Raw genomic sequence first — 144,179 nt, 5'->3', positions numbered from 1 at the left:
AAAATTCATCTGGAAGAACAAAAGGTCCAGAATATCAAGGGAATTCGTGAAAAGGAATGCTAAAGAAGGTGGCCTAGCCATACCAGATCCTAAATTGTGTTATACAACAGCAATCATCAAAATCACTTGGTTCTGGCAAAGGAATAGAGGGGTAGATCAGTGGAATAGGTTAGGTACACAAGACACAGTACCCAATGACTATAGCAGTCCACTGTTTGAGAAACCCAAGGACTCCAGCTTCTGAGATAAGAACTCACTATTCTACAAAAACTGCAAAAACTGGAAAATAGTGTCGCTGAAACTGGGCATAGACAGATGCCTGACACCATATACCAGAATAAAGTTGAAATGGGTACATGATCTAGGTGTGAAGGCTGATAATATAAATAAACCAGGGGAGCAAGGAATGGCTTATTTGTCAGATTTATGAAGAATGGATGAATTTACATACAAACAAGAGATAGAGAACATTATGAAATGTAAGCTCATTAACTTTGATTACGTCAAATTGAAAAGTTTTTGCACAAAGCCAATGCAAAAAAGATTAGGAGGGAAGCAGAAAACTGGAAAAGAATTTTTACAGCTAGTGTCTGTGATAAAGGTCTCATTTCTAAAAATATGTAGAGAATTGAATCAAATTTACAAGAATACAAGTCATTCCCCAATAGATAAATAGTCAAAAGATATGAACAGGCAATTCTCAGAGGAAGAAATTAAAGTTATCTATAGTCATATGAAAAAATGCTCTAAATCACTATTGACTAGAAAGATACAAATCAAAGCAACTGTGAGGTACCACATCTCACCTATTAGATGGGCTAACATGACAAAAGAGGAAAATGATAAATATTGGAGAAGATGTGGGAAAATTAGAACACTAATTCATTGTTGGTAAAACTGTGAGCTGATCCAGCCACTCTGGAGAGCAATTTGGAACTATGCCCATAGGCTATAAAAATGTACATCCTTCTAGCTGGGACTTAGTTAATCCTTTTTGAGTAGATATAAGTCATGCCTAACTTTTGTATAAAAAACTTTGCCTAGTGTTCCCCTTTTAGATGGGGAATTAGTGAAAGTGTTGGAGAAAAACTCTATCCCCTCTTTTTAGGGATTAAGCTTCCCTCTTGACCTGAATCCCCAAACACATGACTTTCCCTTCATGATGACTAGAGAGACACATCTACTTCTTGGGCCATTGATCTTTATATTGGCATTTATATGGTATGAATCTTAAACCTACTTATGTATAGTCATAACGTCCCTGATAGAATAAGCTCCCTAAGGGATTGTTTCATTTTTGCCTTTGTATCCTGGTACCCAACACATCTGGCACATAGTAGGTACTTAATAAACCCTTCTTGATCAATTGATACTAAAATCCAGATAATAATATATCTTTTTTATGTTACTAATTGCAGGGAATATATACTTCATACTCATGTTTAATATTTTTAAAAAACAGATCATAAAAACAATCTTTTGCCAGCAATATGGTGCTGATAAGAAATATTAAAGAATGAAACAAGCATCAATGTATGAAACTTCAGTTGCTTTTGTGGAAATATATATTTTAAAATTCTAAACCAGGAAACTAGGAACTGAAGACTTTAAGTAGTTCACATAGACAAATGTGAACTCTTTGTGAACTTGGAGACATATTCAAATTCAAACAAAGGAATTCCCAGTTGGCATTTTACCCTTAGTCATTCCAGTGTCTGTTCATTTGGTAGTATGTTTTAATTTTATGGTATTATAGCAAGTTATTTGTTGCTATTTTTTTAAATAAAAAGAACACCAACTTGAAATCTTAATTTTTCCAAGAATTGAGTAGCTTATGGAAATAATTTTCTAACAAGATACAAATGAATGAGTTAACCATAGTTCAAATGTAGCTTTATGTGAGTTTAACCAGAGACACCCTTCCTTGTAGGAGGACTTGACAGCCACTTGATGATATGATTTCAAGGGCATGGGAAGGTTCATATTTCCCCTAGAACACCTTCTACATCTGTTCATTTTTGTATGGAATTTCTTTCACATAGAGTGGGGGGGGCGGTGATGATATAAAACAAAAAGAACGAAAAACTAAAAAATGCCACTTTTCTTTCCTCATTGGTAAGGCAAAGGCATGCTTTGCAAATGTCAATCAGGTAAATGATAGATTAACCCTGTGGTTTCATAGAAAGAGCACTTGATTTGGCCACAGTGAATCTGAATTCTAGTTAAGGCTCTGCTATAAGGTTGCCAAGATCTTTGTTGAGCAAATAACTTGACATTTTTGTGATTGAATTTGCCTGTTTGAAAAAAATAAAGGAAATTAATAAAAATGATCTTTAAGGATTCTTCAAGATCTAAAATTCTTTCCACTTAAATTCACATTAAATGGTAAGTGACCAATATCAATTCTTTTTTTTTTTTTAATTGAAAGGCAGTCCTGGTTCAGCTTCACTCAATGTTTCTACTGAGCAGAAGACACTACGTTTTGCATGAGAGTAATATGAAGACAAATTAGACATAGTCTTTATCCTTTAGGAAATTATAATTTAGCAAGAAGGTTTTGACAAATATATTAATAAATATAAAGAAAAGCCAAGTATGAAGTTGTATACAGAAGGCATAAACCAAGTGCTAGGAGGATTCAAGGAGGGAAACCACTCCTGAATAAGAACCGCAATAAAATCTGTGTAAAGAAGATGGCAATTGAGCTTCATCTTAGAGTATACCCAGGATTTGAATTGATGATGTCACTCCTCTATTGCCTTTCTTCACATCCATAACACTTACCATAATGTGAAGTACTCAATAATCACTTAATAAATGCTTGTTAACTGACTCACCACTAAAGGTTCAGTGGTTTCCCATTGCCTTTAGAATAAACTGTCATTATGTCTCTCTGTCATTTAGAACTTTCCACAATCTGGATAAAGTCTGTTTTTCCAGGTTTATAACACATTGTTCCCACTCATGTACTCTGCATTTTAGCTGAACTGGCCTGTGAGCTGTTCCAAATACAATACATGGCACAGGTGCACCCCCCGTACCTGAAATCTTCTGCCCCCTCAACTCTGTTCCTTTCTTCAAAATTCAGCTTTCTTCAAAATTCAGTTCAAGTTCCTCCTCCTTTAAAGGGCCTTTCCTGAGATCATACAAATGAGAAAAGAACCCATATGTACAAAATTATTTATAGCAGCTCTTTTTGTGGTGACAAAGAGTTGGAAATTAAGGGGATGCCCATCAACTGGGGAATAGTTGAACAAATGGTGGTATATGAATGTAATGGAATACTATTGTGCTATAAGAAATGATGAGCAGGCAGACTTCAGAAAAACCTGGAAAGACAGACATGAACTGATGTTTAGTGAGGGGAGCAGAACCAGGAGAACATTGTACACAGTTATAGCCACAGTGTGCAATGACTAATTTTAATAGACTTGACTCTTCTCAGCAATGCAAGGTTCTAAGACACCTCCAAAAGATTCCAGATGCAGAGAAAGAATTAAGGAGTCTGAATGCAGATCAAAACATACTATTGGTTCTCTCTTTTTTTTGTTGTTTCTTCTTTCTCATGGTTCATTCCATTGGTTATAGTTCTTTGTTGCAACACAACTAATGTGAAAACATGTTTAATGTGAATATATATGTAGAGCCTATATCTAATTGCATGCCATCTTGGGGAGGGGGTGGTGAAGGAGGAGGTGAATATTTGGAACTCAAAAGCTTGTGGAACTGAATGTTAAGATTCAAAAATACCAGCCATTTATCAGATCTCCATCAGCTATTTCTCAATCATGAATTTGAATGAAGGTAAGGAACCTAATGAATGCCTCCTATGCTAGCCCTCCATGTGCTAGCCATGTTCTATGCCATTGTTTGCAGCTGAGTTTCAATCATGATGCCTCAGACTTATGGGCAGCCCAGTTTTCCACTATGCCTTCCCACTGGCTAACTCTGCCACAGTATTCTATTATTTTTGTTTTCCTTAAACCCAGCGTAAATCCACAGACTGTACATAAGCAATAAATCATGAAGTGTTGTATGATATAAAAATAACACTGACAATGAAAACTAGTTGCTATGTATGCTTGTTAGTCATTTTTCAATTTTTAACCTACTCTTTTCTCCCTTGCTAAGTCACCAAGGACTGCCTCTCCTCTAGTGTATTATGAATCCCAAGATTGCATTAAGCATATCACAAAATGGTTTCAGTTCTCTTAACCTATCTCTAAAACACCTCAGTCTAAATGTTGTGAGTATAGACATGTGGGTGAAGGGGGACCAAGTCACAGGAATATGGTTTGAGATCAACTAACCAATACTCACCCTTCAATTCAAGCAGGTAAACATGTAATAGGAGCCAATAAGAGAAAAAATACTATTGCTATTAATTTGGAAGACTTAATTTGGAGCAATTTGTTTCCAGTAATATTAAGTCTCTAGCTGTCAGTTTGTGATGGCAAACAAAGTGGGATCTTATGCTGGTTTTGTTTTAGTATAATCAAATACCTCTGACTAAATCTTGCCTTTATCAACCAAGAGTCTTTGCGAGGACTAAAGTACAGAAACAAGAGTTTCTTTAACTAGAAACAGTATATGTATTTGTATTGTTAATGTGATTAAAGATCTTCCCCACCCACTAATGGGCCTGCTCATTAAAGGGAGTTTGATTAGGGAAGATTTGTAGGATGGCCCACACCTTTTGTTAATGAGGCAATGGTTCTCAAAGGTTGGGATGTCCTCTGGCTCTAAAAAAAAAATGGTATAAATACTCTGAGGGTGAGATTTTACTTTGGGGCTTACTGGAAGTGTTTGTTTGACCAGACAAGGACTCTGGGCTGCTGCTAGGGAGCCCCCAGGCTTGGAAAACCCAGATATTGGTGCTTTCCTCTCTGGTAACTACAGTCAGATAATTAGACCTATCTGTTGATGGTCAGGCAGAGGAAGCCATGTCTGTTGCTCTTTGATTTCTCTGTATTTTCTTTGAAGTTCAGGGTGCTGACTCCCCTGAACTAGGTGAATGATATATGTGCTTGGTTAAAGGATTGATACATGTACTTGTTTAACATGATTGTTAATTCCTCAAAAGTTGTCTTTTCTTTTATGAATACAGATCTTAGAACCTGTGATAGCTGACCTCCTCTGTGTATGTTGGGGTGCTTACTGATACACAGGTATAGTTACTACATTCAATCTGAAAGTCATTTTCCAGGTGGATTCATAAGTGTCATAGACCTAGAAGATGAAGATTTATCTTCTACAGTGATACCTATCTTGAGAGGCAATATGGTACATAAAGAGGCAACTTTAAAGTCAGAAAGACCTAGATACAAGGAAGTTCCTCCTCTGACACATACTGCTACAGACTTGTGACCCTGAAATGTCAGCATCTCAATCCTTCAGGAAACTTTGCGAACGCTCTATATTACTGAGCAAGTGCTGATCTGCATTATTATGGGGGAAAATCCCTATACTATCATTTTCCTTTACCAATGAAATGTGAAATCATAGGTCCTATATCTATATCTGTATTTCAGTATTTTATGTTATCTTTTATAGCTATACTTATTTTTACATCTATATTTATACATCACTCTCTATATCCCTATCCTTCTATCTCTGTATCTAGATAAAGAAGCGATGTGTCAGACATTTGGCCAACAATAGTCTCAAGTGCAACCAAAACCAGATTCAAATGTAATTGGGAATGGAATTAACAAAATAAGGAGAAAAAAATAGAACATAAATATTGTTAATATGTGGTTTTCTAAGTCAATGTGGGGCCAGCAGGGATCTTTATATAAGATTTAGTGGCCTATAGCTTTATTTGAGTTTGACATCACTAGAAGATTAGATCAGTGATTTATAGTAATATATGGATATGGATAGGAATAAATATTCATACAGATATACATATATAGGGGTAAACATATATGCATGTATATGTGTGTGTATGCATGTATACATATACATTCACATGTATATGCAGATATACTTTATCTGGACTCTTTAAGAAATGAAGTCTTTCATGAGTCTATTCTTAATAATTGATATAACTATCTTGATGAATTTTTTTTTTATTCTAGGCATTTTATTTGGAAATCTGAAAAGTATCATTTCCCTGCACTCTGTAAAGGAGTATGCTGAATATATAACTGAAACATTTCTTTATGACTTAGCACAATACCTGATACATAATAAATGTTTATCATGATGATTAATAAGATCTAGATAAATAATGATCCAGTTCTTATAAATAGAATAGAGTGATGTTCCCCAATAGACATAAAGGTATATAGAGTTCTTTGTTGAAACACCAACCACACTCCCTACCCATCCCCATCAAAAAATAATACCATTTTGTTTTTTCATGTTTGGATCTGTTTTTGATTGATTTTGTTCTATCTATGCCCTTGCTTTTAGACTATAAGTTGTCAATATACCTACATCTGAAGGCATCTCTCTCCTCCATCCCTGCCCCCTCCATTTTAATTTGTACCTTCTAATCTCCTATGAGATGAAAAAAATATAAACATATAAATTTTTGCTAACCCTACTGAAGGTCTGAGGACACTTGCCTTTGGGCAAAATGTCTGAGTTGTTTTGCTATATGTACTCTTCATGGTCAGCCCTATTCTGGTTTCCCTGAGGCTTTTCTTTCTTCCTTCTGAATTCTCAGATATTTTCTGAATAGTTGTGGGTTGCTAGGTAAGTGACTTTCAGATCAGTAAAAGATTATACTATTTTAACTAATTAAATCTCAAAATTACAAGAAAGTCAACCCTTTTATATGGGCCAAGTTTTTAGAAAGGCATCTGACAGAACTGTCATAATATCCTGGTAGATGAGATGGAAAAAAATGTTGGAACTGGTGAAATAACAGGGTACAAAAAAATAGCAATTTATGGATTAGTGTCAACCTTTAGGAAGAGCTGGGTCCTTGGCCCTGTGACTAGATAATACTTTGTAGCAATGACTTGGATGAAGTCATAGATGACATGAAACTGGAAGGGATAGAACAAGGGTTTGTTGTATTGTAATGTAATGTATTATTGTGTTGGAAAACAGAGTTGAAAAAAAGATCTAGACAGACTAGAACTGCAATAAACTCTTGTCGAATTGAATGGAGCCAAGCATTGAGCCAAATATAATAAGATAAAATTTGATAGGGATAAATGTAAAGTGCTACCCTTGGGTTAAAAAAAAAAAACTGTTCAAGGACTGAAGAGCCCATAGTTTACCTTAAAAAGGACACTGAGTTTTAATGGATTTTACTCTCAATATGAGTCATTAACAGGGCAATGTTGCCAAGACACTTCATAGAATATTAAATTGTATTAAAAGAAGGATTAGAATTAGGGGAATATAGCCAAGCTATACTCTCTTTCCTACTCAGGTCATATCTAAAATGTTCTGGGTGCCACATTTTAGACTGAAACTTGACAAACTGAGGAATGCTCAAAGGATAAGGGCCAGGATGAAATGTAAATTGAAACTATGCCACATGTCAGCTGGTTGAACAAGTCTGGGATCTTGCCCAGAAGAAGAGAGGACTTATATGGAATATGATAACAGTCCTCTTCAAGAAGTTGAACAGCAGTCATATGAAAAATGAATTAGATATGTTTTGCTTGGCCTCAGAGTGTAGCTTGAGGAACAAGGAACAGAAGATGTAGAGTCAGTAAAGAAACAGCTTCTAAAACTTAGAGCTGTTTAGAATGAGCTGCCTCAGAAGTCAGTGATTTCCCCTCAGCTGGTTATCCCTTTCACTAAATGACCATTTGTCATAAGTGTTGTAGAGGGTATGGGAACTTTTTTTTTTCTTGTGGATTCTTTGGGCAATCTGGTGACACCTATGGACATAACACCTGATTGGGACAATATTTTTAAATATATAAAAAATCAAAATATTACAAGGTAAATTAATGATATTGAAATATAATTTTTTAAAACAGCAAAAATAGAATTGTACAGGTAGTGAGATTGGGATTCAAACTGCAGTATACATATATATGTATATATATGTGTGTGTGTGTGTGTGTGTGTGTGTGTGTGTGCATGTGTGTGTGTATGTGAGTATATGTAAATTTTCAAAAACCAGTACATGGTCCCCACATTAAGCACCTTCTGAAATAACCTCATATTCTTTCCAACTATAAGATACTATGATCCATTGCTCCCATGATAGGATTGTAGTATAATATACGATAATAGGATCATGAATTTAGGATAAGGGGCCTTAGAGGTCATCTAATCTCACCCCCTTGTTTTAGAGATAAGCCCAGAGAGATAACTTATCCAGAGTCACAGAGGTTGAAGGAAAGGTGCCTTGAATTCCAAAGGAGAAAGAAAATCTCTTTTCATTGTCACATTTGTAGAAAAGGCTTAGGTATTTGTCATAACCTTTCTTTAAAGAAACAAATACTAAGTAACCTGAAGTGCCTTTATATTATCATCCAAAAGCTGAATAGTGAGAAGTGAGGGATCTCTAAGGATGGGCTGAGGGACTTTGTCCTTGTAGGCTGCAAAGATGGGGGCACAGAGGGGGTGTGCAGGGGAAGGCTTAATAGCTGTGTTTGGGGGAAAAAGTCTAAAGCACTTTTATTTTTTAAAAAAATCCAAGTCTATCATCCAAATCTATCCCATAAACCCAGCTACTCAGACCAGGTTATCTATAGGTAAGTTTCTTTTGGGGACAGCTAATTATACTATGGCTTTTATTGTGGTTTAATTTTCCCATGGCACAAAAGCCATTTGTCAAGTTGACCTTTTTTGTGTGATAACAGTTGTCTAGAGCTGCCAAACAATGTGTTTTCCCTATTCTCACATTTCCTGTTTTCTAAACTGGAATCTCTAATGGTAAATTGTAGCAAGAAGTCCAAATTTCCAAGCTTTGGAATGAAAGTCTCAGTGATTATACTGAATATCTTGAATAGTTCTAAGAAAACTGGAACTCTGGAAAGGAGACTAGCAGCTCCACCATAATGAAAGCCAATGAAATCTACAGGCCAAATGAATGGGTGATTTTTCTACCTATTTGCCCTAATGTTGGGAGAAGCATCTGGTTTATCTGGGCTGGCTTGCAGCAAACAGAAACCCTCATTCCCATGGAAAACCAGCTGAGGTGGAATTTGGTAACAGGCTAGCCTAATGACTCAATAAAATGATCTTTACCAGAACTGAGACTGGTAAATTCAACTAGGCTCTTAAATATATTAATCTAATGAGGGACAGAAGGAAGCTTGGGTTTAAGCAAAGGTGTTTTATATGCCACAGCAACAAGGACCCTTCATTTCCACATGCTGTAGAATGAGTCTCAAGCAAGTCACTCACACCTACAGGCGTTTCTAATTTCACACTTGTGAAAGAAATATAACAGCTCTTTAATTACACTCTGTAAATAACTGGGACCACTGAGGCAGGTAAGAGGCAGGGCTTTTTTTTTAAATGAAAGTGCTTTAGACTTTTTCCCCCAAACACAGCTATTAAGCCTTCCCCTGCACACCCCCTCTGTGCCTCCATCTTTGCAGCCTACAAGGACAAAGTCCCTCAGCCCATCCTTAGAGATCCCTCACGTCTCAATATTCAGCTTTGGAAAAATATACCAAGAAGAAAGATTCAGACCCTGGCTATTTTTTCCAGAGCTCCAGTGCTGTTGCAAATGCTAATCCACATGCAGCCCTTAGTAGCTCTTTCTAATAAATTGCTAATGCAAATTAAGAACTTGCCACCAGAACAAAAAAAAAAAAAAAAAACCTTCACCACCAATCTCCTTAAAAGGAACTATTGTCACAAAGAGAGAAAAAAAAATGATTCTATAAATGAATTCTGAATCTTTGAAATGCATAAATAGGTTCTGAAGGTCTTGTTGCTATGTATTTTAAAAGAGAAAGGTTTTCTATTCAGGCAACAGGGTTTAATTTGACTCAAAATGCCTTTGTGCTTGATTTCCCAAGTTCTTTCAAAGAATTCACCTTGTGAGCTTTAATTGAATGTGTCGATAGAGGCCTGTGCTAATAGAGACAGCACAATTCAGTGCTTGAAGAGAAAAGTGAGTTCCTAACTAAAGAGCCTGGACATCAGAAATGTAGAAAAATCAGAAATCAGACCAGACTTTGCTGGTCTCATATAATTCCCAAGAGCTTGACCCTCTTCCACTTCCCACTCCTGACATTTCCTTTGCTTCCAATTCACTTTTATTTTTTTCCATTTTTAAGGTCATAAGAATACTGTCCAAGTACTGTTTATGTCTCAAAGAAAAAGATAATGTCACTTCTTTGGGCAAATAATTCACTGAACTGTTAGTGGTAAAGGCACACCTATACCTGCAGTAAGAAATGTAATCAGCAAGCTCATCAATTAGTCCTCTACTAAAACTTTTCTCTGGTGCTTCATGGTGTTAGAAAGGTGCCCTCCCATCCTCAAGACTGTGTCCACGTAGCATAAGCCCTAGCAGGTCTTGCCAATGCTGGGAAAAGCTGTGAGTCCAAGTCTGTTGAAAGACTATACATCCGTCTTCTAAGGACCAGTCTAGCTAAGTTGAGAGGGGACATTCAGCAAGTCAGACACACATTCTTTGTGAAAGTCACAAGGAAGTAGAAACTTAAGAGAATGCTCATCATTTGGGGAAAAAAAAACTGGGAAGCATAAATTATGGAATATGAATGTAATGAACAACTATTGCTATAGAAAATAATGAAAAGGAATTTGAGATTTGTATAAACTGATCTCGGAAAGTTGCCAGGACCAGGATGACAACTGATCCAATAATAGAAACATTATAAGGACGAATAACCTTGAAAGATTTAAGAAATCTGATCAACCCAAAGACTAACCATGATTCCAGAGGATCAATGATGAAGCACACTACCCACTTCCTGACAGAGAGATGATGGACTCAGGATGCACATTCAAATATGTTTATGGATATGGTCAATGCAGGAGTTTGTTTTACTTTGTTCTGCAGCTTTGTTTTATTTTTTTTTCAGTGGTAGAGGGGGAGAAAAAATTGATTTCTGTTGATTGGAGGGGAAAATTAAATATATCGGGTACAGGTTAATGAATTTTCCTGTCTCAGTAACTCACAAAGACCCTCAGCTGAAGTGTGTGGGAGTTGAGAATGGTTGCAATCTACGTGGATGAAGGGAAGACATGGATGAACTAAATCATACTTCCCTGAAATACAGAAATATGGATTATTGTTTTGATATATTATTCTTTAAATATAATTATCAATTTATTTCCATCATTAAACCTTGATTAGCTAAAGAAAATGCCATGATCAAATTTTAAATATTAAATTCAGGACTGGTAAAAATTCAAACATACATGCGAAATTAAGATCAAGTTACACTGATTTACTCATAGAATTATAGGTCTAGACTTGGTAGGAAACTTAGCTATCATGTAGTCCAACTCTTTCGCTTTACAAGTAAGGAAACTGAGGACTAGAGAAATTCAGTAACTTGACTAAGTTCACATAGTAATAAGTGCTCAATCTGATAACCTCTCTAACCCTTACTTAAGTTCTACCTACTTCAGTATTAATTAAACACTACTGTATTCATAGCTCCTTGCCAGATACTGGTCATATAAAGTCAAAACAAGGAACAGCCTTTGCCCTCATGGAGCTTCCATTCTAATAGAGGAATGTGGCCAACATATAAAAAAGTAACTATAAGTAACTATTTTTCCAGAAAGCTGGAAAAGATCACTAACAACTGGGGAGATCAGCAAAGGTTTTCTTGAAGAGAGGGTACCAGATCATAGCCTTGGAAGAAGATAAGCATTCTTAAGGGGTCAGATGAAGCATTTCTGACATGGGACAGGGTGGACAGGTGATGACAAATTTGGGGAAGAGTTCTGGTGTGGTTAAAATTTAGACTATGTGAAGGGGTTTCATGTAAGATAAGTATGAAAAAATATGCTGGAGTCATATTATGCACAGCTTAAAATGTCATAATTAGAAAATTTTATTTTATCTTAGAGCCAACAGAAAGTCACTGGAGGATTTTAAAAGGATAAGACAATGATATAATCAGAATTGTACCTAATGAAGATTATATTTAAATGATTGGTGAGTCCTTGTCTGGAACTGCCGTATCATCAGTACCACTGCACCTCACTTTCTTTCTGGCTCACTTTCCATTACCACCCTCCCCATGTAACAAATGTTTACCATGTGCATGTATGTATGAATGTATGTATATATGTATACAGTATGCATATGTGTACATGTGTATGTAAATATATACATACACATATATGCATATATTCATATACATATACACATATATACATACACAAAAATATATATGTAGATATAGATATATGGATATATATCTTTGCTTCCTACCTCTTTTTAAGTGTTGTTTTCCCCATTAGAATATAAGTGCATTGGGAGCAGGAGTCATCTGGGTTTCTTGTTTTTGCATTCTCAAATACTTAACATGATGCCTAGCACGCAGCAAATACAAAATCAGTGCTTTCTCTATCTATTTTGTCAGCTATGAGACAATTGAATTGAAGATGAGAGAGAGCAGAAGCAGGGAGATTAAGAGGGCATCATAATAGTTCAGGTTAAAGGCCTACTCTAGGGGGTAGCTTTATAAGTGGAAAATAAGAATCAATTTAACAGATTTTGGGAAGATAAAAATAGATAACTTGACATCTGATGGAATTTTGAGGAGAGGGCAATGGATGAAGGAAAGGAAAGAATTAAAAAATGAATCTTAGATTATAAATATAGTTGCCTGGAACAATGATAGTGCTCTTAAAAGAAATAAGGTTATGCACACCTACATAAGAAAACAACCTTATTTCTTTTATACAACAACCTTATTTCTACATACACACACACACACACATATATACATATATGTGCATATATACATATATGTGTGTGTTTGTGTGTGTAAATATATATATACATATATATATACACACATGCATATTAGACATATTATCTAGATGGAGATGTCTGGTAGGGAGCTGGGCAAAGAGATGTAGGACTGTGACATATAAAAAGTTTAAGAGATGCTAACTTCTGGGTAATTAATCATGCTAGTAAATTATCAATAAAAGGAGTCAGTGACACTCTCAAATGACCTCCCATGGAACTCACTCAGCCCTTATATATCCTTGAAAGAGTGAGTGTTCCTTAGGGTAGCAATTGAGAGAGAATGAATATTATAAGGAGAGGTGGACCTATTCTAATGAGGGGCTGACTTTGATCATGTCATTTTCTTTCACATTATCCCCAGCCTTGGGCAATCTAGACAAAGCATCTAAGCCCCTGCCCAAAGCTGCCTGAATTGAACACAATGAGCTGGAATTCACTTGAAATTAAATTATTTTTAAAAGTTTTCTACTTGGGGCAAGGCAACAACTCCACCTAGATAAGATGATCTAAGTGGGGCATTTTTTGTGGGAAAGGTCAGAGATCTCCCCAACAATTTGTTATTTAATAATCGTTTCTCTCAGGACTAAATGTCAAGACAAAAAAATTAAGAATGGATGAGTAGACCTTAGAGTCATATGTATAGAGGTGATGACTGAACCAGTGGGAATTGAGCTAAATGAATGAAAACTGTGATGAATAAGAATAAAATATGGACCTATGACTAAGCTTTGAAAGACATCAGGACTCAGAGCGTATGTGATGGATGAAGAGTCAGAAAAGGAGACTGAGAAGGGAGTAGTAAGATTATGTAGACAAAAATGAGTGGTCAACCATGCCAGAAAGTTGAGTCAGGGAGAAAGTGGTCAGGGAGCCTGAGATGGAGAAAAGGCCATAGGATTTAGCAGTTAAGACATCAGTGGTGATGCTGGAGACAGCAATTTCAGTAGACTAACAAATAAAAAATCTGAGGAGTAAAAGGTTGAGAAGTGCAGCAGGTACTGTAAGGAGAGGGTGAAGATCCTAGAAGATCCTATAGCTCAGGATGTTCTGAGATTAAAGCCTAAGAACAACAAGAAGGTGCTCTTGGTTATTGTTTTATTTTCTGTTAGAAGATTTAAAGATATTATAGTATTACTGCTTAGTATATTTAGAATGATGATAACCAATGATGGAGGAAAAGCAAATCTACATAATTTTTACTTTACTGTTTTGCCTGGTTATTTTCCCTGACAAGAAGAATGGTCTTTGGATTGGAAAGGGTAGAATAAAGATATCTACTAGAGTTATGGTTTTCCATAAACCTCAAAGTTGTTACCAGTATGGAACTAAATGGGACTTTGCTCCCATAGCACCAATATGAGGTGACCATGCTTCCTCTCTAACATGAATATATCTCTTTGTCCCTGTGACCTCTGATGATGAAAGGCACAACCACTCCCATGGGGCTCCTGATGACCAGGCTATTCATATTTTTCCAGGTGGTCTATACCCTTGCTGTCACTGTTCTTTATGAACCATACCACTCAGCAAAACCATTTCCTACTCCCTATCTTCTGGCCTGCCTATTTTATACTGACTGAATTTCTCCCACTGAAGTTTTGGCAGCTAAATATGGACCTGAGAAGGTGTGAGGGGATTCCCTTTCGGGGGTTCCTAGACGCCTAGAAAGACATGCATAGTATAAACAGGAAATTATAAATAGACATAAAGCACTGGAATTAAGAGGAGTTGGAGATCGCTTCCTGTAGAAGGTGGGACTTTAATTGGGACTTAAAGGAAGCCAGGGAGGTCAGTAGTGGACAAGGAGGAAAGAGAACATTCCAGGCATGGGAGAAAGCCTGAGAAAATGCCAAGATATGTTGGGAAATGATGTGTAAGAAACCTGAAAAGGTAAGGTTGGCTAGGTTATAAAGGACTTTGAACACCAGAGAATTTTGTATTTGTTTCTGGAGACAGTTAGAAACCAATGGAGTTTATTGAGTAGGAGGTGATATGATCAGATCTTTGATTTAAGAAAATCACTATTATAAATGTTAAAAAAGTGATCACTAACTATTCTTTTATGCATTTGTTGAATCACTGAAATGGACATTTCCTCCAATATGATAGAAGATAACCCATCTATACTTGCCTTTCTTTCATAATTATTGTTCAAGTCTTCTAGAAAATTAACTAAGTGGTTTCAAGCAACATTTTGATATCCTTCCTTTAATTCTTTTGGCATTAGGGGGTAATCATTGGATCATCAGTTTGTTGATTGATCATCCCTCATTCTTGATAAATAATTGAGCTATCCTTTTTCATTTCATTTTTTTATTTATATATTTCTATAATGGTATCTTTACATTGCTTCTGCCATATGGCATCTTAAAAATTATAATTCTTTGTGTGTTATCCTTGTTTGGAAGAGATGGGCTCCTGTCCCACTGAAGGAGGATCAGGTTGCTACTTTAATGGAGGAAATGAGACCTCAGCCATTCCTCATAATGATTAGGAAGAGACGCTAGAGAGCTAAAGGTTGATGCACTATGGTCTCTTTACAAGACAATTGCTGACCCCCCTTTCTTGTCCTGCATTATCTTCAAATCCTCATGACCACTCAGGTTGCATCCTTCCCTTGTTTCATCAGCCTTTTCTCAACTATGCCTCCACTTCTGTATCTACCTTTAATGAACAGTGTTCTGGTAAATGTTTAACAATAAAAATCAAAATAACTATAAAAAATAACATCAAAAATGATTATTAAAATCAAAATGACTTATTCACTCAAAGTCATTCTTAAAACATTATATACAATGTTCCCTTCATTCTGTTCATTTTATTCTTCATTATTCCATGCAAGTCTTTCCATCTTTTTTCTAAGATCATTGAGCTCAGCTTTTCTTATAGCATAGTAGTTATTACATCACAATCATAGAACTTATTCAGCCATTCCCCAATTGACTGACATCCCTGCAATTTCCAGTTCTTTACCACCACAAAGAGCACTGCTATAAACATTTTAGGACATATAGGTTCCACAGGCCTCCCACTGTGTGAGTTAAAATGAGCCCAACAGAGGTCTCTTCCTCTTACCACAGCCAGCCATTCAGACTTTAGAGAAGGTCTCAGAAGTGGCCAGAATTGCTTCAAAGGACAATGGATGAGGACAGGATCTGATACCCCCCAAAATTAGATGAGATAAGCATCCTTACTTGTCTTAAATGACTTTATGTCTTCAGGTTCATATGAACTACATCTTTAATTACTGAAATAATTGATCAATGCCCTTCCTGAGCTTCTGCCAAGAGCAACATGTTGTAGTGCTAGATCTGGAGGCAGATGGCCTGGGTTTTCCATATTCTACCTGTATGAGTTAGAACAAGTCATTTAACTTCTTTTTGCCCCACTTCTCACTATTCTGGTTCATAAAATGAAGACTAGATGGCTTCTATGATCCTTTATAACTCAATAGCTATGGTCCTATAATCTTTGAAACACCTTGAGGAACAGTAGATGTACTTTAAGATTATAGAAGAGCAAATGTACTGATTTTTTAAAAAGGAAAGAAAAGGAAAAGGAAAGAAAGGAAAGTGTCTGAAAATCATGTCAGTGAGTTCAACTGTTTTCCCAACAAAGTTTCAGAATGGATCATTAAAGAAATGTATAGTGAAAATCTTAAAAAGAAGCAATGATCACAGGGAAATAGTGTGATTTTATCAAGAACAGATATTCTTATTTCCCTCTTTTGAGAGGGTGTGGAAGGGTGACAGTGTTGCCAGATTAGTTAATTCTTATCTATGGCAAATCTAATACATATACACATATATACATACATACACATATATGTGAGTATGTGCATATGTGTGTGTGTGTGTATATATATATATATATATATATATATATATATATATACAGTGAACATGTTGGAGGTCTTCCTCTGACTCTAGTAATATTTTGGGGACTCCAAGGCAACATTTGGTTGTTCATTTATTATTTCTTACTCTCACTACATGATTGGCTTCCCTTCTTTTCACACCATGTATATTCTTAATGTATGTCTTTTATAATATTTGTTCCAGACAAGGCATTATTAGCAATAGGCTACAGCTTCTTTCCTTCTAACATAAGTTTTTCTGTTATCCTTTGGGTTACCTGAAATTTTTATTCTTCCAGCACTTAGTACAATGCCTAGAACATGGCAGATTTTATTAACAGATAGTCAATAAGCAAGACTAAATTTTTAAGAACGCTGATCTAATTTCACCTCGTTCCTTCATTTTGCCCATAGGACAAAGAGTGGGGAGACGTAGGTTAAGTGACTTGCCCAGGGTCATACAGCTAGTAAGGGATAGAGCCATGAATTTCTACTAACCCCAGGTTTTCCAGTGCCTAATCCAATGCTTCTTCCCATTACATGTCACTGCAAATTGTGATTCCCTGCTGACTCTTGATCTTTACATCTACTATTTATAAAGTATTTTTTTGTGTGCTTCAGTTCTCCGTTTTTATAATTTGCACCATACATTTCCCCACAAATTAAAATTTGGGGGGGATTTTAAAAAATTTCTTCTGTCCTGTGGTGCCAACTTCCCACAATTGCACAATATTTCTTGATCGTAGCATTGATTTCTCTGAAATCTTTGAACTACAGTCCTGTTGCTTGCTGAGAAACTGACTGGAAAGAGCAAAGATTCCTATAGTAGAGAGTACTCAATGTTTAGCCCGTTCTTTTTTTTTTTTTCATTTTTTTTGTACTATATTTTTTAATTTTTTTAAATTATTTTTTAATGTTTAACAATCACTGCCATACAATTGAGATTTTATCCCCCCTACACCTACCCCCCACTACCCCCCTCCCTCCCCACGACTGCATACAATTCTGTATAGGTTCTACATATACTTTCCTATTGAGTATATTTTCACTATAGTCATGCTATGTAGTCAGACTGAAATAAATGAAAGAAATCATATAACAAATCAAAACATAATACACAAAAACATACACATACACAAGCATGATCTGCTACATTTTGTGAATGACTTCCATATTTCTTTCTCTGAGTGTGGAAGGCATTTTGCCTTGAGAACCACCTTTGGGATTTTTTTTTTAAGAAGTTCTGCGTTATTACGAAATTCCAAGTCTACCAGAAAAAACTTTCGCACACTGTGGTCGTTGCTGTGCACAAAGTTCTCCTGGTTCTGCTCCTTTCACTCAGCATCAGGTCATATAAGTCCTTCCAGGCCTCTCTGAAGTCTTCTTGTTCATCATTTCTTATGGCACAATAGTACTCCATTACATTCATATACCATAATTTATTCAGCCATTCCCCAATTGATGGACATCCCCTTGACTTCCAGTTTTTGGCAACTACAAAAAGTGCTGCTATAAATATTTTTGTACATGTGGGACCCTTTCCCATTTTTATGATAGCTTGGGGATACAGTCCTAGTAGCGATATTGCTGAGTCAAAGGGTATGCACATTTTTGTAGCCCTTTGGGCATAGTTCCAAATTGCTCTCCAGAATGGTTGGATGTGCTCGCAGCTCCACCAACAATGAATTAGTGTTCCAACTCTCCCACATCCTCTCCAGTATATATCATTTTCTTGTTCTGTCATGTTTGCCAATCTTATAGGTGTGATGTGGTACCTCAGAGTTGTTTTGATTTGCATCTCTCTAATCAATAGTGATTTAGAGCATTTTTTCATATGATTATAGATATCTTTAATTTCTTCTTCCGAAAATTGCCTGTTCATATCCTTTAACTATTTATCAATTGGGGAATGACTTGTATGATTATACATTTGAGTCAGTTCTCTATATATTCTAGAAATGAGGCCTTTATCCCCGAGCTTAGCTGTAAAAATTCTTTCCCAATTTACTACATCCCTCTGGATTTTGGTTGCATTGGGTTTGGTTGTGCAAAAACTTCTCAGTTTATTGTAATCAAAGTTATCCATTTTGCATTTCATAATGCTTTCTATCTCTCCTTTAGTAAAAAATTCTTCCCTTTTCCATAGATCTGATAAATACACTATTCCTTGCTTCTCCAGTTTATTCATGGTATCAATCTTTATACCTAAATCATGTACCCATTTGGACTTTATTCTTGTGTACGGTGTCAGGTATGGGTCTATGCCTAATTTCCACCACACTGTTATCCAGTTTTCCCAGCAATTTTTGTCAAACAGTGAGTTCTTATCCCAGAAGCTGGGGTCCTTGGGTTTATCAAACAGAAGGTTGCTATATTCTTTGCTTACTGCGTCTTGAGTGCCAAGTCTATTCCACTTGTCTACCTCTCTGTTTCTTAGCCAATACCAAGTGGTTTTGATAATTGCTGCTTTATAGTACAGTTTGAGGTCTGGTAGCACTAGGCCACCTTCCCAAGCATTTCTTTTCATTAGTCCCTTTGATATTCTGGACCTTTTGTTTTTCCAAATGAATTTTGATATTATTTTATCCAGCTCTAGAAAATAATTATCTGATAGTTTAATTGGTATGGCACTAAATAAGTAAATTAATTTAGGTAGAATTGTCATTTTTATTATATTAGCACGGCCTACCCATGAGCAACTAATGTTTTTCCACTTACTTAAATCTGACTTTATTTGTGCAAAAAGTGTCTTGTAATTGTGTTCATATAATCCCTGGGTTTGTTTTGGCAGGTAAACTCCTAAGTATTTTATACTGTCTACCCTAGCTTTCAATGGGATTTCTCTTTCTATCTCTTGCTGTTGGACTTTGTTGCTAATATATAGGAATGCAGAAGATTTGTGTGGGTTTATTTTGTAACCTGCAACTTTGCCAAAGTTGTTTATTATTTCAAGTAATTTTTCACTTGAATCTCTGGGATTCTCTAAGTAGATCATCATATCATCTGCAAAGAGTGATAACTTAGTTTCTTCTTTGGTTATTCTTATTCCTTCAATATCTTTATCTTGTCTAATTGCTACAGCTAACATTTCTAGTACCATATTGAATAATAGTGGTGATAATGGACATCCTTGTTTCACCCCTGATCTTATTGGGAATGCATCTAGCTTATCCCCATTGCATATAATGCTTGCTGAAGGTTTTAGATAGGTACTGCTTATTATTTTATGGAAAGTTCCCTTTATTCCTATGTTCTCCAGTGTTTTTAGTAGGAATGGGTGTTGTATTTTGTCAAAAGCTTTTTCTGCATCTATTGAGATAATCATGTGGTTTTTGTTAGCTTTGTTGTTGATGTGATCGATAATGCTAATAGTTTTCCTAATATTGAACCGGTCCTGTAATCCTGGTATGAATCCTACCTGATCATAATGCATTAATCTCGTGATAAGATGCTGTATTCGTTTTGCTAAAATCTTTTTTAAAATTTTTGCATCTATATTCATTAGGGAAATTGGTCTATAATTTTCTTTCTCTGTTTTGTCTCTTCCTGGTTTGGGTATCAAAACCATATTTGTATCATAGAAAGAATTTGGGAGGACTCCTTCTTCCCCAATTTTCAACAATAGTCTATGTAGTGTTGGAATTAACTGTTCTTTAAATGTTTGATAGAATTCACTTGTGAATCCATCTGGCCCTGGAGATTTTTTCCTAGGGAGTTCATTGATGGTTTGTTCAATTTCTTTTTCTGAGATGGGGTTGTTTAAGTATTCAACTTCCTCTTCTGTTAATCTGGGCAATTTGTATTTTTTAAAATATTCATCCATCTCGTTTAGATTATCGAATTTGTGGGCATAAAGTTGGGCAAAGTAGTTTCTAATTATTGTTTTAATTTCCTCCTCATTGGAGGTGAGTTCACCCCTTTCATTTTTAATATTAGTAATTTGATTTTCTTTTTTCTTTTTTTTAATCAGATTAACCAAAGGTTTATCAATTTTATTAGTTTTTTCATAAAACCAACTATTGGTTTTATTTATTAATTCAATAGTTTTCTTTATTTCAATTTTATTAATCTCTCCTTTGTTTTTCAGTATTTCTAATTTGGTATTTATTTGGGGATTTTCAATTTGTTCTTTTTCTAGCTTTTTCAACTGCAAGCCCAAGTCATTGATCTCCTCTCTCTCTATTTTATTTATGTAAGCATTCAAAGATATAAAACTTCCCCTAATAACTGCTTTTGCAGAATCCCATAAGATTTGGTATGTTGTCTCACTATTGTCATTCTCTTGAATGAAATTGTTGATTGTTTCTATGATTTCTTCTTTAACCCAACCCTTCTTTAGAATTAGATTATTTAGTTTCCAATTGATTTTTGGTTTCTCTTTCCATGGCCTTTTATTACATGTAATTTTTAATGCATTATGATCTGAAAAGGATGCATTGATTATCTCTACCTTTCTGCTCTGGATTGTGAGATTTTTATGTCCTAGTACATGGTCAATTTTTGTAAATGTTCCATGTACTGCTGAGAAAAAGGTATATTCCTTTCTATTCCCATTTAATTTTCTTCAAATATCTATCATATCTACCTTATCCAGAGTTTTATTTACCTCCTTAACCTCTTTCTTGTTTATTTTGAGGTTAGATTTATCGAGTTCAGAGAGGGGGAGGTTGAGGTCCCCCACTAGTATAGTTTTGCTATCAATTTCTTCCTTCAACTCCCCCAACCTCTCCTCTAAGAATCTGGATGCTATACCGCTTGGAGCATACATGTTTAGTAATGATATTGCTTCATTGTCTATGGTGCCTTTTAGCAGGATATAGTTTCCATCCTTATCCCTTTTGATTAGATCTATTTCTGCTTTTGCTTTGTCTGAGATTAGGATTGCTACTCCTGCCTTTCTTACATGAGCTGAAGCACAATATATTCTGATCCATCCTTTGACTTTTATCCTATGTGTATCCCCCCGTTTCAAATGTGTTTCTTGTAAGCAGCAAATTGTTGGATTATGGCTTTTAATCCATTCTGCTATCCCTCTCCGTTTTATGGGAGAGTTCATTCCATTCACTTTCACAGTTATGATTACGATCTGTGTATTTCCCTCCATCCTCTTTCCCACCATTTGTGCTTTTAGCTCTCCCATCTCCCTTCCCCTCCTCAATAGTATTCACTTTTCTCCCCCTCCTCCTGCAGCCTTCCCCTCCTTCTTTTAGCCCCCCCTCCCTTTTACTCCCCTTTACTCTTATTGCTTCTTCCCTCCCTTTTAGCCTCCCTCCCCATTTTTCCCCCTTCCCCTCCTACTACCTTATAGAGCTAGTTAGGATTATCTACTTAAGATTATTGTTCCCTCCTTTAAACAAATCAGATGAGAGTACCTCTCAAACAATGCTCATCTCCCTCCCCTCCTTCCCTCTACTATAGTTTTGTACTTCTTCCTGTGATGTAATTTGCCATTTTCTCCTTCCTCCTTTTCACACCTCCTATTACAATCCCTTCTCATACTTAAATCATATTTTTGACATGATATCATTTACTTTATACCAGTTCCCTCTACGTATATCCCTTTTATCATAATAGCTGCACAGTTCTCAAGATTAACAGGTATCATCTTCCCTTATAGGGAGGTAAACAGTTTGCCCTAATTGAGTAACAAGTTTTTGTTTTTGTTTTTCCCCCCTGTTTACCTTTTTATGGTTTTCTTGAGACCTGCATTTGAAGATCAAATTGTCTATTGAGTTCTGGTGTTTTGGTCAGGAAGCTCTGGAAATCCCTTATTTCATTGAATGACTTTCTCCTTGCCTGAAATGTTATGCTGAACTTTGCTGGGTAGTTGATCCTTGGTTGAAGTCCCAACTCCTTTGCCTTACAGAATATTGGGTTCCAATTCTTTCGATCTTTTAATGTAGAAGCTGCAGGGTCCTGTGTGATCCTGACTGTATGTCCGTGATATTTGAATTGTTTCTTTCTGGCTGCTTGTAATATTTTCTCCTTCACTTGATAGCTCTGGAATTTGGCCACGATATTTCTTGGGGTTTTGAGTTTGGGATCCCTTTCGGGAGGGGAACGGTGGATTCTTTCGATGACTATTTTGCCCTCTGAGTCTAGTACTTCTGGGCAGTTTTCCTTGATGATTTCCTGGAAGATATTGTCCAGACTCTTTTCTTCATCATGGGTTTCTGGCAGGCCAATAATTCTTAAATTTTCTCTCCTGGATCTATTTTCCAGGTCAGTTGTTTTTCCAATTAAATATTTTACATTTTCTTCTATCTTTTCATTCTTTAGATTTTGTTTGACTGATTCTTGTTGCCTCATTGAGTCATTAGTTTCTACTTGCCCAATTCTAATCTTCATTGTATTGTTTTCTTCAGTTAACTTTTGCATCTCCTTTTCCATCTGACCAATTTTTCCCTTTAAGGAGCTATTTTCTCCATTTAATTTTTGTACTTCTTTTTCCATTCGACCAATTTTCCCAGTTAGGTTTTGGGTTTCCTCTTCCATTTGATCAATTTTCTCAATTAGGTTTTGGGTTTCCTTTTCCGTTTGATTAACTCTTCCTTTTAGGGAATTATTTTCTCCAGTTAATTTTTGAACTTCCTTTTCCATTCTTCAATTTTCCTTTTCAAAGTGATGTTCTCATCAGTGAATTCTTTTTTTATAATTTTAAAGTCATTGGCTAGTTTTTCTTCTATTTCCTTCTTCAGCTGTTCCAGGTAAGCTAGTTGTGCTTGCGAGAAATTCATAGTCCCTTCTGAAGTTTCAGATGGAAGTACAGTCTCAGCTCTGACCTCTTTGGTGTTTGTGTTTTGGTCCTTATCCCCATAGAAAGATTCTATGGTTTTTTCACTTTTCATCTGCTTTTTCTGATTCATGATGTTGGCTGAGTGTTGTAGCTTCTGGTTCTTTCAGTCAGAAGGTACAGAACTTTGTGTTGAGCTGATGTGTGAAGAAGCTAAAAGCAGGTTTTTGTTTTTTGTTTCCCAGATCAACCCTGGGGTTAGCTTGTTAAGTGTGTGAGAGGGGTGGTCTGGTCACAGGAGATCTCCTCAGCTGCCCTGAGGCAAAGGCAAGGTCAGGGGATGGTGATCCCAGCTTCCCTATTGTCTTCCCTTTTCCCCTGGAGGGCTGAGGCACGCCTAGATGCTAATGCGTGTTCCCACCCCTCCTGGGGCTCGTCTCCCAGTGCTGAGGCTTGCCTGGGTCTCAGTGCGAATTTTCTCTGCCCTGGGTCCTCTGTCCTTCCAGATTGCCTCTGCCACAGTAGGAAGAATCCCCCTTTGCTATTTTTCTAGCCTCTGGTGTTATGAGACTATTTGCCCCCTTCTGCTGTTCCCGCTGATCCAGGATTTATCTGGGGAAATATTTTATGGTTCTTTCACGGTCATCAGGGGGGAGGAGAGAGCATTTACTGATCACTCGGCCATCCTGGCTCCTGGAAGTTCAAGTAGGTGACTTACCGAAGTTTAGTCTTCAGGCTGAAGGTTTCAAAGGCTGCTGCGCTGATATCTGGCGCTCAGTGGCTCTCACTGGCTCAGTTTGGCTTGTCTCCTGCTCCGCTGGTTTCGCCCGCCACTCTCAGGCTTCTCAGGTCCCTTCCGCCCTGCTGCGCTGACAACGCTGCGCTGTGCGCTGGGGGCTCACTCCCGCGGAACAGATCCTTCCCGTGGACCTTCCAGTCTAACCTGGGCTCCGAATCCATCAAAGTCTGTCACCCACTGGATTCCGCACCTCCAAAGTTTGGTCAGATTCTCCTTTCAGAGGTATCCAGAAGAATTTGTCCAGGAGCTTAGGTGAGTCGTTGCTTTCACTCCGCCATCTTGGCTCCGCCCCTTAGCCCGTTCTTTAGAGATTGTAGATCTCCTACAGCAATCCCTTATAATATCCTTATAGAGGATATTTTTAAGTGTGTAACATCATTACAGCTGCCCAAGATAGCACTGAGGAGAAATTTGTAACAATCCATCCTTTGGAAAGATATTCATTGCTTCCTGGAGATAGTGGGATGTTTTCAATGGCCATTTTATTTAAAATTAAATTATTCTTTCTCTCTCCCTCCCTTTCTCTTTCTCATCTAATTTTCCTCATTCAACATCGCCTTCATTTCTAATCCCCACCATTTCTAAGAACAATGTAAAGAAAATTCTATGTATGCATGTATAATGCTAAAAACCCTTACCTTCCCCAATTTACTAATCATATGTTTTCTAAGGATACACCTGTTTAGCTGAAATGAGAGTACTCAAATGTAAATTTTTTTTTTACTTCATAATTGCAAATTGTTCTAAGACAAAAGATCTCTTCTAGAATGGGCAGGTTAACAAATTGAACGATGGAAGCTGATGGAAAAAGGGGTCTTGGTCCAAAGTGATAGCCTACTCCAAGGGGGCAAAATGTTGAAGGAGAGGAGACAAAGCAAGTCTGGAGGGTGAAAGGAGAATTAATTGAAGTGTCTTGAGAAGGAACTAAATAACCTTTGGGAACTGGACTGGAGAAAAATGTGTAAGGCAAGTCAATCCACCATCACCACCACCACCTTGACAACAATTTCTCCTTAGACCCTGACATAGACATCCTACGACCCTGAAACCAATGCTCCTCAAATCACCAAAACTTTTTCAAGTCCAGACCTCTCAACTGTCAATGAGGGGAGAAATTATTCTGGACAGAGGGCCCACCTTCTTCATCACTGCTAGTAACAAGGTTTGACCAATTGCCACCAATAAACATAGACACAGGACCCTGAGAGTGACGTCAGTTCCCAGATCACTAATCCTACTTCCAGAGCAGCCCTCATATCCAATCATCTAAGGAAATAACTCCTGTGAAGAAGGGGACAGTCATCCCCACCAGTTACCTCACACAGGGCAAACAAACCAGCCTACCTGAAGCAACAAAGACCTTAGGAGAGACAGGAGGCAGCAGGTATTGGGTAAATCAAACCACCATCATCAGCTCAACCACCATCCACCCTGATGGAGACAATCCAGGACCCTGAATCAAAAAGTCCTGAGAAGATCAGTGCTTCCAACCCAGTGCCTTCAGCAGCCATACTGAGAAACAACCCCTATGGATATGGAACCTGATAAATGCTTCTGGCACTGCTACTGAAAACCCCAAAAGAAAGTTCTTCCCACTGAAGTCCTTAGCATTATGAAATGGTTCAGTATCAATAACTGACTTTATATTATTAGTGGAGTTGATAGTAAAGAAGAGACATTACCATCTGCTTTGCTTCTTTACCACAGAGGTAATGGAACTTTTCCATCTGACTTGTAGCTAAAATGTTCTATCTATTTGTGTAATGTGTGTATATGTATGTGTATATATACATATATGTATGTGTACATATGTAAATATGTACACATGTATACACACATATATATTCTCTTCATTAAAATATGAGCTTCTTGAGAGCAATGACTGTCTTACTCTTCTATTTATATCCCCAGCATTTAGTGCAGGCCTTTAAGACACACAACAAGAGCTTAATAAATAGTCTGTTCATTTGTTCATTCATTCATTGGGGAAAGATAGGCCAGAAGTTACTGATAGTAAAGCTCTAGGAGAAAGAAGTACCCAACTCACTAGTTCTTCATTCATTTATTCATTGAACAAATATTTATCAGTAAGTATTTATTATGCTTCAAATACCAAAAACAGAAACTAGCCTCAAGGTACTTACACTCTGTTAGAGGAATCAACCCATAAACTTATAAATAAGTACAACATATCTGCAAAGAAATCCCACACAGGACCCTAGCTGCTGAGTAGATTTCTTGGAAGATGATATTTAGTATTTAAACTCAGTTTTGATTTTCCTGTGGCTTCTTGCCTATACAGTCTTAAACTCAGCTTAGGGGTTACATCTGTTACCTAGTCAGAAAGATCCTTGGCTAAGAGAACTAGTAGCCCTGGGTATGAAACGGGATGCAACTGAGAAATTAGATTTGTATTCTTTTGAATCCTGCTCAGTACCTAGTACAGTGATACAATTAGAGTTGGTACTTAATAAATACCCACTGAGAAACTAAGTAATAAGGCAGGCTAAGTTAGACCCTGGACAAAAAAAAAGGTTCTCTTTTGCATATTTTATGCTACAAACTTTCAATACACACAATAGAAAATAGACTTATACTCTAAATGGATTTCTGAGACTACTTATCTTTGTATCTCCAGTGCCTAGCACAGTTTCTTGAACATATTAGGTGCTTAGTGAACTCTTATTTAATTGAATTAAATTTGGATGTAGATGACTCACTAGGGAGGAAGACTCAAGAATAGAAATATAGAGCTAAGTTGTGGTACATTGACAGATAAAAGAAGAGACTGATTTTTAACTGGGAGGGAATAGCGGGGTGAGGGATGGTGGCATTTGGCCTTAAGTAAAGTCAAGTCTTCTGTTTGAAGGTCAGTCCATCTCATTCATCACCACCCCAAAAGCATCAGGGTAAATTGTGGCTGCACAGAAAGGCAGTCAATTGTATTTATCTCCCAAAGAAGTCCCACAGTACTTTCTTTCAGTGTATTATGGAAGGATTGTTCATCCGGATGTAGCAAAGAGGTTGGAAGTTCCAAAATGGTGGTCGGCATAGGAGAAGATCTGATAATCTGGTAAATGTTTTTGATGCTTCCCATTCAGCTTGGGGAGAACTGTAGGGAAAAGAAACTACATGTAATGATCAGAGCAGTAAGATAACCCTATGGCAATGGCGACCGTAACAAACAGAATCAGAAGCCCAACAGATGATACATTTGCTAGAGGGAGAATAGGTTTTATTATTTTTTATTTGTTTCCAAATTAATTCCAAGCTTCCTTGAATCACTACAAAGCTGCCTTCTGATTACTAACAACAGCAAATTCACTTCCTCAGATACAGTCAGAAATCTAATTAACAATGTTCAGAACCCTGTTTTAAACACAAAAAAGGTTGCAACATTGGAGGGTTGACTTTTTTTAAATAGCTAATTGAAGTCTAGGGTTCATAAGATCACAGAAGAAATTCAAGGACAAGATAAGGTCAAATCCATATCTCATAGAGAAAGAATAAACTATTTCCTTTATCCATTTGCTACACAGCTCACAATCTCCAAGATGATAAAGCATGACTGGTGGGCTCCTTTGCACAAAGTTCACAGTCATGACCTCAGTTGCCCTGCTATGAATAATGGGAACTATTAGAGTGAGCTAATGGCAGGAGCAACAATATACTACTTTGTACTTCCCACTACTGAGCAAGGAGTAGGAATAGATGGAGAATGTAGCCCTGAAGATATTGGCTATGTTAATTCTTCTTGTGATACAGTTATAGCAATGATCTATTTATTCTGGCTTCCATTAACGTCCCTCCAAGCATAGCAATGGAAGTTGTCTCATTAACCCACTGCAATGCCATTGTGTGTGCATCTGTGTGTGTTTGTCTTTTTCAAATGTGACAAATAAGTGGTAATCCATCCTAGTCCCAGACTATCATGGAAAAAGATATATTATGCCTAGTTCCTCTGAAGGGCAGTGCTCTTTTGACATTAGGGGATACCTAAATTGACAAGTACAACTGAAGTGGCAAAGGCTGCAAACTCGAAGGATCCTTCACCATTATTGTGCACCTTTTCCAGCCTGCTCATTATAATTCACCTTGAGCTGGATGCTCACAGGGGGCTCTCTTGAAAGACAAGTGAGGGCTCCTGCAATCCTGGGACCTCTAATATATGGAGGTTTTCCACTAAAGTTCCTTAGTAGCTTCCAACCAACAATAGAGCTTTTGACTTTCAGAAAAGCAAAAGGAGAAAGGTGCTGTTTTACAGGCTGTTTTGTTTCTTTATTGTACATAGGGCCACATTTCCTGCTGAGAGCTCCTGTCTGGAACAGTTTCCTGAGGACAAAAGAAAAGGAAAGAAAAAAACAAGATTAGAATATATCTAAGTGTTTTAGTTGAGAGTAGATGGATATAAAATGCCATATTTGAAGGTGTTCTGCTTTTAAAAGGCAGTACTAGAAATGTTGGATACAGTATATCTGCATAGAATTATAAGGTTTACTTTGCATTCAAACATTTATATCAAAATGACTAAAATGTAGTTATTCAGTTTATTTCTTTTGACAGTCACAAGAAATCAGTGGAGGGGGACTTTCAACTACCTCATTAACCAGGAGAACCCAAATAGCACACATTTCTATATATTTCTTTACCAACAGAATTTAGTATGAATTTTTTTCAATACCTTTGACATTTAACACTAATGAAAATGCCTGCCAGCAGACTATCTACTGCTAGAACTGCCAATCAACTGGAAAGATTGCTTTGTGATTAAAAAAAAAAACAACCTTGGTTTCATCTACAGAAAAAAAAAAGATTCTTAGCTTGCCCAAAATTCCTATCTTTTCAAGTTGAAACAATTCTGTGTTATTATCTGTGCAAAAAGGAGGCTCTACGTCTCATATTGTTCATCTAAAGCAGCAATTTTCAAATTGTCTCCTATAAAACCTTAAGGTTTCACAAAGCACCTTTTTCAAAGTCTAAAAAACAGAGGAATGTTGTGGTAGTTAAATTCTCCTACTCTGTCTCCACAGCTCTTCTCCCAAAGTACATCAACAATTTGTGTTCAAATGAATAACTAATAATTATCATTCCAGTTCACATTTTTATATAGTGCCTTAAATTTTCAGACTGCACTGCTTTCCTTACAGCAATGCTGTGAGTTAGGTCATACAAATATTATTATCCTCTTTTTCAGATGAGAAAACTGAGCCTCTAAGAGACTTAGTTATTTCCCAGTTAATATAGCTAATAAAGGTCAGAATCAGTATTCAAATATAGGTCTTTAGAATTCAAAATTGTTATCCCTAATGAAAAAATAACATCAAAAGGTTCCAAAACCCTAAGGAGTCTAACAACCTTGATTTATATATTAATACCTCTATGTGTGAGTGGAAAAGGCTAGATTTTGGCAAAAATGTAAAGCAAAATTTCTTCTTTAGAGTTTTTTATGTCCTTTCTTATTTATGTGTGTTCTACTCCCTTCTGTATCAGTGGAACCAATCAGTTGCTGAATATTGCAATTATGATTGGTGTTACAAAAAGAAAGGTTATTATGAAGGCAAAGTCCCAATGAAATAATATAAAAAGTGGGTAGAGTCAGACTTGCGTTGTACTTGTTGCTCTATGTATGACTGGTTAATTCTGTTTAGACCTCAGCTTTCTCATCTATAAAGTGACGGGATTGGCTAGATGATCTTTATATTCCCTTACAATGCAATACCCTTGGTTTTAATATGCTGCTAGGGAAGAGAAATGTGTATAATTAAAAGAAAGAAAGAACCACTGATACATTTCTATTTTTCATTAAGTGGGACAGTTTTGTTTTTTTTTTGCACAGGGGGACATTCTCTGTACCCCTCAAATCACTTACTTAGAGAGATAACAATTTGGCTTATAGGTACTACAATGAAAACTGGAGCCAAATCACAAAAGTATGAAGCAAAGTAATATGTTAGAAATATAGGGAGTAGACTTCCAGGTCACGTGAGAAAGAGGTGGAGAACTAAACTTTTTCTCTGAATTCTATGACATCTCAAACTTACCCAAAACAGGAAATATACAAAAACTCATCAATTCTCTGAATTGCCAGTGCCTGACTAGAAAATTGAACAGGACAAGAAGATACCCAGACTTGGGGGAGGGCCATGTAGACCTCCACTAAGCATATGGAAAAGAGCACAACATCCAAATGAGGTGGGTTCTAATTACTGAAAAGTCTCTTGGGAGAAAGACCTAGGCAGATGAACCATGAGTTGTCCATCATGGGAAGAAACTGAGATGCTATGAAATCTAGTCACTAAGAAAACCACCATCAGAAGAGATAAAGTCAAAACATGAATAGAAGAATATGGGGGGGAGGGGAGGATTGAAATTGCCAAATATCTTATAAAGAAGAAAACACAAAAACTTTGAAGATAATTCAACAAACCAATGGGGAAAACATCAAAAACAGAAGGAAATATGTCCTCTAGATAAAGTAAATGAGTTCAGACATTCATGAATGGATACTGCAAAACAAAGGAAAACTATCCAACACTTGAGGAGATATAGGACCCTGTGTAATTTGAGGAGGAACCACAACACCTTGTTCCTGGATGGTTCAAAAGAGAAGTAAGAATTATCAGAGCAGAATTTATGTCATGTATAGCAAAAAGTAATGGGTAGAATTCAAAAACTGGAATCTGTGATGATAAATCTCACCAAGAAAATAAGAGAGAACAATAGATTTTCAATGGTTACAGTATTGAAGGATAATCTAGAAGAAGAGAAAACCTAAGGATCTTAGGTCTCCCAGAAGAATACAACAGGACAAAAGAAAATTTCATATCACAATGCAAGAAATAATAGAAGATAATTGCTCATAACTTTTGAACATAAAAATGAAATATCAATTGAGAAAACTAACAGATCATCTTCAGAAAAATACACTAGGCTGCAAACTTCAAGATATATAGTGGTTAAATTTAACATTTGATTCGGAAACAAAATCTCCAAATGATCAGAAAAAACATCTTCAAATACAAAGGAAAGGAAATCAAATAACAAGACTTCTGTGCCTAGCAGTAAGAATACAATGAAATACTGTGTCATGAAGAGCAATGAACCTGTGGATGTTAAGATCTAACCTGTAAATCTGAGCTTAACCATTAATGAGAAATGATGCACATTCAATAATAAAGAAGCATTTGAAATTTTTTTTAGAAAGGAAATCTAAGGGTGTAAAAGATGATCTATGAACTGAGATGAGGATCTTGCATTGGGTATAGTCTAAAGGATTTGGAACTTGAAAAGAATACTCATCTTATCTGAAATAGAGGAGAATTAGAACTCCTACGGTCAATTTAGAACCTGGCAAATGAGTAAGCATGGACCCAGGGAGGAGATTTTAAGGTAAATGGTGGGGAGCTAATACAGGAAGGGTATAGATTAGTGGTATACTGAATATTCAAGGAAGAGGTGGGAGAGGGACTCTACCCTGGGCAAGTGTCCTCTCTGACACCTGAAATAAATGACTTTGTTCTGAGAGTGAAACACAACGGAAAAGAGGAATCCAAACTCTGTAAGCATAAACTCTAGAAAGTGGTGGCAGAAACCATGTAGAAGGGCAGACTGCCAAAGGGGATCATGCAGACAAACCTAGTATGTCTACATTGGACATTTTGGTTACAAAAGGAATACAAAGAAGAGAAAGAGACCAGGCAATTATAGGAGTCATGAATCAGAGAATGGGAGTCTAGAATAGACAGAAAGAGGAGTGAGAGAAATCCCCTTTGGTAAGAAATACAAAAAATGAAATTTTGAAAACTAATGAATATGACTAGAGGAAGGGAAAGAAAAGGGAGAATCTATTTGACTAACAGAGGAAAAATGTAGGGGAGGAGGAGAATTATATAACTATATTATCTTTTAACTCTAGTTTTTCCAGGAACTTATTCAGTTCTGAATTTTCCCTTCTGTTTATTTTTTCTGTTAGATTTATCCCAAACCAAAGAAAGGGATATTGAAGTCTATTGTCATTCTTGTATTACTTTCAATGTCTTCTTGGAACTCAGATAATGTTTCCTTTATGGATTCCAATTCTTGTCCAACCAAGTTCCAAGCACTCCATAGCACCTGTTTCAACCACCTTCATGGCAGTTAAGAAGAATTGTTCTCATCTGCCCATTTCTCCAGGGAAAGTCTTTACATGTTTGGAATGGACATCCCCCTAACTCACAGGCTTTGAGGCCTGTCTATTATTTTCAATATGATTTAGCCCATCTGCCAAGACAGTTTTAGTAGGGTGTGATTGCCATTCATGCTGCAGCTTCTTGGAGCCACAGCTGAGAGCTGAATGACAATTGGCCCCCCACAATAGATGAGTACCCCTGAAAAGGGTTTGGCAAGCCCTCAGTCCAGAAGTACTTGTCCACCCCTCTTATAAGATAAATCCAGTTCTAATACCTAAACTTGGGCAAGATAAAACACAAAAAGAAAACTACAGGCCAAAATAATAATAAACACTGACTCAAAAATTTCAAACAAAATACTGTCAAACAGAGTACAGAGATTTATCCAAGAAATCATGCATTATGATCAAGTAGGATTTATACCAGGGATACAAGGTTAGTTCAACATTAGGAAAATTATCAAGATAAACAGTTATATTAAAATTCAAAACATTGAAAACCAGTGATTATCTCATTACAGAAAAAAGCTTTTTTCTCAAAGTAGAATAGTCTTTTTGGCTAAAAAATGTACAAAGTATAGGCATAGAGAAGCCCTTTTAACATCATCAAAAGTATCATATAAAATGAGTTTATACAGGAACTTTTTCCAGTAAATATTGCAGTGGAGCAAAGATACTCACTCTCCCCACTAATATTTGATAAAGTTCTGGAAATTCTAACAACAGTAGTAAGACAAAGGAAAGTAATTAAAAGGATAAAATTGGTTAAGAGCGGATAAAACCTTCCCTCTTTGCTGTTGATATAATGGATTAGTTGTAAAACTCTAGGGAAACAGCAAACATTGTAACTGAGACAATAGCTTTGGCAAAGTTGTAGGCAACAAAATAATTCTCAAAAATCTGCAGCATTTCTATATCAATTTCTGCACAAGCAAAATCAATGCATCCATTATGAGAAAGGAAATGGTCATTTGGGAAAAAGAATCTTTGATTCGAATTTCTTTGATGAGGGTTTGGCATCCATGATATATAAGAAATTAATGAATATGTGTACATATATGCATATGTAAATATGGATAAACACACACATATCACATAGCTATTCCCAGTAGATGAGTGATCAAAGGACATAAAACAAACAATTCCACAAAGAAGTGTAAAGTGTTCACAACCACATGAAGGAATGCTTGAAAACACTAATAATGAGAGAGACACATATCAAAACAACATCAAGATTTTACCTTATCCCTGCAAACTGGAAAAAAATTACCACCCCAAAATGGAATTAGATAATGTTGGAGAGAGTTTAAAATGATAGGCACTATTACGTTGTTGATTGTGCTGTGAAATGGTACAACTATTTTGGAAAGCAATTTGGAATTATGCAAATAAAGTGACTGAAATATCCATGTATACATCAAGGAAGCCATCAATAAGAAAAAAGTCCACATATAAACAGAATTATTTATAGCAGCATTTTTAGTGATAGCTAAAAATTAGAAACAAAGTAGATGCCTATTGATTGGGCAATGGCTAAGCAAATTGTGGTACATGATTATAATGGCATATTATAGTGGGATAATATATGTACGAATACAGAAAATCATGGGGAAAAATATATAGATATAGATACATATCAGTTGAGGCAGAATGAGTAGGGCCAAGCAAACAATAGTCGCAATAACTACTATAATGTAAAAGGAAAGAACAATTATATTTCAAAAAATAGAGAGTAAATGTAATAAAATTTTAAAGATCCAACAGGCTTCAAATGTCAAAAAGAAAACGTGGTAGTATCTAAGATAAATTGCTGAAAAGTCCATATTTTCTGATAGCTCATCATCATTCTAGTTTATTAATAAACAGCAAAAATCACAATTAATTGATAAAAAAACTTAAAAACAAAAAAGGTAATCTAAGATACAGATTCCTGAGGTAAATCCTAAAACTTACAGGAAACAAACCTCAAAATGAGAAAGTCATAAGATCATACATAATGATTCATATCTGTGTCAGTAAGCACCCCAACATTCACTGAGGGGGGTGCTATCACAGGTTCTTAGATATACATTCATAAAAGGAAAGCAACCTTCAAGGGGTTAACAATCACTTTAATCAAGCACATGTATCATTCATTTAACCAACTACCTATATCATTCAATCAGTTCAGGGGAGTCAGCACCTTGAATTTCAAAGAAAATACAGAGAAATCAAAAGATCAACAGGCATGGCTTCCTCTGCCTAAGTTCAACAGACAGCTGGACTCCAACTGTCTGACCATAGTTACCAGAGAGGAAAGCATGACATCTGGGCTCTGAAAGCCAGGGGGAATGGGAGGGGGGAGGCTCCTTGGCCGTTTCCCAGAGTCCTCATCATGCACTCAAACCTTCTTGCAAAAACTAAGCCCCCAAAGTAAAACCTCAACTCAGAGTATTATGTCTTTTTTAGAGCCAGAGGGCATCACAACCCTTTGACCCAATGCCTCAGTAGAAAAAACAAAAGGTACTTGGGGACTTCCTACAAAACAACTCCCCTAATCAAGATTCCCATAACGGGCAGGCCTATCAATGGGTGGGAAAGATCTTTAATAGCATTAAAATAATTAGCAACACAAATAATACACAGTTTCTAGTTAAAGCTTGTTTCTATACTTTACTCCTTATAAAGTCTCTTAATTGATAAAGGCAAGATTCAGTCAGAGGCACTTGATTATACTAAAGTAAAAACAGCAACAGATCCTATTTTGATTGCCATCACAATATCCCACTAAACCAGCCAGAAAAGTTTGGATTTGAGGGCCAGAGTGACGTAGTGAAAACATGTAGATATAGATGAGGAATTATGGGACACTTAGGAAAGTTCCATAAAGAGACCTTAACCAGATTTAAACTTGAACATGTCAGTATTCCACAGGTTTTTTTTTTTTCGTTATACAAGATAAGTAAGATCTTCATATGGTTTCTGAGAAAAAATAAACATGTTTAATCATTAGATACATGCCTTTAAGTTCTTTCTTCTTAACTCTTTACTTAAGTCAAGGTAAACTCCTACACACTTCATACCCTGTAAGGGCACAGCAAAGAAGTCAAGTAATATTTGATTTCCCTTGTGAAGGAAGGTAAGCAGATGGCATTTTCTTCTGTGTTAGTACTGTTCTGGGTGACCTATGTATGTTACAGAACAGGTGTCATTTGTGCTCTGATCAACATCACTATTCTGAGTTTAGATGCAACACATAGCATATTATTCTTTTCTCATACTCTTTCTCTTTACTATCTTCCAAGTTGGCTGGTACCAATGGCCTCACATTTCCTCACTGCCAACTGCTTTAAAAACAGAGGTGTATTCTATTCTTAAATATTTATTTCTTGTTTTGGCATGGTTTGTCATCTCTCCCACCAGTTTTCCTGTTTCTCTGATTTTTCTGGTCTTTACCCAGTGTTTTCCAAAAGGATATTCCACAAATACCTCTCCTTCATTCCTCATGTTCCTGACATTTTATTTTTTCAAATATGGATATAGGATCTTTGAAGCCTTAGTATTTCTTAGATCCATTGCTCTTTTAAAAAAGTATCTTTTCACACACAGATTTAATGAGCTGCTCTGCTCTATTACTGAGAGGCATCAGAGTGTTACAAGGGATTAATCATTCTTTCCAGGAGCTATCTCAGGTTTCACTGTTCTCCTGTGATTTACCAAATGTCATTTTTTTCACACCCCTGGCCAACTCTTCATCACAGTCATTATCCACCTCTCTTGGTGATCTACTTAACACCTCATTAAAAAAAATATATGCTAGCTCATCTCCTTTCTCACCTTTCTTCTCTTGTCAACGAGTTCTGTGTTTTTCCTCCCTTTCAGTTATAGTACTCAATATTTGTCAATCATTAGGTCTCCCTTTGGAACAGTGCAGTTTATTTACATGACTTTTTGTTACTGCTCAACTCCTCATTTCATCCCAGTGTCATTACATTCAGCTTCTATTATTTTTTTATACACTTAGTATTGCCTGTGGATAGAATTGTCATCTAGTGCTAGAATAAAGGGACTTTCCCCCCAGGGTGCCAACACCCAGGAGGGTGGACATCTCCCTATCAAACAAAGTTGTTTTTGTCCCACTCCTTGTGTCCATTACTACCTATCACAACTCTTTCAATCAGTAAGCCCCAAAGTAAAACCTCATCCTTAGAGTATTTATGCATTTTTTAGAGTCAGAGGGTATCACAACCCTTGAGAACCAGTGCCTCATTAGAAACCTAACAAAAAGTGTGGGTCTCCCTACAAATCTTCCCTAATCAAATTCCCCTTAATGGGCAGGTCCATTAATGGGTGGGGAAGATCTTTAATCACATTAAAACAATTAATAATACAAATATATATGCTGTTTCTGGTTAAAAAAAAACAAAACTCTTGTTTCTGTACTTTACTCCTAATAAGGACTCTTGGTTGATAAAGGCAAGATTCAATCAGAGGCACTTGATTATACTAAAACAAAAACAGCGAAAGAGTCCACTTTGCTTGTCATCACAGCTTATTCAGGGAAGAATCATATCTCTCCAAGAAGAGCATAATTATTATTCTGAGAAAGTATTTTGCTTCTTTTGTAATATAAGAAGGCTGGAGTATACAATCTCTAAAGTCTCTTCCATTTCTAACATTCTCTGTTTCTCTGTTTCATGTAAAAGCAACTTAGACAAATCTCTTTATGTCAGGTAATAGCAAAACATTACTATTGATTGAATACTTGAAGCTTTGCCTTTAGAATCAAGTATTATTTTGCAGTTGAGAAAACAAGCTTTGAAAAATTGAGTCCTTATTATACAAATAGTTATTATAAGCAGCAGAATTTTAACCCAGATCTTTTAATTCAAATTATTTAACAAGCACTCATTAATTGCATGTGAAGTGCTAGATATTGACAGCTACTAGGAATAAAAAAAAACAAAACAAAAATGAATAAGTCCCTGTCCTCCAAAAGCTTACATTCTATCAGAGGCAGCAACGTATGCATAGGTACATCAACACAAGATATGTACAAAGTAAATAAAAATATGGACAAGGAAAGAATATGAATAATTATAGGGATGTCTAGAAGTGGTACTTGAACTGAGTCTTAATTCTGAAAGAGAGGTATAAGCATCCCAAACAGCAAGTCCTGGTGCAGAAAAAATAGGTTGAAACCAGATTGGGAAAGGTTTTAAAGCTGATGTTGAGGAATATCTATTTCAAGATAGGGAATCACTAGAGGTTCTTTAGTAGAGTGTTCTTTAGAAACAGCAATTTGGCAAAAGTGTTGAAGATCCATTGGAAAGGGAATAGGTGATAAGAACCTGAACTGGGTGATTATGTAAGTAGAGGGGATGAATCTAAGTTATGTTGTAGAGGTGGGTAGAAACATTGTTGAAAGAAAAATTTTTAAGGAAACATTTTTCCCAACTGAAGAAAAGGCTTTTTCCTCCCTAATCAACCAGCAATTAACACAATAATCAAGTCACCTTTGCACCTTTCAGTCAATTATGTCTACAAAAATGTTATATTCTATGGGATCCAGCCAAATTCTGTAAGCATCTATTAGGTACTTACTATATGTGAAGCATTGTGTTATGGGATAAAGATACAATGACAGGATGAAAAACAGTCTCAGCTCTCAAAGCCTTATAGTCTAATGAAGAGACGTATAGCATGATAACTTTTGGAAGTGGGAGAGAGCATCACCAACTTAGATGATCAGAAAAGTACCATAGGAGATTGGAACACACAATGAGATTAAATGAAAGCTAAAGGGTTAGAATGTGGAGTTAAGGAAAGACAGCATTGTGGGCAGAAGGTACAGCCTGTGCAAAAGCATAGGAACTGGAGAGAGTGCTGAGTAAAGGTGACAGCAATTAGAGTAGTTTGGCTAGAACACAGAGTGTGTGGAGGCAAGTTGTGAAGAGGAAGCTTTGAAAGATCTCTTAGATTCAGATTATGAAGGTCTTTAAAGGCCAGTCAGAGGAGTATAACAAAGAAAGGGAAACAGACATACAAACAATCAGTTTCTTCTTTCAAGTTCATCATCTAATGGAGGATCTCATGGTTTTTAATGATATATAGCCATTCATTGACAAATCCTGAAAAAATTACCTTCAAAACAAGTCTTATATTTCATTTTTATTCACTCTTGTTTAAACTTTTATTCACACTCATGACCACTAATTTTGTTACCCAGACTTTTTCAATAGTTTCCTAATTGGTTTCCCTGCCTCCAGGGTCGTTCTCTTATCCACACCTTCCTTCATATATTTCACTTCACTCAGACATCTTTCTCCAGTGTCCAATGATTACCCTAATCTTTCTCTGTGTCTCTCTGTGTCTCTCTGTGTCTCTGTCTCTCTGTCTGTCTGTCTGTCTCTCTCTCTCTCTCTCTCTCTCTCTCTCTCTCTCTCTTTCTCTCTCTCTCTCTCTCTTTCTCCCCCACATAGGATCAAAAATAAAATACAATCTTGTTCCTGACATTTAAACACCTCCATACTCTATTCCCTGCCTACCTTATTAGTCTTTTTATGCTTTATTACTCTATACATACATTGTGAACCAACTTCACTGAACCACTTGCTGTTTCTTGCCCATCACACACCCCCTCCTATCTCTATACTGTTGGGGTGTGTTCTCATAAATGGTCCTTTGCACTGACTATTCCCCATGCCTGGCTATTCCCTTTACCTACGGATTTCCCTGTTGTCCTTCATGACTTGGATCAAATTCTATCTTTGGCAGGAGGTCTTTCCCAGTCTCTATTATCACTAGCATATTCCCTTTGGAAATTGTCTTCCATTTTCATTGCGTTTGTCTTCTATATAGATCATATTAAATATTATCTCCTAAACTATAATGTGAGTTTAGCCAGAAGTGTTAACACATGTCTATCATCCTTGCTGCTGCCAAGATTGAGACTGATAGATATTTTGAGCTCAAGTGTTCTGAGCTTCAAAAGAGCTAACACTGATCAGATGTCAACACAAAATCTGGCATCAACATAGTGAGCAGGAGGCCACTGGGCCAGCAAAATTGATCAGGCCAAGTATGCTGGGCCCCTGAGCCAGATTAGGCCCAAGAGTGACTATGGCACTTCTTGCGTGGGGAGGACCCAGGGAAATAGAGAGATCCAATCTCAAAAGAAAGAAATAAAAATAAATAAAAGAAAACAAAAAGAAGGAAAACAAGGAGAGAGTGAAAGAGATCTTGAAAAAAAGAAATGAGTTCTTTGAGAACAGGGATGGTGTGATCCCAGTATTTAGCCCAGCACTTGGCAAATGATTGGCACTTTAAAAGTTTTTGTTGACTGACAATTGCTAAAATAATCTTCCAAAAGTACAAGACTGACTTGAATTCCTGACTCCAAGGCTGCCTGTCATAGCACTGCACCACTCTGCCTCTCCAGTATAACCACAGACACACTTATTTCAAAAGATGTGGTTCAGTTGTTTGTTCTTTAGTATAAGTAAACATTGATTGCTGTGACTGGACGTATTCAATCAGTATTTTAAAAATTCTGCCCATTGAAAATTCTAGGCAAAGGAGGGGGCATTTGTTCAGATAGATATTCCGAATGGTCCACATAAAATCTATTATCTTTCTGGATTGCCAGTTCTTTCAGAGAAAGAGAGAGCATGGCTTTATTATGCCTCCATCTCCATGTATAGGTTTTATGGTGTGTAGTCATTCACTTTATCTTTCCTGAGATGTTCTAGGAGATGGATTATCATTTTCAGTACTAAATAATATCAACTCAAAAAGAAAATACAAGTGTTTCTATCTAATAAACATCACCCTTCTCCTTCCCCCCTAAGAAAAGAGGAAAGAAAATATATGGAAATAGATTCCCATTTTGTAGTAATTTCATTTTCTATCCTACAGGTTATTGAATCATTTCAGAAGATGTGCACACATAAAAATCTTATCAGAATCATATGGTTGCCTCTAGCAAATAGCACCAATCCATATTCAAGATTTCTATGACCATACATACACATTTTGGCCTATATTGGCTATGAAATTGCCCTCGTCATTTCAGTAAGTTGTTTGAAGACTAAATAATTGTCAATTGTCCCAAATGTATGAGTTGTTCATGATGCTTGCTACAAGGAATGTTTATTAACCCATTCTACTATCACCCATAAAACACTTGAGGAGAATAATTTCTCTAGTCCTATGCAGCAGAATGTGAGCCCCCATCTGATCTTGGGAGGGTGGGGGTGGTGTTATTACTTCATTTCAAAGTGCTGCTGCCAAAGACAATGGAGAAGGCAGCATGATATGTTTTGACCTTTTAAGACTTCTGTATGTAGACACATGCATACATGTGTCCATGTGTATGTACATAAGCATTTGCATGTGTGTATATATGTATGTATATATATGTGTGTGTGTGTGTATATATGTATATATGTATATATATATATATATATATATATATATTATATATTTCATTATCTATGTTGCAGGCAAATCCAGAAACTAAATCCCAAGGTACTATTAAAATAAGATCCCAACATATCTAGGAAACTCTACTGAAATGTGGGCAAGTCAGTCAGAAGCTTAAAATGTCCTACCAAGAATGTTCCTCTTTAGAAGTAGAGATTTTAAGCAAGCTGATTAATTTGTAGCTGAATAATAAAAAGAAAGAGATGTCAACAACCATACAGTCCAACTCCCTCATTTTCCAGAAGAAGAAACTGAACCCCAATAAGGTAAGTTTGATAGAAGTCACTTGAGCAGAGTGTTAGAGGTACCTCTGAAATCAACACCAAAGCACTTTTTACTGAATTAGAAATGACTATCTGGGAAAGAGAAGTCTTTATTCTCACTACCTTCCCTCCAGAACACAATCAGAATTATTCATGACACCTGTGGCCTCACTGCTGCACATTAGATTGTTTTGAACAAAGGCCTAACAAAGATGACAATTTTCCTTTTTCCAGCTAAAAAAGGAGTTGAGCCAATCAAATTGCCTTTAACCATTTAGATGGAAGATCATCTCATTGTCCCTGCATCAGCTTACCTTCAGGTGACTTCTGCATTCACTTACCACCTCAGAACTTCATACTCCTTTCCTAGAACTTGGTTTTAACATGAAACTCCTTTTCAGACTCCTCTCCACCTTCACTCCCCATGCTGTCCTACAGAACATTTGTTAAGTAGTTATAATTTACTTTATGTTACATATAAGTTAAGTTACATGACTTAACCTACTTATAAGGAGTTTTCTTTTCAGACATTCCTTTGGATAATCTTAATTTACTCATTTGGTAACCTATAGTCTGCATTGCTGGCAGTACCATTCACTTGGTCTGATGAGCCTAACTACCAAGAACTTTGGGGGGCCCACCTTTAGTCCTCCCCCCAACCAGGTCACACAGGTCACAGCATAGTAGCCTCAGATTCAGCAAGATACTACTTATTTTTAGCCATTTATAAAATGTCTTATGGGTAAAATAGCTCAGCAAGTCTGAAGCACTGCATTTGAATCCCCAAAGCCAACATGTTTCTAAAGCTTAAAAAATTGTACAAACATTTTTAATAATTCATGTCTAATAACGAGAGCTAGGGACCATTGCAAGGCCAGCCATGAGCATGGGCCTGGAAGAAAATGAGATTTGCTGTTGCTTATGCCTTTCTAGAGTAACCTATGTATAAAAAATGACCAGCACTCACTCATTTAGGGCAATATTCATTAGAAAATGAATGGAGAAACTGTAAAGAGTCCAGAGGAAGGTGTTCAGGAGAGTAAGAAGGACAGACTCTATAGTTATTAAAGACTTTAGGGAAATGTAAGTTGAAAAACAAAAGTCTTAGAACTAACACCATAATTTTTTCTTCTTTACACATTTGAACTAGGTTAAGTTAAGAAATAGACAAACCCTGTTTAGTTTGGCCCAAGAAGACAGACCTGGAACCAAAGGGTATAGTTTAAGGGGGAATAGATTTGGGATGAAGAAGAATGTCCTAATTATTATATATGTTTAAAAATGGAATGTAATTCTCAGACACTATTGTATTCCCTTCCATTTTAAGACTTCGTGTTTTTAAATATAGGTACAAGTCATGTTGTGGTAAATTTAGATGACCTTTGAGTCCTCTTCCAACTAAATGATTCTATGATCCTTGAGTAAAAGAACAGGAGGAGTAATCATATTGAAGAGCAAATTGTTCCAAAGCTGAGCAAAAAGGTCTGAAAAAATATTTTATCACAATATATGCATTTCTAATTGGGCAGAAAAATTTATTTTTATTCCCATAAGAAAGTGATACACAGAGTTCTAAAATAAAAATTAAACTTTATGAGGTATAGATGCCTATGGATATTGGCACTCTAGTTGAGCTGTTTTATGTTTAAAGTTTAGTTGAAGATGAAATTGCTGACCTACAATTGGTGATCTTTGAATAATCATTGCAAATAGGAAAGATACTACAAGCCTGGAGAAAGGTCAGTGTGGTCCTGATATTATAAAAGGGGAAGAAGGTACAAGCTATATCTAATCTATTAAGCTTAATTTTGATTCTTGTCCAAATTACATACCACATTAATAAAAGCATGTTTTGTGACCATTTAAACCCAGTAGAACATCATCAAGAGGTCATGTCAGATTAACCTCATTTTCATTTTTGTAAATGTTACTAGACTGGTAGATCAGGGAAATGGGGTAGGGGATCAATTCCTAGAATTCAGCAAAGCATTTGATAAAATTCTTTCATGTTCTCAATGTAGAAAAGATAGATATGGGGCATGTGATGGCACAGTCTTGTTTATCTTGAATTGATGAATGATTAGACAAACAGTATGTCATGAGTAGGTTGATCTCAATTTGAAACTTGAAGTAAAGCATCCCCAGGAATTTTCCTCAACCCTATTACATTTAACATTTTATATTAGTAAATTGGATAAAGGCATAGCTGACTTACTGATCAAATTTATCATCATAATTATTTAAGTATTTTAGTGGACTTCAGGTCCAACATAATTCAATAATATGATATGGCAGGAACAAAAAACAGAGAAAAAAAAAAACTAATGCATCCCTGTACCTTGTTAACAAAGGCAGAGTTTTGAGAATAAATCCCTAGAATAATCCACCTTTCCTCTGGCCCTGTCAAACGACACATGGAGTCCTGGGTAAAGCTCTGGATGCCACATTCAAGATGGACACTAACAAACTGGAATATGTCAATAGTAAGCTAACAAGGATGATGAGAAAACTAGAGACTATGACATGAGAATCAACTGAAGAAATTAGCAATGTTTAGTCTTAGGAAAAAGACTTTGAGGAGATGAACATACTAACAATTTTGAAATACTTGAAAGACATCCATGTGGAGGAAACATGCTATTTGTTCTTCTTGACTTTTCCTAGTTCTACCCTCCCCCCCACTTCAGCTCTTAGGGCTTTCTCTTCTAAAATCACATTATATATACATTTTATGGATCTTCTGTTAGACTGTAGGGACAGCTAAGTGGTACAATGGATAGAACACTGGGCTTGGAATCAAGAAAACTCATTTTCATGAGTGTAAATCTGGCCTCACACGCTTCCTAGCTGTGTGACCCTGGGCAAGTCACTTAACCCTATTTGGCTCAGTTCCTCATTTGCAAAATAAGCTAGAGAAGGAAATGGCAAACCACCTCAGTTCTTTGCCAAGAAAACCCCAAACAGGGTCATGAAGAGTCAGATACAACTTAAATTAAACAGCCATTAGATTACAAGATCCTTGAGGGCAGGAAGAGTTTTTGCTTTCTTATTATGATTTTTTTAACATTAAAACTTAATATAGTAATTACCACATAGTTTTATATGTAAACCCTCAATAAATGTTTGTTGATTAAGTGATTGCCTAAGAAGATAAAATTAGATGCAATGGGCAGAAGTGAAAGAAAAATAATAATTGCTAACATTTTCATAGCACTTTAGGATTTCCAAAGAACTTTCCACAAATCAAATCTGTTCTTCACAGCAACCCTATGAGGTAAGTACTCTTATTCTACTCATTTTGCAAATTGGGAAACTGAAGCTGAGAGAAGTTTAATATTTAAGCCTAACAATCATTAAGAAATAAACAAAATGAGCTCAGATGAAATGAACAGATTTCTCTTCAACATGAAGCAGAATATTGTTGATCACTTGTCTCTAAACTGATTCAGCAGAAGTAATCTTCAGGTATGTATTGTATTTACTAGCACCCTTTTTGGTTCTGAAATTCTGTGATTCTAAGACTCTGTGATACACTGGGGCTATGAACTCTTTTCCAGGCTATAGAGTCTTGCTATATGTAGGTCACAGAAATATGCTTGACTAAAAAGCCCATGTCAATGAAAATGGGACAACCTTGCCACAATAAATGATCACAGGAGCATAACAAACTCTACGTAGGGAGTGTGGTAGTACTAGTCAACTAGTTTAGGGATGTCAGGTGGCTGCATACCCAGAACAATACCCAGTTCTGATTTACAGCTAATAAGATAGATTTCTTGGTTGGCCATTGTCAACCTGTTTCCTAATTTTTGCAATATCTTTAACTAAAGGCATGTAGAAGAATTATTGTAGGGAGAGTGTAGGGAAGAGAGATGAGGATAATATTCCAACAATAAATCAGGAAGCATTTATTATAAGACAAGTCTTGTGCTAATTACTGAGGATAATAATAATATTAGATGGTTAATAATAACAATAATGACTTTGTGCAGTGTTTTTAAGTTTTCCAAACACTTTACAAATAATACCTCATTTTACTTTCACAAAAACCCTGTAAGGTAAGATCCTATTACTCTTCTCATTTTTGAGATAAGCAAAGAGAGGTAGACTTGCCACCATTACTACCATTGAATTCAGCTCTTCCTGATTCCTGACTTTCCGATTACAAATTGAGTGTTTTATTCATTGTTTCACCTAACTGCCTACAGAGACAAAAATTGTTTGACATCGATAAATGTCAAATGTAAATCCCTTATATTTTAATGATGGGGAAAATATGTATATGTATAAGCATATACACAACATGTGAAATGAATACCAGATGGTCATAGGAGAGAGGTGAATTGAACATCAAAAAGTATCCTCCTTCATTTACTTCCATTTCTTACAATTAATCTAGGATCTTGAACTAAGAACAAGAATAAAAAATTTTATCATTTGCTTTTAAAACAGCCTTTCTGCACCCCCAGATAAGTAAGAAGGATCCTATGCCATCATGATATCCAAGAGTAGGTAAAATTTGTTAGTATCAACAACATTGTTGGCAATAGAACACACCCCTTTTCCCCCACTTCTCCACCCTACAGCTTAAAAAGTGCAATCATAATCATTAGTCTGTTTTGAGATAGGATATTTTTTTCTTTATGTATATCTAAACTAAAGGATTTCTTCATCAGAAAACTGTCTGTACATATCCTTTGACCATTTATCAATTGGGGAGTTATTCATATTCCTATTGATTTTATAAAATTCTTTATATAGTTGATATATGAGACCTTTATCTGAGAAACTGTCTATTAAAAATTGTTCCTAGTTTTCTGATCTTAGCTACATTTGTTCTCAAAACAACTTATGCTCATATAAAAATTCTCTAAATCGTCATTGACTAAAAAAATGCAAATTAAAACTATCTTTAGATATAATTTTACATCTATCAGATTAGATAAAATGATTGAAGGTGAAAGCAATAAATAGTGAAGGAAATATAGAAAAATAGGGACACTGTTGGTGGAACTGTGAACTGATTCACCATTTTGGAAAGCAATCTGTAATTGTGCCCAAAGAATTAGCAAGCTGCCCATATTCTTTGACCCAGCAATACATCTATTAGGTATATTTGCAAAGATGGCTAAGGGAAAAGGAAAAGAACCTCTGTTTTAAAAATAGCAAAGAACTGGAAAATGCAGGGATGCCAATCAATTCAGAACTGGCTGAGCAAATTGTGTTATAGGATAGTGATGGAATACTATTGTTCTATAAAAAATGATGTTGCTCATTGATTTTAGGAAAAAAAAACATGGATATTTCTCTTGGTTTTGCTCCTTTCACCCAAGAGAACATTGTGTACAGTAACAGCATATTATTTTATGAACAACTTTGAACCACTAAGTCATTTTTATTATTATAAATACCCAAATTAACTACAAAGACCTTATGAAGGAAGATGCTGTCTGCATCCAGAGGAAAAAATGATAAATAGAAGTATACATAGAATGTTTATATCTACATATCTATATTTATATATTTATACACATATATTTTGGTCTAATGGTAGCCATCTATAGGGTGAATGGGAAGAAAAAAATGGAAAAATATTACATAAGCTTTACAAGAATTTATTTAATTTAAAAGAAATAGAAAATTGTATATAATAGATTTGAAATTTTATGTGCAATCATTTTATTCTAATGTTTTGAAAATGCTTGTTTTATTTCATAAATTAATAATAAAATTTGTAAAAATAAACTAAAGGAAATTGGAGGATGTGCTGCAGTTTCTATTCAAATAGCCATATCTCCCGAATCCCGTTGGCCGTGATCATTCATTCTGCTCTCAGTCAAGACTCCCAGGAGGGGCCCCTTAAGTATGACGGCAAAGTTATTTCAGGTAATTACAATCCATTTAACAAGACAGGGGTTCCCCATAGGTTCACCAATAACCACGGCAAAAGTAGAACCATTCACCTTTTGAAATGGAAGGCATAATTGTTTCCTGTTACTTGGGTTCAGAACAAATGCTTTCTTTATAATTTACATGGCAGGAAGACATCTGTATTTAGGCAAGTGAGGAAAACAAGCAGAGGAGACTTCCTGACTTTAACAGAAACAAGAAAAAAATGATCAACTCTTGTGTTGGTACACTGAAATCACTTCTGAAAGGATATTATGGTATAATAAACTGCTGTCCCATAACTGCCTTTAGTTTTTGTACCAAAAAAATATATCCTGTACCTCAAGACCCTGAATTATGGACTTGTACATACGAGGTTAAATCTGAGGGTTATCCTAATTATATCAATCTCTCTTTGATTTATCATGTTCCCACCTAGAGGTCCTTCTGGGAAATCTGAGAACATAACTTTCATTTAGTTCATGTCTTGTTCTTTTTATATTTGGATAAAGATATCCCCATTTTCTGTATATGCACCCATGTAAGGTATATAGGTAGAGCAATACTGGACCTGGAGTTTAAAAGACCTGAGTTCAAATCTGTTCTCAGATACTATCTAGCTGTATGACCTTAGACAAGTCACTTAACTTCTGTTTGCCTTCATCTCAACTATAAAATGGAACTAATAACCGTATCTAACTCAGAACTGATGTATCAAATGAGATAATATTTGTAAACCACTTAGTTCAAGGGCTTTGTCCATAGTAGAACCTATATAAATTCTTATTCCCCCCCCACTCCCTTCATGATAATCTTATATATTAGGTATGAACCACTTTTATTTCACCCCCACAGAAAGTGCAAGCCACATATAAAAGATTCATCATGGTTCATAATCAAGTAATACAATTATGCTCCTCTAATTAATCATATTTTTCCTTAGAATCATATGTAGAAAACCTCCACCATAACCAGTATATGCACCGAGAGAACACATCTCATAACATATTAATAGGCAATGAAGTTGGATTAGCCAGAAAAACAACACTCCAACACTGCCGTGTGTCAGTTCCACTTTCACCATAGGGATGCATATAGACTGCTAGATTTATGACACTATCCTAAGGGCTAAGATTCCCTCCTGAGAGAAAATGAACCTGGTGTTGCTAAAGAGGCAACCTGAACTATCTTAATAACTCACAATAATAGCAGAGGGCAAATACAAGCCTTGTTGAACCCAAATATCGGGGCTTAGTCTCTTTCTGCTCCTCTAGGTTCAGGACCTAAACCAAAAAAGTTATCCCAGGAGATAATGCCCACGAGAGAGCTTTAATATTCTCTAAGTGGTTGACAGTGAACATGTCCCAGATTCTAGAGGGAACTGCGATAAGTCCCAAACAAAGGCTCACCTCCATGTAACTTCATCAGTTTTATAAGGTGATAAGTGAACTCTATCAACCCCATATAGAATAAAGAAGTAGAGCAACTTGCTTTTTAAAGAATAGTCTATTGGTTAAAGTGAACAATAAGAGGAGACATACCATATTAGATAGAAAGCTGACTCTGAAGCCAGAAAGCAATGAGTTCTGAAAATTACTGTCTCTGTATCTAAGGCCAAGTTGCTTAACCTCCCAATCCTTAGGGTCCTATGCTGCATCTCTAATTACAGAGAAGGTGCCAACCTACATCAGCACAGGAAGTTTTCTCATATGGGAGTTCCCTATACAAATGAAAACTCAGATCCAATCCTTATCCTTATAATGACAAGAAGGGCAAAAATCTATAGTTCTAGAGAGATAAAGATGCAACACAAAGTGGAAAATGAACTTAAGCAAAAATAAAGAATTAAGTATTATCATAGTGTGTGCATGGGACAGTTAAAATACTAGAATGATTGGAGTTGGGTGAGGGAGTATTAAGAGATGGTCAAAAATAAGGGTTAAAAAGACTAGAATTAAAGGAAGAGAAATATAAAATTTATGGGAATGTCATTATAGGTTCTAGGGTAGAGGTGTTGAAATAGAGATGTGGAGTAAAAATGTGGAAAGTGATTGACCTGACTCTTTGCTTTGTCTAGAACTATCCATGGTTCTCAAAGGTTGTGTTCCAACAAACTTGATACAGAAGGTAGTTGGTTCTGCACATATAGAAGGATTGTTATTTCACCCCTTGAACTTGGAGTTTAATCTCCATGACCGTGGTGTTACATGGTCCAGGGAGAAAACTAAATGAAAGTTCTTTATTAGCTAAATGACATTGTTAAAAGCATGTTTTATTACAATTTAAATGTTATCCCTTCTCTATGTGGGAAAAAATTGTCACAAAATAACAATCTCAGAGTTGGAAGACACATCCAGTTTAGTTTAATTGAAGTCAACAAACTTTGATGCTAGATGCTGGGAATAAAATTAGATACTTTTTGCTCTCAGGATTTCAAGAAAAGGGGAGTGAAGACAAAATGTACACAGCTAAGAACAGCACAAGTAAAATTAAGGAAGGAGATGAGCCTGTGGAGGATCCGGGGGAGCTTCACAGAGGAGGAGATACCTGATTTGAACCTGGAAGGCAAACAAGAATTTTGAGAACCAGAGATTAGGGGACTGGAACAGGTTGGGGAGGACTTTTAATGTCAGGCTAAATAGTTTACCCTTTATCCTGTGGGTAATGGGGAACTACTAAATGATTTTAACCAAGGAAAATGATGTGGTCATGAGTTTTTTTGGCAGCAGATAGCAGAGAGACAAGGAGACTTCTACAATACAGGCAAGAGAGACTGAAGATCTGAAATAAAGAGGTATCTATGTTACTGCAGAGGAAACATAAGAAATGTTTTGTAGGTAGAATTGATAAGCCACAGCAGCTGATTAGAGCAGGGCTATGAGGGACAGAGATGAATTTGGATGCTGAGAGACACTGGTATTCTCTGCTTAAATAGGGAATTTGGGATGAAGGACAAGTTGTGGGAAGAGAGTGAAGAATGAGTTCCATTTTGGACAGGATGACTATGAGGCAATTATCATGACTGAATGTGAATTCCCTCTGCAGCCACTGATTTTTCTACCCATTTCCTTAAAACGTCTCATTAGGGGGACCCCAATAGCTCCTGTGTCAACCCATTCTTTATTGGGATATCTAAAAGTATTAGGAAGTTATTTTTTTTCCTTTTTATGAACCCTAACTTTTCCTCTCTGCTTCTTGTGATCTTTGCATCGTTATTCATTCTGGGGCCCTAAAGAACAAATCTAATAACTTCTTCCACAGAACAGCCTTTGAAAATCAAAGATAATTATAATGGCCCTCTTTAGATTCTTTTCTCCAGGCCAAAAAACCCTAGATTCTTCAATCAACCTTCACCTGGCCTGATTTCAAGAACTTTCACTGTCCTCTTTGCCCTCCCCTAGATTCTGTATATCTTATCAATATCCTTCCTTATAACATGAACATATTATTCAAGATACAATCGAACTAGGACAGAGTGTGATTCCTCCTTTACACAGTATGATTACCTTTTTTTAGCTGTTATACTGAGTTGATGATACCATACTAAAACCCTCAGTTATTTTTAGATATACTAAGGTCTAATAATGCCTCTTCTATCTTGTGCTTGTGGCACTGATCTTTTAAGACCTAGTATAAGACTTCATATTTATTCCTACTCCATCACCAGTCTGAACATAGTGGAAAGAGCACTGGTTGTAAAGTCAGAAGATTTCTGGATCTGTCACTTACTAACTAGAGGATCTCCCACTTTTCTCATCTGTCAAAAAGTGACCAATATCTAATTCCCAGAAGTTTATGGGAAGAAAACACTTTAAAAACCCATTAAAGTACTATATTAATGTGAGCTAAAATTAATAATAAAAATGTTCATTTATAATTAAAAATATGGGATCAGAGTAAGTAAATATTAGATAGTCAGGTAGGGCTTAAAATTTTGACTTCCAAAAAAAATTATTCATTTCTTATGCTAATATAATACCCCTCCTTCTCAAAACCATGGGATATGAATTTCAGTGAATTACTTGAGATTAGTGCCCTAAATTATTTATGTTAAAATATAAACATGGGTTTTTATGGTACTTACAGTAGTTACTTTTGAAATGTAAATGTTTATTGTACAATCTTGAAGAAAATATTATAAGTGGGAGCAAAGGAATCAGATCAAATAAGGCCAAGTTTTAGAAAATGGCAGTTGTAAGGTATTTATATATGGATTGAGAAAAAGAAAAAGAAAAAATCTCTCTAGTACCAAAGAAGTGGAAATTTTAGGGATGCCCATCAGTTGGGGAATGGCTGAACAAGTTGTAGTAATATGATTGTGATAGAATACTATTGTGCTATAAGTGATGAAGAACTCAATGATCTTAGAAAAACCATGGATAGACGTGTATGAAATAATGAAGAGTGAAATGAGTAGAACAAATGGAAGACAGCAAAGTGACAGTAATATTGTGTTAAGCATGATTTTGAGCAAATAAGTCACTTTGACTTATTTATATACTTTGACTCATTTATAGACTTTGACTTATTTATTTGCCTTACATGCCCAAATTAACCATAGAGGACATATGAAGAAAGATGCTATCTGCATCCAGAAAAAGAACTGATAAATAGAAGTATGTATAGAATAACTTTACATCTGTGTGTTTGTGCATGTGTATATGTTGATATGCCTATTTATGTCTAATGGTATCCATCTCTAGGGTGAGAGAGGGAGAATAAAATGGAAAAAAATAAATTCATATGATAACTTTATTAGATATCGTAATGGGAGTTAAAAATTTTCCCCACTCATTGGTAGACCTCAGGTGGGGCTATTGAAGGAGGATGGATTGGAGGAGGCTTGTTTTCTATGGGGTCCACACCTTTTGCTGATTGCTTGTGAGACACTGGGTCATGAGGGGTCATGCCCTCTGGCTCTAAAAAGACTATATATTTCTGAGGTGAGGTTTTGCTTTGGGGTTTAGTTTTTGGAAGAAGGTTTGTGTGCCAGATGAGACACTGGATACCTGTTTTAAGAAGCCCCCTGGCTTTGAAAACCAAGATGTTGGCGTTTCCCTCTCTGATAATGATGTATGTATTGCCTATGGTCAGAGAGTTGCAAGCCTTGTCTGTTGGTCCTGCTTGTATTTTCTCTGTTGGTATAATTGATTAAAGTAATTGTTGACTCCTCAAAAGTTACTTTCTTTTTAGAAAAGCAGATTTAAGAACCTGTGGAGCACACTGTCCTATGTAGTCGGGGTGCTTACTGCTACAGATACTTAATAGGAATTGCAAGTTGTACTTCACAGATTTGCAGTTTCATGTGCAATCATCTTTTTCTCATGTTATGTTATGAAATTTCTTGTTTTAATTCCAAAAGTTAAAGAAATTTTTTTTTAAAAAACTTTATGGTGATAAGAAAGTAAACTAGAAAAAAAAGAGAAAGAGTTAAGTGTCATGGTAGGTCCAAGATTAGAGGTGTAAAGTATGAAATGGGTAGAATGGAGTTAGATTCCAATGAAATATACTAAATAGGGAAGGGGCAGAAAGGGGTAAAGGGACAGAATAACAGGGATGGGTTGGTGCCAGGGACACAAATGAGTATGTGGATGGTTTCAATCAGAAGTTGATTGGTGGAACTGTCCTAATAGGAAAGAATTTTAATTGTCAGTGCATAAAAATTGGGCTAAAGTCGATAGGTTGAACTTGGATTGGAGAACAGAATGATGCCAGATTAAAAGCAGCTCAACAAAGAACCCCATGTCAGATGGTAGCAAGAGCTCTGCTGAAGTTCATTGTGAAATAAGAATTTAATTTTTCCATAGCAATGATTTAAAATTTAAGTATAATATATAATCAAAAGGAGATTTCAGAATTGTTTTAAGTATCTTTTTTAAAGGAAGGTAAACAGTTAACTGTGTTAATTTAAATAGAATTATTTACTGTAAGTCAGATTAGCAAGTAAGCAGAAGGATAAATAGTGAAAATATACAAAGTAACACATTAAAAAAGATAATTTCCACTTCAGAATTTGTGATTATTAGTTCAGAAAAATTTTCCAGCTGTTTCTCAGTATGCTTCTTTTTACCACAAAATTGATATGTTTGAAACAGGAACCTTAACCATCACTTTCTCAATCTACTACTAATGCCCAGAATTTGATGATAGCCATATATAGGAGTATATTAAATAATGAATCTGAGGTTTTGGATACTCATACTTTACCACAGCACCTGTTTTTTCTTGAGAATGTTCTAGGTTCCTTGGAAGTAACTTATTCTTAACTGTTATTTCAACCTTTCAACACAGTGGAAAGGAAGAAGAAAAAATACTACCCCACATAGGTGAAGTTAAAATAATTACAGTTGGGAGCCCCATTGCCTATTAAGCCCTTTTGAAGTCTGAGAGATTATTAGTTTCTATATGCGTCAAAAATTTCCAGCATGAAGGTTTAGTTATGAATATATAAGATGACTAGTTTGGAAGAGGGTCAATAAATGACTTTGTGTATTATGTATACAAATTTTTCTGTGACTGGATCATCTGAACAAATTTATATTAAAATATAAGTTTGCTAGCCTTACAATAGACAGTTCTCTTTGTCTTCATTTGAATAGGTTTCATTTTAAAATTTTCACCATTTTGGTCAAGATTCTGGACAGAGTAAAAAGGAAAAAACTCCAGAAGTCATATATATATATATATATATATATATATATATATATATATATATATATATATATATATATATATATATATATATATATATATATATATATATATATATATATATATATATATATATATGCAAGAGTGTACTAAATGGAATTTTTTATAATTAACTTATTTTGGAAAGAAATATAGCTACATCCCAGTAATGATTTTATGTTCTGCTATATCAAAAAGTTAAATTACATTTTACATTTTAAAAACCTAGCCTCACAGAGAAACACAGTAAATATGTAAAGAAGAAGTTCGATAAAAAGTTAAATCTTGATTCACACTCCCAAAAAAAGAACTTTGCTGAAAGGTAGTTTGGGGGTGAGAGCTACAACAGCTAGGTCAGTGAGCATCAGTGAGATATAGCCAGTTGTTGGGAAACAGAGCCATTAGAAGTGTCCTAAGAAAGACACAACAGAAGGAGGAAGTCTGTGTTATCCAAAAAATTCTAATACCAACATTTGGAAGGAGGTCTGTGAGATATTGTATCCCCTTTGTGTCTTGGAACATGTCCCTCGTTGTTTACTTTTCCATTCTACCATTAAAGCTCTACTTTTTTATTGATGCTTCCTGGTTTATGAGTCATCCAACAGTGAGAGAAAGCTTATTGTAACAGAGAACTGGCCTCAGAGACAGAAGACTTTGATTTAAGTTAGCCTAACTAATCCTCCACTTTCCATGTGCCACTCTGCCAGGGAACATAGTACCTCACCCAGTATAAGCTGATCACTTGAAATCTCATCATTGTACTGTTTAACTCAACTTTGGGTACTCAGTACCCTCTCAACTCCTGCAGCTTTCTCTCCTTTCTGAGTGGAGGGCTGAAGGCTGGAACACTAAATTCCTCCCAAATCTTTCCTTTATAGGAGGCAGGGTTCTGTAGTTTCCAGCTAAGTCTTCACTTTCCAGGTGTACTTCTCCTCGGTTTGGACTCCATGGAAGGGGGTACTATGTGCTAGTGCTTGCTCTTTTCCACCTTCCTTTTGTAAGCTGTTTTTCCCATAAACTCCTTGAGGGTAGGGATTGTGTTTATCTCATTTGTATCACTGGCTCTTAACACATTACTTGGCACATAGTAGGTGCTTAATAAATGTTTATTGAATGACCTCTGAAACATAAGATCTGTGTGACAGTACAAAAGCTATTTTATCCCTCAGTGAACTATGCTCCTCTGTAAGACCAAAACCAAAGATAAGATACCAACTTGTATTGGGGAAAAATTTTACTCCTCATCAGAGTGTTCCCTGTCCTGATGATGAAATTACAGGTCTGATTAAAAAATAAAAAAATAGTCACTGCCTAGAGATGTGAGTTACATATGCATTACTGATTACTCTCAGTCACCCCACATTACTGAGCTGGGAAGGGAACAGTAGTTGCACTTGATCTGAAGTCAGAAGACCTCTATACAAATGAGGATCTGCTACTTCCTCCCTACATGGTCCTGATCTTGAGTCAATCTCTTCCTCTCCCTAAGTGTCAAATTTGACATGTCTAACATGAGGGAATTTGTACCAGGAGAATCTCTTTGCTTTTTCCCAGAATTAAATCTAGGACTCTAAAAAGTCTCTAAATATGGTTCCTGGAAGGGATCATGGAATACTTTGACACCTGAGATATCAGCTGTGTTTTCATGAGCAGGACCTGAGTGGAGTGGGTTTGGCATTTGTGCTGAGGTTTTTCCCTCTGTCAGAAAAAAGTGGGAATAGAAAGATGGTGCCCCATAGTAACTCTTTTAGATTAGTGTATCAAGTATACAAAACACAGACAATCCCCTATGGAGACTTGGATCCCCTAGATCTTACTGGAATTGGAGATAGCTGTGCTTAAGGTTTTGTATTTATTTTTGTCCTATAGAAGGTAGTCTGTATTTTAAAAACATTAAAAGACCAAAGCCTTCCTCATTCTATACACAATAGTATAAAGTGAGAATGTAAAGAGGACCTAATTACAGGAGAAGCATATCAAAATAACACTTCAGAGTGGGGGGAGCAGGGAGAAGCATAACGCTTCTCAGATTCCTTTTCAGACAAGCTAATGATAGGATTTAAAAGCTACTTGGCAACAATTATGAAATGTAGGCAATAAAACAATATAATTGTACATGAGAGAATAGATATCTAATTGATGTTTACTTGTTTAATTAGTTTTAAATTCAATTAGTTTAGTGTAAACTGTGATTTAAAAGAAATGTTATTTCAGTTACAATTTTTGTGTGTTTTTGAGAAAAACAAATTATACACGGACCTAGAAACCAGAATCATTTCTAAATACACTGTGTTGGCATTGAGGAAAAGGGAGCACATCAAGTTTGTTGTTACTGTTGTTTTCTTCTCATAAACATCTATGGCATATACAAATTAGAGAGTAAGTGACTGCCTGCACAGGATGTACAACATTTCTATTGACCTGTGAAAAGTACCACATGGAGGAGTTCCACAGAGGAGTTATTTGTTGTCTATTATTTCTTCATTTTGCCTCATAGCAAAGCATTTACTCCCAGCCTTAGCCTTTAGGCATCTGAGGACCCAAGTGTATAAGTTCCTCTGGGTAGACCCCAGACTTTAAAGAATCCAACAGGGTGAAAACTTTCTCTTCCTTTAAGACACCACTCAAATTTCACCTCCTAAGAAGATTATTCAAGCTCTTCTTGGGGTCACAGTTTGGTTTAATATTAATCAATCAGATTATTATGTGTTCTTGGGATAGGGGCCTTTAATCTATAGTCATCTAAAATTAAAGAAATTTTGACATCTTCATCACTCAAAGTAGTCCTTCTGTTTTTTGGACAAGAGGGCAAATATGCCTGCTGAAAGTCACTCCTGCAACCCAGAATTTAGCCTTCTTGGAGCCACTTAACATATTCTTCCCTGGATAAGACATAAGCTATAAGTGATGTTACAATTCTAATGAGCTAGCTTGTTTCTATCAATTTTGGGTCCATAGGATTGCTAGAAAAGATCCAAAGGAAAACCTGCAACCAGGAATCCTTGTGCCTGGGCAAATTAATTCAGTGAAGAGTCCAGAAGAAGCTCATAAAATAGCCTAAATAGAAATACAATCATATGAAGAGAAAAAATCTTCCAAAGAATGGACCTCTCCCACTTCTCAGTAGTTAAAGTGGGAAAATGGCCCAGGAATGGGGCATCATGGAGAGGGACCTGATGTAGTGGTGGACCAGGAAAAATTGGGCTGCAAGTTTTAGCCACTGAAGGACTTTGAGATGAAGTGTCAGACAGCTGTCTTTTTGTGGAGGAAAAATAGTCTTCCATAAAGATAATACATTTTCTTTGCTAATTCTCTGTGGCCAAAGTCCCATTTTAGCTATACCAAGTAAAGCTCCATTTACCCTAGTTATAGTTTATTTCAGCTAGTTCTAGTCTATTTCTATATTTGTTATAGTCTCTATATCTATATAACTATTATCTATATCTGTATATCTATTATCTATATCTATATATTTCTAAATCTATATAACTATTATAGCTAGTTATAGTCTATTTCAAATAAACTCTAAAGATCTAAAGATTTATTTTGTTTATTTATTATCTAAAGATTTAAATGTATATGACCTCATTCAAACCCTTCATTTTACAAATGAAGAAACTGAGGTTTAGGGAGATGAAAGGACTTTAATACACTCACACAGGTAATAAGTGTAAATACAGGAGTGAAACCCAGGTCATAGGAATCTCAAGTCAATGCTTTGCCCACTATTCAAACCTTCTACTATTGTATGAGTAAGAATAAAAGTCTTAAAGAAGTCCAGTTGAATAATACATATTACTTCTTGTCTACATTAGCTCAGTCTACTATAGAAAGACAGGGTGAGGTCAAACAGAGTACTCTGTATAGAAGGGAAAGATAAGTATTATAATACAGTATTGGAGAAACTGTGAATTGGTCCAAATATTTTGAAAAGCAATTTTGCATTATACAAGAAAGTGACTAAAATATCCTCATGTCTGACCTAGAGATTCCACTGCTAGGTACGTATCTCCAAGGAAGATTAATGGCAAAAAGAAAAGTCCCCTGTTTATCAAAATACTTTCAGCCATGTCTTTTCAATGAAGGTACAAAAGCATTAGCAAGTGATTATACTACAGCCTAAGTACTGCGCTAGAAAATGAGAATGCAAATAGAAACATCAAGACAATCCATGCCCTTACTCAAGAAGATTACACTCTTAATTGGAGAAAACAGCACATAAGTTCATCTGCAGGACTGATGTAAAACTCAGAAATCCTAAGAATTCAGTAGGAGAGTGATTGGCAAGACCTAAGGGTCCATGGGTGCATTAGTAGGTCAGATGACAATGCCAGAGTTCTCAGGGCACAGATCAGGGGCAGAGTTATGGTAAGATCTAAAGGATCTTAGGAGGGAGTAGTAATGTAGGTGGTTAGGATTAGAGGTCCGCCATCTTGCCAGAAGGAGTAGAGAGCTTTCTCATCTCATCTTAGTTGTATGAGAAGTCAAGTAGCCTAGAAAAGGTTAAGGGCTCTTCTGAGCTTAAGGAGAAGACAATAGTTGAAGGAATGGGGAGAAGGGTGTTGCTTATCTTAGTGAGTTTTCCCCTTCCTCCCTCCCAGGCTTTCTCATCTCAGCCCAGGAGCACAGACATAGAAACAGAGTAAATCTCCTTCCATTGGGGAATGACTAAAGAAAGTATGACATGTGAATTTAATGGAATTTAATCTCGCTGCAAGAAATGAGGACCACAGAGAAGCATGGTAAGACTTATATGAACTAAAGTAAACAGAATTAGGAAAACAGTATAAAATAACCACAAAACAATTAAAACTGAGTGCCCAGAAATTATAATGACCAACCCTGTACCTAAAAAAAATAAATATGATAAACTCCTCCCTTACCATTTTTTTGAATATTTCAGGGACACCAATAGAGGAATATGGCATATAATGGCAGCCTTTAACTACAGTAGTTTTTCCTAACATTTTTTTTCTGTTATAAATAGAAGTGACTCTCTGACAGAGATTCTTTATAAAATGTAGGTGATATATGAACAAAAGATATTGATAAAAAAAAAGTGTTTTGTTTTTTTTTTAAAGAAAGGGCAATGAGTTGGTTTCAGACAATATGGAATCAAATCCTACATCTCTGTGTACTAGTAGTAATCTGAGATTATGGACACTGGTCTAAGTATCAATTTTCTTTTCTATAAAATAAGGCTATTAAGTTCATACTACTGAGCTAACAACATTGAATTGTTTTGGGGGTTCAGGAATAGAAGGAAACAACCTAGCTTAACACACACTGGCAATGTGTCCACAGACACAAATAAAACTGCAGATTAATGTCAGGATATGATTCAGGCTGAATATCACATTTATCTGAATAACTGGATTTTAACACTGATAGTTCTCCAGGCCACACATCTCCATAGCACTCTCTCTACCATGACACAGAAATCTTTTTGTCTTACTCCACCCCTGGAATACTTCTTAGTTTGAAAGTATTCTCTGCTCCTGAGGCCTTGCTTTGGGATTGGCTTTTCCAAAAAAAATCCAATTTAACCAGGAAACCCTGGCCAAGGAATTCTTTGCCCTTCCCTAGCCTACACTGCTGACTCATCTTCACAGGACTCTCTTTCTCATGTCTTTGATCCATCTATTTTTTTCTCCCCTGCCCCTTTACAGCTTCTGCTATGTGTTGTCTTTGCCAGTTAAAATGAAAGACTTGAGGGCAGAGACTGTCTGTGCTAATTCAAATTCCCAGCTCTTGGCATGCTGCTGGTACATAAAAAACTCTGAATAAATTCTTATTCACTGATTTATTGATCCCAGATAATTAGTGAAAGTTTTATAAGTAGGTGATACAAGATAAATTTGGCAATTCACCACTTCATTTAAATAGTTCATAAATAGATGAATAGGTGGATGAATAAATAATATATGTATACATTTTTATATATGTATATTATCCACATTCACCATATATATATATATATATATGTATATGTGTATGTGTGTATGTATTGTCTATCCACAGATATATTTACAGATAGATATGAATATAACTCAGATGTGAAAGGTTATAGACTATATTCAGTGTCTAGCCAGGCATGGAGACCAAACTCTTGCTTGGATAAACCTATTAACTTTTTGCTAGAGTAAGAATTATTGCCCCTTCATGTCAAAAAGCTATTAACCCCTGAAGAACAAGGAGCTTCTGCCATCAAAAAGTATTTTATATATCTATATAGATATAGATATATATACACACATATATACACATACTAATGTGTGTATATGTATATGAATATATACCTATATACATACAAAGCTTATATATACACAGCAAAGTGTGGATATATACATATATACAATATTTGCATACAAAATTATATACACATATAAGAAACACATATAGACAGTTACAGCTGCATACATGTACGCATAAATACACACAAATTTAATCTGTTCTGAATTCAGAGTTATCATTCCAGTCCTTATCAAAGACCACCTCATGGATAACTGAAGTGTATACAAATTTTCAATAAAAGAAGGAAGAAAAAGACAGACAAATCAGAAGTAGAACCCTCCACATTGTTGTCAAAATAATTTTCTTAAGACTGAGGTCTGACGAAATCACTCCTCTGATCAAAAATATTTGATAACTCTCTGTTAAATACAGATTCCCCAGTCTATTATTTAAAGCTCCCTGCAATCTAAATATAATTTTCTATTTCACTGATATCACCACTCCCTCCCTTTACAAACTCTATTTCACTCAAACTATCCAACAAGCTGGCTTTGTTATTTCATCCATTGTCACTGTACCTTCACACTCTTTGTTCCTCATGCCAGAGATGCATAGGCTGCCTCTGGAGTTTTCAGCTTTCAGAGGGTGGGGGAATAGAGCAACTGATCTGGCTTGCAGTCCTTAGTGGTGATCCTAGGGTGAGGAGGAGCACTGGTGTGACAGAGCTGGTGATGGCTATGGAGAGAGAATCCTATTCACAGTTCCAGGACAGAAAAGAGTGCTTATGCTTGCTTACAGACCAGAGTGCAGACCAGGAGAGCACACTTTTCCTTTGATCATACCACTTTGGAGGAACTGAGAATTTACAGATTCCTAGAGATATCTCTGAAAACTGCACAAAACCCCTGAAACTTGAGGCAGTCCACCTTCCACTTAACAAAAAGCTGAAAAGTCAAGTAGTTGACTGAGGAAGTGACCAAAAAGGGGGGAAAATAGGAATATAGATATTTCCTTACTACAAGGAAGATCAAAGTATACAACAGGAGGAAGACAGCAAGGTCAAGGCTTCTTCATCCAAAGCACTCCCCCCCAAAAAATGAAATGGTCTTAGGCCATGGAAGAGTTCAGAAAGAATTTTGAGAAGCAAGTAAAAGAAGTAAAGGAAAAATTGGGAGGAAAAATGAGAACGATGCAAGAAAATCATGAAAAACAAGTCAATAACTTGCTAAGGGATACCCAAAAAAATGCTGAAGAAAATAATACCTTTCAAAATAGACTTACCCAAATGGCAAAAGATGTCCAAACACCAAATAAGGAGAAAAATGCCATAAAAAAAAAAAACAGAATAAGTCAAAGGGAAAAAGAAGTCCCAAAGTTCACTGAAGAAAATAATTCCTTCAAAATTAGAATGGGTAAAATGGAAGCTAATGACTTTATGAGAAATCAACAAACTATAAAACAAGCCAAAAGAATAAAAAAATAGAATACAATGTGAAATATCTCATTGGAAAAAAAATGACCTGGAAAATAGATCCAGGAGAGATAATTTTAAAATTATCAGACTACTTTGAAAACTGTGATTAAAAAAAGAGCCTAGACATCATCTTTCAAGAAATTATCAAGGAAAACTGCCATGATATTCTAGACCAGAGGGTAAAATAGAAATGGGAAGAATCCACCAATCACCTACTGAAAGTGATCCCAAAGGAAAACTCCTAGGAATATTGTGGCTAAAATCCAGATTTCCCAGGTCAAGGAAAAATATTGCAAGTAGCCAGAAAGAAACAATTCAAGTATGATGGAAACACAATCAGGATAATACAGGATTTAATAGCCTCTATACTGAAGGATCAGAGGACTTGGAATATGATGTTCCAGAGATCAAAGGAGCTAGAATTAAAACCAAGAATCACCTACCCAATAATACTGAGTACAGTACTTCAGGTGAAAATTTCAATTAAATAGAGGTCTTCCAATCACTCTTGTTGAAAAAACGAGAGCTGAATAGAAAATTTGACTTTCAAATGTTTCTGCAAGCAAAGATGATATTTGTAACTCATGAGACCTTTCTCAGCATTGAAGTACTTAGAGAGAATATGTGTGTGAATACACTTATATATGTGTGTATGTGTATGTATGTATGTATGTGTATATTATAGATGTATATGTGTGTGTGTGTATGTGTGTGTGTATAGACAGAGGACATGGGGTGAGCTGAATATGAAGGGATGATACCTAAGAAATAAAATTAAATGTTGAGAGGAATGTACTGAAAGAGAAAGGAAGACGTAGAATGTAGTAAATCATCTCATATAAAAGAGGCAAGAAAGAGCTTTAACAATGTAAGAGAAGAGGGAGATAGTGAAAGGGAATAAGTGAGCCTTACTCTCATCAGATTTGGCTTAAGGAGGGAATAAAACACATTCAATTGAGCATGGAAATGTATCTTACCCTGAAGGAAGGCAGGGGGGAAGGGGATAGGAGAGGGAGGATAATAGAAGGAATGACAGATTAGGGGAAGGGATAATCAGAAGCAAACACTATTGTGGGGGAACTGGTCAAGGGAGGGAATGGAATAAATGAAGGTCAGGACAGGATAGAGGGAAATGTGATTAGTCTTTTGCAACATGACTGTTATGAAAGTGTTTTGCATGGCTACACATGTATGACCTATATTGAATTGCTTGCTGTCTCAATGAGGATAGGGAGGGAGGGAAGGAAAGAAAAAGAAGGGAGAGAATGTGGAATGCAAAACTTTAAAAATGAATGTTAAGAATTGTTTTTGCATGCAACTAGAAATAAGTTTTACAGGCAATGGGGTATAGAGATCTATCTTGCACTATGGGAAAATAGAGGGGAGGAGGATGGGAGATGGAGACATGATAAAATGGAAGGCAGATTGGGAAAAAGGGTGGTTGATGTGCACACTGTCCTGGGATCAGGGGAGAGATGGAGAGAAAATTTGGATTGCAAAATCTTGCGGAAGTGAATGTTGAAAAGTGAAAATAAATTGTATTTTTAAAATTACACGTAATTGGGAAATATATAAATAAATATTTTAAGAAGAAAATCACTTTGGTGATTGAATAGAGGATGGACTAGCATGGGAAGAGACTTGAGGCAGGCAGATTCACTGGCAGGTTATTGCAATACTTGAGGTATGAGATGAAGAGGACTTGTACCAGAATGGTACCAGAAGGGGGCTTTCCAAGAGATGACGCAAAGGTAAAATGAATCAACCTTGACAACAGGTTGGTTATGTGTAGTGAAATATAGTGAGGAATTCAGAATGACTGTTAGCTTGTGAGCCTGAAGGATCGATAGTACAGTGTTACCTTCTACAGTAATAGGCAAGGGAGGGATGGTTCAGGAGAAATGATAATGAGTACTGTTTTGAACATGTTGAGATTAAAACATCTACTTGACACCCACTTAGAGATATCTGACAGGCAGTTGGAGAAGAGACATTAGAAGCCAGCAGAAATTTTAGGATGAGATATATAAATTTGAGCATCATCAGCATAGAGATGATAATTAAATTCATGGGAACTGGTGACATATTTTATTTGAAGAACGACGATGGAGAAAATGTTGGATTTGACAATTAAGAAATCATTGATAGCTTTGAAGATATCAGTTTCCCTGGAATAAAAAGTTTGGAAACTACATTTTAAGAGGTTAAGAAGAGAGTGGGAGGAGAGAGAGTGGAGGCACCTATTATATAGGGGCTTTTCAAGAACTTTAGCCACAAAGGGCAAAAGAGATATAGGGTGATAGAAGGGATGGAAGGATCAAGTGAGAGTTTTTTGAGGATGTGGGAGATATGGACCTATTGGGAAGCAGAGGAAAGGAGCTGACAAACAGGAAAAGAATGAAAATAAGTGAAAGAGGAGTAATGACAAAGACAGTGTTCTGTTGGAATATACAGGGTGGAATAGGATCATTTGAACAAATAGAGGCATTAACCTTGGTAAGGAGTAAGGCCACTTCATCACGTGAGACAGAAGTCAAGGAAGTAAAAAGTACCTGAGTGATGGTAAATGCGGAAGAGGGGAGAAGAGCTACCTCATGGCAAATGACTTCAATTTTTTTCTCTAAAATATGAGGTAAAGTTCTCAGCTGAAAGGGTAGGGGTAGGAGAAGGAGTAGGAGGTTTGAGGAGCAATGAAAAGATTGGATACATAGACAGACAGATAGATAGATAGATAGATAGATAGATAGATAGATAGATAGATAGATAGATAGATAGATAGATAGATAGACAGACAGACAGACAGACAGACAGACAGACAGACAGACAGATAGATAGATAGATAGATAGATAGATAGATAGCTATAGATTATATGTGTGTGTTTTATTTTTTAACTTCTATAAAGCAGTAAAGTGAACTAGTATTCTTGAGATAGTGGTCTATTGAATCTCTAATATTTTCTGTTTCAAACTGAAAGACATAGTGAAACATTGTACATTACTTTAGCATGTCTATTAGATCTATCCACAGATGAACAAGAGTGACAGCCCTGAGGAAAAGTAAACCAACAGTTTAAGAAACTGAAGACCTTTCCAAGGGGTAAAGTGATGACTCATACACTAACCATTGCAAGAAAAAGACCAACAGATTTCATCCAATGTAAATTTTATCATACATGTCTTCATTTAGGTGTTCCCCTTTCGTCCTAATGGCCTGAGCCCTTTTTATCTTAATCAGTGGTCCTCAAATTTTCAGTCTCAGTACTCTTTCATTCTCTTAAATCTATTGATGGCAGTCTAAAGAACTTTCTTATGTAGGTTGTATCCATCCATATTTAGTATATGTTAAAGTACATTAGTGTTGTTATAAAAATAATTTGGTCCTTATGGATCCCCTAGAAGGGATTTGGAGTTCCCCAGAAGTCCCTGGATCACAGTTTGGTAATTGTTGATCCTAAGGTATTTGTCAATATAACATAAACACATATTGACTTCCTGAATGTCAAGAAGAAAAAAATTAATTCTTCTAATACAAGAAGTGCATTCAAATATTTGATGATTATTATGCCTTACTGAGGTATATTTTTAGGCTATTTCCTACAAGCAATCCTATATGAATGGCATGGCATACTAGGTCAATCCTGGTAATTTCTTTCTGCTCCTAAGCCAGCTTATGAACATCCTTCTTAAATGTAATGCAAAGAGCTAAACACAGTACTTTAGATGAAATGTGGTCATGACCTTATGAAATAACACAATGAAACTCTCTGCTCCTTCATTATGCAGAGTAGACGTCTAGTATATCCTTGAATTTACAGTAGCTTTTTTACTAATGTATCACACAATTCTTTGGTTTTAGACCACGAGATATGTTAGAAAAAAAAGTTACCTAGTTATTTTTCTCTAATCCTGAATTTTGCAGAGTATTTCCAACCCAAGTGAAGGAATTTATATTCATGAATATTAAATATTGTCAAAAAGTTAATTGTTCTGACCAAGACATTCCATGAGGTTTCTGAATGTGTCTTCTAATGTATTAGTTATCCTGCTCATCCAGCATCATTTTATATCCACTATCATCCTCAGATTTTATAACTATACCATTTCCATCCTCAACAAAATCATTAGTAAAAATTTTAAGCAGAATAATTCCAAATATTAATCCATGTGAAACCCTACATGAAAGGATGTTTCAAGTTGACCCATCCCATTAATTAGCAGGTGTATGTTGGAGACCATGACCAGTCAATCATTTGCTTTGATGCAAGAATTTCTCTTGTTTCCAAGAAAAAAAGTATAATTCACAAGTGGAGTAGCACAACAATATTGGAGCAATTAACTGGAACATTAATGAGTTTTCTGCAAACAAATCCAGTATCTTATGTAAAATCATAGAATCTGAGAGTTAGAAGGACCACAGCAGATATGAAGTCCAACCTACACCTGAAGGCACTATCTAGTTCTGGTATATCACATAAGATAGTGTGTGTGTGTGCATGTGTGTGTGTATGTGCATGCATGTGTGTGTGTGTGTGTCCTCTATTCAAAGGCCTCCAGTGATGAGGATCCCACCAGTTCTTGTGGTATCCCATCCTTTTAGATAACTTTAATTGTGAGGAAGTTTGTTGGTTGTTCTCTCTCCCCTCCCCGCACTCCCTATCATCAACACATCAATCCTAAATTTGCCTGTGTACCTTTTCTACCCACAGCTCCCCATTTGGCTCTCTAATGTCCTCAATCCAATCTCTTTTCTATAAGACAATTCTTCAAGTGTTTGAGAGCAGCTATCATCTTTGAGTTTCTCCAGGCTAAACATCCTCAGTTCCTTCATCCCATTCTCAAAGGACAGACTATATTATTTTATATCTTTTGGTGTCCAGGTTTTCTGCTTTATACTTTAAAAAATGTTGAGATCCTTAAAATGAATTCCACAAGTGGCTGTAAGCTGAACAATCCTCTAACCTATCCTTGACTCGAGCTCTTTTGGATTTTTACTTGAGGATATGAGATATACAAACAAGGAAGTTGACAGTAAGCCTGGAGTTTCCTGACTGCCTTCTCCATTCTGACTCATTATTGTCCAATCTTTAAAATGTCTATATATTGGAAGTGGAGTAGTACAAAATAGTGCCAAATTTGAAGTCATATGGCCTGGTTTGAATCTGCCCTCTCCAAATTACTGCCTATGTGACCTTGGGCAAGTTGTTTAACTTCCATGGTCCTCAGTTTCATCCTCAGTAAAATGTAGTGGTTGGACGAAAAAGACCCATCATCACATGTTGGAAATAACTGACCCTGTTTTAAGTAAGTTTAATATCTGAAAATATGGCTCATCTACTTTATAGCTCAAAACAGCTGTAACCATAGGCTCTGGCAACAATCTACCAGTTGAAGATTGAGTTACTTCAGAAGAGGTTACAGGAATAAGTAGACATGAAGCTTAACCCATGTCTGTTATGAGTCAGCTTGACTCTCTGCTGCAATCTTGACATTGGAATAAACCTGTAAAATACATTTGCAAAATGTAACCAAGTGATAAAACATGATTCCTTCCTTTAAAGCGCTTTTAATTGAATACACCTGGTGTGGTTCTCCCCCAATTTATGTTAATGCCACACACAGTCAAGCCTGCTCCCATTACCAATTAAACAATAAAGCTGTTTAAACAAGTAAATGTCTTATATGCCAAGGCCATGAATTTAAAGAAATATGTGATGTGTATGTTCTTATTCCCATTTGATAAAGATCAAAGCCATCTATGTTTCCTAACCTGCCACATAACAGGCAGCCTGCACTATAAAACCCTGGTCACACAAATGGTCCCTCTGCTCCATCTGTTTGATTTTTCTTAGATAGTGAGAGGAATTCTCTGATGCAGCTGGCTAAAGTTCTGGATCAGTTTAAGGCCAAGAATAAGATTCCTTAACACTAGAGGAATATAGCTCAGTTTCCTGGATGCTCATTAATGTGTCATCTCCTTAAAGGTGTTGCCATAAGCAGAGTCTCTCTGGCTCAGAGCCATTGTCTTGATCATTTCCCATATGATTTTACAGAATCTGCATAAAATCTCAAGGTCAGGCAGGAGGATGAAGATTTTGTTTTCATCCATGCACACAATCTTTTATTTGTGTGTCTCTGTGTACTTGTACCCAGTGAATTAAAAGCATAACACCACAGCAAAGATAGATCCAAGGACTAGTGAGGACTAGTGAGTAGAAGTCACAAAAAGGCACATTTTGAGTCAATGAAGCAAAGAACATTCTAACAATTTGAACTGTACAAAAGTGGAATGTGGAGGTCCTCAGGAGGAAATAGATTCTTCCTTCTTGGAGGTCTTTAAATGAAGGCTGCATAGCCCATGTCAAATAACTTGTAGTGGAAATTCTGATTAGTATGGGGCCTCTAGAAGGGGAAAGGCAGTTCTAAGTATCAGGAAAGGATCATGTCAGTAGCCACCAGCAACATAGAGCTCAGGAAAGAGTGTAGACTCTGGACTGAGGACATGAGTTCAAATTCTACCTCAGTTTATTCATCTTGCACAAATCTCTCTAGGATTAATTCCTTAATCTGCAAGTGAAAATCATTTCTAGTGTAATCTTTGAGATATGATTCCAATGTGTCCACTGCCTTAGAGTTATACAGTGTTATATGGGGACACACATATAAAGTACTTGTTTTCACTACAGCTTTAAATGTTAAATGGCCTCTTTATGAATGAAATGCAATCATGTATCTCTGACCTGTAAATTGTCAATACCTGATTCTTCATATCAGTAACTAACTGATATGATAAGTAAGAGAGTCAACAAACATTTATAAAGCATCAACTATGTGCCAGGTACTATGAATCAAAGTGATTCAGTAGAAAATTTGCAAACAACTATATACATGTGGGTTAAATTGGAAATAAACTCCGAGGGAAGGTTCTAGGATTAAGGAGGATCAGCAACAGTGACTTGGAGATAGTGGGATGATGAATGAAGCCAGAGAAGGAGAGAGAGACAGAGACAGAGAGACAGACAGAGAGACAGACAGACAGAGAGAAAGAGACAGAGAGAGAGACAGAGACAGAGACAGAGAGAGAGGGAGACAAAGAGAGACAGAGAGAGAGGGAGACAGAGACAGAGAGAGACAGAGAGAATGTACTGGGGACAAACTAAATGGCACAAGATCAATAAGTGGAGTATCAAAATGGATTCTGGGAAGATGGAGGAGTAGGGCAAAAAATTCCAATCTCTCAAGATTTTCATCCACAAAAGAGTTAAAATAGCACCTTAGGGCAAACAAAGAGTGGGTAGTGATAAATAAGAATAGGAGCACAACTGGGGCAATTCAGGAAGATAGCAAGAAAAATCCCAGGAAGAGGTTTGCTCCCAGTGAAGAGTAAACACCTCCAGGCTAGGTTCCATTTTAAGAACAAGCTGCAAGTCTCTTAAACTTAAACCAGTAACAAACCCTGGGCTTAGTTAGTTTGAGAGGCTGCATAAGCCCCAGCAACAAGAACTTTTACCACCAGATAGTGGGTAGAGTTGGGCATTTGAGCACAGGAAGATTGAGAGAACCTCTGCTGATAAGGAGTGCCAGATCCAACTGTGCCATGAAGAGCAGGATCCAGCACATGCCCAGTGAGTGCAGAAGCAGTGGGACAGAAAGCCCCTGACTGCTGGCATTTACAAGAGGTTGAAGGTTTGGCTTGGTTTCCAAGGTAGAGGGGACAACTGATGATCTGGGGCAAGAGGCACCATTTCCCAAAACTCAGGGCTAGAGGTGATTACAAAAATTAAGCTATTATCACAAAAAAATGCACAGGCAAAGGAGAAAGAATCCAACTACCGAAAGCTATTATGGAAATAGAGATGGCTGGGGTTCATCTTCAGAGAAGGATATTGAAGTAAAGAAACCCCCAAAGAGTAACATCAAATGGTCACCTGCCCAAAAGAATGTATAGAAGATCTTTAAAAAAGACTTTAAAAATTAAATGACAGAGATGGGAGAAAAATTGAAAAAGGAGATCCAGAATCTTAAGGAAGAAAATTGAAAATTAGAATTAGGTAAAGTGAAGCCAGTGAAATTGTAAGAGATAAAGAAATAATTAAAATATGAACAATGGAAAAAATAGAAAAGAAAGTGAAACATCTTACATGAAAAACAACAGATATGGAAAATAGATTAAGAAGAGAAAATATGAAAATAATTGGACTAAATGAAAGTTATTATCAAAAAAAGAATCTTGATACAATAATACAAGAAATAATTAGAGAAAATTGTCCTAAAGCATTAGAATGCAGGGTTGGGGGGAGTAGAAATAGAAAAAATTCATTTATCACCACTTAAAAGATATCCTATGAGAAAAACTCATAGAAATATCATAATCAAATTCCAAAACCCCCAGCTCAGGGATAAAAATATTAAAAACATCAAGATTAAAACAACTTAAATATGATGGAGCCACAATTAGAATTACACAAGACCTACCTAGCAGCAAAGACATTAAAGGACTGCAGGTCTTAGAATACAATATCTCAAAAGCAAAGGAACTGGGGCTCAGTCAAAAATATCATACCCTGCAAAGTTAAGCATTATTTGGAATGGAAAAAAATGGACATTTGATAAACTGTCAGACTTTCGAGACTTCATTAACAAAAATCCTGAACTTCATCGAATTTTTGACATACAAGAACCAAGAGAAATATAAGGTCTATACCAAAGATTGATTATAACAGATTCATAAAGACAGACTGTTTACCTTTTATATGTATAAAATGTATGTCTAAAACTCTTATTAATAACTGGATAGCTCATAATAAAGATTGGGATAAACCATAACTATGATATTAATTTTAAAAGTAAAACTATTTTGGAATAGCTAAAAGAGTGATTATTTTATACAAACGAAGTGAAAGAGGAAGAATTGATAAAGAGGAATTATATGGGGAGGAGAGTTGGTAGTTCTGGTAACCTGCTTTCATTGGTAATAGGTTTAAGAGGGAACAATACATAGATATTTAGAAGAATATAAAAATCTTCTAAATTCAGAGGAAACAAAACAGTAGCAGTATAGGAAAGGAGGAGAGGACAAGGGAAGGATTTTTAGAGGAGAGAGTGAGGGAATAGATAAAAAGGGGTATAAAACTGTGTTTAGATTTATGGGAATGGGAGGATAGGGGAGGGATCCTTGGAGGGGGATAAGCAAGTAATAGGAGGGAAGGTATTGGATAAAAGTTAAGTAGAGGAGACAGGAAGGATAGGAAACAAGGAATATACACTAACATAAAAACCAATGATCAGGTGTAGAATAGGGTGGGGAAAATATATGTCTATATATGTATGTATATATGTATATGTATATTTATATATCTATATCTATAGAGAAACATATCTAAACTTTATTGTGGCCTTCTGGGGGGGAAGGGAAAAAAAGAACAAAGTAAAAAAGTGTATGACAGAGAATGAAAGAACTAACAAGGAAGCAAATATGTACAATTTTTAACACAAGTATTATTTATCAAGGCTTTCTTGAAATGAAAATACATTGTCACATAATTTGAATCCTTTCTCATGTTCTGCTATGCATATTACATTTATTTCTTTTTAACTTTGTATTTAAATTCTAATATTTAAGTTTATGATATGTTTTTATTTCTTTTCTGTATTCTATATTTGTGTTCTTGCATTTAAGTCTAAAATAAAATTAAAAAAAGAAATGGAGTTATCATGCATATAGAACTGCAATGTCACTGAATCAGAGGATGTAGTATGGGGAAAAGGCAATATATAGTATAAGAAGACTAGAATATTAGCAATGGGCCTTGTTATATCGAGGCCAAAGAGAGAATTTTATATTTGACCCTGGAGACAATAGGGAGCCACTGATTTGATTAAATAGGGTGGAAGGGGAGGTGATGTAGTCAGACTCACATTTTAAGAAGAACAATTTGACAGTTCAATGGAGGATGGACTGGAGTAGGGAAAGATTCAAGGCAAGGAGATCAAACAACAGGTTATTACAACAACTGAAGTGTGAGCTGATAAGGTCTGCACTAGGGTAATAACAGAACAGAGGAGAGAAGGGGGCATGTAAGAGAGATGTTATAAAGGCAGAAATAATAGGATTTAGCAGAACTTAGCAAATGATTGGATATGGAGGATGAGAGTGAAGAGTCAATGATGGCACCTAGATTGTGAGCCTGAGAGGATGATGATTCTCTTAATGGTAACAGGGAAGTTGGGAAGAGAGGGATGTGTGAGGGGAAAGATGATGAGTTCAGTTTGAGTTCTGTTGAGGTTAAGATGTCCACTAGGCATTTAAGATGTCTAATAGGTAGTTAGAGATATGAGACTGGAAAGCAGGAAAAAGATTAAGGCTAGACAAATGTAAATGAGAATCATCTGCATAGAGTTGGTAATTTAATTTATGAGATCTACTGAGATCACCAAGTGAAATAGCATAAAGGGAACAGAGAAGAGGACCTGGGACTGAGCCTTGGATGACCCTCACTGTTCATAGGGATGATCTGGATAAAGATCCAGCAAAGAGGCTGAGAAGGAACAGTCATACAGGTAGAATGAGATGTAGGAAAGAGTGGTTATGAAAACCTAGAGAGAAAAGATTATCAAGGAGATGTGCTAGTATCAGTAATTGCTGGGAGATCAAGAAGGATTAGGATTGAGAAAAGTCATAGATTTGTCCAATAAGAGATCATTAATAATTTTGGGGAGAGCAGTCTCCATAGAATGATGAGATAAGAACCAAACTGCTGAGAGTTAAAAGATGAGAGGAACTGAAGTACAGACACCTATCATGGGTAAATTTACTAAAGAGTTTAGCCAAAAAAAAAAGGAAAAGAAAGGTAGCTAGAATGGATGGATAGGTCGGATGGGGGAAAACATGAGTGTATCTGAACGTAGTATGAACCATCCAGGGAGATGTTGAAGATGAGGAAGAGAGAGGTTGGAGTGCTCAATGTACTGGAGAAGATGGGACAGAGTTGTGCATACAGAGAGGGTTGTTTTTGAAAAGAGAAGATCAATCCCTTTTCTTGAGACAGTGATAAAAAACAAAAAAGTTTCAAAAGGCATCTGAGTGGTATAAGAAGAGGAAGGGAAGAGGTATTTCTTGGCAAAAAGCCTCATCTTTTTTCTGTAAAGTATGAGACAAGGTTTTCAGATGAGAGAGTAGGGAGAAAGTATTGGAAGATTTGAGAGTGAATGAAAAGGTTTGGAAAACTGCTGTAGTGAATGGAATTTGAGTCAATTTGTGAGATGTAAAAGGATCTCCTTGCCACAGTGAGGACTCAGTTGAAATTATGTAGCATAAATTTGTAGTGGACCAAATCAGCATGGTTTAGTGATATTCTCCATCTTCATTCAACAGCATGTGAGTAGGAGCAAAGGCAATTTCAGGGTTTGTGAACATACAAGTGGTGTATTTGTTGTTTATGGCAACAAGATCAAGGGCATGACCATCCCTGTGTGTACCCGAGGTATGGGGAGCTGTTTTGAGATATGTTGGAGTACATTGTTGTTTTCGGAGTTGTTCAGTTGTTTCAGTTGTGTCTGACTCTTCATGACACCATTTGCGGTTCTCTTGGCAAAGAATCTTCTCCATTTCCTTCTCCAGACAATCTTATAGATGAGGAAACTAAACCATGACAAATGAGTAAACTGAGCAAATGGGAAGTTAGGGTGTTAGAAGGAACATCAGTATGCATGTTGAAGTTCCCTAATATAAAGACAGAGGATGAGAGGAGAGAAATAGTCTCTTAACTCGTTGAGGAGGAAAAATAGAAGTTGACGGACGGTAGCCTCCAGAATCTTGAATGGGTAGTAGATATGCATTGAGTGAACTCAAAGGAGGAGAGGTTACTAAGTGTATGGTGAGAGAGAGTGAGTGAGCTTGACAGTGACAATGAGAAGCAGGAAATATTTTAACTCACTGTCATAAACCATGGGTTGAGAATATGAGTCCAAATGCAACCTGTACTGAAAACAATGGCAAGGGAGGTTGCGTTATCAAGAGGGAGTTGGGAAGCAGTCAGTGGGGGCACCAAGAATAGGGTTGATCAACTGCATCTGGGGATTTAGAATCCCTGGGTTGGTGAAGGAAGGACAGGGTGGAAGCATGTTAATAATTGAGGCATATATTTAGCTGTTGTATTGTTGAAACAAGCAAGTTAGTATGTCCATTTGCTCTACTGTTCTCTAATTCAAGAGCTATAGCTCAAAATTGCTTTCCTCCTAAATGTTTGCATTTAACAGTAGTAGTTCAGAACAGCACAACCTATTGATTTTAGGATAAAAATACAAATGGCAGTCATTGGATTTCTAGCACCAGGGCTCAAAACTTAGCTAGGCTTCCAAGAGGTCCAGTGATAAACACAGAGGGGCTAGGTCAGAATCTGATGCCAGTGGACTGCTGCACAGATTCTCTCCCTAGGAGAGATCACTTCCCAAACACTCTGTGGATACCAGGCTTCAGCACCCCAAGTTCTGTCCTCTGGAGCTAAGGAGAGCGAGGCTCAATCTGCTTCTTCATTATATCCCTACAAACACTCAAAGACAGGAGCTAGGTCATATTCTCCTGAATTTTCTCCTCTCTAAGGTAAATATATTCATATCCTTCAACTGATCTCCATATAACAGCATTACAAGTTTTCTCAACTTAACAAACTCAGATCCTGTGTATGCTTCCAGTATTGTGATAGATATAATCTTGGTACTCAGCCCAGCTATAGGACTCTAACTACTTTAACTGTAAACTGAGCTCTGAAAGTGATATATGTATGTAGAGTAACATAGATATAAATATATACACACATTATATATATATATATATATATACATATGCACACATATAGCAATACATATATATTATACACATATAATAATAATATGCACATATTTTATATTATATGTGTGTGTGCCTGGGGGGAAGGGATTGAGAAACAGTGAGAAATGGAAGGCTATATTTTAACAGACTAATAAAGCATCAGTCAGCATGCTCATAGAGCACCACAACCTAGAAGACAACCTAGAAAATAGTCCTGGATCAATAGCATGATTTGTCCCTTTTTTTCCATATCAGTTTTAAAATCTATTCCAGTCTCAGTTCCCAGCCAAAAAAAAAAAAGTGATATCCTCTTATAGTCAAATACACTGGACTAATAAAATCCCTAAATTTTATTGTGACCTAGTCACTATTAAAATTAGTGACTCTCATTCCAGGCAATGGCCATAAGACCCATTTTGAGAACTAGGAAAATGCCTACCTTCACAGACAAATAGAAACTTGACAGATAACAAATGAGATCACATGAACTCAAAGTGAAAACATATCCACTCAAGAAGTCCCAAGCGTAAAGTGAACTGTCCAAGACAATTGAAACTGGATTGAGAAAGTGCAAATACCAATGCATGCAGCAGCAGCTGAAGGATAGCACTGAAGCAGCCTAAGTGAAATGCCTCCTTATTAGTTATTGCCTTCCATCTTCCACCACCCGCCCCCCCCCCCCCACTTTGTTGAAGGTGCTCAGTCCAGGCTATAAGAATCAATGGTGGTGACTGGATTTTTCCTACCTCTTTTACTCAATGTCATAACTAAGAGAAGTGAGGACCCTAGAAAATTCTCATAATTCTTTAAGTGCCCATGTTTGTATAGTTGGAAATGCTGCCTATGTAGTCTTGGGATTCCAGTCTAAACTATCTTATGACTTTTGTGTATGTGCCTAGATTCTCCCTCACTGACTTCGGCTCCAGGAAGGCATATTATCTCTGTTTCCTTGGGCATAAAGGTCTTTGTGTCTAGGTGTCTTTAGTACATGTTTAGTTGTGGATATGAAAAGGGCCTAAGGAATTAAGCTTGAACTGGAAAGATTGTTCCAAGCAGTAGGAGCATATGAATCCTGGCCTCAGACTAATGTCTTAAAGTGTGTCTTTGAGGATCTTGTAGTCTCTACTGTGAAGGAACTATGCCCTCAAATTAAAGAAGGCCCAACTTTACAGAGAGACTGTGAGCAGAATCCTCCCTTCTAGAGGAACTTCTAAGGTTCTTGCTGTCCTTTCTGTGGTATTGCTCTGAAATTTCCAATCGCTTTATCACATCTTAGAGTATTGTCTATGCCCCATCTACTGTCCATCATACTTAATAACTTCAAAAACTAGCACTTGAAGACCAGCCAGTCTCTCAGATCACCATCCAGTGTGCCATTCAGTCAGTAAACATTTATTAAGCATCTATCATTTCTCAGGAACTGTGCTCAGAATAAAAAGAAAGTCAAAAGACAGTCTCTGCCCTTAAGGAGCTCATAATCTTATGGGGAAAGATAAAACATAAAAAGCTGTAAGGACAGTGGGGGAAGCCTTGATGGAGTCCAGTATTGATAGAGTCCAGAGGTGTACAGCTAGGTGAAAAATGAAGAGATAACTGCCCTCCTCCTTAAATGGAGAATCTAGAGAAGCTTTCTGCTCTCCATCCTCTGCCGTCTCCAAATAAAAGGAGTGATGACCTTCAGGAACAGATAGGTAGTACTGATGAAGTGTAAGTTCCAGGGTACATGCAATTCCCTGGAATTGCAGTGAAGTGGAAAGTGAGGGCATATGTACAGTCATACAAGGACAAAATAGCTTACTGACTAGCACACAGTAGGTTCTTAATAAATGTTTGTAGATCCTTTGCTGTTACCACTATTCAGCACCATTCTTTAGGGATAAAAGGCAGGAAGCAAGGTCAGCTGGTAAAATTTAGATGAATTCTGATCAGTTGTAAAAGATCCAGTGTGGCATAATGGTACAGAGTGATGGATGTGTATTCATGAAGAGCTGAAATCCCACCTCTCAGCTCTTCTTAGCAATATGGCTACAGTAACCTACCTTAGCCTTCATTTTCTCACCTGTAGAATGGAAATTGTAATTGTGAGATGTGTCTATATGGTTGTGAAACTAAAATGAGATACTGGTGCATAAAATTGTTTGAAGAATTTAAAGTGATATATAAATATATAAAAATTATTATTTAGCTATATCTGATATATATCTCATAAATGGTGAGTTCCTCAGTTCTAGTGCAGACTAGAAGTAGACAGAAAAGTAGATAAGACAGTAACCTAGCTCAACATGGACCTCAGTGGGTATTATACTACAACCACCACAACAAGGATAAAATAAGGAGAGAAGATAAAGGAACAAACACTACAGATGTTACCGCCATACTACTTCTCCCAGCCTCTTCCTGCACTTACTCCCGCACATTCTCCACCTCCTCTCACCACAACCTTTAATGATTCTCACCAAATTCTTTCTCACCACCAAACGCTGATCTCCTTCCACATATCCCACCAATGAATTCTGCAACAATTCAAAACAATGCAGTTTTCTAAGAATCTGATATTTCCCAGCAGAAACACTGATGCTTAATCAGCTATTCCTTGTTTCATTTTCCCAAAGTGGTAGACATATTTGAGGAAAACCTCCTCTGTGCTGCTCTGGGAACCATTTGGCATTCTGTTGCTCCCCTCAGTCCCACAATACCGTAATCTCTTATCACCTGGATCCTTCTGAGTTTGAGATGGTGGCACACCATTCACATGAAAATGCCTACAAGACTCTTGGAGATACCTAACGAACTAAGGAGAAGATCAGGGCTGGGTATATAGATTTGGTCATTCATCTGCAGAGAGTCAATAGCACAAGTTATGAGACTTCCCAAATCCTCCAAGTGAGAAGTGAGATGATCAAGGAATAAGCCTTGGCAAAGGCCTACGGCTGGGAATAGGGGAGGATAGGGGAGTAAGAGAAGGAACTGGCAGAAAGATAACAGAAGAGGATAGTATAGTGATCTGTTACAAAAGGCAAGGGAGAGGGAAACTTAGTGAGGTCAGGGAGAATGAAAACTGAATAAAGGCCTTGGATTAAATGAATGGGAGTTGACTGTGCCTTATTCAAGTATACATTCCAAGATGTTAAAGCATGAGAGAGTGGGAGAGAAATGCCTCCTAGACTCTCTACTCAATCTTCCTCATAGCTGCCAAATGACTACTCCTAAAACACAGGAGCAACCACACTATTACCCTGTTCAGGAATTTCCAGCAGTTTGCTCTTACCCCTAAGATAAAATACAAATTTCTCTTTCCAGTATTTAAAGTGCTTCACCCTCTGATTCCAGCCTACTTTTTCCAAACATTACATGTTCATTCTCTTTACCATTCTTTTGTCGTTTACCAATGACTTTTGTTCATTCAGTTTTCAGTTGTGTCCACCTCTTTGTGACCCCATTTGGGGTTTTCTTGACAAAAATACTGGACTAGTTTGCCATTTCTTTCTCCAGTTCATTTTACAGATGAAGAAACTGAGGTGAGCAGTGTAAAGTGACTAGTAAGTGTCTGGGATCACATTTGAGATCACAAAGATGAGCCTAACTCCAGACCTGACAGCCTCTCCACTGTCACATAACTGCTCTACGCCTGAATTGTTGTTCTCCAAACATGGCATTCCATTTCTATCTCCCATATCCTTTCTTTAAAATGCTATCCCTCCTTATCTCTGCCTCTTAGAATCATTGTTTCCTTCAAGGTTTAACTCTACTGTCATCTATCAAATAAGTTTTTTTTGATATCCTTCTTCTCCAAAACTTCTATTTTCACTTTGTATGGATTTTGTATTTATTTATTAAAGGACATGTTGTTACTTTTCCTCCCCATTAGAATCTGATCTCCTTGAAGAGTAGGGATCATTTTATTTTTGTGTTCATATTCACAGCATCTAGTACATACAAGAATTTAATTTTAAAAGATACCTCTTTTGTATGATCGAAAGAATAGACCACACATAGAAGAATGTTACCAGTGAATGAGAGGAGATTAAGAGCTTGGTAGTTTGAGGGGTCAATAGCATCTAGCACAGTGAGTGCTTTTTATTTATCTACCCAGAAAAGGGAGATCCATGCATTTTGGAAGGCAGATATGATAGGGACAGTGGAAAAAAGCCAATGTAGATGTCATAAGTACAGGAGGTTAGCCTTGGAAAGATGCTTCTTACCTTGAGACAGTTGGGCAGAGGGAAAATATGGATATTTTTAAAAAGTGATTTGAGGTGAAGAATATCAAGACCCAGCTGGAAGTCATCAAGAAATGATGGGTTAAATGATGGGCCACACCCACAAGCACTAACAGAGCCAGGCAGCAGCATATAATAAAAAGTACTGAATGAGAAATCAGAAGCTCTGAGTTCAAATCCTTCTTCTTTTGATTCTCTATATGAACTTGGACAAATCAGTACCTGATTGGGCCTTCATTTCTTTAATCTGTAAAATGAAGAGATTGAAAATGATATTTAAGGTCTCCTTCAGCTTGTTATAAGCCAAAATGCTACAAAGCTGAGTCTAAGTTATTCATTCAGCCATTGGGGGTTAGTTTTGAGCCTGATTAGGAGACAAGCTTCTTAACTCTTTTTGTAGCCAGGGAGTATAGATATGTACACAGGAAAAACAGGTGAAATCTAGGGATTGTAGAATCATTGCATTTAGAGTTGAGAGAGACCTTAGCAGTCATCTGCTTACCTTTATTCTGCAGGTAAAGAAACTGAGGCTCAAACGTGTAAAGTTATTGGCCTAAAGCCACAGAGGCAGGAAGTATCAAAGCTAGGATTCACTTTCTGGCTCCAAATACAATGCTTTTTCCATTACCCCAATTCCAACCTTCAAAAGGAGGCTGGGAGAGTCAGATATGAAAACAACAGAGCTTTACTGAGTTATTACTAAATAACTTGTCTCTGCAACAAGTGCATCTGCTTCTCCCCCTCCCACCCCAAGTCCAGGATTCACTTTTCCATGATCTCTCTGCAGGCCATTTCAGTCTTAACTTGCCAGTTTGTCTCTCCTGCTCAATTTCATTGTTTCTTTAAAGAAAAAAAGTTCTTCCCTCAGCCATATAGTTCTTTTTATAACCCCTGTTTTACAGGGTTGGCATTCAGAAAATGTATCTTGATGGATTGATTGATATTTTAAATTTAAAGTACCTCCACCCCAGTATTAGGCTGCCCAAATTCATCCCTACCAGCTTCCATTGACTCTCATCAAATGTTTTCTTACAACCAAACATTAGTACAACTGGGAATTATATGTAGAAAATTATGTAGAATTATATGTAGAAAAGAGGGCAAGTATTATAATTCAGAAAAAAAAAAAAACCTTTTATCTTAGGTAGGATGGTATTTCTCCATCCAAGAAACTGTTTCTGCCTTAGCTGTACTTTCTTCTTAGGCTGGATACCTTCTATGTCTTGCCCTTACCTGCAAAATTCTCTCCCCTAAACTTGTCACTTTGTGATCAAAACTCTGTTATATCAACTTCACTCAAGATTATTCAAAATCTCACTCTGTGATTTCATACTCAATTAAGGAAGATCTTAGGAATTCCAGAAAAGAGAATTATGCTACAATGAGTTCTCAAACCAAGAAAATTCTCCACTGAGTTAAGACGTTCAACACCTGGGAATAATCAGATCCCACTAAGTATAGTGTGTGTGAAGAAACTGTGACTTTGGGCAAGTATGTCAGTTGTTCAGGTCATGTCCCTCTAAAGATCTAAATAATGGTTAGAAATCTGATCCGGATCCTATGCTGCATTAACAGCCAGACTCCTGAATAATAAATCTGCTTCAGCAACACAAATATTGTGAATTTAGTTCAAGGTTAAGGCCACAGAGTTCTTGTTTCACCTAAACGTGCTTCCATATACTTTTCCACCTAGGAGTTTCCTATTTTTTCTTTCCAGACTAGTACTCAAATGTGGAGCTTGGATGAAGTCTTTGAGGCCTGTAACTAATCAATTTCTACTTCCAAATTTAAAATAAATAAATAAAATAAAAGATCTTTCTAAAGCTTCTATTATTTATATCCAGATACATAAAATAATAGAATGAAATTAGCTTAATAGTCAGTAGACATTGACTTGAGTTTTGATTTTGCTACTTTGCCTTGGGCAAGTCACTAAACTACAAAATGAGAGGAATGAGCTGGATAAACTCTACTTTCATTGATAATTTGATTCATAGTGTATTCATTTCTACCTTTTTGTGTTTTGTTTTATTTCTGTCTTACTTTCATGGTCATTACCCAGACTGTTGGTATCTCCACTAGGAGATGAGAACCAAATAGAAAAAAAAAGATAAAGTTCAAACTAGTCATTATTGCTCCCAGTCAACTCTGATAAAAAGTTAGATGAAATTATTGACCAACTTGAGTGCCTGAGAGCAGGTTCTTCAGCAGATGCCAGTGGCCTATAAAAGTAATGCTTGAGATTGATGAGAAGAGAGGATTACAGCACAAACAGCAATTACCACCACAAGGAGTGCTGGACCACTTTAGCTGAGAATGTGTAGAAACTCACTTTCCCTCTTCAACTGTGGTATCTGCCCATGCAATGTGATCTTAGGAGCATCACAAGGTCTAGAATACTAAAAGCTCTTTCCTCCAACTGGATTTTAATTTCAATCATGAGAGTAATCCAAAGGACATATATATATTTCCTTTACAATCTTGAAAGTCTTCCTAAAACTGCATATATTATATTAGAACCATAGCTATAGAATCACGAACCTTTGGAGCAACAGGCGACATCAGCAATCAGCCGAATGACAGAAATTCAGAGTTGGAAAATATCTTAGAGGCCATCTAGTTCAACCTATCATGTGCCTACTATCTACACAGCTGCTTACAAGTAGTCAGTCGCCCCTTATAAACCTCCACTGGGCAGTAGAAGCACCAAGAAGAAGGATGGGAAGCTAGAGCTGCTCAGATCTCCACTGGCATGAACACTAATCAAGATGGCACTGCCCTAGTGCTGCTTGCTGCTGGCCACTACACTCTTGAGTAAGCAACTTTCTGTTGCCATAGTTGTCATCATTTTGCTCAATTCTAAAACCCAGACCCTACCATGCCTGATGAGGATGCCTGGCTGGAAGGCACCTGAACCCCTCTGAATGAATTATCTTGCCTCAGCAAGCTGCTGATCAACAAGAAGGTATTTAAGACACTATTGGTGATTTGCTGCTCAAATACACAAAATTGAGACAAGCCGTATTTTGGAGAAATGCCAGCAATTTACTGCCCACAAAGCCATCCTCCAGAACCATGAAGGTGAGTTAACATTTCTGGGTTTTACAGTAAAGGTCCTTAGTATGTCCACATTTCATCAAAAACAGATTGTAATGGAATTGAGGAAAAAATATGAAGAAATTTCAAAGGAGAATAGAAGCATTTCAATAAATGCTCTTAAAAATGAAGAATGGACCAGGACAGTAAAAGAGATTTGCTTTGAAGAGTTGTCAAAAGCCATATTTATCAATCATTGAATATTATAAGAGTAAAATCCATTGTCAGTTAAAAAAATATAAGCCACAAGGATGCTTTGAAAAAATGCAGATTTTTTTCACTCTGTGAACAATGTGTTAACTCCAAATAATTGGATTTATAGTACTTTTGCTTTATATGACACTTGTATGTATTGCAATATACTTTGATATGCTGCAAACATTGAAAAGAACGGTGATTTCCAACTCATGAATATAAGTAGATTTTTAAAAAGACTCTTTTTCTCACCTAACAAAGACATTTTGGCCCTCTCCATGAAATAATGACTGACTTCTCGTACAAAGTACATTATGATTTGGACTAAACTGGTTTCATTTAGATATTGTTATACATAGCTTTAAAAGAAAATTGTGTTTTCAGGAAAGGCAATTGCAGGTTTAAGAAATGTCCAAAGGGGTTAAAAATCATTCCCTTTTGAAAAGGTCAATTTTTTCTTAAAGGCAGGAATGATTTTTCCCATGAAATTAATATCATCTCCATATCTATATTTGGGATATTTTTGGTATACAATTCTGTGCACAATTGTAATACTTAGTTTAGTTGGGCCTGGGACAGAATTTTCAGAGAACCGTCATATGTATTCTATGATCCTGAAAACCTATCTTTGTACTTTGGAATGTGTTATAAATTTTCTGACAATGTGTACTTCCTTTTCAGAAACACTTAACTCTACGTATAGCATTTGTTCAGTGTTTGAGGTAGCTTCTAAAGGTAGATTGGAAAGAGAATTTTGCTCCATTTGTTATTGCATGAATAAAGTGAAAGGGATCTGCTTTCATGAGAAATTCTGAATCTACTTTTGGATAGCTCTTATTATTTGGATGGCTTTTCCTTACATCAAGGCAATATTTGCCTCATCACTTTCATACATTGCTACTAATTCTTTTCTCTGGAGCCAAGCGGAACCAATCTAATCTTTCTTTAATATAACATAGCTTCTAATACAGTTTAATGCTCTGCAAACGTCATTCCAGTTGCCTGACATTCATATGGTATGTATCTGCTTGTTAGTGGTCTGTCACCATCCTGGACATCTTTTACTGAATGTGGTCTAGCTTGCCAATGGATGGCAAAATAATTAGAACATTGTGCAATCAAAAGAGTCTAAGTTTAAAGTGTTCCTTTCTCTAACCTCCCTCAAGGAGTGTACAATAGTAGGGATATATGTCTTTAAAATTAAGTTTTATGCTCTTACAATAAACATTCACATGGATATGTATACATATTCCAATATGTATGAAATGCCTATTATTGAAATAATGTAAGTGAAGCACCTGTAAACCTTGAAGTGCTACATAAATTCTACTGATGATGATGATAATGATGTGCAAAGCTTTGTGCTAGGAACAGTCAGATTTACATGGAGAAAATGGCACAAAACAAGTCCTAGAGCAGCTTGCACTTTACAGTAATCTTATCTGGAGTTAAATTTTCATTTCCTTTCTTGGAGGGGGTAATCCTACATCTGTATACCCAGCACTAATATGGAGCTTTCAACATAGAAGTCACTCCAAAATTATGTTATTTGATGCTGACGAATTAGAAGTTATACACTCTTTAAACCTTAAACTTGTGAATACTGTTAGGTATCCTGGTTGATAGCACAAACCTCATATCAAAATGGCTTAATATTTTATATATGAAAAGCATGATTTTCCATGATATTCACCATATGACCCTCCACTATAGTATAAAATTTTGCCTTGTCAAGACAAACAGATGAATGCTATCCTGTTTTGCATATGTTGTGGATTTCATTTATTTATGCTTTCTTGATCCTTGATCACCACATATAATTGAGAAATATCTGACTGAATGGTCTATTTCTAAACTTCTCCCTATCAAGAAGGACTGATACATTTTCATAATAATTTTATAAACTATTAACATTATGGTACTTTGTACACTTTCCCTATTGACAGTGATGTTATAAAAAGTCATAGTGCATGCTGGGTAATTCGCCCTGCAAACATTCACACAATATTAATTAATTCATCACCTAAAAGCTAACCATTGATTTTTTAATGGTTTTACAAATCTCTTTAAGCTTCTATGATGTGATTAAGAGAACATGTGTTTACTGTAAAGTATCTAACAAGTACAAGATGTCAGTCTTAGCAATAACCAAGAACTAAGATAGTAGTAGAGAACAAGGACACTGACGGGTTAAAAATCAATTCTCATCTACTGAAATTATATAAAGTATATCAACCCATTAAAATATGGATTTAGATATGTGCACGTATACACACATATATTCACAAAGCAGAAGATGGCTTTTCTGAGTTAAAGTTAAAATGAAATTCCATATTAAAGCATTCTTTCCATGCTAGTGTAAATTGATTGTATCAGCACAAATACTACAACTTTATAATTGTCATATTTAGACAAGCCTCACTTTCAGTCGAATTATGGGAAGAATCAAAATTATTTTGTGTAATTTCTGATTCTAATACTGGACAATTACTTGACTGTAGTGCCACTTAAGAGTCATCTCTCACCAACTGATAAATGGTCAAGGAATATGAACAGGCAGTTTGCAGAGGAAGAAATTAAAGCTATCTTTCATCATATGAAAAAATGCTTTAATTCCCTATTGATTAGAGAAATGCAAATCAAATCATATCTTAGGTACCACTTAGCACCAGTTAGATGATTTGCTAACATTACAAAACAGAAAAAATTATAAATGCTGGAAAAGATGCGGGAAAAATTGAAGGTGGAGTTGTGAACTGCTCCAACCATTCCAGAGAACAATTTGGAACTATGCCCAGAGGACTATAAAAATGTGCATACCCTTTAACCCAACAATACCACTTCTAGGGCTGTATTCCAAAGAGATCATAAAAATGGGGAAAGAACTCACATGTACAACAATTTTTATAGCAGCTCTTTTTGTGGGGGCCAAGTACTGGAATTTGAGGGGATGCCCTTTAACTGGGAAATGGCTAAATAAGTTGTGGCATATGAATGTAATGCAATACTATTGTGCTATGAGAAATGATGAGCAGGTGGACTTCAGAAAAACCTGGAAAGCCTTATATGGGCTAATTCTGAGTGAAGTAAGCAGAACCATGAGATCATTGAACACAATAATAGCCACAATGTGAGATGACTGACTTTGATAGACTTAACTCTTCTCAGTAATGCAAGGACTTAAAACAACTCCAAAAGACTTATGATGGAATATGCCATCCACATCCAGAGAAAGAAATATGGAGTTGGAATGAAGATCAAAACATACTATTTGCTCTCTTTTTTTTGTTTTGTTTTGTGTTTTCTTTCTCATGGTTCTGCCCATTCATTTTAATCTTGTATACAGCATGACTAATGTGAAAATACATTTAATAAGAAAGTATATGTAGATCCTATATCAGATTGCACACTGCCTTCTGAAGGACGGAAAGGGAGGCAGAGAAAATTTAAAACTTATGAAAGTGAATGTTGAAAACTGAAAACAAATTAATTAACTTTTTAAAATAAGCATCTCCAAAATGGCAAGATTTTTCTTGTCCCCATATACAAGGGGTTGGATTAGAGTATGCTCAATGAAGCATGCCTGGTTATGGACCTTTGGGAATCATCCTATGGAGCATGTACTGAGTGCCCTGGTCACGACTGGGGGTAAATATGTTCAGTGCTAAAGGATTTGGCAGGCTGATATAATGGAGCAACTTTTTGTTGTCAGTGATGGCAACTGGGGAAGGGTGTTGTAAAAATAATAGATTGGTCACTGAGGAAAAACTACCTATTTTTAGCAAATTTTCAAGGGAGAGACCTCCTATTCTCATTCATTCCTTCTCTCCAGAATTGGTGCCATGTAATTCTCTCTCTATAGCTTCTCATGAACATTAAAGGAAAGGAGGTTCTCTAACCACCCTTTGATATCTCTGGTAATTGCATGAACTATCAAGAGCATATGTTTGTATAGGTGAGAATGAGGTGGGATCTCCTGGTCTTGGCCATCTCTTCTGCTATGTGTTTCTTTACCTCAACATAAATAACCAAACAGTGATCTTGAGAGAGATATTTCCAACCTAAGATATAGCCTTATGAGTTGCAGAGGTTGATCGCTGCCCTTTAGTTGGTGAGGGAATGTGTCTCAGGGAAGAAGATGACCAAATGACTACCAAAAGGAAAAGGTGTCCAAGACCTAGCACTGATTTCCAAAGAATATGGATCTGTAGAGAGCTCTTTAGGCAGCACATAGATAAGGTGAAGGTGAACTGTCAACAGTTCACCAAGTATGTCATTTTTTAATATATTAAATACAAATCTACTGGGAGAATGTACATTTTAGCCCATAATGTAATATTTTAAGTCTTTGTCAATATGCTTCTTAGCATTTCCTGTTTTGAGCATTCCTTTTGTCCAGAAGAAATAAACAGATATTCTATACCTGATCTTCATTATACATTGAGTACCTTTCTACTTTATTTTGGCAAGAATCTTAGAATTAGTGATACATAGAATGTCTTTTACATTTTTTGAATACAACATAATTTTAATTAAAATGTAAAAACTCTTTTTTATATCACTGTGGGTACAACAACAAGTTACTAGATAGAAATGACCGATGGGCCATATTTTTCAATATCTAAGCTGGAACATTGTGCTAAATTAAACAAAATAGAATTTAGGGATAAGAGGAAAGCCCTAAACTTTGGTTCAAGAAATAAGTTTTACAAATACAAATGGGGTAGGTATGGCTATGCTGCAGTTTTGTTGAAAAAAAATCTGAGAACCGGTTACAAGCTCATTGAGATTCCACAAAAAAATAAAATAAAATAAAATAACTGAGTCATAGTGTCCAGAACTAGGTTGGTGTTTCTTCCATTGTGTTTTACGTGGCTCACACAACTTGGAGAGTACTGTGTTAAGTTCTAGGTATTACATTTCAGAAGGACATTGATGTGCTGGAAACTACACTGAAGATGCAATCAGGATATTAAAGATTCTTAAGGAAATTACAGTTTGAGAAAAATGACAGAGGAAGATCAGTTGAAAAAGAAATGAGATGTTTAGTCTAGAGAAAAGAAAACTCAGGACAAGTATGATAACTGTCGTCAAGTATATGGAGGACTGCCACACTGAAGAAATATTAGATTTGTTCTTCTTGATACCTGATCAAAGAATTAGAAGCAGTGCATGGTAATTCCAAGAGGAACATTTACTATAGAGATGAAAGTAAATCTGGAAACTGTAAAGTTTCTTTTTTGTAAAATTTATTTTATTTTCACTTCATGGAACAGAATAACCATTTCCATAAATAGTACAAAACTATCCATAAACAATACAAAAAAAAAAAAAGATTTCACATGAAACTACAAATCTACCATGGACAATTTGCTATTCCCTCCAAATGTACAAGTTATCATGCAAATTTCTTTTTTTATCTTTTTTGGCCTCCCCCACCTCCCCACCCCCGTCTAATGATGGCTACCCTTAAACATGAGGAAACAACAGGTACATCTGGAAGGGTACTACATCTTTTGAACATATATAGAAGTGACAAAACTGGGGGATAGGGAAGGGAAGGACTTTTAGAGGAGTGTAGAGAAAGATTTTGGAGGATATTAGAGAGGATAGAAAAGACTTTTGGAAGGGTGTGTGAATTGATATTGATGGGGTTGAGAGAGGTTTGGGGGGCTTTTAGAGGAGTGAGAGAAGTGGGAGGTGGTACGGTGGGGAAGAAGATAAGATAACAGGAATAAGGTAAAAAGAGAATCTGAGAAAGAAAATAGCAAAAATAAGATGGAGGGAAATTCACAAGTAGTAATTGTAACTTTGAATGTGAATGGGATATCGATAGCAACTTTCTGTGGTGACAAAGAACTGGAAATTACAGGGATGTTCATCAACGAGGGAATGGCTCAACAAGTTGTGGTTATGATGGAATACTACTGTGCTATGTGAAATTATGATCTCTGTGATCTTAGAAAGGCATGGAAATACTTGCACAAAACAATTAAGAGCAAAGTGAGTAGAACCAAGAGGACATACTATACAGTAATAGCAATACTGTTTTAAGAACAACTTTGAGTGACTAAGTCATTTTTTGACTATTATAAACACACACACACAATTAAAGTTTTCAAAATGTGAAATGCCTACTTCAGGAGATAGTGTGTCCCTGGCCTCTGTAGGTCTTCCAGTAAAAGACTGGATGACTACTTGTTAGGTATGTTGTAAGGGTGAGTCTTATTCAGCAATCATGCTGGAATAGATAAATACTGAGGTGCCTTCTAATTCTGAAATCCCAGGCTAATGGATTTTCAAAGAGTTCTAGAATTTGAGCTAGGAAAGCTGTCTTATAAATCTAGCTCTATGACATCATAATTATGCAATTTTAGGGAATTCACAGCCTTTCTGGGACTTAGCATCATTGTCTGTATCATGCTGGTTCTTTGATGCCCACTTCTAATATAAATAGTGAATTGTCACAGATAATATTACACTAATTGCGGTGAACCTAGTACTCTATAGAGTTTACTCAGTGAAATCCATAATTCAAAGGATTAATTCTAGGCAACCACTAAACTGAGAAAATAAAGTGGATAAAAGAAAATAAACTAATAAAAAGAATAATTATCACACTGAGTAAATGATTCAAATAGATAGATCTAGGTATAATCTTACCATGAATAGAAACAGAAGCTAAACAAAATAAAACCTAGGTAAAAATGTGAGTGATAGAAAATTGAGATAGGTTGCTTTTGTGGAATTGTTCAGAATTTTCCATAATCCTAAACTGTTCAATGTTACAGAAACTCTTTAATAACAAAACTTTCCCAGTAATGCTATGGAGCTACAAATTGCAAAATACCTCCAATGTAAGATGAAGTACAACATTCATTTCTGTAAAATTTTGAGTTCAAAATTTTTCTTCCTCCCTCCCTTACCTGCACCCTCCCCAAGACAGCAAGCAATCTGATATAGATTATGCATGTATAATCATGTTAAACATTTCCACATTAGCCATATTGCGAAAAAAGAATCAGAGTAAAAGGTAAAAAAATGTAGTTAATTACTTAAAACCAAGTTTGATAAACAATGCAGGTATTATTATTCCTATTCTGTAGATAAGGAAAGTGAGACTCAAGGAATCCCATTGTCATATATAAAAAGGGATTTAATTTTTTACCTCAAGATTGAGATCTTTCTTCTAAAACTATATGATATAAAACAATATAGTCACCTTAAAGGATTTTACAATCTTGGAGGGAGAATGGAAATTCCATGTAAAAAATTAATCAGGATACAGGTGAGGATGATTTTTCTCTGTAGATGCTTATATAAGTATGCAAGATTAGAAACCACTTATAACTAGGGGATGAAAGAAGCAATAAGAAAAGAGATAGGAGAGGGGTCAGACCTCAAGGAAAGGGAAACATTCTCCTAGATGAAGTTGGGGACATTTATTTCAGACATGAGAGAGATTGTGTGCAAAGGCACTGATAGAATAAATAGAAAAAAACAGAGGGAGAAGGTCACTCAGCCTTTGAGAGTTATTTAGAAGTGCGCATTATAATCCATAGTATTAGAGGAAATCTATATCAAAGGATTATGGAGATCTCCTCAGCAAGTCTTTGACTGTTCTCCCACTCCTTTTGCGCAGTTTGGTGTCATATCAGTTCTTATATTATACCACAATGAACACCCATGATACCTTTTGGTTTGGAATAAAGATGGGAAATATGGAACGCCACCTAGAAGTTAACTCAACTAGAAAGATTTCATATACAAACATAGAAGACTGATGAATGGACAGCATTTTCACTTTTAAATCAAAATAATGGCAAGAAATTTATTACTAAATGGAACAAAAAAAAATCAAAAAATAGTATTACTATAATGAAGGGGGCTGAGCAAAAAGGTTTTGAATGTTATCCTGCCACATGGCCAAACAAGTAATATTCTATATCCTAATTTCCTTGAAATCTTTGACCTTCTAGCTATAACTACCTTGCAGGGAGGGAGGGAGATAAAATCTAGTCATTAGATAATTGTGTGATGCTTATCTCCTTTTGTCTCATCCTCCAGAGGAAGGGGCTATAATATTTCTACCAAGAATAGTTGCTGCTACAACTGAGTTTTCCAATGACATCCAACTGTTAATGGGAGAAAGAAAGCTATTTGAAGCTCCTCATCCTGCAGAGATAAAAAGGCAGCAGAATAATCCTGCCAGGTCTTTTGATAACATTAATTAGCTGCAGAGTTTAGACTGGTTTGGGGTCTGTGAGTGCCTTAAGTTGGAAATGAATTAGATTTTATACTCAATGACCAAAAAAATCTCATATTTTATGAACAGGATTCAGTAAAGATTTTTTTGGTAATTAAAATACAAATCACGGCTGCAATCTTGAGTTAGGGAAGGGCATGTCCTTTTTTGATGGTTGTTTCCTCCCAGCTCCCCACAAACACCACCATTTGGCACTTTAAAAAAAAGTTTGCATAATCAAGATTGTAAAAGGGCTTTTGTAGGTTATTGAGGAAAGCTTTTCTTGTTTGTGGTTAACATCAAACAGGTTTTTTTAGTCTCTTGGAATGGAATTTAAACATTTAGTTATTTACATATTTCTGTGCAAAGTCTGTCCTTTCAGCATCTGAGTGTTTTACATCAATAAGTAACACACAATTCCATTAAACAATGCCACTAGCCAAAGATTATCAGATACTTTTGCTATAACAGACCCCCATTTGAAAAGTGAATCTTCTACACAACCTAAAGATTGGCAAATGTGATGGAACAGCTATATATCATAGGGTTCTAAAAGCAATGTCATCGGTCATGACTCCTTAAGAATACCATGAAACAATTTTCAAGATTGAGAAGGAAGGAAAGATTAACCAATGATAACACCAGGAGAAAATCCAGCATCTAATAGGTGTGTTAGCTGCATACCTCCAAAATCTCAGAATCCATGAATCCCCAGGTTAGAAGACCTCAGCGGCCATTTAGTACAACCACAGCTGAAGAAGAATTCTCATTGCATCCTACCTGAGAAATAGTCATCCAGCCTTTCCTGAGAGACCTCTAGTGAAGAAGAACACACCACCTACTGAGTCATTTGCCTGAAAATGTTCATCACATACCTAAGAATATCTCTAATATACCTAAGTGGTCATATAGTGTTCAAGGTAATTATCATGTACCCTCTAAATCTTCTCTTCTCCTGGATAAAAATACAATCTTGGAGGCACAATAGGGGAAGAGAGACCTAAAATATTCACAGTGGCAATTAGGGCAGGCAATAGTGGCATGATAGTGATCAACTACATGAGGCTATAAGCCAAAATACTTTATAGATTTCTAGGACATAGAAGAATAATCACATTGTGCAAACAATTTGTTTTGTTTTTTTGGTATGGTTATTTCTCTTATTTGGGACACACAGTTGCTAAAAATTTGAGAAGGAAAAATACAAAGGGACTGTAATGAAAGACTGAATGAAGAAAAAGAAATATTGAGGACTTACTAAGTACCAGGCACTGTGGTAAGCATTAAGGATAATAACACAAGCAAACAATCACTAGCCTGCTCTCAAGGAGCTTGCAGTCTGCTTGGGGAAGACCACATATAAAAGGGAAGGAGTGGGGCAGGGAAGCTGGGTGGCACAGTGGACAGAGCACCAGACTTGAAGTCAGAAAGGCCTGAGTCCAAATCCAGCCTCAGAAACTCACAAGCTGTGTGACCTTGGGCAAGTCACTTAACCCTGTTTGCCTTAGTTTCTTTATCTGTAAAAAAAATTGGAGAAGCAAATGACAAACCACTTTAATTCCTTTGCCAAGAAAACCTCAAAAATGATCATGAAAAGTCAGGAACAACTGAAGAGTTAGGCATAACTGAAAATAATTGAACAACAACACATAAAGGATGACTACAAGTAGGGAATATGGCAATGGTTAGGATCTAGTTGGCACATAGTAGTAGGTTAATTAATGTTTAATGACTGATTGATTGAAATGACCAGGAAGTAATGGACAAAATAAATGCTAGTGAGTGAGATTAGCTAGTGAGTTGAGGCAAGAACCCATTTCCATCACAAAAAAAGAACAGTGGATAGAACACCTGATCTAGAATCAGGAAGACTCATTTTCCTAAGTTCAAATTTGGCTACAGACTCTTCCTAGCTGTATCACCCTGAGAAAGCTACTCAACCCTGGTTGCCTCGGTTTCCTCATCTGTAAAAGGTGTTGGAGAAGATAACAACAAACAACTCCAGGATCTTTGCCAAGAAAACCTCAAATGAAGAAGGGGGAGAGAGAATGGAGCCAAGATGGCAGAGTAAAAGGATGGACTTGCTGTAACTCTCTTCTCAAAATCCATAAAATACCTGTAAAAATGACTCTACACAAATTCTAGAGCAACAAAAGCCACAAAACAACAGAGTGAGAGACATTTCCAGCCCAAGGCAGGAAATGTTTACATTCCTACATGGAAAGATAATATTTGTAACTCTTGAAACTTTTCTCATTATTTGGGTACTTGGAGGGATTATATACATATACATATATATATATATATAGACAGAGGGCACAGGGTGAGTTGAATAGGAAGGGGATGATATCTAAAAATAAAATTAAGGGATAAGAGAGGAATATATTGGGAGGAGAAAGGGAGATATGGAATGAGGCAAATTATCTCTCATGAAAGAGGTAAGAAAAAGTTTTTTCAATGGAGGGGGAAAAGGGAGGAGGTGAGAGCTGACTCTCATTACATTTGGCTTAAGGAGGGAATAACATGCACACTCAATTTGGTATGAAAATCTATCTTACACTACAGGAAAGTACGGGAGAAGGGGATAAGTGGGAGGGAGGGATAGAAGGGAGGGCAAATAGGAGGAGGGAGTAATTAGAAGCAAGCACTTTGGGGGAGGGACAAGGACAAAAGGGAAAATAGAATAAATAGGGGTCAGGATAGGATGGAGGGAAATATAGTTAGTCTTTCACAACATGACTGTTATTGAAATCTTTTACATAACTATACATGTATATTCTATATTGAATTGCTTGCCTTCGCAGTGGGGATGAGTGGGGATGGAGGAAGGGAGAGAAGATGGAACTCAAAGATTTAGGAACAAATGTTGAGAATTGCTTTTGCATGCAACTGGGAAATAAGAAATACAAGTAATGGAGTATAGAAATCTATCTTGTCCTACAAGAAAAGAGAGAAAATGAGGATAAGGAAAGGGAGGGGTGTAATAGAAGGGAGGGCAGATTGGGGGAAGGGGTAATCAGAATACATAGTGTCTTGGGATGGGAAGAGGGGAGAGATGGGGAGAAAATTTGAAACTCAAAATCTTGTAGAAATGAATGTTGAAAACTAAAAATAAATGAATAAAATTTTTAAAAAAGTAAACCTCAAATAGGATCACAAAGAGTAGGGTATAACTGAAAAGACTGAATGACAAAAAACTAGCATGAAAACAAACAAGATTCAGGAACCAAATGTAAAGCTAGCAACTACATTCAATGACAAATGGGGCACAAAAGTTAAGGATTCCTTTACTTGCTTGAGGTGAACCTATGAAATACATGTTCCTACTCCAAATAAATATATTTTTTGCTTTTATTATAATCAATTCGATACCCAAATTCATGGCAAGAAGGAAAATTGTTGCTAGAAGGGCTTGGTATGGGGGAGTGGGTAGATGATTAGGATGCTAAAGAATGGGCAAGAGTTTCGCAAAGAGTTCTAGTTTTATAGGAGAGAATGTATTGTACCAAAAAGAGCCCTAGGTTTGACATTAGTATATCTGGGTTAGAGCAATACAGCTTTTGACATTTGGTTAATAATTTTGGTTTAGTTGATCTCTTTGAGCCCCAGTGTTCTTGTCTGAAAAGTATTTGTACTATATACCTCACAGGATTACTATGAGGATAAAATAAGGTTATATACAAAAACACTTTAGAAACCATAATGTAGTATATGTGTCAGTTATTATAATTAGCAAGTGAAACAGAGACATTCTCAAGTCTCAGAGTATCACTGCTGTGAGAAGAAAGAAAAAAAAATGCAGAAGGAAACCATAGATTAAGTCTTTGTTCCCATTATGTGTTGTTTCCCTGACCTGTTAAACAAGAATAAGAATTTTCTGACCTGTACAGAAATATAATCAGTCCACTTTTCAACAGAGCAGTTTAATTGTACCAGAATAAAGAAAACCAACATTCTTTGCTAACAATGTACATATTTTCTCACCCTGGAACATACAACCTACCCCCTTAAAACTGCTAGGGGACAGCAAAGTATAGTACAGGTCAGAGAATTCAAAACACAAAATTTATGGACATTTTTTTTTCTCCAAATTTCTCCCATTCATAGCAAGTTCAATGCAAAAATAAGAATGCGCTAGGTGATACTACTACTAATAACAGCTAACCTTTATATAGTGCTTTAAGATTTACAAAGCATTTTATGAATATTATCTCATTTGATCCTCACAAGAACTCTGGGAAGTAGGCAATTATTATCCTCCTTTTACAGCTAAGGAAACTGAGGCAAGCAGAAGTCAAATGACTTCCCCAGGATCACAAAGCCATTAACTCTCTGAGGCTAGATTTGAACTCAGGTTCATGGCTTTATTGATTGTACCATCTAGGTACCTGATATTAAGGACAACATGCCTAAAGCTAAATTTTGTCCCAGTTCTGTTCAATATAAAATATATTATATAAAATATTCAATATTATATAAGTATGATATATGCTACATAATTATATAATATGCTATATTGATAGCTATAAGATGGTGTTTTATATGAAATACATTATATCTCTATGTTCTGCATACATGTATATATATATATATGAGTGTATGCATAAATGTGAATATATAAACATTCATATATGATTATATGTATATGCAAATGTAATATGTATGCGTATGTGTATAGATAATATATACTATGTAATAAATGTATCAGTGAGTGACAAGTCATAGACACTGTGTTTATCTTTGAATACAGAAATGAGTTCTCAAAAAGATAAAATGACAAGCTGAATCTACTTAGACAATGTTTAGTTAGGATAAAGGTAAAATTGTAAACTTTGGGGTCAAGAAATCAATGACACAACTAATTAGTCTGGAGAAGACATGAGGGTAAAACGACAGGAGTTTTCCAATATTTGTAAAAAGGATTAGACTTTTTTTGCATGACATAAATTCAAGCTAGGTTTAGTTTAAAGAGGCAGATTTAGATTCAAAATAAATGTGTAGAGTGTGTGTGTGTGTGTGTGTGTGTGTGTGTGTGTGTGTGTGTGTGTGTGTATAGGGGGAAGTTCTTGAGGAAGAGGAGGAATGAAATGAAACTCCCTAATAGTGAAAGCTGTCCAAAATGGGACAGACTGCCATGGAAGTAATATATCTCTGTACTTCAAGTTTTTCAAGAAAAGGCTAGATGGCCATTTTTCAAAGGTCATATTATAAAGGGAATTTCTAACCTAAATTACCCCAAGATTTCTTCTCACCAAGATTCTAGGATCCTCTGACTGACTGTAAGAATATTTTTGAAAATTTATATATTGAAATGTATTCAATACATATAGATATATGTATATATGTGTACGTCTTTGAATGGTCTTTAAATGATTCATTACATTTTTTATTTGCTTTATTAGCATGAACTGTCTTCAGATCCTTAGGAACCATGCAAAATCTGTTTTCTAGCTTCTGATTTTGACTGATTTAGGGAGATATGGCAATGATAGATATGGGAAGAAGGCTAACCCTTTATTCTCTGTTTTTCAGTAATGATTCATTATCAAGTCCCTACATGAGTCCCTAAAGCAAAATGATATCTCTTTCACATTTTGGGACTTTTTATTTGTTTTGTTCCACAATACACCAAATATCCTCAAAGTGCATTGTGAAAGAAACTGATTGTTCCTCCATACTTCAGCCAGGTGTGTAGATTTTAGAATATGCTAGTCTCTTAATCATATAGAAGAAATAATTTATACTTCTGCCCTGCTTTTGTTCCAAAGAGAAGACTAGACCCTCATTTCTATTGAGGCAAATATTCAGTTTGGGAGCTATAACAATTAGTAGATACTTTGGTCCCCACAGCAAATGGTTCAATCATGAATGCTATATTGACTAAAAGGTCATGTTCATACAGTACTTTAAATTTTAAGGCTACTTTCCTCACAATCTTGTGAATACAAGAATTATAATGCCCATTTTACAAATGAAGATAATCCAAAAGCTTAATTGACTTAGAGTGGCACACTTAGTAAATTGCAGAGTCCAGGCTTGATCACTGAGGAACAAACATGGGGTATACCAAGACACAAGTCTCTGCTCTCGCGAAACTTAGAATCTCATTGGGGAAATAGGTGACTTACACATAAAAATATGTTCATCATGCAAAGCAATACACAATCAGTGCCAAATGTCTTTTAATAGGACATTAGAAAAACTAGAGAAATTTAGATGGAGTGGTCATGGGTTCTAAAATAGAAGCTTCAGAAAGGGAAGGGGACTTTGATTTGACTCTGAACGACAGATATTATTTGGATAGGAAGACAAAAATAGTGAAGACATTCCATTCAGGGTAATAATGTGAACAAAGACAAGGAGGTCGGAAGCTATTTGGGGGAGTTCTAGAAAAATGATGAGAATATTCATATAGGGAAGACAAGATTGAGATAGATTATAAAGAGCCTTGGATTTCAGTCTATCAGGAATTGGGCATCATTCTGTAAGCAATGGGGAGTCATTGGGGATTTATGAACAGATTAGTGATAAGAATAAAGGAATGTTCTGAAAAGAAGCTAGTTGAACCCCCTAACATTACATCCAAGAGACAAAAAAAGAAGAGGCAGTTTCCTAATTCATATCCTAAACCTCCCAGGTCTTTAGCAAAGAGTTGAGTTTATCCCTATTGTTTTAGGATCATGTTGGAACTGAGAGTATCAATAATGTTTTAAGAGACAGAGTTGATATATGTAGTTCTCAAATTTCTCATTTAATCTCTCATTAACTGAGAAATGTCAGATATAGTCTGTGAAGAAGAAACAAATGGCATTTTTCTACCCTGCACATGTTTATAAATTCCCACTGATACTTTAGCCTGAACAATGAAAATAATTCACTAAATGATAGCTGTAATGAAGTGTAAAATAAATGATAGTCTTTGAGGATGATAAAGATTATTGGGCAGGGCAGCAGACTTATTTATCTTCCAGTCTGACACCATAGACCTGCTCTATTAAAGAAGGTAAAAAAGCAGATGAGGTCAAATGTTTTTGTTTTTATTGTTGTTTGTTTTGTTTTAAATCTGAAACCTTCTTGGTAATTAAAATTCACTTGCTTACCCTAGGAACTACATATCTCAATCCAATGCCTGGGGCAGTTCTAATCATTATGCAAAGTCCAACTTCTTTCTGATACTTTGCTACCTCCACTAATTCCTAGAAACCATGATCAATACCTGAAAGGATCTGTTTAGAAATGGGAAAAGTTATCTTCTTCATGACAGCTCTGCCAGGCTTTGGCAAGACCACTGCCTGCTGCTACCATACAAGATCAAGTCAGGTTCCACCAGCCAAGTTTCACATAGAGATCATCAAAGCTGCTGTCACACTTGGGAAAACCCAGACATCAGCAAGCATTTTCAGGCATGTGAAATTCTCAATCTCTTAATACACATTCATTTGCTTTGACATTCATACCATACCTCCAAATACAAAGGGTTTGGTTCCCTGTGAAACCTCGCTAAATTTTGATAAAGATGAAAGGGTACAATCATCATCACTTCCATTTGGTTCTACCCATTGTATTGATTAATCTCAAAATACTTCAATTTATATCACCTGTATGTTTCAGAAAAGAACCTATTTACAAGAATATTAAATCATTCATATTCATTTCAATTCAGAACACGTGCAATATACTTAGCTTCACTAAATATTGAAAACTAGGCTAAATAGATAAAAAAAAGATGAACTCTTGAGGTAAGATATAGATGTGTGTTTCCTCATATTCCATAACTTGGAAAATAAGGCAGCAAGGTACAGACAAAAGTACACTGGTTTGGAGATAGAGATGCTATGTTCAAATCCTTGAGCTAGTGATTTAGCTTTTCTGGGTCTCAGTTTTTCATCCACAAAATGAAAGATTTGGACTTTATGACCTTTGAAGTATGTTTTAACCTAAATGTATGATCCCTTCTTTCTGGGAGGTCATTCCATCAAAGCCCAAGCAATTAAAAAAAATAATCCTGCCAATTCAAACATCATTTATTTATTAAGGGTCTACTATATGAAAACCATGATGTCAAATACTAGGGACACACAAATAAGAATGCATGAAGGATTAGTGATTTTGTTATCCTGGGGGACACCCATTGTAGAAACCTCCTCCATCAACACATCAGCTCTAAATCTATGACTTGTTGTCAAAGTTTGATGGAGTTGGCCAAGGTGTATGACTTGCCCAAAACTACATACAAGTTAAGTATGAGAGATTGGGTTTCAGCCTAGGTCTTCCTGACATCAAGATTAGCATTTTCATCCACTATGCTGCCATATTTCCTTATCAACATTTATATTTTGGCATGGCAAGACAAAAACAAGACAGTTCCTGCTCTCAAAGAGCTCACATTTTTCTCTTTTTTACTTTCATTTTATTTACTTTTAATATTCTACAATCACTACCATAAAACTTAGATTTTCCCCCCTACCCCCCACCACCCCACTCCCTCCCCAAGACGACATACAATTCTTTATAGGTTGTACACATACATTCTTACTGAATACATTTTCACTATAGTCATGCTGTGTAGAACTAAAATAAATGGGAGAAATCATATAACAAACCAAAACATAACACATACACATACACACACACCCACACACACACACACAAATGATCTGCTACATTCTGAGATTGAATTCCATAGTTGTTTCTCTTAATGTGGAAGGCATTTTGCCTTAAAAGACCATTGGAAATTTGTTTTTTGTATGTGTTTTCTTTTTTTTATGTCCTTGCATTGCAATGAAGTTCCAAGTCTCCCAGAAAAAACTCTTGCACACTGTGGTTGTTGCTGTGCACAAAGTTCTCCTGGTTCTGCTCCTTTCACTCAGCATCGGTTCACATAAGTCTCTCCAGGCCTCTCTGAAGTCTTCCTGTTCATCATTTCTTACAGCACAATAGTATTCCATTACATTCATATACCATAATTTATTCAGCCATTCCCCAATTGATGGGCATCCCCTTGGTTTCCAGTTTTGGGCAACTACAAAGAGTACTGCTATAAATATTTTTGTATATGTGGGACCCTTTCCCATTTTTATGATCTCTTGGAGATGCAGTCCTAGAAGTGGTACTGCTGGGTCAAAGGGTATGCACATTTTTGTAGCCCTTTGGGCATAGTTCCAAATTGCTCTCCAGAATGGTTGGATCAGCTCACAGTTCCACCAACAATGAATTAGTGTTCCAACTCTCCCACATCCTCTCCAACATTTATCATCTTCCTATTCTGTCATGTTTGCCAATCTAATCGGTGTGATGTGGTACCTCAGAGTTGTTTTGATTTGCATCTCTCTAATCAAAAGTGATTTAGAGCATTGTTTCTTATGATTATGGATATCTTTAATATCTTCCTCTGAAAAATTGCCTTATCCTTTGACCATTTATCAATTGGGGAATGACTTGTATTGTTGTACATTTGACTCAGTTCTCTATATAGTCTAGAAATGAGACCTTTATCCCTGAGATTAGCTGTAAAAATTCTTTCCCAATATACTACATCCCTCCAAATTTTGGTTGCATTGGGTTCGGTTGTGCAAAAACTTTTCAGTTTAATGCAATCAAAATTATCCCTCTTGCACTTCATAATGCTTTCTATCTCTTGTTTAGTCAAAAATTCTTCCCTTCTCCATAAATCTGATAAATACACTATTCCTTGCTCCTTCAATTTGTCCATAGTATCAGTCTTTATACCTAGATCATGTATCCATTTGGACTTTATTCTTGTGTATGGTGTCAGGCATGGATCTATGCCTAGTTTTCATCACACTGTTATCCAGTTTTCCCAGCAATTTTTGTCAAACAGTGAGTTCTTATCCCAGAAGCTGGGGTCCTTGGGTTTATCAAACAGGAGATTGCTGTATTCATTGCTTACTGTGTCTTGAGTACTTGGTGTATTCCACTTGTCTACCCTTCTGTTTCTTAGCCAGTACCAAGTCATTTTGATAATTGCTGCTTTATAATACAATTTGAGATCTGGTAGCACTAGGCCACCTTCCTTAGCATTTCTTTTCATTAGTCCCTTTGATATTCTGGACCTTTTGTTCTTCCAGATGAATTTTTAGATATTATTTGATATTATTTTATCTAGCTCTGGAAAATAATTATGTGATAGTTTAATTGGTATGTCACTAAATAAGTAAATTAATTTATGTAGAATTGTCATTGTTATTATATTGGTTCAGCCTACACATGGAGCTCACATTTTTCTGATATGATACAACAAATATATTTCTAAAAGGGAAAATGAGGAAGGAGAGAGCACTCACAACTTGAGGTGGAGGAATAAAGAAAAATTTGATGGTGGATTTAACACTTGTTCTGAACCTAAAAGGATGACAAAAAATCTGAAAGGGAGAGATGGAGTAAGACATAGGCATGGAAAATGTCTTCTATAAATATATGGAGGAGGGAAATGAAAGATCAAGCTCAAGAAATAACTACAAGTATATAAAATAATGCTGGAAAGGTAGATTTTAGCCTACCTCCAATATGGAGAGCCTTAACTGCTAGTGAGGAGCATGTATTTAATACTGCAAGTGGTAGGAAACCATGGAATGTTTTTAAGTAAAAAAGAAAAATGGTCAGATTTATGCTTTAGAGACATTAGTCTGGTAGTCTTATGGAACATAGATTGAAAAAGAGAAAAACTGGAAACTTTGAGACCCACTAGTAGCCTGTTTATAGTAGTTTAGACCAGATAAGATAATAGACTGAATTAGGAGGGTGACTGTAGAGGGAAGAGGACAAATGCAAAAGATGTTGGAACACAGCACAGCACTTATCATAGTGACTAGACTAGAGCATAGTAGGAGTTTAATAATGTTAACTCACTCACTGACATCTCAGTCTCCAAAACTGGAAAGGCTTAGAACATAAGGCCAGTAACAGGTTGAGTGTTTATTATCTGAAGAATAGCCTAGCTACTTGTGAAAAGGCTTATCACCTGAAGGTTGACTATCCTTTAATAAATATTGTTTGACTATGGAAACTCATAAAGGTAATCTCCCTCATTTCAGGTAAATTCTAGTTATATTATTCTGAAATTAAAATATTCATAATGTAAGTGTTTATATGGAATCTGGAGGTTGGAATTTGAGGAATATTTCTGAATGGAGAATACTGTATAAATCAAGTGGTACATACTTCTAAGTGAGAACTGGGGCCTTGTTTTCTTAGCCCAAACAGAGAAGAAGGAAATAAAATTACAGAAGCTTTGAATATATAAATGAAAGGATCTCCAGACATGAGGAAAATCCCTAAGGTTTGAGGAAATGGGAGTTGGAAGGAAGTAGAAAGAAATACGACAATATTTTAAGAGTACTATAAAACATTCTCAGATGTAATAACCTCTCATATACAGCAAAAGACATTAGGGATAAACTTTGAAAATGAATCCCCTCCATTCCAAAGCATTCAGCTCAGTCAACTGGAGGACTTCTTAACTGTGGGAAGTGATCACTATTTTATAAGAAGTAACAGAAGAGAATATGATTTACTCTACAGAAATTTATTTTATAATCAATTCTTCATGGCCACATAGGGTGGGCACACACATACATATTGTCATTATTCTGTTATTTCAGTGATGTCCAACTCTTAGTGACTCCTTCTGGGGTTTTCTTGGTAAAGATGGTGCAGTGGTTGGCCATTTCCTTCTCCAGTTCATTTTACAAATGAGGGGCTGAGGTAAACAGGGTTAAGTGAGTTGCCCAGGGTCACACAGCTTATAAGTGTCTGAGGCTAGATTTGAACTCAGGGAGATGAGTTTTCCTGTCTCCAGTCCCGGCACTCTATTTATTGTGCCACTTAGTTGCCCCACATACATGTATACACATATCTATTTATGTTATAGATGTATGATATTATATAGTCTATACAATTGTGTATTAATATGATAATGTAAAAATGAGTTGTTCTCATTACAAAGAATATCAAATGTGATGTTCATTAGTAATTATTCTTGGGCTAAAAAATTTAAAAGACTCATGATTGTCTTAGGGAAGAAAATTCAAATGATCTTCAAAAGCCTCCATAATTTGCAACCACCTTAACCTTTTTAGCCCTATCTCTTATTACACTTCTTCATATATTCTGCACTTACGTCAAGTTAAACCACTCTCTGGCTCTTAAAAATACTCTGTGTTCTCATCCTTCCAAATCTGCTCACTATTTTCTATGTCTATAATGTCCTCACGCAGTCTCTTTACCTGTTAAAGCCTCCTCATGCTTGAAGACCCAACTCAAACATTGTCTCCTTCTTTAGGAAGCTTTCCCTGATTCCCTCCCATTTCTCCCAGACCACATGTTTTCTAACTCTTTAAGACACTATCATGTAAATATATGCTAGTTGTGTTAGCATCTTATGGATCAGTTAGAGAATAAAATCCTTAACAATAAGAACTATATCATCTCTAAACTATGTGTCTCACCCTGTGCCATAACAGTACATAGCAGGCACATTGAATGTTTGTTATATTTTATTGAGCACATGTTGAGTAATGGGTAGGACACTGGACATGAGAGGTGATTAAGGACTTGATTGTTAAGTGTATTTATTGCAAACTTAAAAAAATAACAACATACCTGTCTTCATTGGCACAAATCTCCAGAGTTTAAATGCAATATATCCCTTTGCTGGGTTCAAAAATATCATTCTGATGTGTAGAGAATTTTAATAAAAATATTATTATTGAAATGAGGACAGAAGTCATGTCAGTTTATCATAGATAGTAGTCATACTGGATTTAAGTTATTAAAACTTAAAACATTACTCAAAATACACCATGTATTTGTGTGTGTGTTTGTGTCTGTGAGTGTTTGTGTCTGTGTGTGCGTGGGTGGGTGTGAGTGTGTGTGTGGTGTCTGGGTACATATGTAATGCATATAATAAAAATAGATAATGCAAAATATTTCAATATGCATCAAAGAACATGCTACGAAAGTTTAAAAGACAACGTAATGAAAAGGGCAGATATATACTGTTTGACTTCATGAAGAACTTCATTAACTCTAAGAATTGACAAACCACCAAATGCCTATGAATTTCTTTCCATAAGTTTTCCCCACAGTAATTCTATCACACAACTGTACTTTGAGGCCTAAAATCACGAACTCAAGAATTTTACAAGGTAATGGAAATGCAATTGGCCATCTGTAATCCAAATGTTACACAAGTACCATTGAAAAGATCCTTTGAAAAGCCTTCCCCTCTGAATGAATACATTTAATAAGCTACTTTATTAGACAGAAATGGTATCAAGCATCAAAGGGATTTTTTTTTAGGAAGTATTTGGTAAAGCCTATAGGAAATTCTATACACATGCATTTTTCTCCTTTACTTCCTGCAGCTGTGCATTTAAGAGATACATTTACCTTTCTGGATGAACTACTTTTTGCCCTTTTGATTTATTAGGTCTCTGAATAGGTGATATTCTGTTCTTGTAAGGCCTATGCCCCAAAAGAAAATTAGGTATTTCTTCAATTTAATTGTTTATTAAGTTACCCACATTTAGACTTATCACCAAAATGCAAAATTATTTTTGTAATAAAACCATAGAGTATATTAACATGAGAAGCTTTCAACAGAGTTTTGGTTTGAATGTGAGTAAAGCATGGTTTGTATAAATAACCCTTAAAGGAAAGATGATTTTACTAAAACAATGAAGAGAAAGTGAAGATATCAGGACCATGGAGCTCATACACAAATCAATGAGTGAGAGAAGAAATACTGGGAACAAAAAAGAGCTGATTCACTTGAACAGGGTAGGGGGTGGGAAGGAGTCAAGGAGGTAGAGAAGCTTCTGTGATTCTCCAAGATGACAGTCTGCCTACTGCCATATTGAGATACTATGGACATTTTGGCCAGACTCTTAAGATCTTATGGCTAGTATCACTGCCTCCATGAATGAATGAGTGTTGAATGAATGAAAAATCAAAATTCATAAGTGTTTACTATGTACCAAGCACTGTGCTAAGTGATGGAGATATAAATACAAAAGCTAGGCAGTTCCTTCTCTTAAAGGGTTTACATTCTAAGTGGGTAGACAGCATAAGGAAATGGTCATCAGGGAAGGGTGCTTTGGTCTGAGAAATCATAGAGATGATGAATTGAAAACTAAAGTGGTTCATTGACAAATTTTCTTGAGAGGCAATGGTAGTATCATGTTAATCATTGTTCTCCTTGTAAGAAGTGGAAGCCATAGGGATGTGGAAATAGCCTCCCTAGCAACTTGGCAAAAAAAAATGACCAGGGCAAAGATGAAGAGTATGGTAATTATGTGAGCATTCAAATTGCCAATATTAGCATTAAAAATGTCTGGTGTGTATCGTACCTTCAAGAAGAAGCACAATACTGTAAATAGAAAAGTCTTTGATTCAGGAAGACCTTGAGTCAAGTCCTGCTATCATATACAATTTGTGTGATCATGGGCATATACTTAAGCCTCTCTAGTGCTTTAAGAGTATAAATTACAGAGTAGCTGTCCATCTGTACCAGCATAAGGTGTTTCTATAAGAGGAGTTCCCTACACCAATGAAATCATAGTCTGTGGCACCATCATCATCATCATCACTATCATCATCATGATATCAACTCTGGATATCACAAGTTAATTTAGACACTACTTTGTTAACATTTTCAAGAGAGCAGTGGGATGGATGGTGTAAGTAACAGGCTTCTTTAATCCAGAGAAAGAATTTCTTAGAACTCAAAAACGTTTTGAGTTTGGAAGGGTTGGCTATGCACAGAGGGCATTGGACTTCTTCAACAGAGTTCCAATAAATGACCTGTTAAATATATCTGGGACTTATGCAGAATAGAAGAAACAAAAAGCATTATCCAATAGATCCATAGCAGAGATTCAACCTTCCACTGACTGTGTTTAAGAAACCATTCCTGGTTTGTTTTTACCCTAAGAAAGTCAGATGATAGCTGCTCAAAGCAGGTGAGTTGATACTTCCCCCCATCTCTGTCCTGTCTCCCCCAGGAATTCATCTGTTTGGGAAGAATAACACATAGCCCAATTAAAGCTGAATGATTACACACACAGGCACACACACAGTGACTCTCCCACACAAATAGCAATACTTCCTTTTCATATGTTGTTCTTTCTCCCAAGAAAATAACATTTAAAATCAATTAGTATTATTATTTTAGTGGATCTGTTATATCTTTTTTTGAAAGAACTATTTTCTTCAGTGAGCTTTTGAATCTCCTTTTCCATTTGGCTAATTCTGCTTTTGAAAGCATTCTTCTCCTCATTGGCTTTTTGAAACTCTTTTGCCAATTGAGTTAGCCTATTTTTCAAGGTGTTATTTTCTTCAGCATTTTTTTGGGTCTCCTTTAGCAGGGTGTTTACTTGTTTTTCATGCTTTGCTTGCATGTCTGTCATTGCTCTTCCCAGTTTTTCCTCCACGACTCTAACTTGATTTTCAAAATCCTTTTTGAGCTCTTCCATGGCCTGAGCCCATTGAGTGGGCTGGGATACAGAAGCCTTGACTTCTGTGTCTTTCCCTGATGGTAAGCATTGTTCTTCCTCATCAGAAAGGAAGGGAGGAAATACCTGTTCACCAAGAAAGTAACCTTCTATAATCTTATTTTTTTTTTCCCTTTTCTGGGCATTTTCCCAGCCAGTGACTTGACTTCTGAGTGTCTTCTCCACCCCTACCTTGCCTCCAAATCCTCCCAGCCAGCACTTGGGGTCTGAGATTCAAATGCTGCTCCCCAGCCTCAGAGCTTTGGGCGGGGGTGGGGCTGCTATTCAGTGTGAGATCAAGTTCAGGTGCTCAGGTGGGGGCAGGGCCACCTCACTGGCTCAGTTCCCTCAGCGGGTTTATGCAGAGACCTTCAACAATGGATCCAGGCTCCTGCCTGCTTGGGGAGCCAGGGTCTGCTGCCGCCTCTGCTGCTGCCTCCCAAGGGGGCCTGAGTTATGGGGGCACCCCACTCCCCTCTCGACTTGCCAAAGAGACCTTCTCACCAACCCTTGTCACCTGTGGGTGGAGGGACCTGCGCAGCCACTGGAGATTCCATCCCTGAAGCCTGCTCGGATCCACTGCACGGCCAAGGCAGTGCTGGGCTCTGGGTCCACAGTGCGAAGGACCTTTTGCAAGAGGTTTTCAGGCTCTCTGGAACAGAAATCTTGTCTGCTCCGTTGTTCTATGGCTTCTGCTGCTCCAGAATTTGTTTGGAGTTCTTTTTTACAGATATTTTATGGGCTGTGGGTTTGGAGCTAGCATATGTGTGTCTTTCTACTCTGCCACGTTGGCTGGATCTATTATATCTTGCAACAGAAAATGGATACATTAAAAAAGGATGTATATATTACCCAAAAAGATTCAAGAATACTATAAATTTTTTAAAATACTATAAATAAAGACTCAGAGTTTAAAAATCAGGATGATGAAAATTGATCATTTCTCTCGCCATGAATTTAAAGACTAGAAAAATTTTAAAACATAAATACATAGGGCTAAAGCAAGGACAGAATGATCGAAAGTACTGGCTTCACAAGAATTGAGTTGTGTGAAGATTTTGATTCTACTTTTATCTAGCATCAGTAACTAAAATAGCTCTGAAAAGTAAAGGCAGTAGCCCATAAAATAGGAATATCTGAATTTTAGAATTACAGAAAACTGAGAAATAGACTGGTTCAAATGTCAATCCAACATATGAACTCCTATCATGTCATCCAAAAACTTCCTTATCTATCCTTCTGCCCATTTTTTATATTTTCTTTTCCCAATTACATGTAAAAATTTTATTTTCCCCAATTACATGTTAACTTTTGTTTTTAAAATTTTGAGTTCCAAATTCTCTCCCTCCCTTCCTCCCCTCCTCCCCCTCACTGAGAAGGCAAACAATTTGATATAGGTTTTACATGAGCAGTCATGCAAACATATTTACATATTAGTCATGTTGTGAAAGAAAATACAGACAAAAAAAGAAAAAGAAAGGAAGTTTTTAAAAAGTATGCTTTAGTATGCATTCAGATTTCATCAGTTCTTTCTTTGGAGATGGATATCATTTTTCATCATAACCCTTTTGGAATTATCGTGAATCACTGTATTACTGAGAAAGTTGTAAGTCATCCACAGTTTATCAACATGCAACATTACTGTGATGGTGTACAATCCTCTCCTGGTTCTGCCCATTTCACTTTGCATCAGTTCATGTATGTCTTTCCAAGCTTTTCTGAGAATATCCTGCTTGTCATTTCTTATAATACGATAGTATTCCATTGTAATCATATATCACAATTGTTTAGTCATTCTCCAATTGATGGGTATGCCCTCAATTTCTAATTCTTTGCCAACACTGAAAAAAAGCTGCTATAAATATTTGTGTGCTTATATGTCCTTTTCCTTTTATTTTTTGTCTCTTTTGGATAGACAACAGTGGCATTACTTACTGAATTCCTTAAGATTTCTTTTTCCCATTTTCCTTTTTACGTTCCTCTTAATTCTTCTATTTGAAAGTAAAATCATCCATTTAGCTCTGGTCTTTTCATCAGGAATGCTTCAAAGTCCTCCATTTTATTGAGTATCCCTTTTTTTTTCTTCTGAAAGATTATACTCAGTTTTTCTGGGTAGGTGATTCTTGATTGTAATCTTAGTTTCTTTACCCTACAGAATATGACAAATCCTCTGATCCTTTAATGTTTGAATCTTCTAAATCTTGTGTTATCCTGACTCTAGCTCCATGGGATTTGAATTGTTTCTATCTGGCTGCTTACAGTATTTTCTCCTTGACTCAAGAGTTCTGGAATTGGTCTATAATATTTCTGGGAGTTTTAATTTTGGTATCTCTTTGAGGAGGTGGTAGGTAGATTCTTTCCATTTCTATTTTACTCTCTGGTTCTAGAACCAGGTCAGTTTTCTTGGATAATTGCTTGAAGATGATATTTAGGCTCTTTTTTTCTCTCCTGGGTTTCAGCTAATCCAATAATTTTTAAATTCTCTCTCCTCAATCTATATTCCAGATCAGTTGCTTTCCAATGAGATAATTTACATTTTTTCTATTTTTTCATTCTCTAGATTTTGTTTTTTGTTTTTTTATTTCTTGAAGTTTCATGGAGTAATTAACGTCTGCTTGCCCAATTCTGCTTTTAAGAAATTTTTCTCTTCAGTGAACTTTTGTATATCTTTGTTCCAGTTGGATAATTCTGCTTTTCATGTTCTTCTCTTCAACAGATTTTTCCATCTCTTTTACCATTTGACTTATTCTCCTTTTAAGGTGTTATTTTCTTCACCAGTTTTTGTGCCTCCTTTACCAAGCTATTGACTTTTTTCATAATTTTGTTATATTGCTCTCATTTCTTTCCTCAATTGTTCCTTTCCCACTCATTTGATCTTTAAAATCCATTTTGAGCTCTTCCAGGAATTCTTTTTTTAAACATTAGACAATTTTACAACTTTCTTTGAGGCTTTGGATGTGAAAATTTTGACTTTATTATCTTCTTCTGAGTTTTTATTTTTATCTTCCCTATTACTGTAGTAACTTTCTATGGTCAAGTGCTTTTGTTGCTGTTTTTGCTCATTTTTTCAACCTATTTCTTAACTTTTAAGTCTATATTAAAGTGGAACTCTGCTCTTAGGGTAGGGAGGGGACTCTCCCAAATTTCAGGCCTTTCTTGCTGCTGCTCTCAGAGCTAGTTCTGGTGATCTGAAAGTTTCCAGTTCTTCCATGGTGGTATGATCTAGGGAAAGGGGAGGTTACTGCTCTGCTGGTCTGGGCTCTGGCCTGTGAACAGCCAACCGCAAGCATTCTTTTGACCCTAGAATAATGACCAGAATCCCCTACTGCTTTGCAGCCACAAGCTCTGGTATTCCAGAGTTCTTTCTTGCCCATAGACAGTGATTCAGGTTTGTAAAGAGGACCTAAGTACAGGCATTGCAATAGAGTCCTGTACCCAGCATTAGCAAAGGGACCCTTCAATATTCTTCTGACCAATTATCTGACCCCCTTATTGTCTGTGGATTGAGAGTTCCAGAAGTCACTGCTGCTCCTACTGATTCATTTGTCCCCAAGGTGGAGTGCTCTGTGCTCCACTCTCACCACAAAGCAAAAGACCTTTCCTGCCAACTTTCTAAGTTGTCTTGAACTGGAAAATTATTTCACTCCATGCTTTTGTGGCATCTTCCACTCCAGAATTCATTTTGAGGCATTATTTAAAGTTTTTGGAAGGGGATTTGGGAGATCTCAAGTGAATCCTTGCCTTTTTTTCCCACAATCTTGGTTTGCCCCCTATCCCCCACCCTTATCTATCTTTAAAAAATGATAAAACAAATCTTAAATAATTTATTATTTTATACACTAATGACTTTTAACCATAGCCTTCTTTCAGTGTAAGCACAGAAAATAAAGTGATTTAGAATTTTTCATCTTCCCCCTTTATTTTTAAGAGTACTATCACTGTATTCATCCAACTGACTCACAAATTTAACTGAAGACGTGGTCTATTTTTTTTTTTTAGTGAACCATTTATTTTTCAAAAGCAATATCCACATAAATCACCATGGAATAAACTAGCTGGTAGACAAATGTGAAAAAGCTAGTGTTCCTAATTAAAGCTGAGATAACTTCTTTCCTGAAAAATTTTCCCTACCTGTCAGTCTCAAGATGATTTTCTTTTCCAATATCAGGCTGCCAGGGATAAATATTAATATGCTCCCATTTTATTATTTGTTAAGTACCAAAAGACTTACCTAAAATTTTGATACAGTAGAAAGGATGCCGAACTTGGAGTCACAAGATCTGAGTTCAAATTTCACTTCTAATGTCACCTTAGTCTAGTTATTTAACACTTGTTAATCTCCATTTCTTCATCTGTAAAATGAGAGGTTTGTACTACATAACCTCTAAGTCCCTTTCTAGCTCTATATAGGAGCTTTTTAATATTGAGTAATCATCCCACTTTTATCTCTAAAATAAACATACATTTGGAGCATTCTTTCATTATACTTAAAATTCATAGTAGCTGCCAAGAGAAAAACAAAAGACAATAAATGACAAACATTTGTGCTGTTTATATGAAACTTTTTAGTAAAACCTTGATCTCAGCAAAGGGAAGTAAGTGAATAACAGGATTTTTTTTAACTAAATACCTGCCTATCTTGTGAGAGTTTTTTCCATATTCTCCTATGAGATCACCACAGGACTCCACTTCATTTCTCTCTATTAAAAAAAAAATTAACCTATATGTTATGTTAAAAAAAAGAATAGAAATTTGCTTTTTAAATGGGGTTCTCTCAAGTTTGTGAACAGTTTTAGTCTTGGGAAGTTCCATGTCTCATTTCTCCAAGTTTTCCAGCTCCTGTCTTAGCTCATACAATGTCCTAAGTATATAGTGTCACTTTAAATATTCTGTAGCATGATAATACATTTTCAAGAAATTGCAGAGGTCATTTTTTAAAGCTGATGCAAGCTTCTTCCAAACACATGCTGCAAAACTCAACCCCATTAAAAACATCATTTTTTTCTTTTGGTTCATTATTTGAAATTAAATTCCAGCTGTCTGGGAAAGCTGATCCATCCCTGGCTCACAGGGCCAAATCCCCAGTGCCAGGCTGTAATTCTTTTAGACACCACAAATGGGTTTGCAGTAAAGTTTACTGCAAAAAAAAAAAAAAAAAAAAGGCAAACCACTGTATGTTTGTAATAAGAATACTTCAGCCATTGCTGACTTTTCAATAGAAATAACAATAAAAAAAGATGCTTGCATTTTCCAATGTATATGTTTTTGGTAGTTTATTGCAAAACAAGAAGCAACTCTAACCATGTAACAAGCTTCAGTTTATGAGATCACTTCTATTGAGTCTCATGGCCTGAGGGAAAGAGTGCTCAATGCACAGTAGTGTTAACTTCAGAGATTTCACAGATGTCAACCCTTCTCTTGAGCAGTAACAAACTGATGATAATACCCACATTACAGACAGCAAAACATAAAAAGAAATTTGGGAATAGCCAAGAGATAAAGAGTTGTATTGGCAAACATTGTCCCATTCTAGTTAGATTTTGTTCCCATTAAATTCAATACTTCCCCTCCTGGGCAGATAGGAGTAGGAGAGTGGATGAACTATTGCAAAAAGTTAAAGAAGGCTTATCTTTATGAAGAACTCACCTTCATAAGCTCAAATTCAGCTTTAGATACTTACTAGCTGCATGACCTGGGGCAAGTCACTTAACCCTGTTTGCCTCAGTTCCTCATCTATAAAATGAACTGGAGAAAGTAATGGCAAAACACTTGTGTATTTTTGCCAAGAAAACCCCAAATGGGGTCATAAAGAGTCAGCAATTTCAACAAAGAAGGAATTCCCTTGTCAGTTTATACAGTAGATGGAAAACAATGCCCTTTCTAAACAGGAATCTGACAGTAACAAGGAAGGTCCTTCTCTGTGCACATTTCCTGGTCTGATGAGCCCTGTTTTAGGGTCATGAGTAAGTATAAGGACAGAGTAGGGAGTATCCCTCTTCAGCCTCTAGTATGTTTTCCTATGTTTTGACTTTCAGCTTCAATGAAGTCTTTGTTTGTTCATCAGCACCAGTAAGAGTAGCAAGTCCCAGGCAGACTCATTTCCCATGACCTGCTCCTTTACTCCAGCAATGCACAGAGATTGTCATAATCTTGACCCTAACATCATCCTCAAGTGTTCTGCTTCCCTCATTATGAACTAGGAAATTTCTGCATTTTTATCATTTTATCATTCTCTGTCTTATGAATCTCTAACTCTGATATTTGTCCTCTTTGTGACTTCTAATCCTTTCCCTCTTGAGTTCTTTCCCAGGCTGTTACCAGCACACTGGCATTCCCACCCCTATTTCATCCCATTGGTGAACCACTTCAACTATTCCTCCACACTAGAGAGCTGTGCTCCCTTATGCTATCACTACTCATGCCTTGCAAGCTCCAACCTTGGATCACTCCCAACATCTGTTGCCTTCAATCACATTTATGTCATATTGCAAAATCTCTACTGGAGAAAATCACAAAGATATGCTAAATAGGTCCACTACAAATTCAGATTATAAAATTTCACCTGGGTCTTTGCTGCATCAGGGCAAACTTCCTAATCAGTTCATTACACCATTTAACACAGAAGCTATTCTAAATCTTTTTATCTCTCATACTTCCCCCTCTAAGGTTCTCAACTAAAGACCTTACCTTACACCCCACCAAAAAAATGTGGATGATTCAATGAGAGTTCCTACTCCCCTCTTCCTTAACCTCATTCAAGTCTTCCCTCACTGAAGTGGCCTTTCTCCTTGTTAAGGCAAACTTCTCTATAAGAATCCCTGTTCCCATTCAACCCTATCTTCTCCAGCAGATTGGTTGCCCCCTTGATCACCCTCCTCTTACTAATCTACAATATCTACAGATTGCTTCTCTACTGCATACAAAAATATTTCCAACACGTTTAAGAATTTCCCACTTATGACCATCCATTCTAGCTGTCAACCTACATATCTCTGCTCTTTTTCATGGCTAATCTCCTTGAGAAAACTAAACATAATTTGGTGCCTCCATTTCTCTTTTCTTCTTCAGTTTAGACTCATCATTCAACTGAAATTGTTCTCTCCAAAGTTTCCAATGATCATTTAATTAGCAAATTAAACTTTTCTCAATTCTTATGCTTTTCAAATAATCTGAAAACTTTTTATTACTCTCTCCTCTTTAGATTTTCATGATACTGGTTTTTCCTCCTAGTGACTTAGAATACAATAGTAGCTTAATAAATGCCTGATGATTTGACATAACTCAGTTTTTCTCCTGCCTGTCTCACTGCATTTTCTCAATCTCCTTTGGTAGATCTTCATCCAGGTCTCACTAACTGCAGGTTAAAACTCTCAAGGTTCTATTCTGAACCTTCTTTTCTGAAAAGAAAATGCTCTCTTCTTTTTTCCCTCTATACTATCTCTCTTGGTGATCTCATACATTATCATCAGTTCAATTATTATCCATAAACAAATGATTCTCAGATTATGCACTAATCCCTAGTGTCTTTCTTAAGTTCCAATCATATCACTTTTGGCCTTTTGGCCATTACTGATTGTATATCCCACAGGCATCTCAAATTTATCATACTCAATAGAGAATCTTTCCTTCCCAAAATCACTCCCTTCTTTCCAACTTTTCTATTATGTCAAGAGCACCATCATCTTCCCACTCACCTGAACTCACAACTTTATTACGAGTCTCACTTCCATTCTCAAATCCTTCAAACCCAATAACTCATCATTTCTGCCTTTGTAACACTTCTTCTATATGTCCCCTTCCCTCCAGTCACATGATCTTCACCTTGATATAGGCTTTAATCAACTGATGAAATTTCCTTCTGTTTGTTATTCCCACATCAAGCCTCTCCTTCTATTTCTCCATTCTACTTCTACTCAGATGCCAAAGTGATCTTCCTAAATGTAGGTCAGATCATGCCACAGCACATCATCATCCTCACCACCAGTGGCTACTTATTACCTAGAGTATCAAGTATAAAATAATTTGTTTGACTTTTAAAGTCACAACTTGACCTCCTTTTTCCCTTTCCATTCTTTTTTTATACTTTATTTCCTTCTGCATATTCTAAGATCAAGTAATACTGGCCTTCCAGTTATTTTTCACACATAACATTCCATCTCTTGACTCCATACTTTTTCACTGCCTATCCCCAGTTCCTATAAAGCTTTCCCTTCCCCTCCCTCCATCTCCTGGGTCCCTTCCTTTCCTTAAAGACATCTCAAATCTCACCTTCTCACCTTCTGTAAGAGGCCATTCCCATGATCCCTCTTACCCCACTCCCCACACAAGCACAACATTCCTCCTGTTTGCACGATATATTTTCTGTATGAACATAGTTGTTTGCATGTTGCCTGGAATGTGAGCTTGGTGAGGGCAAAGACCAAGTATTTCACTTTTTTTGTCCCTCTAAAGCTTAGAACATTTCCCAGAATGTATTAAGTGCTTAGCTTAATGAAGGCTTATTGATCTAACTTTAAACAGTAATGAAGCAAAGAAGAGGTTAATGATTTTCTCATCCCTTTGTTATGGTTCTAGATAACTGACCTTCATCCCCTGCTGAGTTAGAAGAGAGCCAATCAGGGCTTTTAGAACTCAGTATTATATTCCTTCATATTCATGCACTCCATCTCTTTCAGTGTCAGGATTACTTACACCATTATGTTCTAATCTTTTCAAGAATCATCCTGAATAATTAGTCTATATTCCAATCATGAAATATATATTTAATTCTCCCTGATTTTGAATTCCATTAGAAGGGTTGTGACATGTGCTTATGATAGGTAGTACCATGCTTTTGAGAAGAGAATGCTGGCAAAATAGCATAAGGAATGAGTCACTTAAAATCCTCAGATGAGACAGAACCAAAGATGTCTTAATACCTAGGTTGCCTAATCATTTCTGAGCTGATACTGCATATTGGCTTTCCATTTAATGACAATCAACAAAACAATCTATTAAACTCTGTCTTGTATTTGTCTATTTCAAAATGTAAATACACATAATGAAAATTAACAACTGCCTCCAGGACATCATTGGGTATAATACATATCGTCTATTCAGAGTTAAAAGAGATGTCAGAGATTATCTAGTCTGTCCCTCTTTAGGGGGATGATATAACTAAAACCTCAAGAGGGAAAATCACTTTTCCAAGGTCACCCAGATAACAAGTAGCATGTTGAGGATTGGAACTCAGGTCAAGTGCTCTTGCTAAGGTTAAGTCCTAAAGCTACAACTTAGCAAAGAAATACCAAGGACATTATTGGGAGAGTCATGAGCTGATCCAACCATTCTGGAGAACAATTTGGAACTATGCCCAAAGAGCTTTAAAACTGTGTATACCCTTTGATCCAGCAATACCACTACTAGGCCTGTGTCTCAAAGAGATCATAAAAAAGGGGAAAGAACCCCCATGTATAAAAATATTTATAGCAGTTCTTTTTAAGGTGGCAAAGTATTAGAAGTTGAGGGGATGTCCATCAATTGGAGAATGACTGAACAAGCCATTTCACATGAATGTAGTAGAATAATATCATGCTATTAAAAAAGTGATGAGCAGGCAGATTGAAGAAAAACCTACAAAGACTTACATGAACTGATGCTTAGTGAAGTAAGCAGAAACAGGAGAACACCATACATAGTAACAGCAACGTCATGTGATGATCAATGTTGATAGACTTGTCTCTTCTCAGTAATGCAGTGATCTAGGACATTTCCAAATAACTTCTGATGGAAAATGCTAACCACATCCAGAGAAGAACTGTGGTGTCTGAATGCAGATCAAAGCATACTGTTTTTACCTTTTGGTTTTGTTTTTTTTTCTTTCTCTTGGTTTTCTCCTTTTGCTTTGATTCTTCTTTCACAGAATGACTGGTGTGGAAATATGTTTAATATGATTGTACATGTATAGCCTATATCAGATTTCCTGCCATCTTGGGGAGGAAGTAGGGATGGAGGGAGAAAAAGACTGGAATTCAAAATCTTATAAAAGTGAACATTGAAAACTTTCTTTACCTGCAACTGGGAAAAAATGCTATTTAAAAAAAAAGATATACCAATGACAATTCAATCATCTCATTTTCCAGTTTATTCCTTTGTAGGACAGACTTCCTGTGACTGGCTTAATCTGTACACCTTTAGTGATTTATCAACATGCACCAATTTAACTGAAGAGTTTTATTTACTTTTTCCCAGAGGAAATATATTAGGCTCCACCAAAATTTAATAGCTTTGAGAGAAAGACACAGAGACAGAGACAGAAAGACAGAGATCCTACTGTAAATCACACTCAGCTAATATCTTGATATCGGGGTCACTCTTACTATCCCACAAAACTTCTCCATCAATACATGGACAGGCACAGTCCTAATTTTCTGTGATCTAATTTTGAAGTTTCATCACTATTATCCTAAACATTAAATACATTTTTAATCACAGAGAAATACTTTCAATCCCCATACTCAACATACACATGTAATTGTAGTTGCTTCCCCTATTTTTATAGAAGCAGAAGTTTTCTGTTCACAAGACAGGAATTTCATAGCAAGTTTCTTAGCAAGATAAAAAAAAAAATTGAGAACTTATGGTTTAACACCAAGGAAAGAAAGAAGGAGATGAAGGTAAAACAGCAATAAGACTTTCAGTTAAACAAACTGAATCTTCCTGGTCCATAAAGGTTAAGACAGGGGGTGGTTGTTGTTCTTCAGTCATTTCAGTCATGTCCGACTCTTAGTAACCCAGTTTAGGGTTTTCTTCACATTTTCTTTTCTACTCACCTTACAAATGCAGAACTGAGATAAACTGGGTTAAGTGATTTGCCCAGAGTTACACAAGTGTTTGAGCCTACCTATATACATCTGCAGCTACTGAGTCTCATAGCTTAGGAAATTGCCTGGGGCAATAAGAAACTGTGACTTACCAAGGTCTCACAGGTGTTATCTATCAGAGAAAGGACCTGAATCCAGATCTTCCTTTCTTAATCCAAGGTTGGGTTCTCTATCCAATAAAACACACTTATTTTCTAGGGTCATATCGGTGGGTTCAGGTGTTGCTATGGGGTTATGATTGGTTGGGCAGTACTTGACCCTTTCTGCTCCTTAATGAATAGAAGCTAGAGTCTCTGCTCTTTCCTCTTTGTTGGATAGATATAGCATTAATTCTTTCTCAGGTCTTTTCTATCTTTTTTCTGGGGCAAAGTGTAGGGTATAATTTTTTTTCTCTTGTCACCACTGTCTTATCCCTATAGCTTTTTGCTCTGGAGACTTAATTAGTTACACCCTATTATAACAATTAATTTGCTTTCTAGCCTAAGGCCAATATAGTGCACATACTTTCCCCCTACCCCAAACCTCAGGTTAACATGGTCCCTTCCTGCTATTTTATGGAGTTTATTATCAAAAGAAAAGTTAGGAGTAAAATCCCAATAGATCAGAGCTTCCAGTAAAGAAAATTCCTAACATTGAGACAGAGGTTTGACTCTCTGCCCTCATTTAAATTTATCTTTAACTCCCCTCTGTCCTCTTTATATTTGAGACGAAAATCAAAATACAGGAATATATCATTAAATTAAGTAAACTGTGTATATTATACTGCCTATTACTAAACAGGCCAGGGAATGTGGGAAAAGAATAGACCTTTTTTGAAACCTCTTTTAGTTCTTATAGAGGTGACTACAGCAGCTAGATTTACCTGGAGTCTTCTGATCCAAGTTATTTATAGGAAGCTACTGACTCTCTTCATTCTGGCTTCTTGCCTCCAGAGCAACACAATACTACTTTCACAGCTCTCCTTTCATATTCTCTTTTCCTGTTTTGTCCCTGGGTCAATGACTCTTACTGGCTAAGGACTAACTACTTAAATCTTGGGCAAGCTCGGACAGGTATCTCCTTAATGGAGGCAGTTTTGAAGTTTTTATAATCTCTTCTCAGTCAATATCAGATGTGGACTCTGTCCCTTTCAGAACTCCTGGAGTGAAGGTGGAGTCAAGATGGAAGAGCAGGAAGCGGTATGGTCCATCTCTCCACCATATTTCCTCCACAAATTTGAGAGAAGAAAATGTGAAACAAAATAAAATTACATGAAGAAGGAAGAAGAGGAGGAGGATGAAGAAAATGAGGAGAAAGAGTTCTATTTAATAATATTTATCTCAGTCTACCTTGTGTTTGTATTGTTCTCTAGGCAATAACTGAGTACATGTATTCCTGTCAGGTACTGGGGAAAGGAACTCACACTTCCTTTCAGACTCACTCTCTTCTGCTAAATGACCTAATAAACGTATTTCTAAAACTGTTTCAGATTTGGGGGCTTGTTCTCATGAACTGCATAATAGACCTCTACTGTATTAGGGAACAAAATAGAGCATATTTAAATATTTTTGGTACCATCTTTATTTTTCTAAATAATTATGTTTCATCTTTATGGTTCCTCTCCTCTGAAATTTAGAACTTAAATTTTCATAAGAGATTCATGATTAATGAGACCTGAGCAGAATGTGACCAATTTCAATATTTTTAAAAAAGCTTCATGGATTTGAAATTTACAATTTGACCCCTTTTGTTAAAGGAATTGGCCCGTGTCTGGCACAGTAAGCATTAGTAAGACTTGGTAAGCATTTTATAATGCTCACGATTGATTTATGAAACATATAAAATGCCAGATTTTAATCTTGTAATGAAAGTTGCAGCAAAAAGGATCTGAAGTCATGAATTTGTGAGGTGAGATAGTCCCTTATTTTGTCCTATCTTACCTAAAATGCCATATATCTTTGTTAAGACAAAGCTCATTTAAACAGATTGATGAGAGCATCAGTGAAAAGGATCCTATATTAAAAAGACCTCAATAAAATAATAATCACACATATTTTCTATGTTACTATAGTGAAATGAAATGCATTTCTGGCAGGAAACTTCAGAAGTAGAGAAAAATGGGAGAAAGTTGTCTTAGGGGATAAATTTATGGATGTAAAGGTGACTCACAGGCCAACTTAGATTTTTGAAGAAATATGACAGTTAGAGATAATGAATATAAAAAGTGTCAGAGGGTTATGTGAGAATAAAGTCAGTATTCCTAAAGCCCAGAATGAGTTGAGGTTTCTGAAGAATACTAAACATAACAGTAATGGAATTCTATTTTTTTCTTGTTGTTTTCCTTAGTTATTTGGGGAAAAGGAGCAGGATCAAATAAATGATGGAATGATTCATTGGTATGGATAAAATAATTGTAAAAGACAACAGACAGAAGACATAACTATGCAAATTGTATTTTGATTGGTTACCTTGCTAAGAAGAATAATCTTTAAACTGGCAAGATTAGAACCCAAAATGGCTAACAATGGAGAGGAATCACAAATAAGACTATACTAAGAGATCGTCTGTCTGCCTTTCAAGATATCAGGCTAAGATAAATTACATCCCAAGACACTGAAAAAAACTGTCAGATATAATTTTGAGCCACTGCCAATGATTCTTGAAAGATTATAGAGAATGGGTAAACTGCTATAGAACTAAAGAAAGTATGTGTTCCTTCCTTTAATTCTTTTTCTTTTAAGGAAGAGAGCAGCATGTGAAAACTGTGTCAACACATTTGACTTGAATTCTTGGCAAAATTCTTAGACAAAATACTTAAGAGATGGATAGTGAATATCTAGAAAAGAAAGTAGTGGTAAGAAAGAGCAAGAACAGTTTCATCAAAAAATAGGTAGCTCCAAACTAATTTCATTTCCTTTTTTCATTTTCCTTATTGGTAAATGAAGAGAAGTGAATCAAGATTTCAGCAAAGTTTTTGATAATCTTACTCCATTCTTATAGAAAAAATAAAGCTATGTAAGTTTTTATATTGATCATTTATGTTGATTCCATACTGGTTGAATGGCTAGACCCAAAGAACAGTCATTAATTGTTCAATGTCAATGTCAACTAGGTGCCCAAAGGTATATCCCAAGGATCGGTACTTGGTCTTTGGCTGCTTAACATTTTAATCAATGAAATGAATAAAGGTAAAATTGTTATATTTATCAAATCTGACTTAAAAAAAGAAGGAAGAGCAAAGAAAGCAGATGACAGTTGAGATTCAAAAAGATCTTGACAAGTCAGAACATTGTGACAATTTGAATAATTTATTATGAATAAGTATAGATTCTTAGACTTCGATTCAAAAAAATTAACTTCATATATACAGATCAGGAAATGCATGGCTAGACAGTAGTATTTCTAAAAGAAAAATGGAGTTTTTGGTTGACTGCAAGCTCAATATGAGTCAAAAATACAATAGGTGAGTTAAAAAGGTTAATAATGAGCCTAAGGTAGCATTAAGAGAGGCAGATTGTTCAGGACTAGGAAGATAACAATTTCATTGCACTCTCTCCCTGCCAGACCACATATCTTGAGTATTGTGTTCAATTCTGGGGCCAATGTTTGATGGTGATAATGTTGATAAGAGAAAATTTATGTAGAAGAGGGAAACTAAAATGGCACAGTGCATTGAGATTATTCCAAGTGAGGACTGAAAGATCTGGATATTTTTTTTATTCTGAGAAAGAGAATGCTGGGGTAGGGGTGAAGGGGTGGAGAAGTAAAGAGGGGATTGTAGCTGTTCAAGTAATTGTTGGACTGTTATGTGATGAAAGATATTATGTGAGCAACTAGGTACAACAGTAGATAGAGCTGAATCAGGCCTGGAGTCAGGAAGACCTAGTTCAAATTTAGCCTCAGACATTTACTAGTCATATGACCCTGGGAAAATCACTTAACCCTACTGGCCTCAGTTCCTCATCTATAAAATGAACTGGAGAATAAAATGCCAAATCATTCCTATCTTGGCCAAGAAAACCCCAAATGGGATCATGAAGAGTCAGACATGATTGAAATAACTGAGCAACTACGTGGAAAGAAATTGCACTTGATCTGTTTGATTCTAGCAGCTGATCAATTAATAAGCATTTATCAAGTGTCTATTATGTGCCAGGGAAAACTAGAATCAGTGAGCAGACACCGCAGAATCAAATTTGAGGAATGGAATGACTCAGGATACCTCCTTACTGGAAATCTTGAAGCAAAAGCTATATAAGATTACTTGTTGATTATATTCTAAATTGAATTTTTGTTGGTATGGATTGGATCGGATTGTCTTTGAGCTCTGTTCTGTCTCTGAGATTCTGTGACAGTGTCCATCTTTTCATGATCTAGGACCATCTTTTGCTTTAGTTCTAATGCTAGAAAACACTACTCAAACACCTGCAATTTGGGCAAGGAATGAAGTCCATAACCTGATATGCTTTTGCAAGATGGATGATGTGATTACCTCCCACCTGTTCTCAGAGTCCAGTAAAATATAAGAGGGAGAGAATTTATTAAGCAACTACTATGTGCTAGGTATTATGCCAAGTACTTTATTGTCTCATTTGATCCTTACAACCCTAGGAAGTAAGTGTTGCTTTTATCTCCATTTTATGGTAGAAGAAATCCAACTTTGAAAGAACAGATGTTAAGTGACTGAACCAGGGTCACACAGCTCGTAACTGTAAGAACCTGGGTCTTCCTTAGTCAGAGTCCAGGGTGGTCTCTCAATTTATAATTGTCTGAGACTGGATGTGAACTCAGGTCTTCAAAAATTTCATACCAGTATTCTCTTCACTAGGTAGCCACCCAGCTGCCTACACAACATCTGTTTCATTTTTTCTTTGTATTGGCACACAACAGATGCTAATGAATAACTATTTATTAGGGGGAAAAGGTTGTTGCTGTTATTTTGTTGTTGTTGTTGAATCTTGTTATATGACTACTCCAGGAACAGGAACTAATCATGTATGGTCTGAAATCATCTAGACCTACATTCCTCTGGTCTGGGTGGACAATTCATTCCTGAGTTTCTCCAGAAACGTCAGATAACTTGACTCCACTTTATCTCAGATCTCTTAAAGTCCAATTTTGAATCAGACCAAATCCTTGTAGTTGTCTCAGTTTACACTCAGGTTTACAGGAGTTCTTTGGACCAAAAGGTTTCCATGATTTTACTTTTCAGAACCATCAGATCTTTCTGAACTGCCATGGTACCTGACACTTAGCAGGCACTTACTAAACGTTTCTTGAATTGAATAATTGTCATGTCCAAGAAAGTCTCTGTCTCAGATTGTTGGTCAGAGTTTAATATTTGCTTTGTTCAACTAACCCAAGCTAACTGGTATTGTCCAGAATGTGCCTAATGTACATTAGACCACCCTTTTCCTGATTAACTGTCTATCAATTGATCTATAGACACATAAAATATATAACAATGTAATAAATATAATGTAATTAATATCTAATGTGATATATGATATATGGTGTGATATATGCTATATAGTATATTTTATATGATAAAGTGAAATAAAGAAGGAAATAGCATCCATATTCCAACCTCAGTCATCACCAGACATCCCCTCTCTAATATTTACCTTTGTGTCCAAGAAATAACATATGTGCAATAGTCCAAGGTTTCCCGTAGATACACATTGAGTCAGGCTATAAACAAAGAATTGTCTAAGTATATGACAAGAGACAAGGAAAAGCAAGATAGTCATGTCATGAAGAAAATTCTCTTCTATACTACCATGAAATAGTTTGATATATAAAAAAAATCTTGAAGTTCCTTCCCAGCAAAAAAAGACTATTCTTGGTTTCACTAGCCAATGTAAGCAGAATGGCAATAACTCAAAAGAAAAATAAGCTGCACAAATTTAGAGATGTCATCACTCCAAATATTCGCATGGACCATTTGTGCCTGACCTGTGGTAGAGGCTTCTGAGCTTGTATCCATCTGATCAGCCATAGTTGGACACACTATACCTTAATCCCAACATAATGATGTTCATTTTGTTCCTCTTCAAGAGCAAAGGACAACAACCAAACCATCAGCCAATGTAAAAAGTGGACCCTACTCTAAGAGTCCTTCTCACTGGCAGACATAGACCAGGCAGTATGTTCCTTTGTTCCTTTTCGTTTTGTTTCAAGCAAAAATAGCAACCATAACAAACACTCAGATAGAATTTGGTTTCCTTAGAACTCCTAAATAGGCATCTCCCTTCAGTCTCCTTTCTACCCTGATTGAAAGAAATTAAGTTCAGCAAATGTTTTGGCTATTGACACCCACATTGTACGTTTACTTCTAAAGCAAATGTTTTATTTAGAAAATGTAGATATGGACATTGTGAAACCTACAGTAAAATGTTTATTGGGCACACAATAAAATCTAATTACATTTAAAGTAAAACCTAATAGTGTACTCAAGGCCTCCATTAGCCTTCTGTATATATTTTAGAACTCAGAGCAAATACTATAAAATTTGTAAATTGTTCCTTGGAAAGTTTAAAAATGATTAAAAAGCTATTTTCAGTATTTAACATAAAAATGTGCCTTTAAGATTCAATAGTAGGACAAAGGTAGGTTTGAAGTAAGCACAGTTTGTCATGAGATTGCTGGTACTGTATTTTCCATTCCTTATTGTTGTGGCTATTGTTTTAATCTCATAACTTGAATGGAATTCCAGGATGCTTTAAATGCTCCATTAAGCCAGACTACTCTTTTGAAAAAAAAAAAAAAATTGCATTCCTAAGAAGAAAATTGCAGGAAGTTTAACTCTGAAGAGAATTCAAGGAAGCTTCTAGTCAATTGTCCTTTTCTCCTCTTTCCAGCATCTCCTAGACAAGCTTGACAAAACTTACAAGCCCAGCCTGAGTCAGTGTGTCCCTCTCTATTCCAAAACCCAAAGGCCCACTGAGTCAATTTCAGCTGAGCCTTAAGGACTGAGGTTTAGATTAATAGAATCCTGGGATTTTAGAGTAAGAAGCAGCCACAGAAATCACCTCAATCTAACACCTTTATTTTAAAGAAAAGAGAATGATCTTCAATAAATGAAATAAAAAGGGACCATTTCTTTTTGTTTGTTTTGCATCTATCACAGTATCTGCCACGTACTAGGTGCTTACTAAATGCTTATTATTTGATTGTCTCAAGTTACGTAGGTGCAGAGAGACAGCAGAACCTGGATTCTAACCTAAATCTTTCTAATTCAAATCCCTTAATTTTCACTCACATCTAGTATTTGTCCAAGAATGAATTTAAGTTGGTACTACCACCCCCAAAGTCTTAGACCAGAGGTGAGGAACCTGCAGTCTTGATGCTACATGTGGCCCTTTAGGTCCTCAAGTGCCACCCTCTGACTGAATCCAAACTTCACAGATCAAATCCCTATAATAAAAGGATTTATTCTGTAAAATTTGGACTCAGTCAAAAGGCAGCACCCATTTGTTCTATGAAGTTTGAGTTTTGTCTAATGGCTACACTGAAGAACCTAGAAGGCCACATGTAGCTTCAAGGTCACAGGTTCCCCACCCTGTCTTAGACTTGAGTCTAAAGCCCATCAAACCCTCAAGCCCATCCCAGACTGGGCTCCAAACTCCAGTTCAGTCTGATTCTACCTAGGATTTCTGTGAACTGGAGAATATCTGAGGTCACACACTGGCTCACAAAATCCATTTCAGTCCACTCCACATCAATCTGACATCCTCTGATAAATGACCATGAGCTTAGCTAGTGTGTGATGGTGTGGGTTCACATGTGTATAGGGGGAATGAGTTATTGACCACATACACTCTTGTCAGTATTCAAAAACAGTGGAGGTGGGTGTTGTAGCTGGTATCCTTAGCTCCAATGAACCACAGTACATCTTAAAACTGGATAAGCCCTTAAAGATTATCTCAGTATTTTCATTTTGCAGATTTTGAAACTGAGGACCATCGAAATCAAATGATTTCTCCAAGGTCACATGGTGATTTCCTGTCAAAGTATGATCTAGAATTGTCCAGCCTGGAGCTTTTTTAGAGGCCAGTGCTTATTCTTCTACTTCACATTTGCCTTTCAGACTTTAGCAGTATTCCCTGAGAGAGGCAACCTACAACTCCACTAAGTTCCAGTTTTGGCCCTACAGTCTCAGAGGTATGCATTATTTGGGAGCCCAAGTTCCTCACAGAAGGTTCATTATCAGTACCTTGTCCTTTATTCTCCATTTTTATCTTCATGTCCCCAGTACTGATATCCTTTAACTAGTTCAGTTCCATAATACTTCCTGAGTAGTTTTTTTGGACTCACATGCTCCAATTTCAAGTTGAAAGGATATAATTTGCAACATGTTCTATATACGAGTTGACATCATTTTGGTTCTTGGGGGTGGTGATTACTTTGGAAGATGGGTTCTTCACTTTGCCTCTCCCCATCTATGACCCTTGTCGGCTCCTGTGATATTTAAATGTATTTCCTGAGCAAAGCCAGCACACTAAAGGTATGAGGAAGGGAGCGCCTATTCCTTCAGTCAGCTTGTCCATCGCAAAGGTTACTGGGAATCAGGAAGGTAGCATTTCATTTATCACCAAGTAGAAGCTTTGTTTATTTATGAGCTGACATTTTAGAACTCAAAAGGTTATATTACTTCTAACTGCCACCTCTTGAACCAAGTAGACATGGAAACCATTAGATTGCTTCTATCATTCAAAAACCTAAAAAGACCAAAGGAATGAAAATATTTAAAATAGCTTATTTTGCTCCATTTCTTGGCTATTGCCTGAGTAAGGCCTCATGACAAAGCAACAGAACAATATTAATAGAGTTTTGGAGGGGAAAGGGGAATAGGATGCTACTGACTACGGGTGCAAAAAATTAAATGTTATGTTTGGTTGTTTGGGATATTATTGTTTGAAAAAAAGAGTTATTAACTGAAGTATTGTCTTTGAGAGATAGTATGAAATATATATGCAGAGCAAGTCTCAGGAAGACCTGAGTTCAGGTGCTGACTCTGTCACCTACTGGCTATATGACCATGGGAAAGTCACTAAATCTCTTAGTATCCCAGGTGTTATATTGATAGAGGCAACTTTTCATTCTGTTTCCTATGTCAAAATAAATTCCTAATATCAAAAAATTGTGCATCTAGTATACAATCAATGAATAAATAAAAAGTATTAAGTATTTGCTATATACTGGGGATATACAAAGAAAGACAGAAACAGTTCCTGTCTTAAAGGAGCTTACTTTTTAATGGGGGAGACAACATGTATGCATGTACACCCAAGATATATTGAAAGTGAAGAGAAGTTAAGTTTAGAAGGGTAGGTTCTAGCAGGTAGAGGAAGGGAGAGGACTAGAACAGGCCTTCTTAAAAGATGGCATTTCAGCAGGATCTTGAAGAAAGTCAGGAGTTCTAAGAGACCAGTGAGCTACAAATTGATGATATGCTGTTGCCCAAAAAGTAAATAATAATAATGATAGGGAATATTTAAATAGTGCTTTTATTTGTAAAGCCTTTTACATGCATTATTTCATTTGATCATCAAAGCAATCCATTTTACACTTTGGGAAACAGAGTAAGAGGTTAAATGATTTGCCTTACGTTACACAGCTAGAAAGTAAGATTTGAACAGACATCTTCCTTACTGAAAGTCCAGGGTTCTAACCATTATACTAGGCTGACTCTCATAAAATATCATACTGGGGAAAGTGACTGTGGATACATATATATATATATATGTATACATATATATACACACATACACATAAACATATTTGTATATACATTCATATATGCATTTAAGTATACATATATATTTCATTGTACAATCAACTCTTAATATCCACATTAATGGAACTAAAAATTTGTAGAATTAATCTTTACAATTTTGATTCAATGGGATAATTAAAATTAAAGATCTCTCAAAGGGAAATGGACATACACATAGTAAATATAAATAGGCCTTATTACATTAAAAAGACTAATTCTCATCATGAAGTGGCCTAAATATTTTATCAAAGAGATATCTGAGTAGAAAATATGGTGTATCAGACAAGCAGAAAGAGACACAGTGATGGTTATGCCTACATTGGTACACTGGAAGCCAAGTAATGTTGATACCCAAGAAGTATTCTGGTACATTGAGAGTCAAGTAATGTTGGGACACTGGTAGATTCCATATGAAATATTTCACGGAAATATATAGACAAGAGTCTTCCAAACAGGACATATGGATTACTCTTCATTTGCATTATTTTGTGTAGTATCTATGTCCTTGAGGTCATAGATTCATTGAAGTATTGAAGCAGAGAGATTCTGCTGCAACTGACAATCCTCAATCTATTTAAAATAGCCTTTCTGAGAGGCAAGTGTGCACAATGAATATCCTCTTTATAATTCCCTTTGTAATTAAGAAATCAAGGCATAGGATATTGAAAGTTGCTCTAAATCAGAGTTAATTTGAAAGAGAATCAGTTTTGGAACTCAGGTTTCACAATTCCTAGTTTTTTGTACCATCCATTTAAGTGTTCTTCTAGTAATACCCTGATCCTGTACATAAGAAGTTGTCCCAGAAGGGAATGGATTTCAGCCAGAGAGATGGCTAGCACAAACACAGTAATAATAACACCACAACAAGAACTAGTTAACATTTCTATAGCACTTTAATATTTACAAAGTACAAGGAGTTACCAAAGAAAGGAATGGATTCCAACCGCTAGAGATGTTCTGCATTTTAACAACAAAAACAACAACAGTAGTAGTAGTAGTAGTAGTAGTAGTAGTAGTAGTAGTAGTAGTAGTAGTACTAGTAGTTGTAGTAGTAATAGTAGTAGTAGTAACTAGAATTTGTATTGCATTTTTAATGTTTGTAAAGCATAAGGGACTTTCTCAGACTGGAAAAGAATCCAGCTATGTGAGATGGCTTTCATGGATACAATTAATAATAATAATAATAATAACAGCTCACATTTATGAAGTCCTTTAAAGATTTGCAAAGTACTTTAAAATATGATCTCATTTAATCCTCATAACAACTCTGGATGGTAGGTCTCATGATCATCCTGATATAGAATAGGAAAATGAGGTTGACAGTGATTAAGTGACTTGCCCACAGTCACATGGGTAATAAGTATCTGAAGCTGGATTTGAGCACAGAACTTCCTGACTCAAGGTCCAAGACTATCATACCACCTAAATGTCTAGAAAGAGAGGAAATGGCATGTCAAGCTTGAGAAATAATCAGTGACCCATTTGATTGTAACATGAAGTGTATAAAAGGGGTTAAGGCTAGAAAGGTAGCTAAGAGACATTAAAGGTTTTGGGGTAGAGTTTTTGCTTTCTCCTGAAGACATCCATTTCCGACTTGGGATAGTTCTAGTTTTCCCTTTCAAAATTACCCTTTAGACATTGGTCCAGGAGGAATCAGTGTACTTTATTCTTAACTATTATTTCTAGACACTCTTTGTGCCCTCATCATTCTTTAACCTATTCTTTTAAAGTTCATTCCAATTTTTGGCTTTATTTAGATACTTGCTTCTGTTGTTTCCTAACTGCCAGGTCTTTCTCCTTCCTTTCTCAATGAATTCAGTGTAGTACTCAAAATCTTAGTCTGCATGTCAATCCTTTGTGCTAAATTAAATTCAACAAATATTTTATAGAGGACTTACTATGTGCCTTCAAGCACTGTGCTGAGGTACTAAGATTAAAGTGAAAACAGTCTCTACCCTTAGGGAGCTTACTTTCTACTATGATCATTGAATATAGCCTTCATACACGGTGACTTTATTATTGACGCTGATGACCTTGTAAAATCATTTTCTACAACTCCACTTTACCTCAACTACTCACAAGGATGGTCATAATCTTTGGTTGTTCAGTCATTTGTCAGTTATGTCTGACTCTTTGTGACCCCACTTGAGGTTTTCTTACAAAGATATTGGAGTGGTTTGCTATTTCCTTCTCCAGGTCATTCTATAGATGAGGAAATTAAGGCAAACAGATAAATAACAACTTCCCCAGGGACACACAACTAGTACAAGTATCTGAGGTCAAATTTTAACTCAAGAAGATGAGTCTTCCTGACAGCAGCCCTGGCACTCTATCCACTGTGCCCCCTTACCCACTTAGGCCATAAACTTCAACAATAATGTATCAACTGAGAATAGAATCTAGAGATTGCATTGCCCAACACTTGGATGTTAAGATAGCATGAAGCTCCAATTAATGACAAAAAAAATTAGGCAACATTTTTAATGGAGTAATATTCCTTTCATTTGACTCACTCAACAATAATAAGTATAAAATGATCCAAGGTACTCAATGGCAAGATAAACTCCTTTCACTCCATAAGCCTACAGTAAGACTATAAGTCATCAGTGCTATGATGGAGCCCTTTGGAGGAGAAAATTCATCTGTGTCTGCCTGGAGGGATCTTTATTGGGTTTTGTTTTGTTTTCTTTTCAATTTGGAAAATCTAGACTTTTTGGCTGCTAATCCTTTCATGTGTTTCCTTCAGTATTGCTAATACTCTGATTGTCCATGCATCACTCTAGCTATTGTCACATATACTTGATCTCTGTTGTCTTTGGAGACTGTAGCCTTATGCATTTGCTCCAAAGTGTAATTTTAGGACTAAAACTCCAAAGCAGAAGCTGGACACCTATAAAAATGTTGTCAATAGCAATTCAAAAGGTTTTTGCAGCTCTAAAATTATCATAAACCTGAAAGGCATTCCTCATACATCAGCTCCCTGCCTACCATTTCATGTTCCCCCTTTCCCCTTATGACTCTGGGTGCCATCCAAAAGCCACCACAGTGAATAAAGTTATACTCAAACAAACTGGCTCACATCTATGATGACATAAATGTTTGTTCCACTTTTCCTGTGGTCATTCTAAAATTACTGGAAGGTCAGAAGCATCTTATGAATTCAGGAGAATCATGTAATTCCAGTGAAGCCTTACAAATTGACTTTTTAAAACAATAAATTTTATTTTTTAATTGTTTTAAGTTAACAAACAATTCATTCCCCTCTAGGATCTGCTCTCTGGACTTTACCACCATGATTCAGATTCATTCTCATCTAGGAATCTCCCTCCATGCCAGGGACCTTGTCACATAGGAACGCTCTTCTGCCACACCAACCTAATTCTCCCATTCTTTGCAGATGGGCCTATGACAGCTCTCTTTTATTTCCCTCCTGGCTGTGCTTCTAACTGCACAGACTTTATTATGATACCCCAACATGGGGACCTCCTCCTTCCTCCTCCAACTCTTTTCAGGTCCCTTTTATATGGTACTTTCAACACTTAAAATGTAAGTTGTTTGAGGGCAGGGGATGTCTCTTTTTTTGCTCATATTTATATTCTTCAGTGCTTAAAAAAGTGCTGGTCTATCATAAGCACTTAATAAATGCATATTGCCTTATAATAAGATCATTTTAACATATCAAGAACAGAAAAGAGATTAGATACAGAAAGGAATTTTAAACGGTAGTAACAAAATCAGCCCACTAATCCATGTCTCCTTCTTGATCTTCTAATCTTTTCTGTTTCTCTATGTTTTTTATTTTATTGACAGCCTTTTCTTTAATTCTTTTCATTCTTTTTTTACATCATTATTGTTACTGTACCAGCCTACCACTCCTTCTGAACTAGAAACTCTTACTTAGAACAAATAAATAAATTCAAACAAAAAAATGACACTTTTACTATGTTTGAAAATGTGTGTTCCATCCTTCACCTCTAGTCCATTATCCCTCTGACAAGAGGCAATTGATACAATTATCATCAACCCTCTGAAGTCATAACTGGTCTGTCGTCACATTGATCACAGTAAATCTTGCAAAGTTGTTTTCCATGTAATTTACTTTTTTCATGGACTTCTACATGGCACAATGAATAAAGCACCAGGTCTGGAATTAGGAAGACTCATCTTCCTGGTTTCAAATATGGCCTCAGTCTCATCCTAACTGTGCCACCCTGGGCAAGTCAGTTAACCCTTTCTTCATCTGTAAAATGAACTAGAGAAGAAAATGGCAACCCCCTCCACTACCTTTGCAAAAACTAAACAAAAAAAACAAAAAACAAATGGGATCATGAAGTGTCAGATACAATGGAAATGACTGAGCAACAATAAAGTAACTTTTTCACTCTAATCATGTCCACATAAAGGTAGAACATTATGAACTCTTTCAAAATTTCCTCTAGTCAAGTCTACAATGGCAGAAGACAATAGTGGAGAAAGATACTCCAGAACTCTCAGTGCTCTATAACACTTCCTTATTACCTAATCTCCAAGAGAGGAGTCAACTGAACCCTCAGGAAATTGCCATAGCTCCTGGAGGGACAAAATTTAAGGGCACAGTAAAGCAAGGCTTAGTGATGAACTCAGAGGTCACCATTGTTGGGGAAAATTAACACATCTTTTGTGCCCACTTTCTGCATTTCTTTGAACTCCATAATGTACCCAGGAATCTCATCATCAGGAAACTCACCATTTTGTACATGTTGTATCAATCTTGGTACTTACACCTCATCAGTACCCTCTGCCCTTTGATTGGAGGGCTAGGGTGTGCAACAAAGAACTTACCCCTAAACCTACATCTAAAGAAGATCCTCAAGTCAGTTATCTCTTCATTTCCCACCAAGCTACACTCCTTCATGCCCCTGGATAGATACCTTACATCCCCCTCTCCTCCCTTTTCAACATCCTTGTGAGTTCTGTCTTCTTGCACTAAATTATAAACTCCTTGAGGGTAAGAACTGGTTTTCTTTTTTTGTATTTGTATCCATAGCATTTAGCACCATGCTTGGCACATAGTAGATGCTAAAAAATTGTTTATTGCCTGACAGATTGTGCAGCCTAGCCAACCAAAAAAAGAAAGGGCAAGAACCACATGCATAAATCTAATATCTGTGACAATGCAGAGGAATTTACTGAGTCCTTTATCACTAAAGAGTTATTATTTTTCAAATAACCATAAGACAAGGGGCCTTTTCTGAAATTCTGATATGAGACTTAAGAAATTCAAAAAAGTAAACTTAACAAGAATGAAATCAAGTTGTAACTGTGGCTATTTGGGTTTTCAAAATTGAGAAAATATATGACATGCAGGTAAGTATAGGAATAGATGTGTTTGACTTTCTTGGGAAGTTAAGTATCACTTTCAAAAAAATAATGGTTTTTGATATCTTTTGCTTTTATGTTATCCACATTTCCCAATATGTCTCTCCCTCCTGACCTTCTTAGAGAACTACCTCTTATAACATTTGGAAAAAGAGGGAAAAAATTTTTTTTCAGTGCAATACATTGAAATAATCCTGGAGGAGCCAAGATGGCTGAGTGAGAGCAACGACTTACATAAGCTCTTAGACAAACTCCTTTAGATACCTCTAAAAAGAGAATCTGACCAAATTTTGGAGGTGAAGAATCCAATAGGAGACAGACTGTGGCAGATTCACAGCCCAGGATAGACTGGAAGGTCAGCGGGAAAGATCTGTTCCATGGGGGTGAGTCCACAGTACACAGCACAGCATGTCCCTTAGTGGCGTGGTTGAGAGGAAAAACCCCGGGGCAGCCGCAGACAGCAGCAGCATGATGGAAAGGCAGAGTGGCATCCCAGAGCAGAGCCCAGTGAGTGACAGCCACTGAGCACCAGATATCAGCCACAGCAGCTCCTGAGACTTTCATCCCACAGACTAAATGTCTGTAAGTCACCTTTTGAACTTCCAGGAGCCACAATGCCAGAGTGAATAGTAAATGCATTCTCCTCCCACCTTGTTGACCTTGAAAGAACCATAAAATATTTCCCCAGAAAAATCCTGAATCAGTGGGAACAGCTGATGGAGCAAACCATCTCACAACATCTGAGGCTAGGAAAATAGCTAAGGGGGATTCCTCTTACTCTGGCAGAGGCAAACTGAAAGGAGATGGGCCCTAGGGCAGTGGAAACTTGCACTAGGACCCAGGCAAGCCTCAACCCTAGGAGAAGAGCCTCAGAGCAGGTGGAAACTTCCATTAAGATCCAGGTGTTCCTGAGCACTCCAGGGGAAATGGGAAGACAATGCGGCAGCTGGGATCATCAACCCCTGAGCTTTCATTTGCCTCATCTCAGCTAAGGAGATCTCCAGTGAGCAGACCATCCCTCCCCAGAACTTAACAAGCTAGCCACAGGGATGATCAGGGAAACACAAAACAAAAAGATAAATTAGCACCTGCCCTTAGCTTTATTACACCAGTCAGCTTAACACCAAGTTCTGCAGCTTTAACTGAAAGAACCAGAAGTCACAACACACAATCACCATCAGGAGCAAGAAAAAGCAAAGCAAGGGTGAAAAAAACAATAGAATCTTTCTATAGGGACAAGGACCAAAACACGAATACCAGAGAGGTCAGTAGTGAGAGTGTACCCCCATCTGAAACTTCAGAAGGGACTATGAACTGCGAGCATGCACAAACAGCTCTCCTGGAACAGCTGAAAAAGGAAATAGAAGAGACACTGGCCAATGACTTTAAAAGTATGAAAAAAAGAATTCCATGAAGAGAACATCTGTTTAAAAAGGAAAATTGAACAAATGGAAAAGGAAGTTCCAAAACTAACTGGAGAAAATAATTCCTTAAAAGGAATATGGACAGATGGAAAAGGAGATGCAAAAGTTAACTGAAGAAAACAATTTGATAAAAATTAGAATTGGGTAAGTAGAAACTAATGACTCCATAAGACATCAAGATTCAGTCAAACAAAATCTAAAGAATAAAAAGATAGATGGAAATGTAAAATATCTAGTTAGAAAAGCAACTGACCTGGAAAATAGATCCAGGAGAGGAAAATTAAGAATTATTGCCCTACCAGAAAGCCACAATGAAAAAAAGAGGTTGGACAATATTTTCCTAGAAATCAAGGAAAACTGCCAGAAGTGTTAGATCCAGAAGGCAAAATAGTCATTGAAAGAATCTACTCTTCACTTCCCAAAAGGGATCCCAAACTAAAACCCCCCAAGAAATATTGTTGCCAAATTCTAGGACTAGAAAGTGAAGGAGAAAATACTACAGGCAGCCAGAGAGTAACCATTCAAATATCGAGGAGCTACAGTTCAGGACCACACAGGACCTTGCAGCTTCCACATTAAAAGATCAAAGGAATTAGAATTTGATACTCTGTAAGGCAGAGGAGCTGGGACTACAACCAAAGATCAATTACCCAGCAAAGTTCAGCATAATATTTCAGGCAACAATAAAGAAAGGGATTTCCAGACCTTCCTGACAAAAGGCCAGAACTCAATAGAAAATTTGATCTTCAAACACAAGTCTCAAGAAACACATAAAAAGGTAAATGGGGGAAAAAACCCAAAGCCTTGTTACTCAATTTGGGCAAACTGTTTACTTTCCTATGAGGGAAGATTATACCTGTTAATCTTGAAAATTGTACATCTATTATGAAATGTAAAAGGGATATACATAGAGAGAATGGGTATAAAGTAAATGATATGATGATAAAAATATGATTTAAGCATGCAAAGGGAATATAACAGAAGATGTGAAAAGAAGGAAGCAGAAAATGGTAAATTACATCCCAGGAAGAAGTACAAAACTATAGTAGAGGGAAAGAGGGAAGAGAGATGAGTATTGTTAGAGATTTATTCTCATCTGATTTGGTTCAAGAAGGGAACAATAAACTTAATTAAATATATAATTCTAATTGGTTCTATAGGCAGTAGGAGAGGAAGGGGGAAGAAAGGGGAGGGGAAGGTAAAAGGGAGGGAAGAAGTAGTAAGGGTAAAGGGGAGTAAAAGGGAGGGAGACCAAAAGAAGGAAGGGAAGACTGTGGGAGGTGGTGGTAAAAAGTGAAAACTATTGAAGAGGGGAAGGGAGACAGGAAAACTAAAAGGGCAAATGGTGGGAAAGAGAATGTAGGGAAATACACAGATTGTAATCATAACTGTGAATGTGAATGGAATGAATTCTCCCATAAAACGGAGACAGATAGAAGAATGGATTAAAAGTGATAATCGAACATTATGTTGTTTACAAGAAACACATTTGAAATGGGGGGATACGCACAGGGTAAAGGTAAAAGGCTGGAGCAGAATATATTGTGCTTCAGCTAATGTAAAAAAAAGCAGGGGTAGCAATTCTAATCTCAGACAAAGCAAAAGCAGAAATCGATCTAATCAAAAGAGATAAGGAAGGAAACTATATTCTGCTAAAAAGCACCATAGACAATGAAGCAATATCATTACTAAACATGTGTCCTCCAAGTGGTATAGCATCTAAATTCTTAGAGGAGTTGTTAGGGGAGCTAAAGGAAGAAATAGACAGCAAAACTATACTAGTGGGGGACCTTAAAGTCCTTTTCTTTGAACTTGATAAATCTAACCTCAAAATAAACAACAAAAAGGTTAAGGAGGTAAATAAAACTCTGAATAAGATAAATATGATAGATCTCTGGAGAAAACTGAATGGGAATAGAAAGGAATATACCTTTTTCTCAGTGGTACATGGCACACATACAAAAATTGGCTGTTATAGGACATAAAAACCTCACAGCCAAGTGCAGAAAGGCAGAGATAGTCACTGCATCCTTCTCAGATCATAAGACAATAAAAATTATATACAATAAAAGGCCATGGAAAGATAAACCAAAACTTAATTGGAAACTAAATAATCTAACCCTAAAGAATGAGTGGGTTAAAAAACAAATCATAGAAACAATCAACAATTCCTTCAAGAGAATGACAATAATGAGAAAACCTACCAAATCTTATGGGATAATGCAAAAGCAGTTCTTAGGGGAAGTTTTATATCTTTGAATGACTACATGAATAAAATTGAGAAAGAGGAGATCAACAACTTGGGCATGCAGCTGAAAAAGCTAGATAAAGAACAAATTGAAATCCCCAAGTAAATACCAAATTAGAAATACTGAAAACCAAAGGAGAGATTAATAAAATTGAAATTAAGAAAACTATTGAAATAATTTTTAAAAAACCAAGAGTTGGTTTTATGAAAAAACTAATAAAATTGATAAACCTTTGGTCAATTTGATTAAAAAAAGAAGGAAGAAAACCAAACTACTAATATCAAAAATGAAAGGAGTGAACTCCCTTCCAATGAGGAGGAAATTAAAACAATAATTAGAAATTACTTTGCCCAAATTTATGCCCATAAATTCAACAATCTGAATGAGATGGATGAGTATTTTTAAAAAATGCAAATTGCCCAGATTAATGGAAGAGGAAGTTGAACACTTAAACAACCCCATCTCAGAAAAAGAAATCAAACAAGCCATTGATGAGCTCCCTAGGAAAAAATCTCCAGGGCCAGATGGATTTACAAGTGAATTCTATCAAACATTTAAAGAACTGTTAATTCCAATACTATATAGACTATTTTTGAAAATTGAGGAAGGAGTCCTCCCAAATTCTTTTTATGATACAAATATGATTTTGATGCTTAAACCAGGAAGAGACAAAACAGAGAAAGAAAATTATAGACCAATTTCTCTAATGAATATAGATGGAAAAAAAATTTAAATAAGATTTTAGCAAAACAAATACGGTTTCTTATCACGAGAATAATACAGTATGATCAGGTAGGATTCATACAAGGAATGCAGGACTGGTTCAATATTAGGAAAACTATTAGGATTATCGATCATATCAACAGCAGAACTAACAGAAACCACATGATTATCTCAATAGATGCAGAAAAAGCTTTTGACAAAATGCAACACCCATTACTATTAAAAAACTCTGGACAAGAGAGGAATAAAGGGAACTTTCCATAAAATAATAAGCAGTATCTACCTAAAACCTTTAGCAAGCATTATATGCAATGGAGATAAGCAAGATGCATTTCCAATAGGATCAAGGGTGAAACAAGGATGTCCATTATCACCACTATTATGGTACTAAAAATGTTAACTGCAACAATTAGACAAGATAAAGAAATTGAAGGAATTAGAATAGGCAAAAAAGAAACTAAGTTATCATTTTCTGCAGATGATATGGTGATATAGATGGAGAAACCCAGAGATTCAAGTAAAAAACTACTTGAAATAATAAACAACTTTGGTAAAGTTGCAGGTTACAAAATAAACCCACACAAATCTTCTACATTCTTATATATTAGTAACAAAGTCCAACAGCAAGAGATAGAAAGAGAAATCCCATTTAAAGCTGAGATAGACACTATGAAATATTTGGGAGTTTACCTGACAAAACAAACCTGGGGACTATATGAACACAATTACAAGACACTTTTCACAGAAATAAAAACATCAGTTGCTGATGGACAGATTGAGCCAATATAATAAAAATGACAATTCTACATAATTTAATTTGTTTATTTGGTGCCATACCAATTAAACTATCAAATAATTCTTTTCCAGAGCTGGATAAAATAATATCAAAATTCGTCTGGAAGAACAAAAGGTCCAGAATATCAAAGGGACTAATGAAAAGAAATGCCAGGGAAGGTGGCTTAGCACTACCAGATACCAAATTGTATTATAAAGCAGCAATTATCAAAACCACTTAGTACTGGCTAAGAAACAGAAGGGTAGACAAGTGGAATACACTAGGTACTCAAGACACAGTAGTCAATGAATATAGCTATCTACAGTTTGATAAACCCAAGGACCCCAGCTTCTGGGATAAGAACTCACTGTTTGACAAAAATTGCTGGGAGAACTAGATAACAGTGTGGCAGAAACTATGCATTGACCAATGCCTGACACTGTACACAAAAATAAAGTTCAAATGGGTACATGATCCAGGTATAAAGACTGATACTATGGACAAATTGAAGGAGCAAGAAATAGTGTATTTATCAGATTTATGGAGAAGGGAAGAATTTTTGACTAAACAAGAGATAGAAAGCATTATGAAGTACAAGATGGATAATTTTGATTGCATTAAACTGAAAAGTTTTTGCACAACCAAACCCAATGCAATCAAAATTTGGAGGGATGTAGTATGTTGGGAAAGAATTTTTACAGCTAATCTTGGGGATAAAGGCCTCATTTCTAGAATATATAGAGAACTAAGTCAAATGTACAATAATACAAGTCATTCCTCAATTGATAAATGGCCAAAGGATATGAACAGGCAATTTGCAGAGGAAGAAATTAAAGATATCTATAGTCATGTGGAAAAAATGCTCTAAATCACTTTTGATTAGAGAGATGCAAATCAAAACAACTCTGAGGTACCACATCACACCTATCAGATTGGCAAACATGACAGAACAGGAAGATAATAAATGTTGGAGAGGATGTGGGAGAGTTGGAACACATTCATTGTTGGTGGAGCTGTGAGCTGATCCAATCATTCTGGAAAACAATTTGGAACTATGCCCAAAGGGCTACAAAAATGTGCATACCCTTTGACCCAGCAAAATTGCTTCTAGGAGTCTATCCCAAAGAGATCATAAAAATGGGAAAGGGTCCCACATGTACTCTTTGTAGTGGCCAAAAACTGGAAATCAAGGGGATATCCATCAATTGGGAATTGGTTGAATAAATTATGAATGTAATGGAATACTACTGAGCTATAAGAAATGATGAACAAGAAGACTTTAGAGAGGTCTGGAAAGACTGATATGATCTGATGCTGAGAGAAAAGAGCAGAACCAGGAGAACTGTGCACAGCAAAGGCCACAGTGTGAGAGAGCTTTTTCTGGTAGACTTGGAACTTCATAGCAATGCAAGGACTTAAAAAAAAAAAATTCCCAATGGTCTTCTAAAGCAAAATGCCCTCCACATCCAGAGAAAGGACTATGGAAGTCAATTGCAGAATGTAGCAAATCGTTTTTGTGTGTGTGTATTATGGTTTGGTTTTGTTATTTGATTTCTCCCATTCATTTTAGTTCTTCTACACAACATGGCTATACTGAAAATTTATTTAATGGGAATGTATGTGTAGATCCTATGTAGAATTTTTGCCATCTCAGGCTGGGAGGGGGGAGGCGTGGAGTAGGTAGAGGAAAAAAAATCTGAGATAAATAGTAGTGATTGTAGAATACTAAAAATAAATAAAATTAATAATAAAAAAAGAAAAAATCCTACATTATGTTTATTGTTTTAGGATCACTCTTAATAAAGATTTGCTAAGACTGAGTTGATATACCTGTTAAGTATTGCATTAGCCCAACTGAAGCTCTTATATTGCAGTGTGACACTCTGGGATTTACTCCATTTTTTAAATCATATTGGAGATGCTAAAAGAACATTACAGCATATTTTCAAAAAAAATAAATTTCATTTTGTTCAAGCCTGAGAACACCTGTCCCATTATGATAAAGGCTGTGGGACTACTCTGATTCATGTGTAATCTAAAGAATTCACTGTGAATAGACAAAATATAAGCTTCCATAAGTTGTAATACAGTATGCCAGTCTCCAAGAGGCAGACCTCAGAACTACTAAGCCCAGTGACCCTCAGTGGTGAGTTGAAGTAGTCTGACCATTTTATAGTCATTCTCCTTGAGAGGAACAAATGCCACTATGGATTATCATTTACATAAAACAATTATTATGACAACTCACATTTCTGTAGTCTCTAAATATATGCAAAATGATTTTGCTACAAAAGCCTTGTGGGATAGATAGTGCCCGTGTTGCTATACCCAGTCTAGAGATGAGGAAAGAGAGACTCTGAGACATGGTCATTTGCTGTAGCTAGTAAGAGGTCAAAGGCAGTATTTGAACTGGGTTCTTTTCACTATGCCATTTAAAATACTGTATCCTTGTCTAATGCCTTGTCTAATGTCTAATGAACAGGAGATCTAAAAATAAAACTGGCAAGCAATGTTTTTGCTCAGAGTTGTGACTCATCATTTTAGGGAACTTCTGGTGTGGAAACTCCCTCTGCCAGTGAAGATAGACAATTCATCAGTAGTTTTGACTCTTAGATAATGACTGGAGGCAATAAAATATTTCTCACATGTCAAAAGCTTGCATGGGTCAGAGATCCATTTTGACTCCAAACCCAGCTCTCTAGTCTCCATCTTTATTTTCTATTCTGCTTCAGCTAAGCCACACAAAGAATTGTCACTGTAGACTATATCAAGGAAAATGAATTTTCATTCAGTTGTCACTTCATACACACATGCCTCTGTGATACTGTGACATTCTCTGAGGCTTCCACAAAATGAGGCAGGAGAGTGGACTCAGTGGCCTTTCAGATTCCTTCCAACTCTAAATCTTTGACCCTCTAACTTTAGAGGGAATAGATCAAATAAGTGCTCCTTTCTGTTTCTTTTGGAAGAAGGCATTAATCTTGTTAGTGGTAATGAAGTAAGCAAAGTACCATAAACAAGGAAAGATCCAGCAAATCCCCACATACACTGGGAGATTCTGCTTAGATAGTCTCAAATATATGCCCTCTTCTTTCTCTTTTCTCTTCATTCATCCAGCTTACAAGTTTAGAGAGTTAGTTTTTCAAGGGTAACAGAGTGCCTCTGAAATATGGGTTTCAGGACTGTTATAAGGAACTCTAATATCCAGATTCCTCTATTAGCTATGAGCCCCATGCAGAATACTATTGTCTCTGAGAAAAGCAGGCCTTACAAAAGAGGCCTTGAGAGAGATTGGAAAAACAGCAGCCACTGCTGCATTGCAGGTGCAAATCCACAATTAAGATATGTCATTCATCTCTGTCAGCAGTAATGAAATTCAAAAGCCTAAATTGACAAGCATAGCAACTATTTCATAGTTTAAAAAAATTAATACTATCAAATATCTTTCTCCCATCTCCATCCACTTTCACTTCCTTATACAATGAGAAAGAAGGCAAAGAGACATATAATAGGGATATATCAAGAGACATTAAGAGTCGGAGATCTCAATAGATTGGCAGAATTTTTTTTTTTTGGCAAGCAGAGAGATAGGTGAAGAAGTTGGTAGAAATATATATACATATGTGTGCATGTGTTTATAAAAATGCATATGTATGTGTGTACATACACATATAAGTATATATCCATATGTGTATATGTGTGTACATGTATGTGTGTATATGTATGTATGTATGTATGTATTTTAAAGACATGCTTGATTTCAAGGTAGTCTGATTGTCAGGGGAAAGAAAAAGAAAGGAAAATTTGAAAACTATAAAGAAAAGGTCTTAATGGAGCACATTTGTAGACAGAGCATATCATTACAGCATTATGGGGCCCAATTCCTGAATATCAGCAGAAAGCGTCTGCAAAATTTTATGCCTTCTGGCTGCATAGTTTTGCCTTTACAAGCTAATTAAGACATTGTATATAAATCCATTCCAAATAGGAAACAGTGAAGAAAGGTACAGATTAAGTACATGGGTATAGACCTAGACACATAAACATTGGAAGGGATATGAAAATGGTTCCTTCTGCTTTCAGCAGTGGGGACACACTCCTCTACTCCCCTGCATCTATGTCCTGCAAATAAATTCTAGAAAGCTCCATACATACAATATGAAAATCAATATGAATCAGGCCCTAAAAATTTGACAGCAAATCCTATGTTGAAATCCTAGAGGCTGAGTGGAACAGATTTCTGGAAAAATAACTGGAATGTTGCCAAAACAAATTTCGAACAGCCACTATTCTCAGAGCAAGTATATAAAAACAACTTTGTGGTTCTTCTAACCAATGCATTTAAGAACATTCCCGGAGGTCAGGTTCAGCATACTAGGTTGAACTCTCCCTTCTAATTGTCCTTCCTTCTGTCTAGGGCATTGTCCATTCATTCCTTCTACTCACTAAGGGATAGCTACTCATTTTCTTGCATTCAGCTAGACTGAAAACTCCAGGAGATGCTTTATTTTCTTGATTAGTGAGTAGAAAAGGCCAGGCCCAAGACAGTGAGAGTGCTTCCCTTTGAATGATGTTTCTCTGTTACATTCATCTCTCTATCTTCAGGCCCAACACAGCATAGAGCCTGTTACAAAATCATAAACTTCCTTCCTATTCTTACACTTCATCACATATCAACCTTAGAGGGAACCTATAGACTCAGTGAACCCAGTTCACAGGGGAAAAAGTCCATTCAATCCAATTTAAAAAATAGGCTAGTTTTTTTTTTTCTTAGCATTTGCTTCACAATTGAAACTCAATAGAAATATGACTATGATGATTGATTTTAAAGAAAACAGAAATATTTAAGAAAAGCTCCATGAGCCAGTGCACCCCCTCAAAACAAGCTTTTACCCACATGCCTAGTACTGAAAAGAAATTAAGCAGTAAACTAGTGACAAAAAAGTCAGGGTAATTTGTTCCTTGTGACTTAGCAAGCGGAAAATTAACTAACAGTTTTCCAGTAGGTGGCAAAGTATCATGAGTAATATGGGGAGTTAGGAATAGAAGTGGGGAATTGCATGCATTTTGGTAAAGACAGATTGAACTAGTAACATCCAAGTTCCTCTCAAACTCTAAGATTTCATGAGCTTATAGCCTAGTATGGAACATAACTAAGAAGAATGGGCAAAGGGCTCAATGCAGGGGGTCTTGGAACCATAAATTTAAAGTAGGGAGGGACCTTAGAGTCCTGGCAGATGCTAGGTGTATGTTCATTGATTGACTGATTACCTCAGGTTATATAAGTACTCAATGATATGTGATATAACTCTCAAGATGATGTCAAAATGAAGGGAAATCTCAGTAGATTGCATTAACCAAGGAAAACTTCATGGAGGAGGTGTATTGAGAGTCATATCTTCCTTGTTAAACTTAATGTCACTTCTCTGGTTTATTAAGAGATCATTAGCAGCATCCAAGAGTATAGTTCCTGCACTTTGGTATGAGTTGGAGGCAGATTGTAGATATGTAAGGAATATAGTGAATAACATAGAATGCAGAGTATAGTGAATAACAGAGCAGGCAATATTTCACTTTTGTAATTATATTGCCAATACCCAGGTTTGGGCACATAATAGGTGTTTGGGTTGTTGATTGACTGATGGTTGATATGGACCAGTCAAAAGATGGAAGAAAAATAGGATGACAGCTGCTACCTATTTGTCAGTAAAGGTAAAGGAGTCAGGAAAAAAGGGAAAACTTGATGGGAGAGAAATATGTACAATTGAAAGAATTACACCTTAATGGAGGGGCATAGTATAAGCAGACTGAGTTATGTATCTTAGGAGAGAGGAAGAGTATCCTTTCCTATGGAAGTGGAGGTAAGTACAGAGACAGTTTTGAGGTGAAAAGTTAATGTGGAATTCCATATTAGATGAATACTCTCAAATAATTTGAATGGCTCTATGGTAACATGAACTTGGGAATTCTGCCCAATGATATAGATTGTACCACCTCTATTGATGTCTATTTATGACTCTCATCCATGTTCTCCCACAAGTGCACTAAATCACATATACAAATGTGCTCTGAGGTCTTCCTCTCTATCTCTCTCAGCATCACAAGAGTACCAATGGAGCAGTCCAGCTATCAATCTGTCATTCTTTGTTTTTGCATGTGATCAGCTCATTTTCTCTTCCTATAATTCATTTCTTTGATGGTACTCTTTACTCCTGTTCTTTAGATTCCTCACTGATTACATGTTGTAGATAATTCACAGCTACCTTATACCTTTCTATTGGTCTCTATGTGATACTCAGTTTTACCTTTCAATGGTGATCCATGTCTTAGTGCAATAGAGGAACACTGGTTAAATATTGCCCAGTACCAAAACGGCCAAAGGATATAAACCAATAGTTATTAAAAAAGAATTGCAAACTATTAAAAATATGAAAAATGATACAAATCATTAATTATAAGTGAAATACAAATCAAGGCACTTATGATATTTTGCACTCATTCAATCAGCAAAGATGAGGAGAGGCTGTGGAAAGACAGGCAAACTCATGCATCATAGGTGGAGCTGGATAGCAATTTGGACTTATATATAAATAAAATGATTCAAATGTCCACAACATTGACCTAGAAGCTGCGTTGCTAGTCATATACCCCAAGGAGGTCATTGACCAAAATAAAGGCTTCCTATATGCCAAAATATTTATAGCAACACTAGAAACAAAAAACTAAAAACTGGTTGCTCATCAATTAGAAGGCATTTTTTTAAAATTGTGGAATGGAATCATGTGGAATATTACTGTGCCGTGAGAAACAATAGACCATAAAACCCTGAGAAGCACAGAAAGACCTACATGAACTTACATGAGGCAAACTGAAGGAATGAGAGCCAGGAAAACAATATGTGCAATAACTAAAGCAATGTAAAATGAAAGAATAATAACCGCAAAACTCTGAACTGAATATTACAAACGTGTGAAGAACAAGATTGGCTCCAAAGAAGATATATGAGAAAACATTTTTCCACATTTGTTTACCAAAGGGGGCAGCAGAGGGGAGGCAAAGTCCATGGATGTGAAACATTGCATATAGCAGATTTTTTGTGTGTGTTTATCAGTTTTACTAATTGTGTTCCTTTTCTTTCTCTTAAAAATTCTTTGTTATAAGAATTGGCTCTCTGGGAGGGCAAGAAAGGAAAGAATGCAAGGGAAAATCTAAATGACGTGAAAACAAAAGATATCACAAACTATCTGTTTTCTTAGGAAAGATGAAGATTTGCTTTCCTTGGAAGTTTTAAGACAGTAATAGTTTCGTAATTTCCTAAAAGCACTCCAGTCCATTCTCCTATTTTTAAATTCTGAATCTAGCTCTATTGACTATCCCAGCTAAACATACTGAGACAATCTTTATAGGATGCCAATTCAAATGCATGTTGAAAACTGGGAAGTAAGCATTGCTTATCCAGTAAGTTATTCCTGAA

This window comes from Notamacropus eugenii, chromosome 4 (genome assembly GCF_028372415.1).
Source record: "Notamacropus eugenii isolate mMacEug1 chromosome 4, mMacEug1.pri_v2, whole genome shotgun sequence".
Taxonomy (NCBI): Eukaryota; Metazoa; Chordata; class Mammalia; order Diprotodontia; family Macropodidae; genus Notamacropus; species Notamacropus eugenii.
This window is presented reverse-complemented; position numbering follows the sequence as displayed.